This window comes from Anabrus simplex, chromosome 4, assembly GCF_040414725.1.
Source record: "Anabrus simplex isolate iqAnaSimp1 chromosome 4, ASM4041472v1, whole genome shotgun sequence".
NCBI classification, from domain to species: Eukaryota; Metazoa; Arthropoda; class Insecta; order Orthoptera; family Tettigoniidae; genus Anabrus; species Anabrus simplex.
In genome coordinates this window covers 355,507,716-355,651,894 of record NC_090268.1, presented here as the reverse complement: position 1 = coordinate 355,651,894, position 144,179 = coordinate 355,507,716, and the positions used below count along the sequence as shown (strand labels likewise).

General features: G+C 38.3%; 2 protein-coding genes across 2 annotated transcripts; one reads left to right on the top strand and one right to left on the bottom strand.

Moving 5' to 3' along the window:
• Positions 1-32,940: 32,940 nt before the first annotated feature.
• LOC136872728 (probable U3 small nucleolar RNA-associated protein 11) lies at positions 32,941-45,669 on the bottom strand. The gene is made up of 2 exons (XM_067146555.2): positions 45,524-45,669; positions 32,941-33,807 (listed from the first exon to the last, which is right to left on the bottom strand). Exon 2 carries the CDS (start codon positions 33,769-33,771, stop codon positions 33,010-33,012), a length of 762 nt encoding a protein of 253 aa, XP_067002656.1. The 5' UTR covers positions 33,772-33,807; positions 45,524-45,669; the 3' UTR covers positions 32,941-33,009.
• Positions 45,670-45,990: 321 nt separating this feature from the next.
• On the top strand, positions 45,991-138,007 carry Naa35 (N-alpha-acetyltransferase 35). Its single transcript, XM_067145766.2, has 13 exons — positions 45,991-46,098; positions 60,314-60,411; positions 74,384-74,532; positions 74,626-74,849; positions 82,263-82,425; positions 97,133-97,319; positions 99,290-99,471; positions 99,551-99,742; positions 111,949-112,089; positions 123,646-123,824; positions 124,944-125,148; positions 128,158-128,421; positions 137,814-138,007. The coding sequence occupies exons 1-13, from the start codon at positions 46,031-46,033 to the stop codon at positions 137,952-137,954; spliced, it is 2,193 nt and encodes a 730-aa protein (XP_067001867.2). The 5' UTR covers positions 45,991-46,030; the 3' UTR covers positions 137,955-138,007.
• Positions 138,008-144,179: the final 6,172 nt, after the last annotated feature.

Here is a 144,179-nt window from a genome sequence, read left to right as displayed (position 1 = left end):
GGAGATCATAGATCACATGCTGAAAGATGGTATAATTCGACTCTCTAAGTCGGCGTATTCATCGCCAATTTTCCTTGTTCCGAAACCCCAAGGTGGCTTCAGGCCTGTGATTGACTATAGGGCTTTAAATCGGAAGGTGGTGTTACAATCAGTGCCTCTTCCCGACCTTCATTCTTGTTTTTCTTGGTTTCGGAAAGCTAAGTTCTTCACCATCTTAGACCTCAATCAGGCGTATAATCAAATCCCTCTAGCCGAAGAATCCAAACATCTCACAGCTTTTGCCATGGATTGGAACTTGTATGAGTACAACCGAATGCCTTTCAGGCTCCCCACGGGAGCAGCTGTGCTTACCAGACTGCTAGATAGGGTCTTCTCTGACATCAAGTTTGAATACTTATACCATTATCTCGATGATGTCGTCGTATTTTCTGAGGCCTTTGAAGAACACCTTGATCATCTGAAAGAGGTCCTTAATCGCCTTCGTAAGGCAGGGTTAACGGTGAAGTTATCTAAGGTAGCTTTTGCTAAACCTTCCAAACCTTCCATGTCATTCCTAGGGCATATTGTGTCGCCCGACCATGTTTCGATCAATCATTCTAGAACACACGCCATCCGTGATTACAAATCTCCTAAGGACATCATAGGCATGGTGAATTTCTTCAGGAAATTTATTCCTAACTTCACTAACAGAGTGGCGCCCTTGAACTTACTTCGTAGGAAAGGCATCAAATTTGAGTGGGGACCTTCTCAACAAGCCGCTTTCGAAGACCTGAAATTAGCCCTTTGTAATGCCCCTGTTCTTGCTATGCCTGATTTATCGAAGAAATTCATCGTTCAAACCGACGCGGCTTTGGCTGCTGTGCTTCTTCAAGAAACTGAACTCGGAAGGCGACCCATTGCCTATGCTATCGGTTCAAGAAGCCAAGTATTCCATCTATGAAATTGAGGGTTTGGCAGTCTTATTTGCACTAGAGAAGTTCCGCCTCTATCTGAAACATGTCAAGTTCGACTTCGAAACAGATAATCAAGTCTTAAGTTGGGTCTTAGCTAGGCCGCGTCGTACTGGTCGTATAGCCCATTGGGCCATCAGGATTTCGGCCTTCCAATTTGATGTTAGGCATATTAGAGGATCTGAAAATGTTGTTGCGGATTGACTAAGCCGCATGTTTGCTCATGATCTGGAGACCTCCGAATTGGGAGATAGTTCGTCTCTTCCCACGCCCATACCTTCGGGCATTAATGCCATTCTGATGCCCCTATGCTGTTTAGGGATATTGAAAAATATCAACGTGAAGATCCAGTGCTGGCTCCTATTATGGAAACCCTTTCTTCTCGGGAACATGTTGTCCCTTATGTGTTGAGGAATGGGGTTTTATGTTGCCCTTCGAGGCATGATCAAAAGATGAAAGTTGTGGTTCCAGTTGTTCTCGTACCTATGATCTTCAAGTACTACCATGAGACCCAATTAGGGGGGCATTTAGGCATCTTCAAAACTCGAGAAAAGATCCGAGAGATGTTTATCTGGAAAGGTATGGACGGTGAAATTCGAGAATTAGTAAAAGCTTGTAAATCTTGTTGGCTTAGTAAGCCCACCTTATCCACTAAGCTAGGTCTATTGTCTTCTCATCAAGCATCGCGCCCCATGAAACGCCTCTATATCGACTACGTAGGACCCTTCCCCCAATCTAAGGGGAATGCCAACAAATTTATTCTTGTGTGTGTAGATGGTTTCACAAGATTTTCCTGGTTATTTCCCACTAAGATGGCTACCGCTCAGTCCACCATTTCTTGTTTAAATTCCATCTTTTCTTCTTTTGGTCCGTGCCAATATTTAGTTTCTGATAATGCTAAAGCCTTTACCTCCAATCTCTTCCGTAAATTCTGTTTTGATCTGTCCATCTCACATGTAACTACATCAGCGTATTATCCTCAACCATTTAAAGTTAAAAACTTCATTATTGTTCCGTATTGAATAGAGAAATAAGATGTACAATATTATAGGTTAGGATCCACCTTTCAATACTCCGTAATAAGATGGTAAAAAGTAGTTACAACCTGTTTAATGGGACCGGTTTCAACACATTTTAAGTGTCATCATCAGCCAATTTGCGAAGATCTTAAAACAACTAGCACATTGAATACAGGCAAAAAATTAACATTGTATCATAACGTAGCAATTCAGTAAATGTTCAAAACACAATAATCACAGTCAAGAGAGTAAACAGAACATCACTATCTTGCGCCGAAAACAAATATAGCTGAAGTTCATAAGCAGGTCAAATATTCGCTTATGTAAAGTCGTTGCTAGGCAGGTCTTGTAGGCATTTGTTTCTCCGGCCGAAGAGCAAAAGGTGACGTGAATGAAGTCCTAGGAAAACAGTGTAGGATTTAATTTCGTCAAATTTCAAAGTGGATATATAGGTTTTATAAAATAATTTAAAACGTTAAAAAAGAATAAAGCCAAATAAAAAATATATTTAAAAAATAGGAAGAAATAATGAAAGAAATACGAGGTTCAACTCGAAACAACTTGCCGTAGTAATTGATAAAGAAATGATAAATAGAGAAAGGGGGGGACGTTAATTAGAGGGTGGTGATGGTGGTGGTGGTGGTGGTGGTGGTGGTGGTTATTGTTATTAGAGGAAATACAATTGGGCAACAATCCTTAATATAATACTAATTCGAAGAAAAAAGAAAAAGAACCGACACTTCGAAAAATGAAGATATCGGTTAAAGGAAGACAAGGGCCACGAAGGGCGTGAAAATGAAAGACTCCCTAGCCCTCGCAAACCTAATAGCATCGGGGTCTGAAAAGAACAAGAATTGACCAAGGGAGGTCGGACAGGATAGATGAAAGTGAGGAGCCTGGCACAAGTAAGTGGAAGCAATGCCAGGACTCAGCTAAGGGCCCCGTGGTCGCCAACCCACGCTCTGAAGTTCAGAGCCCCTGGGGGATGGAGGATGGGAAGGAAAGAAAAAATGGAAGGGATCCGATACTTCGAAAAATGAAGATATCAGCCAAAGGAAGACAAGGGCCACGAAGGGCGTGAAAATGAATGACTCCCTAGCCCTCGGAAAACTAATAGCGTCGGGGTCGGAAAGGAACAAGAGTTGACCAAGGGAGGTCGGACAGGATAGATGAAAGTGAGGAGCCTGGCACAAGTAAGTGGAAGCAATGCCAGGACTCAGCTAAGGGCCCCCGTGGTCGTCAACCTACGTTCCGAAGTTCAGAGCCCCTGGGGGATGGAGGGTGGGAAGGAAAGAAAAAATGGAAGGGATCCGATACTTCGAAAAATGAAGATATCAGCCAAAAGAAGACAAGGGCCAACGAAGGGCGTGAAAATGAAAGACTCCCTAGCCCTTCGGAAACCTAAAAGCATCGGGGTCGGAAAGGAACAAGAGTTGACCAAGGGAGGTCGAACAGGATAGATGAAAGTGAGGAGCCTGGCACAAGTAAGTGGAAGCAATGCCAGGACTCGGCTAAGGGCCCCGTGGTCGCCAACCCACGCTCCGAAGTTCAGAGCCCCTTGGGTGAGAAGGGGGAGAACTGAGGAGGATCAAGGGGGGTGTTGCGGAAGGGGGAAGTGGCATGAGAGGGTATTGTGTAAATTGTGAAAGATTGATTCCTTATTTGTTGACTTCAGGTTATTTAAAAAGGAGATGAGAAAATCGAAAAGGGGATTGGGTTTCTCAGAAATATCATTCAGATTAAGATTTGGATTGAAAAACTGGTCAAGGTGTATAAAACAGTTTTCGGTGATGTCTAGGAGAGGGCCTTTATTTAGAGTGCTGAGAATTTCAATATCCTGGTTTATTGTAGTGAAAGCATGTTTTGTGTCATGTATGTGTTGTCCCACTGCCGAAAATCTGTTGTGCTTTATTGCATTAACGTGTTCAAAGTACCTAATTTTGAAGTTGCGACCAGTTTGACCTATGTAAGAAGAATTACAGTTGTGGCACTTAAAACGGTATACGCCTGATTTAGAAAAGACACTTGTTCTATTTAAGGAGTGGGAATTATGTAATAATTCAAGGTTTCTATTATTAGTTCGAAAAGAAATCATAGTATTATGTTTTTTGAAGACATTAGCTATACTATAGGTATTTGCATTGAATGTGAATGTGGTGTAAGCAGCTGGTTTGGGAATATCTTTTAAGAGTGTTGTGTTAGGGCGGTGTCTAAATTTGTTAATGATTTGTTCAATAAAATAAGAATTATAACCGTTAAATTTGGCAATAGAGCGGATGATGTTTAGTTCTTTATTTAAGTTATCCTTTGATAGCGGAATTTTGAAGGCGCGGTTAACCATACTGTTGTATGAAGCACGTTTATGTGACTGTGGGTGAAAAGAGTCTTGTTTTATGGTATTAGCTGTATGTGTGGGTTTTCTGTAAATCATATATGATAATGAGGAAGGTAATCTGTTTATTGTTATGTCTAGAAAATTAATAGATTTGTTTGATTCTGTTTCAAGAGTGAATTTAATATGTGGATCAATTTTATTGAGGCTGTTAAGAGTAGAAGCTGCATTGAAAACTCTATCATCCAGTATAACAAATGTGTCATCCACATATCTAGCCCAAAATAATACATGTTTAAAGTCGTCATTGTTATCAATGAAATTGTGTTCTAAAAAGTCTAGGTATATTTCTGCAAGGATCCCCGAGGCTGGAGAGCCCATAGCTAAACCATCTTGTTGATAAATTGTATTGTCGAAGATGAAGAAGTTGTTAGTAACTACTAATTTTAAGAGGGTCATAAAATCATTAATTTCAAGTTTGCTTAAGCAACTATATGTATTTAAGTTATTTTCAATAATAGGAAATAATTTTCTGATATTAATACTGGGATACATATTGACAATATCGAAAGAGTGTAGAGAGTGGTGTGGTTGGATTTTGAAGTTATTTAATTTCTCAACTAGTTCTATGGTGTTTTTTACAGACTTATTCGATAAAAATTTGTAATTATTCTTAAGAAATTTATGAATGAATTGTGCTAATTTGTAAAGTGGGCTGGGTCTGTAATTAATAATTGGTCGAATAGGGACGTCAGTTTTATGAATTTTAGGGAGAGATTTAGCGGTTGGTAGGCCTGGATTCATGCTTAATAATTTTGTTTTTTCATGTTCAGTAAATAAGAAAGAAGAGTTCTTAAGGGTTTGTTTTAGAAGACGTTGAATTTGTTGGGTAGGATCTTTCTTTGTTATAGAAAAGGAATTATTGCTGAAGAAATTTTTGGTTTTCTCGATATAATCAACTTTATCCATTATTAATTAGTAAGTTCCACCCCCCTGTTATAAACTTATCCAAAACAACCCTAGATGATAATGATAACTTAATCCTATCAAAAGGCCCTAAACATAACTGGCCTAACTTAAATAAAAATAACAGTGTTTTTAATACAATCACTGAATCTGAATTGGCTATCAAAAAAATGCCTTTAGAACTACAGGACGAAATTAGACTTGATGTAAAAAGAAAACTTAATAAGATTTACACATCCAATGATAATAGCAACACTGTTCCCTTCGTTGAACGTAAACACATTCTTAACCTCAAAAAGAAAATTAAAGACCAGGACCTCATCATCACAAAAGCTGACAAAGGTAACACTACAGTAATAATGGATAAAGTTGATTATATCGAGAAAACCAAAAATTTCTTCAGCAATAATTCCTTTTCTATAACAAAGAAAGATCCTACCCAACAAATTCAACGTCTTCTAAAACAAACCCTTAAGAACTCTTCTTTCTTATTTACTGAACATGAAAAAACAAAATTATTAAGCATGAATCCAGGCCTACCAACCGCTAAATCTCTCCCTAAAATTCATAAAACTGACGTCCCTATTCGACCAATTATTAATTACAGACCCAGCCCACTTTACAAATTAGCACAATTCATTCATAAATTTCTTAAGAATAATTACAAATTTTTATCGAATAAGTCTGTAAAAAACACCATAGAACTAGTTGAGAAATTAAATAACTTCAAAATCCAACCACACCACTCTCTACACTCTTTCGATATTGTCAATATGTATCCCAGTATTAATATCAGAAAATTATTTCCTATTATTGAAAATAACTTAAATACATATAGTTGCTTAAGCAAACTTGAAATTAATGATTTTATGACCCTCTTAAAATTAGTAGTTACTAACAACTTCTTCATCTTCGACAATACAATTTATCAACAAGATGGTTTAGCTATGGGCTCTCCAGCCTCGGGGATCCTTGCAGAAATATACCTAGACTTTTTAGAACACAATTTCATTGATAACAATGACGACTTTAAACATGTATTATTTTGGGCTAGATATGTGGATGACACATTTGTTATACTGGATGATAGAGTTTTCAATGCAGCTTCTACTCTTAATAGCCTCAATAAAATTGATCCACATATTAAATTCACTCTTGAAACAGAATCAAACAAATCTATTAATTTTCTAGACATAACAATAAACAGATTACCTTCCTCATTATCATATATGATTTACAGAAAACCCACACATACAGCTAATACCATAAAACAAGACTCTTTTCACCCACAGTCACATAAACGTGCTTCATACAACAGTATGGTTAACCGCGCCTTCAAAATTCCGCCATCAAAGGATAACTTAAATAAAGAACTAAACATCATCCGCTCTATTGCCAAATTTAACGGTTATAATTCTTATTTTATTGAACAAATCATTAACAAATTTAGACACCGCCCTAACACAACACTCTTAAAAGATATTCCCAAACCAGCTGCTTACACCACATTCACATTCAATGCAAATACCTATAGTATAGCTAATGTCTTCAAAAAACATAATACTATGATTTCTTTTCGAACTAATAATAGAAACCTTGAATTATTACATAATTCCCACTCCTTAAATAGAACAAGTGTCTTTTCTAAATCAGGCGTATACCGTTTTAAGTGCCACAACTGTAATTCTTCTTACATAGGTCAAACTGGTCGCAACTTCAAAATTAGGTACTTTGAACACGTTAATGCAATAAAGCACAACAGATTTTCGGCAGTGGGACAACACATACATGACACAAAACATGCTTTCACTATAATAAACCAGGATATTGAAATTCTCAGCACTCTAAATAAAGGCCCTCTCCTAGACATCACCGAAAACTGTTTTATACACCTTGACCAAGTTTTTCAATCCAAATCTTAATCTGAATGATATTTCTGAGAAACCCAATCCCCTTTTCGATTTTCTCATCTCCTTTTTAAATAACCTGAAGTCAACAAATAAGGAATCAATCTTTCACAATTTACACAATACCCTCTCATGCCACTTCCCCCTTCCGCAACACCCCCCTTGATCCTCCTCAGTTCTCCCCCTTCTCACCCAAGGGGCTCTGAACTTCGGAGCGTGGGTTGGCGACCACGGGGCCCTTAGCCGAGTCCTGGCATTGCTTCCACTTACTTGTGCCAGGCTCCTCACTTTCATCTATCCTGTTCGACCTCCCTTGGTCAACTCTTGTTCCTTTCCGACCCCGATGCTTTTAGGTTTCCGAAGGGCTAGGGAGTCTTTCATTTTCACGCCCTTCGTTGGCCCTTGTCTTCTTTTGGCTGATATCTTCATTTTTCGAAGTATCGGATCCCTTCCATTTTTTCTTTCCTTCCCACCCTCCATCCCCCAGGGGCTCTGAACTTCGGAACGTAGGTTGACGACCACGGGGGCCCTTAGCTGAGTCCTGGCATTGCTTCCACTTACTTGTGCCAGGCTCCTCACTTTCATCTATCCTGTCCGACCTCCCTTGGTCAACTCTTGTTCCTTTCCGACCCCGACGCTATTAGTTTTCCGAGGGCTAGGGAGTCTTTCATTTTCACGCCCTTCGTGGCCCTTGTCTTCCTTTGGCTGATATCTTCATTTTTCGAAGTATCGGATCCCTTCCATTTTTTCTTTCCTTCCCATCCTCCATCCCCCAGGGGCTCTGAACTTCAGAGCGTGGGTTGGCGACCACGGGGCCCTTAGCTGAGTCCTGGCATTGCTTCCACTTACTTGTGCCAGGCTCCTCACTTTCATCTATCCTGTCCGACCTCCCTTGGTCAATTCTTGTTCTTTTCCGACCCCGATGCTATTAGGTTTGCGAGGGCTAGGGAGTCTTTCATTTTCACGCCCTTCGTGGCCCTTGTCTTCCTTTAACCGATATCTTCATTTTTCGAAGTGTCGGTTCTTTTTCTTTTTTCTTCGAATTAGTATTATATTAAGGATTGTTGCCCAATTGTATTTCCTCTAATAACAATAACCACCACCACCACCACCACCACCATCACCACCCTCTAATTAACGTCCCCCCTTTCTCTATTTATCATTTCTTTATCAATTACTACGGCAAGTTGTTTCGAGTTGAACCTCGTATTTCTTTCATTATTTCTTCCTATTTTTTAAATATATTTTTTATTTGGCTTTATTCTTTTTTAACGTTTTAAATTATTTTATAAAACCTATATATCCACTTTGAAATTTGACGAAATTAAATCCTACACTGTTTTCCTAGGACTTCATTCACGTCACCTTTTGCTCTTCGGCCGGAGAAACAAATGCCTACAAGACCTGCCTAGCAACGACTTTACATAAGCGAATATTTGACCTGCTTATGAACTTCAGCTATATTTGTTTTCGGCGCAAGATAGTGATGTTCTGTTTACTCTCTTGACTGTGATTATTGTGTTTTGAACATTTACTGAATTGCTACGTTATGATACAATGTTAATTTTTTGCCTGTATTCAATGTGCTAGTTGTTTTAAGATCTTCGCAAATTGGCTGATGATGACACTTAAAATGTGTTGAAACCGGTCCCATTAAACAGGTTGTAACTACTTTTTACCATCTTATTACGGAGTATTGAAAGGTGGATCCTAACCTATAATATTGTACATCTTATCCTCAACCATCGCTGGCTGAGCGGGTCAATCGTAATCTGAGATCTGCGCTCATTGCCTATCATCATGAAGATCATTACAGGTGGGATACGTCCCTGCATTGGTTGGTCTTTGCTTTGAATTCCGCAGTTCATGAATCGCATTAAGTTCACTCCTGCTTCTTTGATGTTTAAATTTGTGCCTAACACGCCGTGCTCTATCCTTTGGTCACTTAATGATATTCTACCAGACACAATAGATCCCGATAATATGAGAGAATTATGGAAGAAGACTAAGGCCAATCTTAAAGTTTCTCATGAAAAGGTTAGGGAAAGATATGATCATCGACGGAGGCCCACCAATTTAAAAGTAGGAGATCAAGTTATGGTAAAAAACTTTGCTCCCACGGGCAAGCTTGCCCCCAGATTTCATGGGTGTGCATCATTTTAGATTTCCTGACTCCAGTTACCTTATTAGTAAGCAATCCAGCCACAGAGAGGATATTTAGAGTCCACATCTCGCAAATAAAACCTGTGTAACTTCATTGTTAACTTACCAATCAATTTAGCAGGAGCTTTGAAGGTTATATATTTTTTATTTTATTTTAAGGCCTTCTGCACTGTGGTGTCGTTTCTTTATGTATATGATTTGAATGTACGATCTTTCCTTCTGGTTTTCCTGCTGTCAGTTCCCGAGTGGCCATTACCAAGCCCCTTTCTCTTGCAAATTCACACAAATGGCTAAAAGAATTCCATGCCACTTGCCCCTCAGCATCACCAATAAAGATCGTACCCTCTATTCTCAAGTCCCCAACAACACTTTTCCGCCGCTGAGATCTTACTGTTTCAATGTCCCCGCAGCCGTTCATCGCCGTACCACCACTGAGGTGGGGTACGGGCCCACTCCACTCCCGTGAAGTCTACCTGTGTACGGCGCGCCAGAGTCCATTTCCCGGCAAAGGCTGAAGTGCGGCGCCCCTACCGCCAACTCATCTGGGGACTTAAAATACACTTCTGATCTGCGGCATCCTTCACCACGACTACACCTCTCATACTAGCGGGAGAGGTGTATCTGAGGGTATTTGAGAGGTCCGGGTGACCTCAACTGGATATCGGCAGCAGCGACAGTACTTGCCGTCAAAATTATCAACATGTATTTCAAAGTATACTGCAACAGTCTAAAGCTGAAGTTTAACTAGTTGCTACCTGACAACTTCCAAAAAAACTTAGACATTTTTTTTTCCTTCTAAGTTAAATAATATATATATTTTTTAAATTCTACTGTGTCATCCCTTGGAAGGACATTTGGGGGGGAGGTCTGTACCGGGAGGTACACCTCTATGCCGTACATTTAAATCTTGCGCTAATAGAACTCCTTTACAGGAGAAACACTGAACTTGGAACTAGACCTACTTAAACTTTCCTCAGAAGATGTCACTACCATAATTTTGTTATTGTGAAGTTTCCAGTACTGTGTGAATTTCAACTTGTTTTGTTTTCCATTCATCAAGAAGTTTCGACATTCCCTCTGCTAAAAAACTATGATCATGCACCCTGGTGCGAAGTGAAGGAACTTTTTTGAAGAAATTTTGTATTTATAAGTTTTTCTTTACTAAATTTCGTTCATTCATTTTTGGGTTGGCAATATTGATCTTTTCTTTCTGCCAGTTTTGAATTCAGCCAATCCCTAATTTCTGTAATTAATTTTCAGCTTATCACAGGCTTCTTCTTCGATTTGGTGTGTAACTTAAATTTAACCAATAAAATTCTGTGGGTGTGTCTTGATTATTCATGATAGGTCTCAAACCTTCCCCGAGGGTTTATAAACTGCGGGTTTTCATGGCTCTTGGCCATTTGATCAACATCTAACTTAGTGTGTGTGTCAAGCAGGAGGCGGGAGGTGCCTCTTTCTTCAGGCAGCAGGTCTTCAGCAAGGTAATGGCCAATTAACATCTTTATTTCTTTGCTAGCTCTGCAGTTTAACCTGAGGAAAAGGTCCAAAACTTTTACTATGTAACTAGCTTCTCTAAAATGTAAGTTCTGCCGGCTAATGTAAATTTTCATCAACCTTTAACTGTAAATCGGGGATAGAGAGTGACGTACACTCTCAAGCTCCCCTGCATATTGGTTTGAAGTGACTACGTTTTGTAACTGGATTTCTTCCTTTCCGTAATGCCCTAAAATTATTCTTATACGAGTCACCTCCATAGGTTGGGAATAGCCCCTGTGTCATTGGCCTAGTGCCCCTTAGGTTTTTAGAATTCTGTTCTAGGAGTGCAAGTACTCGCCTCCATTCTGTTTGGTGTTTTGGGCCTTTTACTTAACCATTATTCGTGTTCCATGAAGGCCCAGTAGGTTGGGTACAAGATACCCCTGTTTCATTTTTGTAAGTTGTGCCTTGATGGCAAGTAATTGTAAGGTTTTGATATTGCCTTGGATAGGCTTGAAAAACTGAGAGCGTGTCAGCTCTTTTCAAGTGTTGCAAGGAGGCTTGAGGTTAAAAATTGGGAGCAAGTGCTCCATGTATTGAGGGGTGTTCTGCCCTTGCATAAATGGTGACCTTTGTAATTTTGAGTGTGTAACTCAGGAATTGTGTAGTAAGGGCTTGAAGCCCAAGACCTGTCTATACCACCAATCTTGTCTTTACTAGACCTGTTTATTGCTACTGGTACCTGTTACATTGTTATTTGTTGATTTTGAAATTCTAAAAAAAAAAAAAAAAAAAACACCTTTGTTGAAATTTTAAATTAACTTTGACTTTGTAGTTAGACCCATTCATCCCGGCACCTTCTTTCACCTCTGCTGGTCAACCGGGTAACCCCGTAACAATCCCCAAAAGGAACTTTCACCCCATCAACGCAGTAATTAAAACTGAGAGGACGTTTCCTATTTGTGAAACTCACAACCTGACTTTTAACCCCGTTTATCATCATACCATTGTCCACCGTCCATCTCGCAACACTATTGAGGTCACCCTGCAGCCGCTCACAATCTTGTAACTTATTTATTACTCTGTACAGAATAACATCATCTGCAAACAGCCTTATCTCTGATTCCACTTCTTTACTTCATGGCATCAGTGCTGGACATTTCTGCTGAAGTGTACAAGACACTTGCACTCAGAAACCTGTGGTGGTACTGGCCATTGATGATTTGGCCCTCATGAACAAAATGACACTCAAGTACATCTTGGTTGTCACAGGCCAATATGAGCAGGACTTTAATGGCCAGTGTCATCATGGTGACACTGGATGACAACATTCAACTAAATGATGATTTAGTTCTGGTTCATATACTCATGCCCAGGTTTTGTTAATTACACTAATGAAACTGAGCATGTCATTCTCTTCACATTGAAAGCGCTCCATGTGGATAAGGCAGGTTTCATATCATGTTATCTTCTGGGTCGTTAAGTGATGTAACACCCACTTTGAACATTTCTTACGCACCTGCAAGTCCGGATGTAAAATACGGAACAGTGTCGACCCAGGCATACTTGTATGTGTAGATTATTGCACAGTCCCACATTGGTCTTCTAACGTGCAACAGGTTGTTATGGCAATGCCCTATCACCCACAGCTTCTTGTAGGTCTGCATAACATAGATGGACATTTTTGCCATGGAGGACTGCCGTTTTCATGTAGGATTGCTGTTTCACTTTACTTGCATCCGGCTTGGAGCATGGCCGGACATACACTGACCAAGTTGGGCACTGGTATCTAGCCATTTGTCCCCACAAATACGATATGTTGGTGGCCTTCAGTAGTGTTTGCTCAGGGTTTTCAATATAATGCTGGACTTGCCATGTGCTGCCACATCTAAGACGATATAACATTGTTGTCATGACTTATGAAGCTGCCTACATTTATGTCTTCATGTTTGAATTCACAAAAAGGAATCTAAAATTTTCCAACAATCTAACATAAATCGTTTCTCCTTCTATCGAGGACAATTAGAAAATTGTTTTTAGAAGAAAACCAGGAATAAGTACATAAGCAATTCTTATTCATTCTTTTTATTTTACTTTTTCATACATTAAGCAAATACTATGAATAATTTTTCTGTTTTTAATTTTGAAATTAAGCAGAAATTATTGGGAAGTAGGTTAATGAGGATTCTGTTTTAAATTTAATCTAGATGAGTGCTGAATTCAGGAATACCATACAACTCTACCTAATGGAATACTTGGCTATGTTTTTATATGTTTCTCAGAAATGAAATACAGAATTTTTATAAGAGAAAAAGGTTGCATTAAGTTTTATAGCTAATCTTGGCATTTTTTTTGTATAAAGAGTGATTTTGTAATCGAAGCACGCCACTGAACAATGCTGTATGGCACTTTTATCAAAATGTATATGAACAAAGAAAAATGTTCCCTCATCGCACATATATTCATTTTTAACTTTAAAACAATTAAACATAATTCTTGGTGAACAGCAAATCATGTTCAGATGCCATAATGCCACTCCAATGACAGTGCAACACTGTTTGAAATCTCATTATGTGATGTGAAAATGGGAACTAATATTTACTGGACATAACTGAATTATAACATCAAAGCATCTAAGAGTATTTATTTATTCATCTGTCGTGACGACTTGGGTATCGAGCCATTATCAATATTATCGGCCATTGTTGGAACTGTTACCTAACTGTGGAGGTTACCAGACAAATTTAATTCAAGTTACTTATCCATTATTGTCACGCATTTGACTGGACTATGTGATGCGCTGAATTATCATTTGTGACTTCTGCGCACCTTCGCGGTGCACGCGTTGAATCATGGGACTGGCTACTTTTCCAGATCAGTGTGAGCTCAGTAGTCTGGTCGCCGCTACACTCCAAGATGGCTGTGTTGTGTGAAGCTCCCAAGTGGACGGCTTGGCAAGAAGGGAAAGCGATTACAATGGAGCCTGACTCCGGTGGTTAAATGATGATGTTAGAGCTAGGCCCTGTTATTCTTTTGAAAGTTATCCAGTGTGCTCCAACCTTAATATTTTCTTAATGTAACATGTAAACTTGGTGCTGCGAGTTAACCGTTATCGGTAGGAAAAGTTTTAAGTGTCTTGTAAGTTGGATATCTTAACTCCAAGTAAGTACTGAAAATTATAATTTATTGAAGGGATTCCGTTCGTTCAGACACTAGAGTGAGTAATTTCATCGTGGACATGACCAACATCATAAACGCAACTTTTGGTATAGTGTAACCTTGTAAGCAAAATTTGATATATATTTGAACTGAATCCGTTGGAAAAAGAAAATTAATGTAATGTAGGGAGATCGGGATCGCTAGTTATGCATCTATGAGGTGGTATTTTGTGTAAGTGATTTTATCTTATGGTTTTGTCGGTGTGCATTATTGCCAACTGTTCTTCTTGATGTTCATAAGGATGATGAATATTATTATTATTATTATTATTACTTTTATTCTTTTGTAATTCATTTCGGTGTGTGTTTTCTCCCTTAATTTTTCCCTGGTTGGTGGTATTTGCTGTCTGATTTTTGTCCTATTGCCTTCGTGGCTGATTATTTGTACGTGATTATTATTGCATTGTTACGGGCGTTAATTAATGACACCTCATATTCGCATCGTAGCGCAATCCAGGGCCCCCTCTGTTCTAAAGTATGTAAGCCGCAGGGGAATTGATTAACTAAAGCTAATGTAAACTGGTACTATCACCTCTTGGATAAATAATAATAACAATTATTATTATTTTTAATAACTTAAGATCTTAAAATTGAAATTTGCTGGTCGAAATTAAGTTTAATAATGGGGGTCTTCTTTCGTTGTCTTGTAACATTTCTCCCATTGTTTGTGTTCCTTGCTTTTGTCTTTATTGCGTCATGTCATCCCTTCTTATCTAATCTGATGATACGTTATTTTTTTTTGGGTGGCTTTGATGATTATTATGGGACCTTGGCTTCGCGTCGGTAACTGGTAGCTCTTGTTGTGTGCTTCAGTGTTCTATTATTATTATTATGTGCGCACCGTTAATTGTAAATTTCCTTTAATATACTTCATTTTGTTGGGGTTGCTGTGCGCTATTATTTTATTGTGTTTTCATCTAGCTCGTTTCTTTGGTGTAATGTTAATTCGCGGTTGGAGCCACTATTTTTTTTCCTTTTTTGTGTGTCCTTGTGTGAGTCTTGTAATTTAGCATTTTAGTAGTGTAGCAAATTTCAATTTTAAAGAGATTTTATATCGCGGGCCCGCATATCGGTTGCAACCAAATTTTAAAATAAATTTTAATCTTTCTGTATGTAAGGTAATGGGTTAGTAATGAATTTTCAAACCTTAATTTTGGTGGAAGCCTATGTTAATGTGAGCTTCATTTCATCTTAATTTCAACTTTATTTTAAAATACTGTTTCTCTCATTTAGTTTAATTGCATTTAAATTTTTGGAAAAAGATATATCTATATATATATATATATATATATATATATATATATTTATTGTTCTTATTTGATACCATTTTCAAATTACATTTACTTAGTAAAATTTCTTCATTTTAAATTTATCTTGTGTGTCATTTAGTAGCTAGCAATATTTACCTGGCAACCTGTCAAAGTTATGTAAGACCCTGGCCTTTTTATTCTCGCCTTTGCCCTCCACGCTTCATATTTTATGCTACTGCCCTTCGGTAAGTATTGTGCTTGTTTTCTTCTTTATGTTTGTGCTTTTCATTTGGATGTTTTGTTTACTAATTGGTAAGGTTGTACATTATAGTGGAACAATGGTGTACACGACTGCCCATATAGCATTGCTCCATAGCAAACACATCAACATATCAGAAATAATTTTCTGATTTACTTTATTATGCAGAAAATACATTTATTACATCAACATAATGCACATTACACTACATTTATCAGTTAATATTAAATATATCTGATATAATTATTGACATTACTTTGAAAATATCATCATACTTCGAACAGACAGTCTGACAAAAATGGAAAAATGTAGATGTGGACTATTAAACCATTAAACTTTCATTTAGAAATTGATAAGAAAACCAAATAAAAATAAAAGAATTCAATCATGTCAACGTATACAATACTCCACAAAGTCAAAACTGCACTGCTAGTCTTCAGAGAGCAGATTTTCATAAAAATTCATCTTTCTTGGCTAAAATACACTGACTGACAGAGCAAATGCAACACCAAGAAGGAGTGGTTCGAAAGGGATGAAAGTTGGGGAAAAAACAGAGACGGCACGGACGAATAATTGATGTTTATTTCAAACCGATATGCAGGTTACACAATGCGCACGGCATCGACTCAGTAGGATGTAGGACCACCGCGAGCGGCGATGCACGCAGAAACACGTCGAGGTACAGAGTCAATAAGAGTGCGGGTGGTGTCCTGAGGGATGGTTCTCCATTCTCTGTCAACCATTTGCCACAGTTGGTCGTCCGTACGAGGCTGGGGCAGAGTTTGCAAACGGCGTCCAATGAGATCCCACACGTGTTCGATTGGTGAGAGATCCGGAGAGTACGCTGGCCACGGAAGCATCTGTACACCTCGTAGAACCTGTTGGGAGATGCGAGCAGTGTGTGGGCGGGCATTATCCTGCTGAAACAGAGCATTGGGTAGCCCCTGAAGGTACGGGAGTGCCACCGGCCACAGCACATGCTGCACATAGCGGTGGGCATTTAACGTGCCTTGAATACGCACTAGAGGTGACGTGGAATCATACGCAATAGCGCCCCAAACCATGATGCCGCGTTGTCTAGCGGTAGGGCGCTCCACAGTTACTGCCGGATTTGACCTTTCTCCACGCCGACGCCACACTCGTCTGCGGTGACTATCACTGACAGAACAGAAGCATGACTCATCGGAGAACACGACGTTCCGCCATTCCCTCATCCAAGTCGCTCTAGCCCGGCACCATGACATTAACAAAAAAAAATACATTTACAGTAAATACAGGAGCAGAACAGGAAAGGACAAGAAGGAAAATTAAGTTATATGAGAAATATCTTGACAGAAGGAAGGAAACGTTACGAATATGTCTAGGTTCTTGTTGATAGATAATGTATTAAACATTGCTGGAATACATACAGAAAGGAACCTTTGGGTGAGAGAAAGCCGCGAGTAAGAAATATGGAATAGGGTCATCATTCTGGTACTACGGGATGGGACGTGGAGGGGGAATAAGGAAACTAAATCTGGAGACCTAAATAGACCATTAGCTGCTTTGTATAGCAGCTTTAGATCGGCTACTTTCCTCCGAGTAGAAAGAGTCTTGAGTTTCAGTTTCCCAAGCACAATAGTGCTAAAGTGTCGACATGTAGGGTCCCTGGCTCTGACGATAGAACAGAAAAAAAGATTGTACATGGTCAAGGTGGCTGAGATTTGAAGAAGCAGAAATAGACCAGACTGGAGAGGCGTATTCAACAATAGGTAAGATACAAGAAACGTAGAATGCTCCGAGGGCATTTACATCTGTGATGTCAGAAAACCTGTAGAGTAAACCAAGGAGTGACATAGCACGTGAGGTAACCCTGTTTATGTGTGAGACAAATAACAATTTACTGTCAAAATGCACTCCTAAGTCTTTTTGATTGTCAACAAGTGCAATTAGTTTGTTCAGTAGGTGATATTCTTGTAGAACAGGGGATTTACGAAGTGTGAATGAAATGCTGGAACACTTGGAGGGATGAGGTTTAAGACCTGACAGTGAATCAAGTGCATTTTGCAATTGGATTTTATCTGTGGGAGAATCAATCTGCTTGAAGATTTTACAATCATCTGCAAAGAGAAGGATTTCACATGAATGGTGGGAAACAGTATCAATAAGGTCATCAATAAACAGGGCAAAAAGAAGTGGACCTAGGACACTGCCATGTGGGACACCAGAGGGTGTGGTGGTGGGAGAAGAAGTGCATCCATCAAGGACCACGTGCTGTAGTATTTTGCTCAGAAAGCTATTAATTAGTGTTGGAAGTGATCAAATTTCTTTTCACAAGAAAGGCCTTCCTTGATTGTAGTAGTCTGTATTTAATGTCCTCCTTACTTCTGTCATCATTATATTTTACTACCCGAGTAAAAATATTCATCTACTTCCTTTAAGACTTCATTTCCTAATTAATATTTCCTGCATCACCTGACTTCATTCAACTGCACTCCATTACTTTTCTTTTGGACTTATTTTAATTATGAAAGGAAATCACAGGACAGCTCAGAGCCATGTTAGTGACTCCTTCCCCAACACTCTGTCCATACCATTCAGTAATTTCTCCAGATATTCTGCAGACCCAGATAAAATAACAATATCATTGGTAAACTTAAGGTTTTGATTTCCTCTCCTTGGATTGCGATTCCCTTTTGAAATTCTCTTTGATTTCCTTTATCTGTTCTATATAAACTTTGAAAAGCAGGAGGGACAAACTGCAGCCTTGCCCCACTCCTTTCTGTTTTGTTTCCTTTTCAAAGCCCTCAATTCTTATTAGTGCAGACTGATTTTTGTATAGATTGTAGATAATTTCTCTTTCTCAGTATCTGATACCGTTCACCTTCAGAACCTTAAATAGCTTGGTCCAATGAATATTACCGAATGCCTTTTCTAGATCTACAGATGCCATGAACGTGGGCTTGTCCTTAATTCGGTCTTGTAAACAGACATATAGTTAGGATTGCTTCACTTGTTCTTACATTTCTTCTGAAGCCAAATTTTTAAAATATTGCAGGCGTGCAGTACTGAACTAATGGTGCGGTAGTTTTCACACTTGTCAGCACCTGCTTTCTTGAGAATAGGTATAACAACATTCTGCTTAAAATCAGATGGCACTTCTTCTGTATCATACATCTTAGACACTAAACGGAATAATCTCGCCGTGCTGGTTTCTCCTAAGGCAGTCAGTAATTCTGAGGGTATGTCATCAATTCCAAGTGCCCTGTTCCCATTTAGGTCTCTCAAAGTTCTGTCAAATTTTGACCTCAAAATTGGGTCTCCCATTTCATCAGCATCAATAGCCTCTTGTTCCAGAACCACTTCACCTACTTCTTTACTTTGATATGGGAGCATGGAGAGCAGTGAGACACATTTTTTTCTAAAATAAGAAAAGTACTCTATATGAATTATATTTTCTGAAAAAAATTTCAAACATAATAACAAACTGTTATACTTTATTTAGTGAAATCACCTTCAAAATAAATTTAAAAATTTTTTAATATTATTATTATTACAACTTCCCCCATGCGGAGGCTGCCACAAGGACAAAGCATATCAACTACTCAGTATTTTGTCTTCTAAGTTACTGTTGACTTTGCTAGTGGGCTAGGTAGAAAAATCACCACAAGGCTCAGGAATAAATTTGCAACACGGTTCTTCAGATGTTATATAGTTATGTATGCATAGAAATGTCACAAAGTGCAGCTTGTCTCAGTGTTCTTCATAGGTGGGGCACACTGAGACATGGACTGGGGATCAGTGAGACAAACTAGTATTATTAGGTTTACTGGATATTTATAATTCTGAAATCAATTTCAAATTTGTAATAAGACTGTTGCCTTTTAGTACTACCACAGGGTTGTGGATTTGGTAGGATCATTATAATATCACTGACAGGAACAGAAGAAATATCTCTGGAAGAACAAATTTTTCTTTCACTTTTGAACTCGTTTTTAAAAAACTCACTTCCACATCATCTTCTTCATCTTTCTGCTTTGTGACAATTCTGATAAAGTACAGATTTGTTTTGTTATTTTGGAATTCAGTCAGTATATAATCACCAATAACAGGATCCCTGTCCAGTTCTTCAAAATCTGATGGATCGACCTGTAGATCCAATGAATCATCTGAACTGTCCAACACCATCATCTAATCAGCTAATTCTTTTTCAGAACTGTCGTCATAAACAAAAAGGTTCTTCCTTGCAAAAGCCTTCTTCCTTGTCCTTTTCAGGCATGTCTGTTGAAATCATACTTCTACCCTGTTTCCTTTCTTTTTGTTTCTTCCTTTCATCTGCTTTGGGGTAACCTCTTATGTCCTCAGATGTAACAAATGAACTTGTGGATGGTTGTAGTTCCCTGCATGGAGTAGTCGAATGATGTGAGGACGAACATGAATTTGCAGTAGATGTAGAAGGTACCACAGTTTGCTGGGGCCTGTCAATAACTGTACTTGGAAGGAAGTCTATGTCTGTGAATATATTTCTATCAAATGGGAAAATTCCACATTTCTTGAATGCTGCCATGATGTTTGATGGCGTGAGGGCATTTTGGTGTGTGATACCCACACAAGAAGCTATTTCATGTATTGTCATTAGTTTCCCTGGATGATGCATTAACCAAGCGTCAATGGCAGCATCATATGCAAGATTAAATGGTTTGAAAATGCCAACATCCATTGGCTATAGTTTGTTGGTTGAGTGTGGCAGAACTGTCAGGATTGTGACACCATTATCTTTAGCCAAATTTAGTACACTAATGGCGAGATGACTCTCATGATTGTCAAATATTAAGAGAGAGGGATTTTCCTTCGAGCTACCAGAGTGCTTTATGAAATGTTTCATCACAGCATCAAACAGCTCAGCATTCATCCATCCAGATGGTGATGTTAGGCCTAGACTTCCAGTAGGTGCCCCATTGAGTATGTGCTCTTTAAAATGTATCCTTGGAAAAACTAAAACGGGTGGAAGACTATTCCCTGCAGCACTCACTATGCATCATGTTGTCACCAATACCCCCATTTCAGCACTCATGACTTTAGACACTTGTTTCGTGCCATTTTCAGCAATCATTTTTGCATGTTGCTTCTGTCTGTCTGGTTAGGTTTCATCTAACTTAAAAGATCCGTGTTCCATCAGCAAATTTGGGACATCTGAGAACATCTTCCAGGTTGTCATACAACACTTTCATATTGTGCTGGTTGAATGCTGTTGCCCTTGCTAGACTACAGCCGTCAGGTGTTCTCATTGATAGTGATGGATGCCGTTTAAGAAATCCAGACATCCAATCTATTCCAGCACATTTGTTGAGACTCCATGTCTCTGGCATTCTTTTGTCATTCCTTGAAACTACTTCATATGAAAGTTTCCTACATTTTACTTGAGGCAGGCCATAAAACATTTTGGCACATGTCATTAGGTATGAAACCTGGGTTAAATCCTCTTCATCAGTGAACACCTGACTGACATGATAATTTGGACTCATATGAACTAGTTTCATTAGGTGACACCTTCTGCTTCTTTACATAACACACCAATGTCTGGAATGCCACATTTAATTATTTTGCCACAGATCGAATGTTGCGTCCGCTTATAACCAAAGAAACTGCTTTTCTCATGCATTCATCTGTACATGTTCCTATCTGTGTCTTTCTTTTATGAGTTTGTGGCATGTTCCTGAAACAATAAGTAAACAGAACCAAAATTATTGCTTGTTTTGTTGAGGTATGACATAAGCTTTATATAGTATGTCGTTGGGTAACAGTGAGACACATGCGTCTCACTGTTCCCCATGTGTATTTTTTAAAAATACTGTTGCATTACATCAGTTCACATTTAATAATACAGCTATATTAATATATCACAAGGGGCAAAAGAAACACATGGGTCGACACCACGAACAAATAACATTTAAAAAAAATATATGTCACAATATAGCTTAATATATAGTAAAATAGATGCACTCACTTAAAATTTCTGGAAGTGGATACACAAGATCATGTACGGTCAGTAAGTTCACTGCACAAAATTACTCTTGCCACCAAAACAGAGACCTTCAACTGTAACTCAACTTCAGGTTGTCCAGCTTCAAATCAAAAAATACCGAGTGGTAGGATCTTAGTTCAGCATCACACCACAACAGCGCTAGCATGTCATCTCTATAACAGACAGAGATAATTACAGTGCTCCCCTACAACTCTCGGGTATGTTCCTGCCATCTTTCTGCATTGTCTTCTTTTGCTAGAAGCATTTTTCCATCTATATTCAGTTCTCAGCCCGAAGGCTGGTTGGATCTACAGCTCCACGATTAGCGTGTCATAGATGGCCTAATGAAAAACATCAAGCTGCGTTTTATCTTTAAAGATGAACTTTTTCAAAGCTTGTAAATTCTACTTTTACCAGTATGAATACCCCCATCCTATCAAATGGAGCAGCTCTATAAATAAACCTGTGTTATAGTGTATGTAATTTTCCATTATTCATTATAAAACTCTTCATCATCATCATTTTCCATCTCCAGTTTCCCGGGTGTGGTGTACAAGTGCTCGCCATTTCCTCCTGTCATCTTCTATTCCACATTATCTTCCCATCTGAGGTCTCTCTCCTCTACATCTGATAAGATGGACAGCAGGCAATGGTATGATGATAAACGGGTTTAAGAGCCAGGTTGCGAGTTTCACAAATAGAAAAAGTCCTCAGTTTTAATTAGTGTTGATGGGGTGAAAGTTCCTTATGGGGATCACTGTAAGTACCTAGGTGTTAATATAAGGAAAGATCTTCATGGGGGTAATCACATAATGAGATGTAAATAAATGGTACAGATCTCTGCACATGGTTATGAGGGTGTTTAGTGGTTGCCGTGAGGATGTAAAGGTGAGGGCATACAAGTCTCTGGTAAGACCCCAAATAGAGTATGGTTCCAGTGAATGGGAACCTCACCAGGATTACTTGATTCAAGAACTGGAAAAAATCCAAAGTAAAGCAGCTCAATTTGTTCTGGGTGATTTCCAACAAAAGAGTAGTGTTATAAAAATGGTGCAAAGTTTGGGCAGGGAAGACTTGGCAGAAAGGAGACGGGCTGCTTGACTAAGTGGTATGTTAATAATTCAACAATGATACAAAACTTTATTGAGATCCACCTATTCAAAACACATTGGTTTCTTAAAAATTAAGATTTACATCTTATCATTCTAATTTATTATTATTATTATTATTATTAAATAAAGTGCACAATGTGCAAAAACAGATTTTGTACAGATGGTCAACTATGTTAATGCCATTCTTATTATTGAGGTTGTCCTCATTTTGCAGTTTTGTACATGGTATCTTTCACAATGATCGTTGCACAGGTTACATATAGTCTTTGTTTGGCTGGTGGAAGTTTTTGGTTTGGCAGAATCTGTGGTGAAATCCATGAGTGGCGTAACGTGTAATTACGTGCCGTAGCTCGTAATTTGCTTGCTTCCACTCTTCCGACATTATGGCGTCCGTGGAATAGAAGTCGGACCAAATAGCATTTCTTTCCTAGTTTAAAGTTTGGCGTGCATTCTCGTAGGGCTTGGTGTTTGGTAGACAAAACTGTGTTTTGATATCGTCAGTGAAGTAGTCCTCTTTGGTTAGAACATATGTTAACCTTGAAGGGGCTGACTTCCCAATGCCTAGAATTCTCTTGATATATCGGGCCTTGACTTTTTCTATTGCTGAGTGAGAGTTTTTCCCAGGTGATGCTAATCCCATAGGTTGCTATTGGTGATATGGCTGTCCTGAATAGTAGCATTGCTGTACCCAATGATATTTGTTGAGGTTGTTGAAAGTTGTAGATGGCTTTTATTGCTGCGGCTGCTCTTTCTTTGACGTGGATATTGTAGGATGTTAGAGTAGTTTGGAGGGTGACTCCACGGTACTTGAATTTCGGCACTACTTCTAGAGGTTTATTATACATGGTTATTGTATTTTTAGGTGCATGTTTTCCCCCTTTCCTAAAGGTCATTTGTTTAGTTTTGTTGTGGTTTATTTGCAAACCGTTTCTTTCTGCCCATGATGTGAACCTATTGAGGACCTCTTGGAGCTCTTCTATGTTTTCTGATCCTATTGCCATATCATCTGCGTAAAGTATAAGCAATGCTGAGGTATCTGTGATTATTTCTGTGATGTCTGCTGTCATGATGTTGAATAAAATTGGGCTGATTGGGTCGCCTTGTAGGACTCCGTTTGTTTGGGTTACGTTTTTGGATAGGGTTATGTTGTCTGATATTTGGACATAGTTATATTTGAGGATATTCGAGATTATGATTGCTATCGGTAATTAGGTAATTGAGTTTCCAGATGAGTGTTGCTCTATCAACAAGGTTAAAAGCCTTAAGATAGCCTACGGAGACTACAAAATATTTCTTTCCTGGATGCCTCAATGTATCTTGGACTTGTTCTATTAGGTATTTTACGGCAGGTAGTGTGCTTCTTCTCTTTCAGAAGCCGAATTGATTTTCTTGTATCTGGGAGTCCATTTCTTCTGCAAGCCTGATTGTTAAGATTTTCATGAAGATTTTGAATGATGTATTTTTGAGGGCTATACATCGATATGAATCAGGATTGTCAGTTTCTCCTTTCTTAAACATCATTTTGATTGTTGGGACATGTTTTGTCCATCGTATAGGCATAATCAGCCGTAATCTCATGCCTAAAACATAAAGATCCAGGATCCTGATTACTCTAGTCAAAGTGTTACATAAAGAAATATACGTGTTATAAAAATTAAGAAAACTTTTTATAAGTTCCCAAAATACAAATTTACACAATTAAAACACGTTTAAAAGACATGTATGACAAAAATTAGTAATGTTGGTGCAATCTTACATTGAAATCCTTAAAACATTTTCAAAATAGCCGAACTGAACTTATTTACGTAAACGATAAGAAAGTCTATGGCTAAAATTATGGCCTTGAAATATAAATCAAAATGGAATCTGGTTAAAGGCAACCAAAATTTGAAGTCGTAGAATGGTAACAATGATTCATAAGTGGCTTACATCATTTAAAAAAGACATTAAATATTTTTGTAGAAAATTTATAGTAGGACTACTATCATACAGTATACAGCTGTGTGATTGACGGAGTTGTTATTATTATTGTTATTAGACCTGTATTTGTGAGGTGAGTCCACAGTCACTTTCTTTTTGTGGAAAAACTGTAACGTTCACAGCTGAGTGTTGCCGTGCATGTCTTTACTAGCTGATACGATTGTTTCTTCGTTGTGATAATAGTCAAATGGGAACGCTCATGCTTGATGTTGGCTGTAGCTTGAATGTTGAGAATGACGATTGGTGGATGTGTGGTGAAGAATCTGTAATGAGAGGAGGGTAGAAAGATTTTAAAGTTTAAAGATTTAAAGAAAAGAATGTTATATTTGGTAGGAAACATTGTGTGTACATTTACTTACCCTCTCGATTTTTGTGGTGTGAACTAGTTGCCTTTGCAGCATCAGAACAAGTGACACTTGCATTTCTTGTGTTGTATCTGTGTGGAATTGAGGGAAGAGGGTGTGGTGCGGGAGAGGAGATGGGCGGAGCGTTAAGCTTACGCGCTGTTGGCTGTGGGAGGTTAGTAGGAGCAGACACGGAGGGAGTTATCTTTAATGGAATGGTAGGAGCAGACACGGAGGGAGTTATCTTTAATGGAATGGTGGAAGCTTTTATGGATGTTATTTTAAGATTGTTTAAGAATTTTATTTTATTTAAATTTAGTGATTGTGACAAGTTGGGCAAAATCTTGATTTTTTATTTCAACTAAGTCATTCAAATTAAGGTTTTTGTTATAGTATTGATCTAAATAAATATAAATGCTTTCTAATTCATTCATTAATTTCCCTTTGCCACTATTTTCATAATTGTAAGGTCCTGTTCGATAGTTGTAAAACAATGCCCTGTATCCTTTATGTGAGAACTCACGGCTGAGAACTTGTTGTGTTTATTGGCATTATAGTGCTTTTGATATCTTGTAAAGAAACTCCGACCTGTTTGCCCGATACACGAAACGTTACATTGGGTGCATTTGAGTCTGTATATGCCTGAACTTGAATAGATGCTATTGTTTGAGTTGAGTGTGTTGTGATTGAGAAACAGGTTGAGGTTAGTGTTTGTTGTCCTAAAGGCAATGTTGATATTTTGCTTTTTTAAGGGATTTGTTACCTGGTAAATACCTGGATTATTGTAGGTGAAAGTGGCAAACTTAGATTTTTTGGGTTTATCTGGGATGAGGTTTGTTGCTAATTTAAGTTTAATCTTGTTAATTATTTGGTTAACTATTTCTGTTTTAAAACCGTTAAGTTTTGCCAAATTCTTTATATAATTGATATCTGTTTTTAGGTTCTTAGGTGTTAGAGGGAATTTTAAGGCTCTGTAAATAAACTGTAGATGGCCTGTTTGTGTGAGTTAGGGTGTACTGATGAATTTTGAATTGTTAGTGGGGTATGAGTAGGTTTTCTAAAAATTTGGAAATTGAACTTATTCTTATCGCGTTACTGTGATGTCTAAAAAGTTGATGGATCCATTGACCTCGTCCTCCTTGGTGAACTTTATATTTTGGTTGGGGGTGTTTAAAAAATCTAAAATTACATTACCTTGTTAAGATTATTATCGATTATTGCAAAAGTATCGTCTACGTACCCAAGACAGGCTGAGTCCCTTTATTTTTGAAATTATTTTGTGGTGTTCTAATGAATCCACGTATATGTCGGCCAAGATGCCTGACAATGGATCACCCATTACTAGGCCGTCTTGGTGATAAATTTTGCCGTTGAAAGTGAAATAGTTTTCCTTTAATACAAAGTTCAGAATCTTAATAAACTTATCTATTTCAAGCGTGCTTAGATTACTGTGTTTGGAAAGGTTTTCCTTAATAATGTTTACTGTTTTTTTTTTTTTTTGTTGGCACATTAGAATACATGTTTGTAATATCATAAGAGCACATAATGTGGTTGGGTAGAAAAGTGAATTTCTTTAAAATATCACAATAGTCAACCGACTTCTTTACCTGGGATTTGTTGTTAAATCTATAATATCTTTTGAGAAAATGATGAATGTACTTTGAAGTCTTATAAGTCGGGCTGTTTCTGCAATTGATAATGCCTTAGGACAACAAACACTAACTGCAACCTGTTTCTCAAACACAACACACTCAACTCAAACTGTAGCATCTATTCAAGTTCATTCATATACAGACTCAAATGCACCCAATGCGACGTTTTGTATATCGGCCAAACAGGCCGGAGTTTCTTTACAAGATATCAAGAGCACTATAATGCCAATAAACACAACAAGTTCTCAGCCATGAGTTCTCACATAAAGGATACAGGGCATTGTTTTACAACTATCGAACAGGACCTTACAATTATGAAAATAGTGGGCAAAGGGAAATTAATGAATGAATTAGAAAGCATTTATATTTATTTAGAACAATACTATAACAAAAACCTTAATCTGAATGACTTAGTTGAAATAAAAAATCCCTTATACAAGATTTTGCCCAACTTGTTACAATCACTAAATTTAAATCAAAATAAAATTCTTAAAAATCTTAAAATAACATGCACAAAGCTCCCACCATTCCATTAAAGGTAACTCCCTCTGTGTCCGTCTCTACTAACCTCCCACAGCCAACAGGGTGTAAGCTTAACAGTCCGCCCATCTCCTCTCCCGCACCATATCCCCCTCCCTCAATTCCACACTCGTTCTGATGCTGCAAAGGCAACTAATTCACACCACAAAAATCGAGAGGATAAGTAAATGTACACATATTTCCTGCCAAATATAACAGTCTTTTCTTTAAATCTTTAAACTTAGTCTTTCTATCCTCCTCTCATTACAGATTCTTCACCACACATCCACCAATAGTAGTTCTCAACATTCAAGCTATAGCCAACATCAAGCATGAGCTTTCCCATTTGACTATTATCACAACGAAAAACAATCATATCAGCTAGTAAAGGCACACATAGCAACACTCAGCTGTGAACCTTTTATTATTTCTTCAACAAAAAAGAAGACTGTGGACTCGCCTCACAAATACGGGTCTAATAACAATAATAATAACTCCATCAATCATACAGCTGTATACTCTTATGATAATAGGCCTACTATAAACTTTCTACAAAAATATTTAATGTCTTTTTAAAATGATTAAGCCACTTAAGGATCATTGTTACCGTTCTATGACTTCAAATTTGGGTTGCCTTTAATCAGATTCTATTCGTTTTGATTTTGTACCTCAAGGCCATAATTTTAGCCTTAGACTTTCTTATCGTTTACGTAAATAAGGACAGTTTGGCCATTTTAAAAATGTTTTAAGGATTTTGATGTAAGATCGCACGAACATCACTCATTTTTCTCTACATATTTTTTAAACATGTTTTAATTGTGTACAGTAAATTGTATTTTGGGAACTTATAGCAAGTTTTCCTCAGTTTTATTACACATATATTTCTTTATGTAACCGTTTGACTGGAGTAATCAGGATCCTGATCTTCATGTTTTAGGCATGAGGTTACTGCTGATGATGCCCATACAATGGGCGAAACATGTCCCGTTAAATTAGAGTGACAAGATGTAAATCTTAGTTTTTAAGAACCCAATGTGTATTGAATAGGTGGATCTCAATGAACTTTTGTATTATTGTCTAATTATTGTAGATTTCAATACGGATCAGTCATGAGATTGTAAGATGTAAGTGGTACTGTATGTTCCGAGCTGTCAGTGGAGAGATGGCATGGAATGACATCAGTAGACGAATAAGTTTGAGTGGTGTCTTTAAAATCACAATATGAAGATACAATTGAAATTCAAGAGGACAAATATTTATTTATAGGAAGAGGAGTTATGGATTGGAATAACTTACCAAGGAAGATATTGAAAAAATCTTCAATTTATTTGAAATCATTTAAGAAAAGGCTAGGGAAACAACAGATAAGGAATCTGTCACCTTAGCAACTGCCCTAAATGCAGATCAGTACTGATTGATTGATTTTACTGTCCTTATCCAACATTTCTTTTGCCTTCCCCATGGTCTTTTTCCTTGAACAGTAAGACCCAAGTATTTTTGGGCAGGTCTTTCGTTGTTCATTTACACAATGTGCCCGCATCACTGAAGTCTGTACTTCATTATTACAATGGTGATAGGAACCTCAATGCCTGCTACCTTCCTATTTACTTCAGAACTGATTTTGTCCTTTCTAGTAATTTGATTCATTGTTCTAATGAATCTCATTTCTGTTGCCTGAATTCTGCTGTAGTCATAATTTAGTAGAATACATGCCTCTAAACCACATGTAAGAACTGATACAAGGTAGGTGTGGTACATTATTGTTGCTGTTTTTTTTTTTTTTGTTGTTGTTGAGATTTTGCAGTCATTCCCTGTAATCTATTGTATAGTTATTGGTGTCTCCATCTCCATTTAACAACATGCTGAAGTACCTCTTCACTTCATCTCTGATATCTTCTTCTGTTCTTATCAAGTTACCATTATTTGTTTCCAGTACAACGATATGTCCATATGCGCTTCACGTATTTCTCACTACTTTATACAGTAGCTTCCTACTTCCTCTATCCTGGTAGTAAAGTCATCACAGCACTTTTCCTTTTCTTGAAAATTTTAATGTTTAAAAAAAAAAAATTTTATATGCTACCATATTTCCTCTACCAATGAAAATAATGTTAAGTCCACATTAACAATAAAAGAAACACACCTACCTTTGCTGTAATTACAGCCTCATTCTCTCGGACAAGGTCTCAGTTAGGTTCAGATGGTAGAGAAAACAAAACTAAGTTTTCATTCAGTTATCTTAAAGGGAATATGAAAGGCCTATACCACCACAGTTAAATTTAACAACATTATTTTTTAAATGTTTTGTTTTATACTAATGGTATCAGGAAAAATGAAAAAGAAGCAATAGAACACAGAACAACTAAATTTAAACAAGCACAGAGACTTACCTGGCCAACCTATTAAAAAAATCTCTTTCGATAAACGCTAAGCTGAAACACTATAATTCCATAGTTAAATCAGAGGCAACGTATGCTAGTGAAACTTTATTCAAATTAAATGTAAAATCTACAACAGACAAATTACAGAAAACTGAGAGAAGAACTCTTAGAACAATTATTAATAAAAAACACCAAGTTGAAGGACAGTGGAGATTGTTGCCTAACAACATTGTCTATCACGAATGTGAATCAATATATCTACAATGTGTAAAAGAAGAATTTCCTTTTTCTGTCACATATCAAGATTACCAGACACCAGGATATAGAAACAACTATTCGATTACTTTTTGAAGAATAAAATCAATAATAATTGGTTCAAAGAAGTTCAGGATGATTTGGAAGAATTGGGTATAACTCGGCAACAAATCAAAGACAGAAAAGAGAAGAAGTTTTTGAGGAACAAAAGAATAAGTCTCAAACTAAAAACAGTTGAACGGAAACAATATACTATATCGGACACACAAGGGGCTTCCAGGTCAGAGAGGATGAGAAAGTTCTGGGAGAAAAAGAAGAAATGAACTCAAATGTATTGATTTCAGTGCTCCAATGTGGGCATAAAATATGTAAATAATAAATAATGGTATCAGGAAAATAGATCAATGATCAGTAAGTACACAAAATATTATTCTATGTCCTGTAAACTTTTCCTCACCTTACCAGGAATATTTCCACAGGAAAAGGGATTTTGATTGTTAAATGTAACATTCAATTTTTTTAAATTTTATGGTAATATAATTTGTCCTACCTCTAACACTGTAGATTCACATTACCATAATAATGCTGTGAATAAGCAATAAAAAAGGTTGAAGTTCTGGGTGAAGCAGTTTCTGAAAATATATGAACTTTCACAAGAAAATGTAGGTTTTCAGAAATCACAGTCAAATTACAAGGTTGCTTCAAAAAATAAGGTATCAAGAGCTTGCAAGGAGAAACTTTATTTTGCAGGCACGTGTAAGATACACAGTAGTAGGGCACTGATATGTGTTACTATTCAACAGTGTCACTATTCTTTGTCCACGCTGTTCTCCCAATGGTACCCCATGGCATTGATGCTGGCGTCGAAGAGATCTGCTTCAGTCCCTGAAGTAATCTCACGACGACATGCTGAACGGCTGTATCATTGTTTAATCACTTATCATCCAGGTGCGTTTTCAATGGTCTGAAGAGATGGAAATCACTGGGTGCCAAGTTGGGACTGTAGGGAGTATGGTCCAGTACCTCGCACCGGAAGTCCTGTATCAATTCATGTGTGCTGTTGGCTGAGTGCGGTCTGGCATTGTCATGTAGCAACAGGGCGTTTTCTGTGAATTGCAACACACAAATGCTGCAGTGTGTCACAGTAAATGTCTGTATTCACTAAATCTTGCTCCTCTGGTAAGGAAATCAACCATCTGGGCCATCCTTCCTATACCTTGACCTGACAATCAATCATTCGGCCATTAATGACGTGGTTTCAGAGACTGGACACAATTCTTTCATGCCAGCATCAATCCCTTGGTGTACCGTTAGAACAAGTGCTTGGACAAGAATGGTTACTATGCTGAATAGTAAAGTATATCGGTGCTCTACTACTGTTATTGTGTTTTCATCCCACTAACTATTTTGGACAGCTTTCGGAGATGCTGAGGTGCCAGAATTTTGTCCTGCAGAGTTTTTTTTTACGTGCCAGTAAATCTACCAACATGAAGCTGGTGTAACTGAGCACCTTAAAATACCGCCGGACTGAGCCAGGATCAAATCTGCCAGCTCTACTACTGTGTATCCTTATAACTGCCTGTAAAATAAAGTTAGTCCAGGTGAGTTTTTGTTGCCTTATTTTTTGAAGCACTTTTTCACTGTGCTCTTTACAAAACGTAAGTGCTTTCCATGCACTGTTACCGAGCTCAATACCAAACAGGAAATTATGACATAGTAATCAATGCATCCAACATACGCAATCTTATGTATGTTATCTTTCAAGAAAAACCTAGCCTTCTACAGCAAAGAATTCCTGAGTTAACTGCATTTTAAGTTCTTCAGAATAATTTAAAAAAAGCCTAGCACAGTAACGTATCATATTAAGCGCAGTAACATAATTATCATATTATTAAAACATTTATGGTCAATGAAACATACACCAAATTGTACAGGAAACTGCAGTCATAAAAAACAAAACAAAGAGATACTTTTTTAATAACACCACCTTTCATACTCCCCCTCAACTATTAAGATACTGAAGTTGACGAGAGCTTGAAGAAGTGCTTAGGAGGTGAATTAGTGAGAATTCCAAATTGGATATTGAAATCAGCAGGATATAAGGAGGGAGTATTTTCTAAGCATGTGTATGGAATCTTCTCAAGAGCAAAGATATACCAATGATGGCAGTGAAAATTATTCTTTTAAGGGGAAATACAACTAGGCAACCATCCCTGAAGGCTTAGCATATTATGCACCCATTATAACTATTCAGCTGAACCTGTCCAGCGACAAAGATTTACAAACAGTAAATTAAGGCAGCAGAAATTAAATGCCTGGGAACTACATCACAGGAAACAAAAAAGATGAGAAATGAAGATATTTGGAAATAAATAAATGTGAGAAGGTTGGGTAATAAAATGGAGAAAATTAGATTGTTTGAAATTTTCAAATGGAAAAATGAGAAATTAATGCCTAGACAAACAATGGAATCACAAGAGGAAGGAAAGGCTGAAGAAAAGAGATTACGAAGACTAGAACAGCCAAAGGATCAGGACCTTGACTGGAATGCGGTAATAGCAAGCTTGTAGTTTTACATGTAAATCAATATCATAATAACTATGAGACATCCAGTTTTACTTAGAATCTGAACCAATGGTACCTGACTTTACTTTTTTTTTAAATCCCACGTGCATTAGATTGGACTCTAACCATGATTGCCTTGGTGAGAAGCCAGTGACAATACCATTATACTAACATGCCCCTGATACGGTAACAAATAAGAGATGGTGGTTGAGATATAGGAGTGAAGAGGAACGGAACCATATTAGCACCAAGCCAGGTGTATCAGAATAAGAGGAAATACAGATATGAAATATAAATCCCCATCATCTGTTTTAAACAAAGAAACCTAACGTTGTCACGCAAGACCATAGTTCACTAAGTGTCAGAAAGATGAGTGAAAAATCTAGTTAGTTCAAATAAGGATAAGTGGGGGAAGATAATAATTTAGGAAAGTGCACGCCAATTCTTTCCTTGAGGATAATGTATGACTACAGTATTGGTGCAATGTATGTTTTGTTTCTGATAAAAAGCCCTGATTCTTCAGATATAAAATATATCTTTCTATAAGTAAGTTGCATTGGGAAGGGAAAAGAAATATAACACAAATAAGATTTCCATTCTATTTTAAAAAATACTTCAAATACAAAAAAACGTACAGCTAAGTTACATGATGTATTACCGTTTCCGTTCAAATGGCCATTCATAAATGGGTGGAGCATCTTTAGAACCAGGTTTAACTCTTTTTGGAGGCAAATCTGTTTTATTTTGTAGGTGCCTTTTAATCTCCAACTTTTGCTGAATAATGGACAGTTCTTTTTCTCTTTGTATTCTTTTACTTAACTCCTTATATGCTTGCTTTTTATGTATTTCAGCTTTCTTCAGCAACTGTTCATCTAAAACAGGGAGGGATAGTTTCTTGAGCTTCTCCAACTGAAGTCTATTGGTACGTCTATTCAAAAGAGCAGGATGTGTATTTAAGTGGGTTGCAACATCAAATTTCTTTGCTTCCTTCACATTATCAACGAAGAACGTATGCTTATTTTCTGTATTATTAGCTACATCTATGAGATGAAGTTGGGCCTGCAAACGATTAATTTTATTTGACTCCATTTTTCTTTTTGTAGCAATATATTTTAAGTCTTGTGTCTGCATGAGCTGTATCTGTTCAGGTGTGTGTTCATCTTCCTTGTCTAATTCATGATGTACTCCATCCTTTACTCGTGAATTGATCATATGGAAGTAAAATTCATCAGGATTTCTGTTTAGTGCTCTCTTCTTCAGAAGTTTAAGTGTTGCTTCTTTCTCATGTCTATCTTTTGCTCTTAGTTTATAGTCTTTCTTCTTTTCCAAAAGCCCCAGATGTGCTCTACTGGCAGGTTGATGTCTTTCACGATGGGTCCGCTGGTTAGTTTTTGATGCTTTCTTCCAAGATGACATCTTGATATTTCAACTCTGGCAGGAGCAGAAGTTAACCTGAAATAGAAGTCACACTAATGAGTGTACAAGTCAGGAGAATCAAAACACATACTACAGGATACTACATAACAGGCTAATGTCAGCAGAGGGTACAACAAACAGGAGAAACAAGGGCAAACATGAAAATACCAAAAAAGATAAAAAATAAACTTTCTTCTTTCCCTCCCATTGTTGTCTTGATAGACAGGCTTTCTCCTTGTGAAATCATAATTCTTACCGATCTATTTCTACATACTATCTACAAACCAACATACTCTTTCACAGCTTTATCAGAAGGAAACAGAGCCACATTTGTTGAGAGAAGCTGCTCTTTAAGTTGTAAGTTTAAATAAAAAGTATTATTTTGTTTATGCCTTTCTTTGTAGTTATTTTATATGGATAATTACTTCACATAGGGTATGCAAGTCTACTGTATATTTTCACCAATAACTTTCAAAGATTAAAATTTCTTGTAATTTATGTACTTTGTCCTTGTGGTAGCATCCATATGGGGAAAGTTGTATCAATAATAAAACAACAATGAATTTGCCAGATTTGGTTTTCTGCACTTCACACTTCAGAGACTTCTCTCTCATCCAGAACGGCCCCCCGTAGGTCCTGTAGGGAGTCTGGTTAGTGATAACAGACCAAACCATACAGTAACACTCTCCACTTCATCCAAGAATTGATGCACACATCTTGCAACATTTGAGCAAGCACTGTCCAGCATTAGTGTAAAACCATCAACAATAAATGGAGCAAAAGGCACTACATGCTCCAGAAGGATTTCCACCACATACCAACATGCTGTAAGGCTCCCATGCTTCATGAAGTCCAAAACTGTCCTTGTAGTCATATTGATTCCTACCCACACCATCAGAGAACCTCCCCGAAAAGGCATCCTGAGTGAAAATGTGCAAGGGGAATACCTTTCCTCAGACCTTCTCCAGACACCTTCTCTACCATCAAATGATTGCGGGCCAAACTGTGACTCATCAGTGAACAGCACCTGCTCCCATTTTGTATTGTCCAGTCACAATGTTCCCTCAAGAAACACAGTCAAGTTGCATGATACTGTTTAGTGAGTTCTGGGCCTTTAGCAAGTCTTCTGGACTGAAGACTGGCTTCTTCCAGTCTTCTTCAGAAGTTTCCTCACTAACACTGACCATCGAACTTGGAGTCGATTTCATGCTTCAACGGTGGTGGTGTGATGGTTGCGGAGAACTTGAAGTTGTATGAAGCGATAATCTCTTGCCAATGTTGCTTTTCTTGGGCCTGCTCCTGGTCTACTTTAACAGCTTCCAATTTCCCTGTAACCTCGTACAGTTCTGAAAATCATGAAAAGTGTAGTTCTTTATGTTTCTACAACAAAATGCAATCCTGCGACCATCTTCCAGCAAAACAACAGTTTTTGCAGCATCGTCAGGACTGAAGAGCATGTTTACTTCAGAAAACTGATCATGATAATGACATAAACATCTTATAAATACATGTGATTTAAAGGGGGTACAATACAACACTTACTTGAAGATTGGGAAAACATTACTGCCTCACATCCAGTGGTGCTTTTCAGGCTGTGCAAGAAAAAATTAAGACTAGTGCAACCTCCCCCTGTCTAAATATATAGGTTAAAGTACAGGGTGATTCATATAAAACTCATAATTTTCATTTTATTTTATTTTTTTGACAAGAAGGATACAAGTAACATGCTATTGTGTCTTACATATACAGAATATTTGGGAGATGACTTTTCCATTAAAGATTGTGCTGAAAATGTCCTCCGTCCATCTCTAGGCACATTTGAACACATCTCTCCATCTTTCTGATAGTTTACTGGAATGCTGCATTGTCAATACCGTTCATGTGTAATATTCTCCTTTAGATCGTCCAAAGTCTGAGGGCGTGTAGCGTAGACTCTTCCCTTTAGATAACCTCACAGAAAAAGTCTGGTGACGTCAAGTCCAGTGGTCTCGGCGTCCACAAATTCTTGGAGATTATGTGATTCATCGAAGTAACTTTGTATCAGCACCACAGACTCGTGATGTACGGCAAATAGCAGCATCCTGTTGAAAGTATTCTTGACACAGATCAATCATTGCAAGAAATCAGCTTCATTTTCCATATCAAATTCTATACAAAGACTTATAACAATAAAAATCTTCTACCTTTTTGATATTTATATTTGAATTTTAGCAAATTAATTAATTAATTACACACAGTACATGTTTTGCTCTTTTTTAGAACATCTTCAGCTGTTTATATAGCTTAGGTGATTCACTAAATAATACAAGACGGAAGGCCGCTTCAAACGTAGCTCCTCCAAGGTCACAGTAGGAACGGATTTTGGTAACAGCAAGAATATGGGGAAGCTCCTTTATTATTAGCAAACAGCAATCAGCTTCAAGGTTCCGTAAATAACCCAATTCAAGATATATTATGTAAGCTTAAAAACAAAACAACAACTATTCAAATGATTAGAAATAGTTTTTAAAATAGACTAACTATAAGTATATCCATTCCATCTCATTTTACTAACCCACTTAACAACCACATTGTTTTTAATTCATTTTAATTCAATTCATATTTACGTAGTATTTAAGAAGAACAAGGTACCTGATTATAATGTACTTAATGATAAACACTTAGGGAACTGACGTTGAAGTACTTGTGTCGGGTCTTTCTTGGTCACTAAAAAGGTGTCGTTGTTAAAAAAGATTTTTGTCTTTTGGATGTAATCAGCCCTATGCATAATGACCGTCGCATTACCCTTATCAGCCTTTGTAATAATGAGTTCCTCGTCTTTAACCTTCTTTTTAAGTCCTAGAATATGCTTTCTCTCCGTGAGGAAGTCCTTAGAAATACCGGAGGGCATCGTGCTGTTATTTGTGACAAAAGGTTTTTTAACTGTCTTTTTAGACGTAAATAACTTCATCTTGCACCTCATGTGGCAGTTTACTGATCGCAACTTCCAATTCTATAACAAGTTTTGAAGCCACTTTGGCTAGGTTGAAATTTGGCCAGTAGTGTTTTGGGCCTTTGAGAGAATTAGTTTTTCTTTCTCATTCAAGTTAGTCTTGGAAAGATTGATTACTGGAGAATGAAAATGTCCAATTAAATCATTATTAGGAACCTGACTGATTTCTAGGAGGGGTTTGCTTGATGCTAATTCCTCCTTTAGCACTTCACGTTTTTTTCTCCAATATTGTCTGTTTGATAGAAAGCAAGCTATTTAGTTTATTTTGAACATCAAACAGATATTCCTTCCACAGTGTCTGATCCAGCATCATATCTGATTGGTGATTGGTAAGGACGATAAAACAAGGTGGGTTGCTCACGTAATACATAAAACATGTTGTACAAAAAACTGAACACTGTATACTAAAACCATCTCATTTACCAGGCACTATAAGAGAGGCAAGACATGTCCACTCTTCCTTAGAAGCCTGGCAGCTGTATTTCCCTAACGAGGTACTTGAGGAAATTGTAACATATACCACTTTATGGACTGAAAAAAAAAGAAAGAAAAAAAGCCTAACTATGACTGACCAAGTGCTAACACAAACATCGTAGAAATAAAGACTGTCACTGGTCTTCTGTATTTGGCAGTGTACACAAATAAGGACAACTGAACCTCAGGAACCTGTGGGCTACAGATGGGACTAGTGTTGAAGTTCTTTGCCTTATAATATCCCCAGACTTGATAACAAATGACCAAAGTGATAGGATTAAAGATAAGATAACACACACCAGGAAGATTTTTGAGGACTATGTTCTGGGTGATTTCTGACAAAGGGACAGTGTTACGAAGATGTTGCAAACTTTGGGCTGGATAGACTTGGGAATAAGCAGACAAGCTGCTTGACTATGTGGTATGTTCTGAGCTGTCAATGGAGAGGTGGTGTGGAATGACATTAGTAGACAAATAAGCATGAGCGGAGCTTTTAAAAGTAGGAAAGGTCGTAGTATAGAGATAAAGTTGGAATTCAAGAGGACAAATTGGGGCAAATATTCATTTGTTGGACGAGGAATAAGGGATTAGAATAATTTATCAAGGGAAATGTTTGATGAATATCTAAGTTCTTCAAAAACATTTTAAAAAAAGCTAGGTAAACAACTGATACAGAATCAGCCACCTGGGCAGCAGCCCTAAATACAGATCATTGATGACTGATATTGTATGCAAGCACACAGCTGCATGGCTCGATCTGTGCAGTCAACTTGCTCAGTACCTCTCCCAGGAAGGAACTTCAGTGTAAGAAATTAAATTTAGGTTTAGCAAAAGCTAATGCTGTGAATATGCAGTTGTAGAGAACAATATTTTGTACTGTAACAAGAAAGTGAAATCACTGACTGAACTATTTTTACATAGCTTTCTTTTCAGGCTAAATTTACTGAAAAAAAGAGAGTAAGTTGTTTGAATTCAGGACTTCTTTCCATAAACCAGAGGTAATGGACATGAAAGTAGTGAGATGATTGCTGGTTTGCACAGGTCTGGCAAATTGGAGGAATGTATTTGAAATGGAGAGATAAAGGGTGAGATAAAGAATGCATTAGCTGAAACTGTGTGTATAATTAGCTTCAGTGTGAGGTTCTGAAAGGTGGCTGCAGGAGTGTTCGCTAGCTACAGTATAAATGAACTCAGCGGTGGATGGTAACAGAAGCATAGAGAGAGGGGACTACGAGTTTTATTTCATGGTAAGAGGTACCGGTACTTAAATACTAGCAGCAAATGGAGGAGTTGACACACAGAATTCTATAAGAGATTACTGAAAGGAGTAACATTCTCTAATGATACTAATATTATTTTTTTTGCTAGGGGCTTTACGTCGCACTGACACAGATAGGTCTTATGGCGACGATGGGATAGGAAAGGCCTAGGAGTTGGAAGGAAGCGTCCGTGGCCTTAATTAAGGTACAGCCTCAGCATTTGCCTGGTGTGAAAATGGGAAACCACGGAAAACCATCTTCAGGGCTGCCGATAGTGGGATTCGAACCTATTATCTCCCGGATGCAAGCTCACAGCCGCGCGCCTCTACGCGCACGGCCAACTCGCCCGGTGATACTAATATTAGTATTATTTATAAGACTACTATAAGACTATAGAGTTGTGCAAAACAATGTAGAGAACTCATTCAAACTCATTTATAAGAGAAGGGTCTCGCTCAGGGAAGACTCAGTCAAAGCTTCGAGCACTCTGGTCGACGAGTGTTTGAAATAACCAAGCTTGAAAAGATGATCAACATTACTGAACAAACGAGTCTACCAAACTGTCCATACTGTCTGATCACAATGAGCAGAAATGAGTCTGGGCAGATAGAGCAGCTCAGAAACTTGGAAGTTCAAGTGATTCACTCATTGGTATACTGTTGCCACATCGGCACAACTTTAATGTACAACTTTCTTCTTTGTTCACCACTGCATATACTATTCGTATTACACACATATCAAGCAGAAACAGGGCAATAACTCACAGTCTGATCACCCCACCGAGCGAATGAACAACTGAATATACTGGTGAAAGTAGCGAGATGTGATCGAGTTTAAATTTGAAGTTGATTCACAGAACTTGCTGTCCAAATATCATCCAGTTTGATCGAACAGTGACAAGTCTGGTTCCAGACTGTCCAGACTTGTTTGTTTCTCAGTTTCTCTATGTTCTTTCTGACAGCAAGCTCGTTCACTGATTGAAGAAGTTGAGCAGTAGAAGTGGAGAGGAATGAGTTCAGACTCGCTCATTGCACAGCTCTTATGAGTTTTCTGATCACTTCATATTCTTTATTATTAAATATAATTGCAACCATTGACTGGCATTGTGGCATCATATGTAACCATTAACCTGGCTCAAGGGAGAGAGGGTCACCTTCCCTGTTATCCACTGGCGCATCCACGCTGCGGGGGTGGGCATCCTCCACATCAATAGGCCGGTGTGAGACGATGGCTAAGTTCAGACAGGGACCCAGCACCATGGGGTATAACGTGGAACCCATGCCCAGGGTTCCGGGTGAAGACCTTAACGGCAACTTTGGCAGAGATGGAGACCTTCGGAATGGCAGAGATGGCGGATGAGGCAACCCATCCTCCCTGGGCAAAATTAGAAGAGGACACCACTGCCTTGTGGAGAAAAGGGATCTTCAAAGCTAAGGGAGTAAACTCCGAAAGAAAATCCTCACCTGTGTTAGGCCTAGCAAGTCAACAGTTGAGTATGAATATACTGCTTTCAAACCTAAAACAAGCCTCGGATGGAAGAATAAATTAAATACGGGACATGAGAGTTCTTCTCATACCATCTGAATTTTAACAGTTCTTCTTGTACCGTCTGAATTTATGATGGCCAAAAGCCTGATGCTCATCGGAGATACCAGAAAACACAAAACCCTCCCAGAAAGAGCGACTGAAAATTGGTACACTCAATATCCGTACTCTCACCAACAAATATGAAGAACTTGTGGACATTATGGAGAGGCATAAGCTCAAGGTATTGGGGTTGAGGAGACAAAATGGAAAGGATATGAGAAGAAGCCCTTGAGAAATGGATATGTGCTGTACTGGAGTGGGAACAATGATGAATCCAAAAATGGAGTTGGCTTCCTCCTTCGTAAAGATATAGACAGACACAGACAGATGTCAAATATGTGAGTGATAGGATCATCCAGATGAGACTAAGTGTTGGTAATGCACATCAAACTCTGCTGCAAGTATATGCACCGCAGACAGAACCGAACTTGAGGAACAAATATCAGAGGAGAACACAATCATTACGGGTGATCTGAATGCCCAAGTTGGTAAAGAAAGACTAGACTGTGAAAACTTTGTTGGCCCCCATGGCTATGGTAACAGACACTCCGAAGGAGAGAACCTGATTGATTTCTGTGTGCGAAACAACTTAATCATCCAGAACACATGGTATCAGAAGAGGGACAGCCATAAAATAACGAGATACAGCTGGGATGGAAAGCTCAAGACTATGATCGACTTCATCATCACTGATAGAAAAGCGGGTCAGTATGTTACAGATGTTAAAGTCATGCCCAGCGAGTGCCTAGATAGCAACCATCGGCTATTAATCGTTGACCTAAAAGATGTTCATGTGCCCAAAATTAAACAAAAGAAAATGTCAAAGATTAAGACATGGCTGTTGAAAGACATGGAGAAGAAAGGAAACTATGAAGCAAGGATAACAGCTAAATTACCCAAAACTGAGAAAAGGGGAGTAGAAGAAGAATGGTCCTTATTCAAAGAAACCCTTGTAAAAGAAGCCACGGAAATTTGTGGAAAAACAAGTGCCACACCGAAAGAGAAGGAAACACTTTAGTGGAATGACCGAGTGAAGACAGCAGTAAAAGATAGAAATATACTGAAAAGAAAATTAGACCTCGAAAAACAGAAAACAGATGATAGACTAAATGAATTAGAAATTGAACATCTAGCATAGGAATATCGGAAAAAGAAACTGGCTGTAAAAAGACTGATCCAGGAAGAAAAGGAAAAGTGCTGGGATGACTTTACTACAAGGATAGAGAAAGACTGTCAAGGAAGTAGGAAACTACTATACAAAATAGTAAACAGTAAAAGAAATGAAAATATAAACATCCTTGCACTGGAAACAGATGATGGTAGCTTAATACAAACAGAGGAAGGGATCAGGAATGAAGTGAAGAAGTACTTCAACATGCTGTTAAATGGAGATGGGGGCAACACCACCACCAATGATTGTAGTGTAGATGAAGCCAAAAGCAACAAATACCCATTAACATGGCTTGAGGTAGAAACAGCACTAAAGAGCATGCAAAATGGGAAGTCCCCAGGCTTTCATGATCTCAGCTCAGACATGATAAAGGCAGCTGGAATACCAGGCTTGAATTGGCTATATAGAGTGTTATCAGTGATTTGGGAAAGTAACAAAATTCCAGATTGGAGTAAAGGAGTCATCATACTGCTGTTCAAAAAGGGCAACCAATGGAAATGTGGAAATTACAGAGGCATCACGCTGTTGTCACACTCACTGAAGCTGGTGGAAAAGATCATAGAAACAAGACTTAGGAAGATAGTGGAACCTTTGCTTGAGGAAGAACAACACGGGTTCAGAAAAGATCGAAGTACTGTGGATCTTATCTTATCTTTGCAGTAAAGATGCTGACAGAAAAGTACTGGGAATACAGAAGAAATCTTGTGATTGCATTTGTGGACATTGAAAAAGCATATGATAGTGTTCCTCGAAACAACATATGAGAATGTCTGGAAGACCTAAAGGTGCCAAAGTACTTAATTGACAAAGTTAAGATGCTATACTAGAAGTGCTACAGCTGTGTCCAGATAGGCAACGGACGATCAAAATGGTTTGAAACAAAGAGAGATGTCCAACAAGTAAGTGCTCTGTCACCACTCCTGTTCATTATAGTAATGGACAAGGTCATCAAATTTATCAAGAAAATGGACAGTGAACCAAACGCCCTGGTATTTGCTGATGATGTGCTTTTATGGGTAGAGACAGAAGCTGAAGTTCAGAAGAAACTTAATGAACGGAACAACACATTCAAAAATTTTGGACTGAAGATGAGAAAAACAAAGACAGTGGAAATGACTATCAACAGGGAAGGAACAAGCTCAAATATATTTCTGGAAGGAGCAAAAATCGAATCAGCTTCCCACTTCAAGTACCTCGGAAGCACAATATCGAAAGACAACACTGTTAGGCTGGAAATACTCAGCAGGACACAGAAAGCATCAAACTTTTACAATCAAGTCAAGAATCTCCTCTGGGACTGCAAAATACCACAGAAAGAGAAAGCAATCATGTATCACACTAACTTCATACCAATCCTCACGTACAGTTTAAGGACATGTACCCTACTAAACAAAGACTACAGTAGAATCCAAGCAACTGAAATGAGATTCATTAGAACCATGAACCAAACAACCAGAAAGGACAAGATCACAAATGAAGTGAATAGGAAAGTAGCTGGTATTGAGGTTCCTGTTATCAGTGTCACAAAGAAACGCAGACTTCAGTGGTATGGGCACGTAATGAGAATGAACAGGGAAAGACCTGCCAGAAAATATTTCGACCTTAATCTCGTATGAAGAAGACCACAGTGAAGACCAGGAAAACGTTGGATAGAGACTGTAAGATCAGATGTGGAGGAGAGAGGATACAAATGGGAGGATGTACCGGATCAGAAGATGTATGAAGACAGAAGGAGATGGCGAGCACTTGTACACCATACCCGGGAAACTGGAGTTGGGAAATGATGATGATGATGATTAAAATGAGCTGGACTGGACAGTGAGAAATAGGAAAGGGCAACAGGAAGTTAAATCGTGAAGTTCTCTCTGAATATATTAAAATCAACTTTCTGTCTGTACTTACTTTTTAAATATTAACTTGATACTACGGCCTATGTTCGGTTCAGTTTAATTTTTGTCTGAATTGCAGCATCACCGGAAAAAGACAGGTGTAATTTTATGAAACTTAGTATTTAAGTTGCAGTTAATGACAAGTAGAATTTTAGCTATATGCTATTTACAATATTCAGCATAAGAGGAGCTTCAGAAGGAGCCTAAAACATAAAACCCCTTGTACCTCTCTTATGGTTAGTTAAACAGGAAAATTGCTCATAACAATATTGATTAAAACTTTTTTGTTTAATAACATTTTCTGATACAGTGAAACATAAGCGAAATATTAGTAGCAGTTGTGTAAAAGTTTTGTCTAGGCCCTAAACTCTCAATATGGATATCATCCCAGCAATGTTCTAAAGGCTTTGTACATCTGTCCATACCAGTACTTTTTGGATAACAACCTGATATTTGATTTTTATATAAGAATTTTGCAATCCATGTGAAAAGGAAGGACAGTACAGTGAAAAACCTGAAGACAAAGAGAATCTGATGTGTCAATATCTCCATTTATGATGTCAATATATTCTAAACAGACTTACAGTATTATTAATGCGGTTGGAAACGTTACTTCCCTCAATTACCTCCTAAACATTAATCGTCTTAGAGAAATACTAACAACTAGAAAGGGGATGGAGGAGTAACAGTAGGAAAACACACCTTCCTGTCGACCCAACTGACTCACTCCGAACATGGTGCCCATGTTGTACAGTGGCTCATTCGTTCTATCTTCACTGTTTAACTAAGCAAGCCTGCCAAACATTTAATTATTGAGTTACTGGATTGTGTTTACTCACCTGCTCCTTTCAACTAACATTACTCTTACCACTTTACATTCATACACCCCAGGGAACGGTATGTAACGCGTGAAAAGAAGCTGTGGAATAGAAGACATCTGTAAAGGGACTGAGCAGTGAATTATCATAGCAATAATAAAGTAGGAAGTCAACATAAATGAAGAGATACCGAATCAAACTGGTGAGAGAAGAACAGTTTGCCATATATGACCAGAAAGAGACTTGGGTTCAGTTGTTTTATGAAGGAAATGTAGGTGGTAAGAACAGTAGGGATAGTAGTTATGAAGAAATAAAAAGGTTAGCCAGGATACGGCAGCATGAACCCAGTCTATGGACTGGCGACGACAACATAATATTGTCAAAATGTATTATACAGTTCCGAATCCATATCCTCATTTCGGGAATGGAGGTGGCGATACCCCATCTAACTAATAGAAACAAAACCTCTAACCATAAAGCCATTAAAACAATATCCAAATAATATAAAGTCCCGGTCCTGGTTCTGTGTACAATGTTCAATAAATGGCCAGCAAAAACGTAACTTAATTATGCACACGCTAAGCAATTATCCCGTCAACAAATGGGCGTAAGAGCTCCTTTTTTTTTTTTTTTTTGGCTACTGGCTTTACGTTGCACGGACACAGATAGGTCTTATGGCGACAATGGGATAGGAAAGGCCTAGGAGTGGGAAGGAAGCAGCCCCAGCATTTGCCTGGTGTGAAAATGGGAAACCACAGAAAACCATATTCAGGGCTGCTGACAGTGGTTTTCGAACTCACTATCTCCCGGATGCAAGCTCACAGCTGCACGCCTCTAACTGCACGGCCAACTCACCCAGTAGGCATAACAGCTACTATGATATAAACGATAATGCACAATCCATACCAACTAGATATAAAACATATAGCCAGCTTTTGTCCAATCAAAATTCTTCCCGGAAAATGAAATCAGAAAAATGAAGAGAAATAATGAACGCTTATTATAATTAATTAATAGCCTACTGAGCAAGTGGCCGTGCGGTTAGGGGCGCGCAGCTGTGAGCTTGCGTCCGGGAGATAGTAGGTTCGAACTCCACTGAGGCAGCCCTGATTATTGGTTACCGTGGTTTACCCATTTTCACACCAGGCAATGCTGGGCTGTACCTTAAGGCAACGGCCGCTTCCTTCCCAATCCTAGCCCTTTCCTGTCTCATCGTCGCCATAAGATCCATCTATTTTTGTCAAATCAAATCAAAATCTCTTTATTTGCAAATGAGGCGTCTACCTCGTTGGCAAATCGTACACTGAAATACATTATTATCAAGCACTAAATTTTAAATTAACAAGAGAAGAACATTTTTCTAGTATTCAATAATATACAATTCAATAATATTGTCAGTGCGACGTAAAGCAAATTGTAAAATGGAAATCATAATACTGAGTGGACTAAAGTCCTGCAAAACAAGCTAACCTCAATTCCTGGGATGGATAACCTAAATCTCGGAAGGAAAAATATTTCGTAAACAATAGCAAACAACGTATGTGAATAAAATATGCACTGACCTACTAAATGGAGTTGAAGAGTAACACAAACAGGCAGAATGTAATCACTTTTCATTCAAAACTTCTATGCTACTGTGAATATTAATGCGGAATATTATCTGTTACAGCAAGGTGCACGTTGATATCCGAACGCACAGATATGTCAAACAAACATAATATATTCTTTGGGACGTAACAAATACTACAGCTTCATTTGTTCACCAGCTGATTTTTAAAGTCGTGTCGCCAATAATTCAAATGAAAAGATACGATTTTCGTCAGGACTATTATTTGCTTTCTTCTTGCAAAAGTGTATCAGCATCATTTTGAGCAAGGGATAATTTTATTAGTTGAAATATTTTGATACTTTTGGAAATTTCTATGTCAAATATCTTGATAATGGTGATATAAATTCAATGTAATAAGTTATCACAATGTGTAGCGTTTGGTGACATTGCTTGATATTATGTCTACTATGTCTACTCAAATTTACGACTGTGGAGTATCTTCGTAGATCATCTTTGCTTAATGAAAATGGCAGCAGTAGATTTGGGAGATTCTTTACTGGATATTGCGGAAGATGGAAAGAAAGAAACGTAAGTTGCATTATACATTAATCTGGGACTTTTGGGTATGATTTGCTTATACACGTCTACTAGTCAGATTTATATGCTAATGGCCATAACGTGTCGAGAAATATTATTCGTTTACTTTGACATAACCAAACTTTGTTACAATTGTGTTTAATGACAAATATTATACTTAATACATTATCCTTGAAAGACTAAATTAATATTATCTCACGAGTGTGAAATGTGTGCTACAGTATATAATCCCGTATTAATTGCTACTTATTATTAACAGAAATGTATTTAGGTTGGCTTCAACCCATATTCATTATTTTGATTTAGTATTTTATATGTACTGTAGTAAACTAGCTCATGAAAGTGTATTTGATGGATTTTTGTCACAGTTACAAGATTTTGGATCACATTACACTTTACTTCATGATAGAATTCTTTATTTGTAGGTACAACGTTACGTGGTTAACCACTTTGAGTGGCACAAGTTGCACACACTAGTTTTGTCCGGCCTGTGAAAGTATATCTTTGTACATATCTTGTGATGGTAGCAGTTCACGGCCAGCAATGTTGGTAAATAATACAGTTTTTGGTTGGGACCTGCCCACCTGCATCCATTGAATAAAACTCTGCCCATTTTTCCATTCTGTTATCCCTCTCCTCCTTTGGCTTTCTGCCCTTCTCTGTTGATTGTAGACTGCAGTATTTTTAGGTCATTGATCAGGAGTTTGCCATGCCAGCTCATAGACAAGTTTTGAAGCTGTAAACACTGACAGGCCTCGTTCATCTGTGTGTAGTCTTCTGTTGCTGCTGTGGAATTATCAGTCAAGAACTTCTAGGTCAGAATATCCTGAACTGTCTTTGTGAATGAGTGGTCTTCACCAGCGGTTTGGTCTAGTTTTGACATTAGGTACTTCTTCTGTTGATCATGTTGAATGTTTTAGAAAAACCTATGAATGCACAGTGTAGTTTTCCTCCTGGCTCTCTTGACTTAGCATTTTATGCAAACATTAAATCAAATTAAATAGGAGGAATAAATAGTTCCTGTTTAAGACGTTTAGGTGATTGTCTATGCTTTCTAGTGCCCCTTTAAAAACAGAGTTACTGAGTGAGTTGGCCATGCAGTTAGGGGTGTGCAGCTATGAGCTCACATAAGGGAGATAGTGGGTTCAACCCTCGCCCCTGTCGGCGGTCCTGAAGATGATTTTCTGTGGTTTCCCATTAAATGCTGGTGCTATACCTTAATTAAGGCCATAGTCGCTTCCTTCCCATTCCTATCCCATCATCGCAATATGACCTATCTGTGTTGGTGCAATGTAAAGCTACTTGTAAAAATAAAAAATAAAACATAGTTTAACCATTAATATGGACCTTGAAATATGAATTTCATTTCTTGTAAAATTTACTACATACATACATTTTCATTATAGACTGTTCTGCCTTTCAGTGTACAGTGTGCAAATCTCTGTGAATTTACTTATTGCCATCACAATACTCTATTTGTAACTAGTTCTGTGGCCTCGTTCAGTTCTATATCTCTTACCTTTAAATCATTAGAAACTGAGTCTAACCATCGTCGTCTTGATCTCCTTCTACTCCTCTTATCCTCCATGACAGAGTCCATTATTCTTTTACGTAACCTATCCTCCTCCATTCGTCTCGCACGATCTCACAACTGGAGCTGATTTATGCGTACCGGTACAACTTCATCCATCGAGTTCTTAAAATTCCAATTCATATGTAAATCAGCTGTCACTGCAGTCTTATAATTAGTAATGTAAAAGTCATTTTCTCTAAAAGTTATTGAGATGAAAAATTAGGATATCTATGAGTTGTTCTGAGAATGGGAAAAAAAAATTTCTTTCTTGGATGTTTATTGACAAAACTAAATGAAGCACATCCTTGCAATGGGATTATTATTATTATTATTATTATTATTATTATTATTATTATTATTATTATTATTAACAGATACATCACAATTGGGAAATATCCCAGTGGCAATGATCACTTACAGTAGTAGTATGATAATGAAGTAAACTTTAAACTGGCTTAACATACACAAATTCACACGTATCTTAAGTATTTCTACACTATCACTTTACCTTTGTAAATACATGATGTTCATATACAAATTCACACATACCTTACATAAGGCAGATGCTTAATACCTTAATACTACCATTTACTGTGGCTTGAGTGTTACATTTAAATATGACACCACCATATAGAAGTTTACACACAATTTACAAAATGCTGGAGTGTATTCTTGGAGCATCTTACATTTTGGGGAAACAACTCTAAGACAGCTGCAGTTAATGAAGTCCAATCATCAATTCCCCAATTTACGAACAAATATTTACAATAGTTAATTTTCTGCTATCTACCTTTTACTTTATGCAGATGATCTGTCCTACTTATGTAACAAGGCTTTTCTAGTTGACTGTTCATCTCTCCCCAAGCTGGCTTATTCTTATAGTCATTATATATGGCTCATAACCATGTTCGTTTTCTTCTGGTCCCTAGCGTTTCCCACCCAAGTTTTTCTACTTCTAGGATTGAAACCATTGAGCACGAATCTTGCAGCCTTTCATCACGAAGTGTAAGGACTAGTACGCTTTAGAAATAACACTTCCTATGTGAGTGTCCCATTTTAGAACTCTCTTTACATGGATTCTTAGGTTCTTGCATGAGTCACTCTCTACGAGAGCGTCCGATCCAAGACTGTATTGAGAGTCCCCTTGCCTATGTTTCTTTCCCATTCTTATAAGACTGCATTTTTGAGAATTTATTTTCATTTTGTTATCGAGTGCCCACTTACGGAGTATATGTAGATCGGCTTGTGATGACATATTATCGCCAGCCAGCATTCTGTATTCTTCTCTATATTATACAATCGTCCATGAACAATCTGCATTCACTTCGAATTTCGTTCGGCAGATTGTTGATAAATGCCATAAATAGGAGTGGCCCTATAACACTACTGGCTATATTACTCCCAACATTATAGGAACTTTGTCGGAGTATTTATTTCCCACCTTTACTCTTTGCATGTGGTCTGTCAAAAATTCCTCGATCCACAGAACCTCCCTTTTATCAATGTTTGTTTGTAACAATTTTCGGATATGCCCATACACACCTAAACGAATTCAAACCCCTTATACCTCACTTTGCTCAGCATACAGTAGTGCTCAGAAGTATTGTGTGGGCAACATTTGTTCAATATTCTTTACAAGAAACTATGTAAGTTACAAAACATTAGTTAGCAAATTAAACATATCCATATTAGTGATTAATTTAGTATTAACAACACTCTTATTTAAACATAACTATCTTCCATTAAAAAAAAAAAAACCTACAATTTTGTGGATCAAAAGTATTTTGTAGATAGAACAATACATTGTTGTTGTTTATCCAACCCTTGTCCCGTTTCCCTACGGGGTTGGGTATGAGGTGAGATGAATCTGCCGTGGCGGGTTTTTATGACTGGATGCCCTTCCTGACGTCAGCCTCATCAGAGGAGTTAATGAGATGAAATGAATGACGTGATATATGATAGTAGGGAGAGGGTGAAACCTGGTGCTGGCACATAGCCTACTCCTGTCGAATAGCACCAAAGGGTCTGCTCAAGGCTTAACGTCCCCATCCAACGGATGAATCACCATCAACAGCGCAATACATTAATACATAAAAACATTGTCAGATGCTGGGATACAAATTTAGTGCTTAGTTGCATATCCGTGAGCACAGATAACAGGAGCACATCTTCGTGGCATAGAATCCACAAGATTCTAGCTGAATGTAGTGAGTATTAGGTGGCACAGCATCAACTATTAATCTTCTGTAAAGGTATAGATTAAAGTATGGTCCATTCCCTATGTAAAGAAACAAAGAGTTGATGCTTATTTGAGTAATTCCTGCAATGTACATATTGGTCCAATTTCTCCCAGTGGGGTTCAGGTGTGGGCTTTGGCTTGGCCAATCCAAAACTTCAACTTTCTTCTCTGAAAACAAATTTCTCACATGGCCAGAGGAATGCTTGGGATCATTATCTTGGTATCATCCCTGCTTTTCATATTAGAGGACCAACTTTATATCTAGAAAAATAACCTCATCCCATCATGCCACCATCCTGTTTAATAGTTGGTACTTGTTATCATATATTGTCTCTCTGGTTGTTTGGTCAACAAAAATATCTGATACCGTTAGACGAGACGAGGTTAAACTTCTTCTTCTTCCTTTATTCATGGGGTCTCTTTACAAGTTCCTTTTTAGCTTCGACATCGAAGATCTTTTGCTACCATGTGTTTTCCTTCATTCCCATCTAGTTATCCCTGCTCCCTTCATAAAGTTGCAGGTTCTCCTTATTGGGTCTTCTCAGATATTTCTTCTCTCTTCACCAGGTAATCCCAGTGTGGAGATTCTGATTCTTCCCAGCGCCCCACATTCAAAGAGTATGTGTTCAGTTGATTCTTCTGCGTCATTGCATTTCCTACATACTTTGTCTCTTATTATTCCAATTCTATGTAGGTGCTTTTTAAGATGGCAGTGTCCAGTCAGCAGTCCTACTACCCATCTTATATTTTCTCTGCTGAGTTCTTCCTTAGTATGCTTCTTGTTTGGGTTCTTTATTAGTTCCTTCACAAGCCTGCATCCTGGAGCATTTTTCCAGTTTTCCATTTGTTTCTTTTGTACGCATTTGCCTATGTAAAGTCGTGCTTGTCTATAAGAGATTCCACATACTGGTTCTGGGCCCACAAAAGGTGTTTCAGAACCTTTTCTTGCCAGAGTGCTTTTTCATTACCTTCTATACCTGCATGCCCTGGTACCCATATTATTTTAACAACATTGTGCTCTGAGAGCTTCAGAAGTGTATGACATTTTTATTGTAGACTGTTCTGCCTTTGAGTGTACAGTGTGCAAGCCTCTGTGAATTTACTTATTGCCAAACAATTTTGGATGTAACTCGGACAGCTTCAAGTGCCTTAATGGCAGCTTGGCTGTCTGTAAATATGAAAATGTTCTTATCTCTGTAGTTAATTTTCAGATTTTCCTCAAGGCATGTTGTGATGGCTGTCACTTCAGCTTGGAAAACTGTGATGTGTCTGCCTAGGCTCATTTGGATTGATCTCTCAGGTCTTTCCCCGTTGATCCCTCTTCCTGTTCCTTTCTCAGTCCTTGAGCTATCTGTCCACCACACAACATCTTCCTTACCAGTTTTCCATCTGTTAATGTCCCAGTCTTCCTTTTTTGTTATCTGGGTCTCAAATAGTTTCTCAAATATATACTGTACTTTGGAATCATATGATCAGCTGGCATAGGCTATGTAAAACTTACCCTGTTATTACTCTGTTAATTTTACAGTGTCGAAGATTGAGCCTTTGAGCCTTCCAGCATCCATTTTGCTCCATTCGATATGCACTCATTCTAGCTTGTCCCTCTATAAATTTACTTAATGGAGGAAGATCTAGTAGAGTATTCAAGGCTTCTGTCGGCGTAGTTTTCATAGCCCCAGTTATGGCTATACATGCAATTCTCTCAAGGCTATTTAGTTTGCTACTGACTTTTCCTTGACTTACTTTCATCCGCCAAATGATTGCTGCATAGGTCATCAGTGGTCTAATGATCATTGTGTATATCCAAATCACCATTGCTGGCTTTAGACCCCATGTTGTCCCAACTGCCTTCTTGCGTGCATACAATAGGTTCTTGGGTTGGGATATGTTTCTTTCTATATGTGGATTCCAGGTTAACTTTTTGTCTAAAACTACACCTAAGTGTAACACTTGTTCTTCCATATAGATTACTTGCCTAAAGAGTTTCAGTGTTCTCGTCCCCTCTCTCATTTTCATTCCCAACATTTGATATAGATGTTGATTCCAACAGTTGCAAGTCTTTGAGAAAAAAAGTATATAAAAAATATTTGGCCCATGGTTCAATCCTATCTCTCAAAGCTGGTGGAAAATAACTAATTATGAGATTTACACCCTCTCTCAACAACACACTATAATGGGTGTGATAGAATCCAACAGACTGTGCTGGGCTGCACATGTACTGAGGATGCAGGATAAGAGCACCAGTAGACCTATACAAGGGATCTCTTAATGGGAAAGGACCTTCAGAAAGACCCTGAAGTACCTGGAAGAAGGAGATCAACAAGGTATGTTGGACTCTCAAAATTGATAACTGGGAAGAGCGGGCTCAAGATCGAGGAGAATGGAAGAGGATTGTGAGATCGGCATGGGAACTTCATGTCCCTCAGAGCCTACGCAGTGAGTGAGTGAGTGTTGATTCCCATAAGGAACCTGAAACATTTGTCCCAAATGAGTAAATTTATATCTCTTCTCAGAGTATATCTGGTAAATATTTGTATCTGTTGAATTAATTCTATTTCTTTCTTTACAGTACTCCTACAGTTTTAACACTAATAATTTTATGTCATCCTTACTTGACTTCCTCCTTCTTACACTCTCATCACTGCTCCCTAGTCCACTCAGTTTCTCTGAATGTACCCCCATATAACTCTACTAAAAAACTCCTAACTTATATCTAACATTGCAGTTCAAGTTAAGGCCATTTGAACAGTGATCCCTGTCTCCTGCCTACCCATTAAGGATCTACAAATCTCACTTACAGTTTCTTCTTCTTTTTCTTCCTAGCAGTTTTCGCTGGCACAGGGTCCATTATTTTCAGTTTGGCTCACCATTTCGCACAATGTTGGGCACCATGTGGTCTTAAGTTCAGAATCTTCATATCAGCATTTGCTGTGTTATACCAATGCAGCTTTGGATGTCCACGTTGATGTTGCCCATTCATTTCAAAGGAGTGGGTGAAATTGGCAGCTGTTCCAGGTGCAGCAAATTATCACACTATACCATTATCATCATCACCATATCAATGGAGACATTTTTCCTGTGTCTTCTCAATGATGGGCGCAATGGCCGTTTACTGGCAAATGGTGTCGTTTTGACATAATGCAGGAATGTGATACCCATCGACCAATGGAGCGTATGCATTTCCATGGCGTGTAATTGGCATTCGGTAACCTTGTCAGCTGGTCGAAACTCAACACTGTATAAAGCAACAGGACGTACTATCATGCGTTATATTTTGGACTTCAGATGTAGTGGCATCCTTCTGTATCAATCAATCAATCAGTACTGATCTGCATTTAGGGCAGTCGCCCAGGTGGCAGATTCCCTATTTGTTGTTTTCCTAGCCTTTTCCTAAATGATTTCAAAGAAATTGGAAATTTATTGAACATCCCTCTTGGTAAGTTATTCCAATCCCTAACTCCCCTTCCTATAAATGAATATTTGCCCCAGTTTGTCCTCTTGAATTCCAACTTTATCTTCATATTGTGATCTTTCCTACTTTTATAAACGCCATTCAAACTTATTCGTCTACTAATGTCATTCCACGCCATCTCTCCGCTGACAGCCCGGAACATACCACTTAGTCGAGCAGCTCTTCTTCTTTCTCTCAATTCTTCCCAACCCAAACATTGCAACATTTTTGTAACGCTACTCTTTTGTCGGAAATCGCCCAGAACAAATCGAGCTGCTTTTCTTTGGATTTTTTCCAGTTCTTGAATCAGGTAATCCTGGTGAGGGTCCCATACACTGGAACCATACTCTAGTTGGGGTCTTACCAGAGACTTATATGCCCTCTCCTTTACATCCTTACTACAACCCCTAAACACCCTCATAACCATGTGCAGAGATCTGTACCCTTTATTTACAATCCCATTTATGTGATTACCCCAATGAAGATCTTTCCTTATATTAACACCTAGATACTTACAATGATCCCCAAAAGGAACTTTCACCCCATCAACGCAGTAATTAAAACTGAGAGGACTTTTCCTACTTGTAAAACTCACAACCTGACTTTTAACCCCGTTTATCAACATACCATTGCCTGCTGTCCATCTCACAACATTTTCGAGGTCACGTTGCAGTTGCTCACAATCTTGTAACTTATTTATCACTCTATAGAGAATAACATCATCCGCAAAAAGCCTTACCTCCGATTCCACTCCTTTACTCATATCATTTATATATATAAGAAAACATAAAGGTCCGATAATACTGCCTTGAGGAATTCCCCTCTTAATTATTACAGGGTCAGATAAAGCTTTGCCTACTCTAATTCTCTGAGATCTATTTTCTAGAAATATAGCAACCCATTCAGTCACTCTTTTGTCTAGTCCAATTGCACTCATTTTTGCCAGTAGTCTCCCATGATCCACCCTATCAAATGCTTTAGACAGGTCAATCGCGATACAGTCCATTTGACCTCCTGAATCCAAGATATCTGCTATATCTTGCTGGAATCCTACAAGTTGAGCTTCAGTGGAATAACCTTTCCTAAAACCGAATTGCCTTCTATCGAACCAGTTATTAATTTCACAAACATGTCTAATATAATCAGAAAGAATGCCTTCCCAAAGCTTACATACAATGCATGTCAAACTTACTGGCCTGTAATTTTCAGCTTTATGTCTATCACCCTTTCCTTTATACACAGGGGCAACTATAGCAACTCTCCATTCATCTGGTATAGCTCCTCCGACCAAACAATAATCAAATAAGTACTTCAGATATGGTACTATATCCCAACCCATTGTCTTTAGTATATCCCCAGAAATCTGATCAATTCCAGTCGCTTTTCTAGTTTTTAACTTTTGTATCTTATTGTAAATGTCATTGTTATCATATGTAAATTTTATTTCTTCTTTGGCCTTAGTCTCCTCCTCTATCTCGACATTATCCTTGTAACCAACAATCTTTACATACTGCTGACTGAATACTTCTACCTTTTGAAGATCCTCACATACACACTCCCCTTGTTCATTAATTATTCCTGGAATGTCCTTCTTGGAACCTGTTTCTGCCTTAAAATACCTATACATACCCTTCCATTTTTCACTAAAATTCGTATGACTGCCAATTATGCTTGCCATCATATTATCCTTAGCTGCCTTCTTTGCTTGATTCAATTTTCTAGTAAGTTCCTTCAATTTCTCCTTACTTCCACAGCCATTTCTAACTCTATTTCTTTCCAGTCTGCACCTCCTTCTTAGTCTCTTTACTTCTCTATTATAATAAGGTGGGTCTTTACGATTCCTTACCACCCTTAATGGTACAAACCTGTTTTCGCATTCCTCAACAATTTCTTTAAACCCATCCCAGAGTCTGTTTACATTTATATTTACCGTTTTCCACCGATCATAGCTACTTTTTAGAAACTGCCTCATGCCTGCTTTATCAGCCATGTGGTACTGCCTAACAGTCCTACTTTTAAGACCTTCCTTTCTATCACATTTAACTACCACAAAAACAGCTTCATGATCACTAATACCATCTATTACTTCAGTTTCCCTATAGAGCTCATCTGGTTTTATCAGCACGACATCCAGGATATTTTTCCCTCTGGTTGGTTCCATCACTTTCTGAATCAGCTGTCCTTCCCATATTAACTTATTTGCCATTTGTTGGTCATGCTTTCTGTCGTTCGCATTTCCTTCCCAATTGACATCTGGCAAATTCAGATCTCCCGCTACAATCACATTTCTTTCCATGTCGTTTCCCACATAGTTGACTATCCTATCAAATAATTCTGAATCCGCGTCAGTGCTACCCTTTCCCGATCTGTACACTCCAAATATATCAAGTTGCCTATTATCTTTAGAAATGAGCCTTACACCTAGAATTTCATGTGTCTCATCTTTAACTTTTTCGTAGCTTACAAATTCTTCTTTCACCAGAATGAACACTCCGCCTCCCACCCTTCCTATCCTATCTCTACGATACACACTCCAGTGCCGTGGGAAAATTTCTGCATCCATTATATCATTTCTCAGCCATGATTCAACACCTATTACAATATCTGGTGAATATATATCTATTAAATTACTTAATTCTATTCCTTTCCTTACAATACTTCTACAGTTCAACACTAACAATTTTATGTCATCCCTACTTGATTTCCAGTTTCCTGTTCCCTTATCACCGCTCCCTAGGCCATCCCGTTTCCCTGAATGTACCTCCCTATTACCCTTCCAAACAAATTTCCTAACTTATACGTACCACTGCGGTTTAAATGAAGGCCATCTGAGCGCAGATCCCTATCTCCTACCCACCCATTTGGATCTAGAAATTTCACTCCCAGTTTCCCACATACCCACTCCATAGTCTCATTTAAATCCCCAATCACCCTCCAGTCAGTATCCCTTCTACACAGTATTCCACTAATAACAATCTGTAGCAGAGTATGCCTCTGACTTCCTTCCATCTCATCCATTCTGCCCTTATCCTACTTTGCACTTCATCACCTATCCCACCATCATTCTGTAGGTGAGATCTTAGATATCTGAGGCTTACAGTCTTCGTTAAGGTCTTTGCATCAACTTGGATGGAGCCATTACTTGGGATGGTTGCCAGGTATTCGGTCTTCTTTATGTTCAGTTGAAGACCATATTGTGATAGACGGCTGTTCCAGTCTTCAAATTGACGCTGCAATTCTCTTCTGGTTGAAACAGCTAGTGCGACATCATATGCATATAAGAGTCCAAGGGACACTCCTTTGCAGATCCCATGTGATTGTGTCCATGACGAGAGCAAAGCAATGGGGACAGTACGGAGCCTTGACGTACGATATAGATGTTCATTCCCATAGGGGACATGAAACATTTGTCCCGAATGAGTAAATTTATAATACCAATATAAATGGTCATCTGATGGCCAGGCAGGCATCAATTTTTGGTAATGAGACAAAGTCTCTCATAGTGCATTGGCACTGCCAGTGGCTCCAAGTGGTCTACGTAGTGGCCTCCACGGTATGCACTAGCCATGCATCTTGGTGGGTGTGCTATTTACCAACTGATGAGCCCAACTTAGTACACTGGGGCGAAACGCTGGCAACCAGGAATGAGCCTCGGTGTACACAGACTTTCACAGGTGCCGACAGTGCAACATAGTGACTTGTGGTGTTCTTGTGTAGCATTTTGATCCATTTGATAAGCATTTCTGGTACACCATGGTCACGAAGTGCATACCAGATCACATAATGTGGAACACTGTTGAAAGCCTTTTCAAGATCAAGGAAGGCAATATGCAGTAATGCCATTCCTGTTGGATGTGCCATGGTAGATTAGTTTATAACCTTCTCTATTGTCACGAGATTTCTGGCTTTCTCAATGTGTTTCTTGCACACATGTAATGTCCACTTTCCATTCTTTCAGCATCGCTGGGAGTTTGTGACAGTGTTCAGTAAGGGTCTCAGTGTTGAGCATGGTGATGCATAAATTTTGTCTGTGTTGGGTTAGCTTCTTAAGCTGGTTCTGCCTTTGAACCAGTAACCCTTGTCTGTTTGTTGTGGCGGTCAGGCAAGCCTGACGCGCGTCTCTTCTGGGGGACGCCGTAACATTATTCGAGAAAACTGGCGTAGACACAATCCATGGGTTGTGACAGAGTTACCAACTGGTTTGTTTCCACAGCCTGACGTCGGGCATTTTAAAGCTATGGTTCTGCAGCAGGAATTGAGGCTGCTCCTAACATGGAGAACAGGGGCCCTTCGTAGCCACTCCTAACTTGGGGAACAAATGCTAAATCTGATATGTGCCTGTAGTTACGGACAAGTACCTTTTACTCTTACTAATTCGGAGTACTAGGATACCACTTCTGCCAGCCGCACTGTTCCAAATTCCAGCTTCTCCACTGTTGCTACAGTAGTGGACTTCATCGTAACCCTGACCTGGGACCCTCCATATTTATATCCCAGTATCGTAAAGCCCCCAGGAATTGGGCTACCTGTTGGTATGTAAGTTCATTGTATTTTCACCAGCCCACATTTCTGTGGGCCCTCTATCTGCCACCTGGGGACACACCTTCTAGGGGTTGACAAGCTCCCCAGTTTCCCACATACCCACTCCATATTCTCATTTTACACAGATAGGCGAGTATTTATCGAAAGGGATAAATTTGAAACTGCTTCAGATGAATTGCCAATTTTTCGTCTGATATTTAATAATAATAATAATAATAATAATAATAATAATAATAATAATTGAAAATTTTATTTTGTAAAATGGAGCCTCAGTCACCCTCCAGTCAGTATCTCTCCTACACATTATCCCACTGATAACAATCTCTGCTTCCTTAAACTTCTCTCGTGCTGCCATTACCAGCTCCCACACATCCCCAACTATGTTAGTACCTGTTCCTGCTTCCTTTACATAGTTAGTACCAACATAGAAAATTAATGCCTTTTCCGTACCCTCCTCCTTCCCTTCTGTTTTCCTCAACATCAGCCTTAACCTGATTCCTGGATAATGCTCTACCTCAGTTCCCTTTCCTCCACATACTTTCCCCACATGCCTGACAATTGAGTCACCCATGACCAGAGCCGCAACCCCCCCCCCCACCTCATTAAATCCCCCCTTCCCAGATCGTCCCTGACTTCCCTGACATCTGCAGAACCTACTTCCTCCTCCCTTCTCTCCATCTCACTTTTCTGTTCCCTTCTCTTCCTATCCTCTATTCTAAGTTTCCCTTTCCTACCATTCCCTTGCTTCTTGCCCTGCCCTTCCTCTGTAACATTTCCCTGATCTCCATATTTCTGTGCTGTTCTACCTGGCTGTGAGCTTGCATCCGGGAGATAGTAGGTTCGAATCCCACTATCGGCAGCCCTGAAAATGGTTTTCCGTGGTTTCCCATTTTCACACCAGGCAAATGCTGGGGCTGTACCTTAATTAAGGCCACGGCCGCTTCCTTCCAACTCCTAGGCCTTTCCTATCCCATCGTCGCCATAAGACCTATCTGTGTCGGTGCGACGTAAAGTCCATAGCTGTTCTACCTGTAGTGACTCATACCGATTCCTCATTGATACCTCTCCTGGGCCCACTCACTGAGGAAAACCCTTAGCCCCCATTTTCCTTTAGCTCACCTGTCTTCTACAACTTCTCCCCTTCTTTGCCCTCCCTCTTGCCCACTACCGTATCCTTATGTTTATTGAAAGAGACGTACCTTCATTCCAAGCCTAATTATCTCCCTCAAACTGGTTATCTCGTCCCTTATCTTCCTATAGTACCACTCACACCCAGTCCCTACATCTTCCTCCCTAATAAAGAGATTATAAAGAAAATTAGAGAGGAATGGTTGTGGAAGTAAGGAGAAATTGAAGAAAATTACTAGGAAATTGAATTTAGCAAAAATAGTCAGCAAAGGACAACATGGTGGCAAGCATAATTGGCAGTCGGTCATATGAGCTTTAGTGAAAAATAGAAGGGTATGTATAGGTACGTATAAACAACAAGTTTCAGAAAGGACATTCTGGCAGTCATTCTGGCTTTTATGAAGTAGCATTTTCTGGGCTGTCAGTGGATATATGATGAATGACATTAGTAGATGAATAAGTTTGATTGTAGTTTTTAAAAGTTGGAAAGATCATAATCTGAAGATGAAGTTGGAATTCAAGAGGACAAATTGGGACAAATATTTCTTCATAGGGAGAGGAATTAGGGATTGGAATAATTTACCAAGGAAGATATTCAATACTTTTCTAACTTCTATGAAAACTGTCAAGATAAGACTTGGTAAATTATTGGTAGGGAGCCTACTACCTGGATGGTAGCCCTAAATACAGGTCAGTGGTGGGTGAAGTTTTCTTATCACTTTTACCTTGCTTCACTTAGTATAAATACAAAAGTTAAGCCAGTGGTTATAAATTAACACACAGAGAGAGACGCACCCACCCACCCACCCTCCGACCCCACCCCACCAGTCCCCTAAACGAAGTCTAACCATTTTGGTATAAAGAAGCTGATGGTGAAAAATATTTTCACCTTGCAAGCTGTGAACATATTTCCTCGTAGTAGAAGTTCCTACGAACTAAGTGTGTCCCTAACAAACAAGCATCATACAGCAGAGCATGCAAGCTGTGCTGGCTGATGTATGCTTCGTTAAGTTTTATCTTACTAATGGTCTTTAAACATTTTAAAGAACTTTAAAAAAATCATATGTTAAATAGTGGGTGCAGCTTTTCTGAAAATGGTGTGTGTTTTTTTGTGGGTCTTGGGCCATTTGCCAAAAGTGTGATTTTTTTAAAGCTACTTCTTGAGAATTTTCTTTTTTTTTGTGCTCAAGAGCTTTTTCCCTGTAGCGCAATATTTGTGTGCTGTTTTTAATACTGTGATGAATGAATATTGCTATTGTTGTTTGTTTAACAGGTATGGAGTGGGTGCTGATCCATTGCCTAACCAACCTCTACTTGATATTCATTACAACTGGGTAGATGTCACTAGTGAATTCTTTGAAGCAGTTAAAGGTACTGAGTAGTTTTTATTTTTGATTTAGGTGATGTTTCAATCTTGTTTAAGAAAATAAAATGTCGCTCTTACAAGAACTAGCCTGGCTTTGCGTATTTATGATAATGAAATAATGGTGAGTAAGTTGGATTGTCTTTTTACAGTTCATATGTCAGCAGCACTTCCCTTCCACTGCGGTTTAAACTACCATAAACATTTACTAGGATCTGCTAGAAAGTCAAAGTAATTGCAAGGATACTGGTATATAATTTGAAGGACATATAGGCTAATTTGTTCAAAACAGATGTTATAATGGAGTCAGTTGAGAATCCTATTATCAATCAGTCATCATTGATGCATTTAGGGCTGTTGCCCAGGTGGTACATACCCTATCAGTTGTTAACCTAGTCTTTTTTTAAAATGATTTCAAAGAACTTGGAAATTTATTGAACATTTCCCTTGATAACATATTCCAGTCCTTAATTCCTCTTCCTGTGAAGTAATACTCCTACCTGTAAAAGCTCCACTAAAGCATATTGTCTATGTCATTCCACGCCATCTCTCCACTGACAGCTCGGAACATACCACTTATGATACAAATTCTTACAATTTTGTTAATCACCACCTATTCAATACAAGTAGATCTTCAATATGGACAAGAAATGAAATTTATAACCTGCAACATACCGCTTAGTCGAGCAGCTCATGTCCTTAATCCCAAATCTTCCCAGCAATATATGCAACATTTTCATATCACTACCCTTTTGTCGGGAATTACCCAGTACAAATTGTGCTGTTTTTCTTCGATCTTTTCTAGTTCACGTATCAAGTAATTCTGGTGTTGTGGGTCCCATACACTGGAATTGTACTAGAGAATTACACATCTCTCCTTTACATCCTTACCATGACCTTTAAATACCCTCATAACCATATGAAGAGATATGCAACCTTTATTTACAACCTCATTAATGTGATTACCTCAAAGAAGATTTCTCTTTATATGAACAGTATGAACACCTAAGTACTGTACATATTTATCTGTGTCATTCCACACCATCTCTCCACTGATGGTTTGGAATGTACTGCTTATAATATGGATGTTGATTTCCATAGGGAATCTGAAATATTTGTCCTGAATGTGTACATTTATAATACCAATATAAATGCTCCATTATTGAACATGTTCCGAGGATTGTGTGGAATGCAGAGGTGAAAGAAGGTGCGGCCATGAATGGGTCGATATACAAAAATTGAAAGATTGATTTAAAACTTTAAAATTGGCAGTTTTATTTCTTTCCCCTTTTTTCTTTACTCTTTTCAGATGTTAACTTTTAACAAAACAGTTCGCTAAGCGAATAACAAAATCTCGGGTACAACCATGATCTCGAGGCATAATATTATGAATTCATAGAACAATTGAACAACATTAGTTAACAATGCGAGCTTGAAGCTCCAACCTTGCCAATGTGACAAGAGCAACCACTGCTCCATTCAATAATATTTCTTACAAGAGAACCTTTGCTCCACAAAATTATGTAGAAGACAACTCTCCAAACATAACATTCCAGCTTTTCAAAGGCACCATTCAACCTTTACATTAATAAGAAGAGTGTCTTTGCTCTATTAATTTACACTTAGGAATCTATTTTCGAAAGTTCAAAGACACAACCTACATTTAACAAAATCAAACAGTATTCACTGTCTTAAAAATGCTCAACTGTCTGGTATCTTTGACATGAAAAGGAATGACATTGATTGTAACAGGGGTAGCATGGTAGCATGTACCCATTCCACAAGGCCTTTGGTAAAAACCAAGGTTAACTTACTGGCCCAAAAACCAAAATGGAAAGGTGGCAATCTCTTGCACTCTAGAAATTTACAACTGAATGCATAAAATCCTATTTGGGCTTATGGGCCGATGTTATAGAGGCTAAGCCTATACTACTGAGGTGACTAGGTGGAGAAAAATATTTCAGTTACGGAATTTACAACATAGAAAAGGTTACAAAATCATAGTCACCTCAAAAGCCAGTTGAAAGGGAATTCGAGAGGGTACCTCTCTCTCTATTCCCTGATTTTGGTTAAGTTCTTTCAACTCATTTGCAGTTTGCATATAAGGTTTGAAATTTACACTTGAGAAAAGAAAAGTTACATTATTAAGGCTGGAAACCTTGCCCTTGAGCTTGTTTTCAAAGACTATCACATGGTTATACTGAATCTGCCATTACCTTGAGCTGGTAGACCTCCCGAAGATGGACGAGGCACCTCCGCTTCCTTTATAAACACACTCTAGACTGGAGCAATCACTAAGACAACCTGGTCCGAAAATGTGCAAGCTTTTATAGCCGAGGGGAAGGTTCCAGAAAACTCTGGGCTAAGGCCTGACACACCTCAGTTCTCATTGGATAATCAAATAAATACCAGAAATTTTCTCATTGGTGAATAAATAAATGTACAAAATTTCTCATTGGCCAACATCGTAAGTTCGCGGGAAGAGGTAGAAGTGTTGTAAACTTTAACAAACCAAACAAAAGTATAAACAATTTACTTTAGGAAACCTTAACATACAAAATTATTCTTGAATTTTGATAGTTCATTTTCACCCCAGAGGGCACCACATAAGTTTATAGTAGTGGTATCCGTTGAGAAATGTTCAAACGTCTTGCGCTAGTTGCTGCAAGTTTTATGTTTTAGATGGCATTCTCCAAGGTGCTTCATTTAAATGTACGGTACAGGACATTATAAATTTTCCAGATAACTCATTCCTGGTTGCCAGCATTTTGCTCCAGTGTGCTAAGTTGGGCTCATTGGTTGGTAAATAGCACACCTACCAAGACGCGTGGCTACTGCATACTGTGGAGGCTACTGCCTAGGCTATGTGGAGCCACCGGCAGTGCTAATGCACTAGGAGAGACTGTCTCATTACCAAAAATTGATGCCTGCCTGGCCATCAGATGATATGGATGTTGATTCCCATGGGGAACCTGAAATATTTGTCCCGAAAGAGTAAATTTATCATTTATATTGGTACAAACTGATGAATACCGGGCGAGTTGGCCGTGCAGTTAGGGTCACGGATCTGTGAGCTTGCATCCAGGAGATAGTGGGTTCAAACTCCACTGTCGGCAGCCCTGAAGATGGTTTTCCGTGGTTTCCTATTTTCACACCAGGCAAATGCTGGGGCTCTACCTTAATTTAGGCCTCGGTTGCTTCCTTCCCACTCCTAGGCTTTTCCTATCCCATTGTCGGTGCGACGTAAAGCACGTTGTAAAAAAAAAAAAAGATCTGGCATATTTTAGAATGAATAGTTCAGAAAGGGGAATCTGTGTAGTGGGAGAGAAAAACGCTAAATCGAAACAAGATTTTATTGAAATGAGCTGACTCAACTCTTTTCTGAACTACTGAGCAAAACCAGTTAGAAGCAATGCTAAATTTGTGTACCCCTTGAGATGACCCCACTTACCCCAAGGGAATGCGTACCACACTTTGAATACCACTGATCTAGAGCATAGTTGAGGTAAATACGAGAACTGGAAAATATCCAGAGGAAAGCAGCACAGTTTGTTCTGGGTGATTTCCGACAAAAGAGTAGTGTTACGAAAATGTTGCAAACTTTGCGCTGGGAAGACTTGGGAGAAAGGGATTCTGCTCAAATAAGTGGTATGTTGATATAGATGTTGATTCCCATAGGGAATCTATATCATCTGATGGCCAAGCAAGCATCAATTTTTAATAATGAGACAAAGTCTCTCATAGTGCATTGGCACTGCCAGTGGCTGCAATTAGCCTACGCAGTGGCCTCCACGGTGTGCACTGGCCAGTGTCTTGGTGGGTGTGCTGGGTGCCAACTGATGGGCCCAGCCTGGCACACGGGGGTGAAACGCTGGCAACCAGGAATGAGTTAGCTGGAAAATTTATAATGTCCAATAACGGACCATTTATATTGGTATTAAGTGATATGTTACATGTTAAAAACTTCATCCTTGTTCCTTATTGACTCCGAAATTTAAATTATAATGGTTGAGGAGATCCATCAAATCAATACAGTACAGTCTTACAATCACTCTTAGTGATTTGTAAATATTATTGATCACTAAGAGTGGTTGTAAGACTGTATTGAATTGGTGGATCTCCCCCAACTGTTATAATCTAAATAAGTGGTATATTCTGAGCTGTCAGTGGAGAGATGGCGCGGAATGACATTAGTAGATGAATAAGCTTGGGTGGAGCTTTTAAAGGTAAGAATGATTATAATATGAAGATAAAATTGGAATTCAAGAGGACAAATTGGGACAAATACTTGTTTATAGGAAGAGGGGTTAAGGATCTTAGTAATTCTGTGGTGGGGTGTATAACAGTACAAGTAAAAAAGAGTACAAGTCAACTTGTACTGTTCTGACCATTTGTCATTTGAAAGTTTAAATTTGTACTGCTATGTGCACTATGGAATGCAGTGTGTTACAACAGGCTTTGACTTGTACATATCTATCCACTCATAGATATCAAGCTCACAATGTCAAATATGTACTTATCCTGCTTTTGCCAAAAACTGACTTATACTGTTACTGTATTACAGCCCATCATAGAATTTATCAAGGGAAATGTTCAATACATTTCTAAATTCTTTGGAATTGTTTAAGGAAATACTAGGTAAACAACTGATAGGGAATCTGCCACATATTCAACAGCCCTAAATGTAGATCATTGATGACTAATTGAAGTTATGGTATACAAAAATAGTAAAATTGGTAGAAGGATAGGAACATAAAGAATAATCACAATAATAGGCTAGTGCTGAACAGAGAGGGAAACATAAGATAGAGATTAGGACTAACATGAAATCACAAAAGGACAGAGACTAACTTCACATTTTGTTTTTGTTTGTACATACTTCCATCTTCATAGATGGACTCCATTTTTCTAGATGTATTTATCAGCCCCAACAAACACGTTTCTGCTTCCCAACTTCATCAGAAGACAGTTCTTGAGAAATTCTCTCTCATGAGAAAGTATGATTCATAATGTGTGTTTTCTTGTGCTTTTTTAAATAATTATATTATTGGTTTTATTTCCTGTTAACTGCTGTTAAGGTTTTCATCTGGCTGTTTTTTCTTGCCTTATACTTCCGTTGTCAAGGACTGTCCAACAATCGCATGTCATTCATAAGATGTTAATTCACAAATACAGTTGATTCTAGATAATCCAACATGGTGGTGGGGGGGGGAATGTACGTCGAATTTGCAATAACTCAGGCTACATGGAATGGCACAGGGAAAAACGTGAAACATGAATAAAATAGACAACAGTTGAAGCTGTGGTTCTTCATTGTAATTTCTTACAGTGTTATAGCTTGGATTAAAGTTATTTTTTAATAAGTCCTTAATTGACATTCTCTTTCTGCATGTTGCATCAGTTCTGTGCAGCAGTGTCATTCCATCGCTTGAAAGCAAGGTGGTGGGGGGTGGGAGTTGCCTCTGGTTGTTGTTCTATGTAGGGTAGTGCCGCTTCCAGTGCAGCGAGACCCTCACTATGAGACATCTTTGACACCATCAATTCTTAATCTTCTTCCTCCCTATCTTATGTTGGTTCATTCAACATTTCAATGATTGAAGCGTCTGTAAGTTTGTAGTGTTCATCACTCTTCATCCATTCTGTAACTTCGATTTCATGAGCATCATTACATCCTGGAACTTGTGAGATTATATTTCACAAGTTTGGTATGTCATAGTCATTGTTGTTGTTGGAGTTACCATTGGTAGACACAGCACTTCTAAAAATCTTTTTCCATGATTTCCTGAGTGTCTCTGGCTTCGCTACGTCCCATGATTATTCTAACCAATGCACTACATTCCTCATGGTTATCTGAGGAAGTTCATGCTGTTTTCTTCTCATTCTATTGCTTCCAGGAGTGATTGTAGTAAGCGGTGCCGATACTTATATTCAGACATTCCAAAATGCCCTGATCCGTAGGTTGTTAAAATTGTTACGTTAGGGGGCAAAAATATTGCACTAATTCCATCACAAGTTAAGTTCCTGTTCATCTGGATATGACCCTGCATTGTCCAGCAATAAATCTGCTTTAATAAGAGACTCTTATTTCTCGAAAATGTTTTAGTTTTGGGCACATATTTTTCAAAAAACCACCTCTTAATTATTTCTATCCATCCATGATCTTGTTTGGTTTTTGTAAGAGACAGGCAGTGCTGACAGTGAAATGTCTCTTAGAGTTCTCAGCGTAGCAGACTTTCTTACGATGACAGGCTTTAATTTATGACTACCAGATGCATTTGACGTAGCAAGAACTCTTTCTTTACTTTTTTTGTGCCAGGAGCAGGAGTTTCTTCACGTGAAGCAAGTTTCTTAAAAGTCAACATTTTAAGATTGAGTCCTGTTTTGTCATTATATAATAGATCAGCACTGAGATTTTCACTTGTTACGAGTTGCTCAGGCATTTTACAGAACTTGCTTGCATCTTTGGGATCACTGGAAACCCCCTCCCCCACACACACATTTCAAGTTGCCGATCATCATATCTGTTTTTCCACGTCTATAACCAGTCTACACTCGCACGGAAATCGTCCTCTCTGTCCTTAAACTCATTTCTAAGAAGCAACATTTTTTGCTGTAACATAGGATGTGATATTGGACTTTCCTTCTGCCGCTGTTGACTAATCCACAGAAACAGTGCTTCACTGTTTTGTTTTTCATATTCAGACTTCCTCATGCATTTTTTGTCAGAAGCGTTTTCTGAGCACTTACTAGATGAATACTTTTCTAGGTTATGTCTGTTGCATAGCCATTCACCAACCGTCACTTCTCCAATTCCATATTCAGTAGCTAGGTTTTTATTTGTCTCACCTTTATAGAGTTTTCTTAAAGTTTCTAATTCCACTTTTAACTGCACAAACTTTCTTGTACTTTTAGTGCTCTTAATGGAACAGTGTACAACAGCATCGTTTATAACCACTACGTACTGTACACTGTTCTATGCAGCAAGTTTGACACCCAAGCACTGAGTTGAAGCAGGCACTTTACTGATGGGGAGGGGAAAATGTGACAGCAAGCACGCACGTGATCTCAGTAGAGGAGAAGCACGGTACGATGACATGGCGGGAATACGCAGGGAGTAAATTGCTGTTGAAAACTCATTTTAAATTTGTGAAGAGAAAAATTCGAATGAGGCTCGGATTTAATGGAGACTTGGATTGGCGAGACTCCGCTATGGTCTTATTATTTGCATCAAATTGCAAGTCACTGATGCTAGTTTAGGCAGTCGGATCATTTTGATTTCTTGTTCTGTGTTTTAAATGTACTTAGAGCAACCAAGCACATGGTGCCTTTGAAATTCAGTTGTGTTTTTCTTTTTTGTCAACTTCTGCAATACCTTGGGCTGAATAAAGATTTCATCTATAACATAGCATTACTGCTCTTAAGAAGTCCATCACAAAATTCAAGAACCATGCTTGCAGACCTCTTTTGCCTAGTCTTATCCAACTTCATACTATGTTGTTGTGTGTGCCGGGCTGAGTGGCACAGATATAGGGCATGTACTTATGCATAGTGCCTGAAGACAAATTCTGACTTCAGGAGATTCTCGTAGGAAAGTGACAGAACACAGGCCATTGGTAAACATTGTTTTATTATGGTATTTTAATATACGATCGTTGCTCCTGCTTGTTGACTTCCATTTTGTGACACTCTCACTCACACGCTGAACTTGGGGGCATGCTTAGACCTACACTGTTGTTTACATACACTATCTAGTGGCATCATACGGAAGTACATACTGTATGTTTCCAAAATTTATAGGCTCAGCTCAGTTGATCTTTGAATGGGAAGCAGCATCTTAAAGGAGCCAGCCTGTATTGAAATCCTTGACCAGCAATTTAAGGATCTCTTTCTTAAACAACCTTTTTGATGTTGTACGGCGCACTGGATTTTTTATGAATCTGTATCATAGAGCTATTTTTTAATGTAGTGCAGTGCATCTCTTGAATTCTTATCTTAATTTCTTATATGATATGTACATTTTTAAGACCTTGGTGTGTTTACATTGTTTAATTTCTTCGATACATTTGTGTTTGATTTGCTTTAGTCTGATGATGACCTACTGTTAGGTCGAAACTAGTCCCTGAACGCATACGCAATTTAAAACATTGTACAATTTGTATTGAAAAGGTGGACCTTAATAATATCTTATTTAAATACTAATGTAATCACAGTTTAATACGGACCTATCATAATGAAATTTATTTCTTTTAATTAATATATTCATTATCCATTGTGGGAGATGTGTAGAGAAAATGGTTTGATCAATTCACTTTGCCACCTACAAATGGAAAGAAGGGAATAATGATTTTTTTTTTTTTTTCCCCCTGTAAATCAAATGAGCTCATTGTAGAATCTAGAGAATCATTCAACAGTGTTTCAAACCATACTTTTCAATTTTCTTGTTCAGTGCATCAAGTTGTTCTTGTACTTCTTTGCTGTCTGTTCTGCAGTTCTGTACTATAGGTGTAGAATTTATTAATAGTATAGATAAAGAGGAGATGAAATTAGGCCTGAAATAGATAAGGGATTTGAAGCAGAACTGAGAAAACTTCATAAAGTTATAGGTTTAACTTACAATTTGGTGGTAGCGTACTCCCATATTTGAAAAATACAGCAATCACACTAGTATACAAGCAACAATTCTCAAGTTATCTGTTTGTTTCGTACTAAGTTATCTGTTTGTTTCGTACTTCATAAAAAGTGTTCACTGGCATTATGAAAGAGTTTGATAATTTGTGAAGAATGAAATGATTGAAAACCTTTGCAGTTTTTATATTATGAAGGGATTGTCAGGAACAGTTTGTACAAGGGTCGAGTCATAGGTCATGGCAACTAATTTTTTACTCGCAAACAGGAGAGAACACAGCAAATCCAATATAGGGCATGTACTTATGCATAGTGCCTAAAGTCAAATTCTGACTTCAGGAGATTCTCGTAGGAAAGTGACAGAACACAGGCCATTGGTAAACATTGTTTTATTATGGTATAGACAGCAAATACACAAGACTACGTACAAAGGACAGGTCTCCACTGGTTACAGACCTTCAAAATAATCACCCAAGGTTTCCACTGTACGTTGTCAGCAGTGGGGCAGGTGCTGAATACCATTTGCTGCATGTGTATCGCAAATGTGTGACACCTCTCTCCGAAATACTGTTACGATGTCCTCTTTGTTAGCAAACCATTGTCCATGTAATGGCTTCTTGACATTGGCGTGCATTTCTGCCGCGGAGAACTGCTATTTTAATATACGATCGTTGCTCCTGCTTGTTGACTTCCATTTTGTGACACTCTCACTCACACGCTGAACTTGGGGGCATGCTTAGACCTACACTGTTGTTTACATACACTATCTAGTGGCATCATACTGTACATACTGTACTGTACGTTTCCAAATGCATATCTTGTTTCCTGTTGTCTCCTGTTCGCTAGAAAAAAAATAGTTGCCATGACTTATGACTCGACCTACGTATGTGTCAAGTAATTAAGAAGTCATATGAGAGTACGTGGTGTTACGATTAAGTTACAGGGTCAGACAATGACTGTAAACATTACCCATGGATTTCATTATTTATACATGGTGTATCAGAACTATACCGACAAAAAAAACCCAGGATGCTCTCCGTGTTTTGTTAAGAACGATGGTGCAATCATATTTATGTAGAAAATTTTTCTTTTCGAGAAAATGAGGTTACGTTGTTACTTCTGGGCGTCCAATTCAAATTGACGAGTTTGCCTTATTTGCTACGCCAGAGAGCCAGCCTCGCCTCTTGCTGTGCATCAGAAGAGGGAAGGGAGGGGAAGTGGAAGACAGAGGTAATGCCTGGTATGAATGCGCAAGTTTTTCTTTCGTTTTGCATAGTTGCTTCCCAGCGCCAGTGGGTAGTTTACAGTTTGTTCTGCATAAATTGATTACTATGCGAACCATGTAGAAAAAGAAGATGAGCTTATATCAAGAATACAAGCAGCTTTCCAGGTCATTCGCAACACAGCACACATCCTGAACAGAATCCAAAGGTACACCGTTGTGAACTGTGCATCGAAGTAGGAGGTGGGGCATATTGAACATCTACTGTAATCAACCCTCGGGTGTATTGTTTCCTTCGTTCAGTATTTCATTCCATTTTTAATGCTGTGAGTGAAGGAAAACACAATTGTAGGGCGACTGTGTTGCATCTTCGAGCATGATAATTAATAATGACCAACAGACGAGAGGAGAAATGATCTGATGCATTCCTTTCTGAACAGTGTGTTCTTGTACTGTGCGTGCAGTTATGGCTGTTTAATAAATGAACTGTGAATATTGCCTGTAAAAGACAAGGACAGTCCTCTGCAAGGAAACATGTGCATATCCACAGAGCATTATTTCTGTCTCCATCATACACCCTACTTCTCTTCCTTGAAGCGTGGCAGTGGCTTGCAAATATGGCGAGTTTGTCAGTTTGAATCGCGTGCCCGGAGGAAACAAAGTAACCTAATTTTCTCAGAAAAAAAATTGTCTCCGCCAGTCCGATTGCACCATTGTTCTGGTAACACGAAGAGCATGCCTGATTTTATTTTGTTGGTATAGTTCTGTTACACTGTATAGACAGTTTACTGAAAAACCTACAATGACATATTAGGAATTAGTTCTGTGGAGTCCGACTCGTTGGCTGAACGGTTAGCATACTGGCCTTCGGTTCAGAGGGTCCCGGGTTCGATTCCCGGCCGGGTCAGGGATTTTAACCTTAATTGGTTAATTCCAATAGCACAGGGGGCTGGGTGTATGTGTTGTCTTCATCATCATTTCATCCTCATCACGACGCGCAGGCCGCCTACGGGTGTCAAATAGAAAGACCTGCACCTGGCGAGCTGAACCCATCCTGGGATATCCCGGCACTAAAAGCCATATGACATTTCAGTTCTGTGGAAATCATGAAAACTATTATGTTGAAACTGGAAGATATATGCAGTAAACATGATAGAAAAATCAACATTTTCATGACTAAAGGAAAAATGTAAGAAAGAACTATGAAACACATTGGTGGTATGCACAGCCTATTTCAGGCTTTGCCAAGGCCAGCTGCTGCACAGCCAAATAGCCTACAGATATTAGCGTTCTATGTGCTCAGCATGATGACATCCTCAGCCATATTGCTCAATTTTCATGATTGGGAAGACGTACGGATAGGAAATATTAAGTAAATTGGATTTGCTCAACGAAGTCCTTAAGGTTTGAAAAATAGTGAGGAAAATTGAATCAAGATGCAGTACCGGTATGCTATGAGTTTACTGTTGTGATCAGTGTTGTTTGGAAGAGTGTTCATAGGCCTATCTTATCTTAGGCGTAGTCCGGCTCCATGGCTAAATGGTTAGCGTGCTGGCCTTTGGTCACAAGGGTCCTGGGTTCGATTCCCGACAGGGTCGGGAATTTTAACCATAATTGGTTAATTTCGCTGGCACGGGGTCTCGGTGTGTGTGACGTCTTCATCATCATTTCATCCTCATCACGATGCGCAGGTCACCTATGGGAGGCAAATCAAAAGACCTGCATCTGGTGAGCCGAACTTGTCCTCGGACACTCCCGGCACTAAAAGCCATGAAAATGAAAACCTACAACCTGTTTTCCAGTCATTGACCGGGTCAGGGATGTAATGGATGAGGCAGATATAGGCTATTATTACAATGGGGTCGCCACTCCCAAAGTGATTTATTAATGAATAACAGATGCTATGAAATGAGAATGGAGAGTGTTGCTGGAATGAAAGATGACAGGGAAAACCGGAGTACCCGGAGAAAAACCTGTCCTGCCACCACTTTGTCCAGCACAAATCTCACATGGAGTGACCGGGATTTGAACCACGGTATCCAGCGGTGAGAGGCCGACGCGCTGCCGTCTGAGTCACGGAGGCTCACTAAAAGCCATACGCCAATTAATTTTCATCTTAAGAGTAAACTCTCGGTACTCTTGTGATATCTAGAACTTACTGACATGAACTTAGCAAGTACTGTATAATTGTTAATGTGAACCAGAGGAAACAATAGCAAGGGGGTGTTGATAATGAAGAGATAAAGACATTATAAGAAATGAACTCAAATGAGGCTGTAAATATGAACCAGCATTAGAGATGGGGTTAAATCAGTCATCTCCACTGACACGCCTGATGATGTTTTTACAGAGAGTCCGGCTTTCTGCTCACTTGACAACAGGCAAGGAAAGTGTATTTTGTATATACATGCCATAAACTTGTGTACTTTTACACATAGTTCCTCTGCTGCTAAAATAAAACATTCTTCATCAAACTCACCATCTCTGGAAGGTATACTCTAGCTATGACTAGAGATATATTGTAACTAAGATGGCTGCTGATTCACTAACATTGTGGTCATGAGACTCTAAACACTTCCTTCAGAAAGCATTGTTTCTCAAACTGTGCCATTGATCTTATACTCTCCTTCCCACTGTATTTCCCGTATTCACTAGCATAGGTTGTATGATGCCTTTGCAAGTTGTACTTCATGACACTGTGAAGATATTTCACACAGTATTACACTATTAAACATTTTTCTGTATTGTCTTCTTGATGCACAAATTCTTCCCATAAATAAATTAACATGGAAGGTGATGCTGATCTCTTCTTCACTCAGTACACCATTTTCACTGAATGTTGTAATCAAATGCAGGGTTACTAAATTACAGAAAATTATGCTACAACATTCAAACCTCACAATCTCTTTATCTACAAGTGGATCAGTGCCCCTGCAGTATCTGCTCAAGGAAATAATGTTGCACTCTAATTGGTAACGACTGGGTTTATCTATAGCTATACTGATAAACTTGTGTGTCCGGGTTAAGAGAATCAAAGAGAAATTTGCGGGACCACGAGACAGTGGTTATTTTCTATGTGAAAACCCATGTAGCAATAGCTGTTCATTTAAGGTGCGTCCACACCAAGATGTTTTCGTTAACTTTGTTAATAAACATTGTTAATGAACAATGTTCATGAATATTTCTGTCTGTTAATAAACAAAATAGCGTGTTCATTAACTTTTCGAGCATGTTGATAAACAAAATTTCTTTAACTTTTGTGAATGAAACTTTTAATTAACATTTCGTGTTTTCGTTAACATTTCGGTTCGCACATGCGCAAAGACGCAATTAGAACCCGCAAATTCGTAGCACGGAATACAATACTTTTATTTATTTTTCGAAATCGACTGTCGAATTGCAAGCAACTCATATACACCATACAAATACATAAGTGAAGTGTAGGAGTATTTCTCTTACACTCTTACATGATCATTGGTAGGAGTCACCAGTCGCTAGGAATCTTCGTTATACTTAGTCTAACATTAATGCAGATGACATTCCGATAAATTTGTATCATTTCTTCCAATTTCAGACTAAATTACTGTCAACAAGAACTGAAAGTCTTGTGGGGACATTCTCAGAAAGTTTTGAACGCCTGCTGCATCATGAATTGAAAGTTCTGACATAGGCCTAAGTGTCCTCTCCAAACTTAATTCTAAACGCTTTTCCAATATTTTTCTTTGCCACACTTTGCGTCTGCATTTTTCTCTAATTGCACTCATTAAAATAATGAAAGCTGCAGCTGTATTTTCTTCTTCCTGACCTTATCCATTGTAACCTCACAAACAGATATTTTGGTGTGGACACAATGTTAAAGAAGTTTGTTAACAAAAGTTTATTTGGTGTGGACACAGTGTTAAAGAGGTTTGTTAACAAGAGTTTATTAACATCTTGAGAAATGTTTTCGTTAACATTGTTTATTAACTTTGTTTCGTTAACATTGTTTATTAACTTTGGTGTGGACTAACCATTAGGAGAAAAGAAAAGTTAGTAAACTGCTTGTAATGGTTCCTATTTGTTTTTTTAATTTTCACTTTATTGACATATCTTGTTTGCCCTTATCTTTGTATTTTGCCTTTATTCTTTCCCAGGGTTGGAATTAGGTGAACTCTTGCACGATGAATTGTTTGGCTTATTTGAAGCTATGTCTGCCATTGAAATGATGGATCCTAAAATGGATGCTGGCATGCTGTGTAACAGAGGCAATAAAAGTGCTCTCAGCTTTGATCAAGCTGTGCAGGTACTGTAATACATATATTGTACTCTTGTATATTTTTTCATTCAAGTCTACTTTATGGTATGGCTCCAACCTAATTCTTTGTCATTTTTATAGACAGGTCAGTTGAAACTTCAAGAACTGTGTTTAGCAGAGCAAATTGGAATAATTGATTCTACCCTCTCATGTTTGGTTTCATGGCTGGAAGGACATTCACTTGCTCAGACTGTGTTTACGAATCTCTACTTGCATAAGCCACATCAGATTGAAGACAGAGTCATAAAAGCTTTCAGCATATGCATTTTTAAAATAGTTGATATTATCAAAGAATTTGTCAACAGGTTTGTATGCTAAATTTTTATTTGTCTTTACATTAGTGTAATGTCACATTGATACTGGTAGGTAGGGAATCTGCAACATTCGGGTAGGAATGTAGCAACCATGTCTTTAATTAATCCTTTCACTTCCCAATTTTGTGTATGAAGAAATAAACATACAGCATTAATTATTTGAAGGCACTTTTAATAAGAACAGAGAACTATATTGAAAGTCATGCAGTAACTCTGTTGCATAAACACAAAATCTTAAATGCAGGAAGGTATAGGCATGCAATTAAATAATAATAATAATAATAATAATAATAATAATAATAATAATAATAATAATAATAAAAGTAATGAAACAAAAGGTGGGAAGCAGGTCCAGGGATTATAACTTATTGGAACAATGAGGCATTAGGACATAAAGTCAAGAATAATTTCTAAAAACAATTTATTAATTAAGGGTAAGAAAAGGGAGGATGTACGTAAATATATGAGGATTACTCTCGACGAGAGTGTAATAAATGACATTTAAATGTAGTTAGGCTATTACAATAAAATAAAATTCCAGCAACCAGTAAAACAGGAAACGACAACTCTACAGAAAACATGGTCTTAAATATACTGAGCAAAGACATGAGGTAACTGGGAACGTACCACTTAAAAATCAAAATAATTTAGAACGTAAATGTAGCGTCAATGGCGGTGATAAGGACCCCGTGGGGCGGGGTCCCCATGGCTTGTGAGGGGTCCATGACTGTTTCTTACTTCAGCAGCTGAAGAGCGATTATTGATAAAGCTGCAGCACACAACACAGTATTATTTGTATTACAAAAGGTTATTTCAAACTTAGGCTGTCCTATTGCAGAGCTTCTCTCGTCAATAGGAGTACGGTAGTTATTTCTGAAAGAATGTGGGTTTCCCAGCCTATTCCAATAATAACCATCAATCAACAAGGCTTTTGAAGTAATTAACCAGTTCTGAGAATCCAGTAGTCAGCAGAGATGTGATAACAAAGACATCCTCCTTATCTAAACTCTAAATACTGAAGTTTCGAGCATGTTTATAAATCTCAGCAGTCAGTATAGCTAAGTAGTCCTGCAATGGATGATTGATTTGTAAATTTTTCAATCCTAAGAATGAGATTATTTTTTAATATTGTGACGGTCAGCATCTTTCGTTACTATAATTGGAATATGCATTTATTGCGTGTGTTCGTACCATATAAGTGTATTATTTTTATTGCTTCAGATTTGAAAACTAAATTGTGTAGATTATTATTATTATTATTATTATTATTATTATCGTCGCTGTTCATTGTAATAATATACAGCCTTGTATTACAAAATAAACTGCTACGTTCCTTATCAGGAAACGAGGGGCCCATTTCCAATTGTTGCGAAGCGCCACGTGCTTCTTAGCGCCGCTACTGGGTAGCGTCATGATGTGACCATGATAATTAAATAATTTTTCACAAATTTAAGTTGCGTTAGTATTATATTACATTACAAGGCCTTACATCTAGGTGGAACAGAAGTTTCCTTTTTACAGAGAATAAGCCCATTCTAAAGAAGTGAATGATAAGGAATCAGTTCATTCATAGAGAAAATGGTGAGAAAAACATTCACTTCCATCAAATGAAAAGGCTACCCTTTGTACATATTACAAATAATGGGCATGTAATGTCCCTGATGTGCACATGAAAAGCCTCAATAATTTAAATATAGTAACAGAAGTAATCTGAGAATTCCTAATCAAAAACAGCTGAGAAAGATTAATTAATAATTAATTAATTAAAGAAATGAAAGACAGAAACCAAATAGGAGAAAATATTCTCGTATGTTTCAACTACTTGCCTAGGGGACCCACGACCACTGAGCCCGGCACATCCAGTATCGTTGACAGACACGCAGATAAAGATGCCAAGCCAAGTGAGGCAATGCACAATCTCGTGGCTGCCCCAAGCCAATAATTTAAATGTAAACCAATAAGAATTTGGATTCTTCAGATCATAATTGTTAGCCCAATTTTTATTTAGTTATTTATTTACTCGAGTCAGAAGCATACAATAGAACTTTTTTGATTTGGTTTTTACATTACAATTTAGTATCAATATAACAGAAGGAAGTTTTACATACAAAGCTTGTAGAGAAAGTAAAATTGAAGTTGTTAAATGTTTTACAAAAAAAGAGGAGAGAATTTAGTGGGCCGTTGTAAAGCAGCTCTTACAGCTGAATATCAAGATTCTTCAGCTAGTGAACTACCTGAGTGGTGACATCAATGAAGTATTCTCTTTTGTCTGCACAAGAACTGATAGAACATTAAAATATGATATGGTTGATGGTCTGGTCTTTTCCAGTCACAGGCAGGTCTTGCAAATCATGAATATATTGTACAATGTTAATACAATAATTTTCTACATTCATCATCACATCATCATCATCATCCATTTCCCTCATCCAGCTTTTGCCAGGTTGGGATGTTTATGGCACCTTTTAATCTTCCTCTGTCCAACCACCACTGTTCCTCCTTAACTGTGTTCCGATCCAGGTTTCTTCTAATAATACTATTCTTTATTGTTTTCAACCATCTTGGTCTGGGTATCCATCTGGCCATCCCGCTTTCTATTGACCACTTTGTCATCCTTCACTCTTCCATTCTCTTAACATGTCCGAACCATCTAAGTTTATCCCTCTCCATTCTGTAGAAAGCATTTCCACTCCAATTTTCCTTCCTGACGTCTTTATTTCTTACTCTTGTCTTTTCTTGTCTTTCCTATCATACTTCTTAAAAATTTCATTTGACTGGCCTTATTTTATTCTCATGTCTTTTTGTCAGTGCCCAGCTCTCTGCTTCATATGTTAATATTGGACAGTAGTATATTTTATGCATCACTTCTTTACACTTCATTGGTACATCTTTCCTCCATGCCAATTTTTTTTACACTGTGGTAGAATCCATTTCTCTGTTGAGTCGTTTTAATGATCTCCATGTCCAGCTCTGAATCCTGCATCAGTTTATTTCCCAAATACTTGAAGCTTTCCATAATTTCAAGGTTTTGTCCCTTTATTTTTACAATTTCTTTCTGTTCCTTTTTTCCTCTTGTTAGCACTAATGTCTTACTCTATATCACGCTGATTTTCATTTCATAATTTTCAATCTCACTTAGTATGTCGAATTGCCCTTCTACTTCGTCTGTTTTCCCTACACCATAATAACATTTTCCAACCACAAACTGTGGTGACAGCACACTTCCTTGTAGACCAGTTTCATTCCAAAACCACTCTTTTCTCCCCACATGTAACTGGACACTGCTGCAACAATTTTTGTACATTGCTTGCACTTATTCTATCATTTGTTTCCCAAATCCTTTCCATTGCATTACTTTCCACACCTTTGCTCTGCATACATTATCATAATGTCTTCTGTGAAAATAAAAACCTGCTGCCTGTTTTCCAGTCAGTGACCGGGTCAGGGATGGAATGAATGAAGCCCCATCTTGTGGCGAGGATAGGAGTTGTGCCGGCTGCCGAGGCCTGTTGCACTCCTCTGGGGCAATGATTAATGACTGACAGATGAAATTATAGTGGAGAATGTTGCTGGTATGAAAGATGACTGGGAAAACTGGAGTACCCGGAGAAAAACCTGTCCCGCCTCCGCTTTGTCCAGCACAAATCTCACATGGAGTAACCGGGACTTGAACCACGGAACCCAGCAGTGAGAGGCCGATGCGCTGCTGCCTGAGCCACTGAGGCTCTAATCTCTTCTGTATTCCCAGTTTTTTCCATTAACTGCCTCATACTGAAAATGGGGTCTAGTGTTAATCTTCCATTTTGAAAGCTATATTGCTCATCTTGTGATCATCCTTCCACCTTTATGCTCATTCTCTTTTCTAGTACCCTTTCAAATATTTTTGCTACGTGAGATATGAGCATGATTCTTCGATAATTATCACATATCTTCTTGTCCCCCTTCTTAAATATAGGTTTATTACTCCTTTACTCAAGTCATTTGGTACCGATTTTTTTTTTTTTTTTTTCCCCCAAATACATTTAAATACACTATACAGGCATTGTAGACTAACATTCCTACTCTTTTTATCATTTCCACATAAAATTCATACAGTCTTGCTGTTTTTCCCAGTTTCATTTATTTGACACAGTTTCCACCTCTTCCATTGTATTTCACTCTCAGATTCCATCTCCTCACACTCTTATCTCTGTCATTGCATCTACACCTGTTTCGACATTCAGGAGTTCATCAAAGTAATCCTTCTATCTTTTCCTTATCTCTCCCTCTTTCCATTTCACCTGCTTTGTGTAGACTCTTCCGTTTTACTAGTCCATATAGCATCTCTTTACTGCTATACACATCCTCTTCCAACTCTCGTCCTTCCCAGCTTTTCTTCACGTATTACTTTCTTGTACGTTCTTTTCATTTCCTTCACGCAAGGCAAATGCTGGGGAAGTACATTAATTAAGGTCACGGTCATGTCCTTCTCAATCTGCTGTTTCCTTTCCCATCCTTGCATCGCTGAAAACTTGGTGTGTGCGACATTAAACCACTAGAAAGAGAAATATGTATTTCCTGGTACTCTCTTCCATTCTATCCCTATTCCATAATTGCCATGCTTTCTTAATTTTCACTGCTTCCTTTATCCTCTCATTCCACATCGATTTTCCAATTATCTTTGTGAGAAAATTCCAGTAACTTACTTCTAACCACTCAGAACTAGTCTGGCAAAACAATTCTTTCTTCAACATGAAGAATGTTTATACATGAAACATTATTTATGTTTGGTATCATGTGATCGTGGCCTGAGGTGTATGGTTACAGTAGAAAATGTAGCCTTTGTATCTAAAACATTTTTATTCTGCGAGCTACACTAATGGAGGTATTAAAAAATTTAAATTTTTATTAAAAATCTCCTCAACACGTCACATTTGTTTTCAGGTTCGAAAAACATTATGTATTACAGTTGTTATTTATGAATATTCTGTGGCATAAATCTTGGCCAAGACAAAATGAGCTGAATCCACCATATTTGCTCCAATGATGCAACTTCTACAACAAGCTTTGAACACTCTGGTACTGAGAAATAGCATGCCGAAGCTAGGAAAGTGTGAGGTCGGAGCCTTCCGTTTAAGTTTGTAATCACTTCTGAATGCATAGATGATCAGATCCCTCAAAGAGAGGGGAGGAATTAAGCCAATGCTAGCATTAGCACGGTTAGGAAATAGGAAAATATGGAAAACTTATCATCAAAGTGGCAACAATGGGATTGAAGCCTACCTGATCATGAATTCAAGCTTCAAGCCATATTACCCATATCATGTAGCCATCTTCTGGTTCTATTTCCTCACAGAAGAATGACGACCATCGTGGAATAATTTTTCCTGTTTTATGTTTTCCATATCAGAGTTGCCGTATCATGGTTGTTGAACTAATAATAATAATAATAATAATAATAATAATATTTGCTTTACGTGCCACTAACTACTCGTTTTTTAACAGTTTTTGGAGATGCAAAGGTGCTGGAATTTAGTCCTGCAGGAGTTCTTTTACGTGCCAGTACCTATATCTACTGACATGAGGCTGATATATTTGAGAACCTTCAAATACCACCGGACTGAGCCAGGATTGAACCTGCCAAGTTGAGGTCAGAAGGCCACAGCCTCAACCCTCTTGAGTCACACAGCCCAGCTATTGAACCACTGTCCGGTGTTCCAGGATTATCTTGTCTGCCCATATTCGCGTATCCCTTCTATTATTAGCTGTATCTGGCTGTATTTGTCATTTTGGAAGATGTGATTTAAACAAGCTATTTTTCTGTGTGTGTTAATGAAGTACATATGCAAAATTATCCTAGTCTGGAAAAAAGTCGTGGGCTTCTTGGTCTGCGGTTGTTTTTTTTTTTTTTTTTTTTTTTTTTCTTTCAGTCTGGCCTGGAAATTGTAGAATAATCCTTATTCTTAAATTAATCTCTCTGACTCTGCTTCTTGTTCAATTTTTGGAATTGTGTTATAAACAAACTTTCTTTATAGTGTGTATAGGCAAGCTAGATGAAGTAATAGACTGACTTTGAAAATACTGGTTTACTTGTAGGATAACAGAACAGTTGGGCAAGTTTAATTAACATGTTCACTACTAGCTATTGTATGGTGATTTAAATGCCTAGCCCAACCATTTATGTGCTGAACTGTTTCAAACTCATGCTTTACATCATTGGACATTTTTGATCACTGCTCATAAGATACTAACTTTCAAAATCTGAAATTGGGTACATACAGTACCTTCAGGAAATTCTCTAGGAGTGCTTGTGTCACACTTCTCGAGATGCAGGGGGAAAATGTGCAGACATTTATTTTATAAATTAACTCCCCAGAAGGAAATCTGTACAAAATTGAATCTTGCCATTCAGTCATCTAACTACACTTGTAGCTATATCTTTTTAATCGTGTAGTACTTTTGGAAGCATTTGATCAAATGGAGTCGTGGGTTCCTTGGACAGGTTCTGCATAAAAATATTGTATGCCACCCATCATTTTCCAGTCTAAATATAAAGAAAATTCCTTTGTTTTCTTGTCCTCTCGGATACCAGTGGTGTGTAGTTTCCTATTGAGATGAGAAATCAACATCAGACCAATGTTGGACTGAGTCTGAAAGTGGCCTCCAGAGGGTTAATACAAAGAAATTAGGAAAGGAAAATAGCATCTGAAAAGTTCACTATAGGTCTGTGACAATTACCATACCGCTTGCACAGATTACAAATAAAATAAATACCATATTTACACGAATAATCCCCGCACCCTAACTTTAGGAAGACTGATTTTGAAAAAAAAATGCCAACATTGACTTAAATAAAACCCGCACCCCAATTTCGTTCCTCAATTTAAAAAAAAAATGCAGGTGTTATTCGCGTAAATACATTTAATGCAAGGTAATTATCAATAGAAAACACCTCTCTTTTTTTTACAATTTGCTTTACTTCGCTCCAACACAGAGGTCTTATGGCGTTGATGGTATAGGAGTGGGAAGGAAGTGGCCATGGCCTAAGGAAAAAAAAATAAAAATAAAATAAAACTTGGAAAGTTCACTAGAGGTCACTGACAACTACCACATGCTTGTGCAGAAAATACAAATGAAATCAAAACTGGTAAACTGTTAGGTTGCATCTGCTTTGCATTTGAATAACATTTATGTAAATACTGTCCATGAAAATAAAGGGTCCCTATATATACAAACTAAGGTTTGTAAACTTTTGTTTCATTTATTTATTGATAGGAAACTGGTTAGCAAATCTGAACTGTACCTGACTTCCTTTTAATTTATGTAGGTGTCTATTTTTGTGAAGGAAAATCTTTGTTTTATTAAGGTCTTGTAAGATAGAACAGTTTTGACCTAATCGTCATTTCAATAAAGGTAATCTTACAGAGCTCTGGTATTTGAAGAGGAGGATTTTCAGCCTATGGTATATGGTTATCGTTTGGTGCCCGATGTATCTGAACCTCGGGCTCTTGGAATGTTGAAGGAAGTAGAGGAAGATCTCCATCGACGGACTCGCAACAAACCTCTTGAACCTTGTGCTGTTAATGAGGTTAGTGTGAGATTGATTTGAAGCTACCATACAGTATTTGATTAAAAGTTAAGTGTCCTTTCTAACTGTGAATAGCCATTATCTGAGAAAGAAGGTAAGCATGCACTTGTGTAGAAGATCAGTTAGTATCATTAAAATGAGTCATGGACTTCAGACAAGAGACTTTAAAAATAGCATTGGTAGAAGTTATATTCACATGGAGAAACTAAATACAATGTATACATCAGATTGTATGTACAAAGATAAGAACATGAAAGGGAGCACCTAATAGGATAAGCACTAAGATAGATCAGTGTGGGAAGAGGGGACAAGAAAAGAGGAGACAAGGACAAAAATGAATACACAAGTTTCTTCTCAGTCTCCAACAAACTTTATTTGTTGTCCACCTTCACCAGGAGGACAGGTGTCCATAGATCTTGCTATGGGAAGTGTAGGATAGGAAGAAAGTAAAAAAGTTGGATAAAGACAGGACAATGATAAAAACTAATAACTACAGCTAGTAAAAGATTAGGAACACAAGACAAACACAGGTGAAAAGATGCTTAGTCTCCTCCTTATGTTGCTCTCTTCCCACACTGAGTCTTTGTGTTTATGCTGCTGTGTGTCCCTTTTCATGTTTCTGTTTTTCTGAATATGACTTAAAATGCTGGGGCTGTACCTTAATTAAGGCCACGGCCGCTTCCTTCCACTTCCTAGGCCTTTCCTATCCCATCGTCGCCATAAGACCTATCTGTGTTGGTGCGACGTATAGCAAATAGCAAAAAAACAAAAACAAAAAAAAAACAACAGAATATGACTTGATTTGTTACTCGTTTGTTCCTTTGCATTATTGTGTATCATCATGATTGATTTCCCTTTTCTAGCTCCAGCCAAATCAGGATGTTAATGGCACCTTTCCTATTCCTGTATCCAGCTACCATTGCTGCTCCTCAACTATGTTCTAGTCCAAGTTGCTTCTTATTATGCTGGGCTGATTACCCAGAAGTTAAGCCCCTTTAAACAACAAGCATCATCAGTATCTTATTATGCTGTTCTTAATTGAGTCTAACCTCCTTAGCCTCCATCATCCACTTTGGTATTGTTGCCTCTTCCATCCTTTCAGCATGTCCACACAATCTTAGTTTATTTCTCTTTAATCTCTCTGAAAGCTTTTCTACTTCAGTTTGCTTCCTGACATAATTTCTTACCCTGTGTTTTCTTGTCTTTTATATCATCATCATCATCATCATCATCATTATTTTACAGTTCCAGTTTCCCAAGAACTGTTGGTGAGCCTCTTCTGCTCTGTCTTATTGTCATATCTTCTGCTGTTCATAATGTCCTCTACTGTCCTTTTCCTAACTGCAAGATACATTATTATTATGATCTCCATCCCACCATCTTTTTTCCTCCACATACCTCTCTAGGTTAACATAAGCATTTCTTGCAGTTTCCTTCCTCATCACATACCCAAACCACCCCAATCAAATGTGATATTATTATGATACTCGCCTTACAATTAGGCGTCATTTGTAACTTTACTAATTTTACTTGGCCTTGAACTTGAAATGAATAGATACAATAATTAACCTAAATGCCCATAATTTAGGTGCCATAGTTCACCAAAACAGATCCCTGGAAGCGAAGATAGGGCATGATAATGTTTTCTTGTCTCCCAGGGAATGTACATGAGGCTGTGTACTGGTACATCTGCTACTGGCTTTACCCAAACCACTGAAAATGATTCAGTGGGTGGTAACTGCACCAAGGTTCTTCGGTAACTTCTCCACACCAATTTAAAAATAAACTAATGATATGCAGTTCATATATAGTGCACCCATCACCCTGCCCCTTTAAGTGCTCTGGCATTTGCTCAGGGTCACGTTCAGTCCGTGCTATGGATGGTATTATAAAGTTATGGGCCTATAAGGGCAGAAGGGTAACAGCTAACTACAGTGAATGAGAATCAAATGTATACTTAAATAAAGGTTTTATCATCTCTTGGTGATGATGACAAATGAAACAAAATAGACATCGACCCAAATGAATACATAACACCATCATGCGCGTGCGGGACAAGTTATTTAAATGATTCCCTTTACACTGGAACTTCACCACAAACGCCATGCAGATCTAAGTTGGGCCTATATTAAACATCTATTCCCCTGTAACACATCTGTATTCACAGCTAACTCTTATATAAAATTGATTAAATATTCAAAGTACCCTCTTGTTCAATACAGTATAATAGGATACTTTTAAAATTGGATAAATTATATATAAGATGATGAATGCAGTCGGCCATGATAACCTTCCATTTGGGTGGCTACGCTAAATGTAGCCGCTGGGGTTCGAATAAGCAGTCTCCCCACTCTGAAGATAGTGCTCTGAAAAATCCCTACAAAAATATTTTAATGAATGGCTAGGTAACACCTGATCTAATACCCTACATATGATTCAATCATGAGGAAATAATGTTCAATCGAAATGTCGTTTGTTTAGAAATCCAGTGTCAATGTAAAAAGTAGTTCTCTGCCATGTCTTGCTTTAAACACACACACACACAAAAAAAATCCTTTTCCTCTTCCTGAGGGTCAAAAGAAATGGGCTCAACCTGACCTTGGGCATGTCCTCTCACATAGACAAATCGCACTGCTGCCTCTTTGGAGTTCAGTCATCACAAACGTCTTTACATATGGGCTAATATTTCCATTCCCATTTTACTGCCTTCTTGGCTTTAGTTCTCATCGCACATATGATCATCATACCTGCCAATTATTCCAGTTTTTCCATAAAATATATGGATTTTGAGTGTGTTTTACGGTTGTACAGATGAGCAACGTTATTGTATGGATTTTGAATATCCACGCTTGTTTTTGCTTTCTCGGTCAAATCGGATTTGACTTTTGATAGTAGCTGGTAATACGAGATACAGTGTTTGAAATTCCACCGGTAAATGTATCGATAATCACATTATCGATTATCACTGTGCTTTTGTCACCTGTTCGACCTTAACTGCTACTTCATTCACTGAGATGTTCCGAAACAAGTAGCAGGTGATTTTGAAGATAAGAAATCGGTGAAAAGTAGCAGGCTGTAAATTTATATATAACTTTAGTAACTGCATCATGCTTTGTAGCAGCTGAAAGGCTTTGTTTGTGTGTGGGTGTTAGTAACATATGCGGTAGTTCTGAAACACTTGGTATTGTGTGATGAATTTGTAAGCAATTTAGTATTTTCAGTGATGTTCATGATGAGTTCAACTAAGAAACGATATCAATCTTTTAGGTAGGCATGTTCTGCTGAATTTCTTGTTTTATACGATCATGGAAAGGCGAAACATTCTGTTCCATGTACTCATGTGATATAAACGTTTCTCACACAGGAAGAACAGAAATAATAAATCACATTAAATCAGTTAAACACTTCTCCAATACAAAATTTAAGGATGGCAGTCAGAAAATTAAATAGTTTTTTACCTCTTCTGGAGCCGACCTTGATATGGTAAGAGCGGAATGCTTGTTCACTTCATTTTTAATTGAACATAATATCCCGTTAGCTGCTGCCGATCATGCTGGTGCTCCGTTTAGAAAAATGTTTCCAGATTCAGAAATTGCAGAAAAATATGGCTTTGGTCGTACATAAACCACCTACATTTTCAAAGAAATGCCTACGGATTCAGGAAGTGAACTCTTTGGTTACATGCAACGTGAACCATTTTCTTCAGCTACGGATGAAAGCAACAATAGTAATGCTAAGCTTTACCCTATTGCCGTCACCTGTTTTGTGGCAAAGCAAGAAAAGATGGTTAGCTCAGTGTTGTCTGTCCCAGCCTTGGTGGGTGATTCAACGGGACGTAAGATTAATCATTTGGTAATTTCACAGTTAGAGTGTTACAAAATACCAATTCAGAATTGTGTAGCGTTCTGTTCCGATAATGCTCCAGTCATGATTGGAAAGAAGAATGGAGTTGCCGCTGTTTTAAGGGAAGCACAGTCATCTGTCTTCATACTGGGTTGTTCATGCCATTTGATTAACTTGGTTGCTGAGAAAGGTCAAGCAGTTTGCCTCTTAAAGTTGATGAACTATTTGTTGACATCTTCTGTTATTTAGAAAAGAGCTGTAAGAGGAAGGAATGCCTTAAAAAATTCCAAGAGCTTCGTAACAAGGAAATGAAGAAGATACTGAAACATGTTTTTACAAGATGGCTATCGTTAGGAAGATGTCTGCAGAGGCTGTTAGAGCAATGGGTTCCACTATTTAGTTTCTTTAGAGATGAGGTGCTTGTTAATCCTCAGTGTGCATCAACTATTAACTTAACGTCATTTACGATCCCAAAAGCCGAGCCCAATAGTTGCAAAGACAATGAAAAGAGGAAAGCTAGTGAGTCGTCAGAATTGGTCGCTCCCAAAAGATTTGTATGTGTCTCAAAATCTGACACTCCTATGCTAAAGAATAAGAAATTATTCAAAATCATGAAGAATTTTTTTATGATTCTGTCATCAGGCTTAAATAAGACATACTGTGCCTTCCCATATGTTGTCATTCCTTTATTTGAGAATCTCAATTCTACACTTCAGAGTGCTTCCCCTCACATTCATAAACTACTAGAACTAATGGCCAAGTTGTTAAAGCAGCTGCTTTCCAGATTTGTTAAAAAAGGTTCCCTTTTATTAAAAGTTGCATACCATTTTATAGAAAATCAGAGAGACAGTGATGAGCTAGTCATTGGTGCTGAGACAATTAACTTGGTGAAAAAAATGATAAGAGATAAATCAACATTCTTTTCATCTACCAGGGGTTACTTCTGCACAGCATGTGATTATATTATTAACCCACCGGCTTACCTAACCGTCGAATCGACGGGGTAATGCAGCGTCCTGCTTTATCGAAGGTAAAGGGGAGTTAGTACATTAAAAACTCAACAGATGGCATTGCAATCATTCTTTATATCTGAAGGAAGTCTCTTCAGCTGTATTTGAGTAATGTTTAGAGGATTAACAGCATAGATTGAAGATAAGCATTGAGCTGATGTCACGGGTATTCAGTGAGTAAAGATGAGCATGCGCGAGGCTATTACCGAGCGAGAAGTCGTGGATATTTTACTGAATAGTGATTGACGTCGTGGATATTTTACAGAATAGTGACTATGAAGAAGATTATAATATATCTGAAAGTTCTTCCTTTGAATCTAGTGATGTAGATACATTATCTGTGCTTAGTGAAGTTAGTGATAGTAATACGAGTGAAGAAGCAGATGTAAATATTACAAACATAAATGTTCCGACGCACCATAAGGAAAAACAAAGTTGAAGAGTGGAAACGGGAATCTGCTTGTCCATTTAAAGTATTTAAAGTTAAAAACTTCATCACTGATCCGTATTGAACTAATAATTACAATGCTAAAAAGAGAAAAAGAGAAAGATGTTCCACCTATTCAGTACAATAATATTGTTGCACGAATTAATGTAGCAACGTATTTAATATGTTATGGGACCGGTTTTGACATATGTCCATGTCATCATCAGCCGACACAAAAATATCCAGAAGTCAACAGAATTGCAAGGTATTCCTACCAAAATACCATTCAGTGGAATTCTTGGGGTAAATCCTGTTTTACAAAATATCGAAATTACGCCTAAACATGGGAGTGCGAGGTCTGTGAAGTAGCTCTTCACATGCCTGAATGCTCTAAGATATTCCACACTAACAAGAATTACTAGGTGTAGTGCATAGTTCATATTTTTCACTGCAATGTAGCACATTCCATTGAAATGATTATTTTTGAGTATTTCTATGAATATTTGACAACATTCGAGCCAGTAGTTGCAGCGATGTTATCATATAAGCACAGTCTTGCATGGACCTTATAAACACCAGCATTTAAATGGTAATCTGATGGTCCAGAACTGATGTTTATAAGGTAAGCGGATGAGTAAATAAGCTCCCTCTCAATGATGAAGTACTGATCTTCATAAAAGGAAAGAAGTACTGCAAAGGTACATGCAAAGGTTGCAGATGTTTCAAAAATTGAAGACGCCCAGTTTTCTTCTGTTCTAGAAAGATCTCCATCATTGCTACTGTTAAGAGTGAGAATCTGCAGATGACACCAAATGGGCTCGCTTGATGAACTTTCGTGGAGCTGATGGTGTTCCTAAGTATGATAGGATATCCAGGCTAATGCTTTCTGTTCTGACTCTACCGCATAGCAATGCTGAGTGTGAATGTGTGTTCAGCTTGGTGATAAAGAACCAAAATCAGTTTAGGTCTTCAGTGTCAAATGAAATTCTGGATTCTATTTCTGTTTTGAAAACCAGAAGTACTGGTTCATGTTACTCGAGTAGTTTTCTTCCAGAATTTCTAAAGAAAGCAAAGAAATCTACTCATCTCCATCTGTCCTCTTCAACTGGTGATGGATAATAGCCTGCATACTGTGAACTTGAGAGAATTTTGTAAATAATTGTACAAGTTTAGTTTAATTTTCCAAGGAGTCCCTTGCCTGTCAAATGGGAGTGGGACTCCGTTACTCCCATAGGTCCGAGGCTTGCTTAAAATGTTCTGAGCTCGGTAAATTCATGAAGCAGGATGCTGCCCTACTTGCACATAATCCAAGTGAGGATCTCTCCTCTAACGGGTTGGGGACCACCGGTGGATTGTTTAGTCCTAGCCCTCTGAGCACAAAGAGATGCCCGAGATGCCTACTCCCATTCCATAGCAACTGGTATCCCGACTCTCAGGACCACTTACTAGGCCACTCAGCCATAGCCCCTGGTTCACAAACTAGGACGTGACTACAGTAACCCACACCATGAACCTGAAATGGTGAAGAATAGTGGGAAGGCAGGGGTGAAATGGCTTCATAGAGTAGTAAGATTAGCATGGATTGTTGGTAAGGTACCGTCAGATTGGACAAAAGCAATAATTGCACCTATCTGTAAGCAAGGGAACAGGAAGGATTGTAACAACTATCGAGGTATCTCATTGATTAGTATACCAGGTAAAGTATTCACTGGCATCTTGGAATGGAGGGTGCGATCAGTTGTTGAGAGGAAGTTGGATGAAAACCAGTGTGGTTTCAGACCACAAAGAGGCTGTCAGGATCTCATTTTCAGTATGTGCCAGGTAGTTGTAAAATGCTACGAGAGGAATAGACAGCTGTGTTTATGTTTCGTAGATCTAGAGAAAGCATATGACAAGGTACCGAGGGAAAGGATTTTCACCATACTGGGGGACTATGGTATTAAAGATAGATTGTTAAAATCAGTCAAAGGCATTTATGTTGATGATTGAGCTTCAGTGAGAATTGATGGTAGAATGAGTTTTTGGTTCAGGGTACTTACAGGGGTTAGACAAGGCTGTAATCTTTCGCCATGGTTGTTCGTAGTTTACATGGATCATCTGTTGGAAGATATAAAGTGGCAGGGAGGGATTCAGTTAGGTGGAAATGTTGTAAACAGTCTGGCCTATGCTGACGACTTGGTCTTAATGGCAGATTGTGCTGAAAGCCTGCAGTCTTGGAACTTGAAAATAGGTCAATGAGTATGGTATGAAAATTAGCCTTCCGAAGACTAAATTGATGTCAGTACGTAAGAAATTCAACATAATTGTCAGATTGGTGATACAAAGCTGGAACAGGTAGATAATTAAGTATTTAGGTTGTATGTTCTCCCAGGTTGGTAATATAGTGAGATTGAATCAAGGTGTAATAAATCTTATGCATTGAGCTTGCAGTAGTGGTTTTCAGACCAACTTTGCTTTATGGGGTGAAAGCTGGCTGGACTTAGGATATCTTATTCATACGTTAGAAGTAACAGACATGAAGGTAGCGAGAATGACTGCTGGTACAAACAGGTGGGAACAATGGCAGGAGGGTACTCGGAATGAGGAGATAAAGGCTAAGTTAGGAATGAACTTGATGGATGAAGCTGTATGCATAAACCGGCTTCGTTGGTGGGGTCGTGTGAGGCAAATGGAGGAGGATAGGTTACTAGGAGAATAATGGACTCTGTTGTGGAGGGTAAGAGAAGTAGAGGGAGAACAAGATGATGATGATGATGATGATGGTTAGAGTCAGTTTCTAACGATTTTAAGATAAGAGGTATAGAACTAAATGAGGCCACAGCACTAGTAGCAAGTAGAGGATTGTGGCGATGTTTAGTAAATTCACAAGGGCTTGTAGACTGAACGCCGAAAGGCATAACGGTCTATAATGACAATGTATGTATGTAATTTAATTTTGATGGTTACATTCATATTGTGACGCGCAAGTTTAAGGCGCAGAAAAACACTTTTTATGTACTGTGTGAACTGTTCCCAGTGTTAAGTGAAAACAGATGAGCACTCATCAAGATGTAACTTTGTGCAAGTATTTAATTTCAGGGGTGATCATAACATGTATTTGACTTGTATTAGTATTGTTTGTATTCTTTCCCCTTGCCGTCCTTTTTTACTATGTCTCAAATCTTTGCAACGCATGCGTGTCTTAAAAATTTTCTACTTTCGGATCTTCTGTTATCTCTTTTTGAAAGTTGGCGGGTATAGATCATATTCAACCCATTATTCCACTCAGTTCACTGAGGCATCAAATATAACACATTGCATGGCGTAATCATTGACCGAAATGAATACATAACACCATCTTTTTTTTGCAGGACTTTGTCGCAAGGTATAATCTGAACTGACACTAGGAACACGACGAAGATCCAGTGCGGTGGATTTGGTCAAAACTAGCCAAAAACTGCCAGGAACTGGATCCGGGCCTCTTACAGATAACAAACATACATAAGAGATGCAAAGAAATAAAAATATAACAGTAATAAGGGCAAGAACTTAAATTTATTATGGAGAGAAAATCAAAAAAAAAAGGTGCATAGGTAAAACAAGGGAGCCAAAAATCAAATAGGTAATATTAATAATATGTGGCCCATAATCAAAATACACCAGACTCATAGATTATAGCACCTTCACACACGCTTACTTTCATAAAAGACGTGACGAAAAGTTTGGTATAAGGACTTGACATCTATATTAATTAATTGAAGAATATGAATTCGGGTGGGTACAAAACTTTTCTTTGTAGCACATCGGGTCTAAACAGTCTTAAGTTTAGGGAGTAACAGCACCTAATCATAACATTCTCCCTTTCACTTCCCCAGATAAGACATAAAACTCTCAACAATAAAAAATCACATCCCCCGAGAATACAATATCATTAAGTAAAAGAGCTTAAAACAGGAAAAGAGAGAAGGGTGCACCGAGCTCATAAAAATAAATGCAAAGAGAAAAGGGGAAGTTACCATGGTTTCACGCCAAACAACTAAAAAATATGGGAAGGTACCCGCAAAGAATAAAACATACTAAACTAGAAAATAGGTCAAGAAAGCCAATGACGGCAATGTGAAACGAGCAATAAATAAGTAAATTAGGCACAAAAGGTATCACGAATCAGGCGTCAGAACCACACACGCTCACACAGAGACCAAGGGGTTAGGTCGCCGAAATAAAGGGACGTATAAGAACGTCAATGCACAGCACATAACAAAATAAACAACCGCTCTCGAGCTCAGACAATATGAACCAGAAAGTGGTCCATTTTAAAGAGACGGAGTGTCTCCAACACCAAAACACACAGAAACAGGCCAATCGTGTTGTTAGCTTGTATTCATACCAAGTCTATGAAGTGGACATGAATTATACAGAACACGCGATAAAATAATAAAATATGAGCTCAAGCGGAATGTTAATGAAGCGACATGAGTAAAAGGTCTCGGCCGGCACACAGCAAACAATCTCATACAAACACACATGAATCCGTGTCACCTTCTGTTCTCAAAACAAACATAGTGAATCAGTAAAGGAAAATCAAAGTTAACACACAAATAAATTAGAAACACCCGTAATGAGGGAAGCCTTTCTAACCCAACCATGGTGAGCACAGAACAAAGCAATAATAAAACCAAGAGAAGATTAAAGAAAAATAAATACCTCGATTACATAAGCAATTAACATTCACGAAAGGCCGAGATGTGTACAGACATCTTGAATCTTTTAAAATATCTTTTATATGCCACAAAGGCGACTTGGAAATCCAATCCTTCCATCTTCTCAAGTCAAAACTCCCCACCCTAACAACCAGAAAGAATAACCCAACAAGACGGGGCAGAAAAAAATGCTTTGACCTATGCTAACGTATGAGATGCCATCTACCAGAATAAGGAAAGATACATAGTGGTAACAACACATGATGGGAAAGAGTAACAGTTCATAAATACAAGAGTTCGCTGGGAACGTGAAGACTTAAGAAAAGGCAAACGTACCATAAAATGATATGGTGCAGTTGAAATCCTTGGTCTAAAAATCCCCTCGAGACTTTTTTTGAATTATCATGTTCACACTAGGGGCTTCAAAACTCGTAACATCACTGGATATCATTATTCCTCTGCTCACAGCGACTGAATAATTCTTTCTTTAAAAATGATTTTTCTAGTATAGTTGGGGTAAAATTACTACATTTTTCTACTCGCAGCCCTTATTTCTTTCTTTAAAAATCATTTTTTTAGGGTAGTTGGGGAAAAGGTACTACATTTTACTACTCATAGCCCGTAATTTTTTCTTTAACAATGCTTTTACAGATGATCCTTTTAATGCCAATGGGGTAAGTACAATATTGCTCACCTGCATGGCAAATGCCTAGCTATGTGGGTGGACATACTTAAGTTCAAACATTGGTCTCAGATTTTCTTCACATTATTAGTATTATACTACTTAACAAACGCACATGAACGTTGCATTTAAGATCTCGAATGCCAGACACGCTCTAACATGTCCTTACAAATGACTGCCGGGCTGAGTAGCTCGTACGGTAAGAGCACTGGCCTTCTGACCCCAACTTGGCAAGTTCGATCCTGGCTCAGTCTGGTGATATTTGAAGGTGCTTAAGTACGTCAGCCTCGTGTCTATAGATTTACTGGCATGTAAAAGAACTCCTGCAGGACAAAGTTCCGGCACCTCAGCGTCTCTGAAAACTGTAAAAGTAGTTAGTGTAACATTAAACCAATAACATTATTATTACAGATGACTCTAAATCACTATACGGAGAATATTTTCGTCCATGTGTAAACACTACGATAAATATAATAATACGAACAGCTACGAGGGCGAATCAAAAGGTAAGTTACACTAGCTCACCGGGAGAGTACGCTGTGTGTTGTGACCATGGCCAATATGGAGCAAGCTACAGTAACTGCTCTGGCACGTCTGATAGGTAGGTTGGTGTGGTAGCCCATCGTATTGTGTGCAGAGCGGACTAGGCTCAATGGCACGTCAACTGGATGTTCACTCCAAATTTGAGTTTACAGTCTCTTGGGGACTATGTGGAATGGGCTAAACAGTTCAATTGCACGGACATTCATGGTGAAATCACTGCTATATATGGTGAACGTGCAATCTCTCACCCAGGTATTGTTAAATGATGTAAGCAGTTTGACGCCGGATGCACAGATCTCATGGACGAATATCACAAAGGCAGCCAGCAACGTCCAGTACCATTGCAAATGTTGACCATGTGGATGGGATCGTTGGAGAGAATTGGCGCATAACACTGCAGGAAATTGCCAGCATGCTGAACATTTCATATGGTAGTGTGTTCTCTATTGTTCACCAGCACCTTGGATTTCATAAACTGTGTCAAAGATGGGTCCCACATCTGCTCACCGATGTTCACAAGGGACAATGTTTCCAATCGTCACTGGCGTTTTTGCAATGGTATTCTGTGCAGAGCAACGAGTTTCAGCAGCGAATCATCACAGGCGATGAAACGTGGGTCCACCACTTTGCCCCTGAAACAAAGAGAACATCAGTGGAATGGGTGCACACCACACCACCACCACCACGAAAGAAGGCCAAGGTCCAGCCTTCAGCAAGAAAGGTAATGGTGACGGTGCTCTTTGACAGTGTGGTGTACGTGGAATTAATGCCGAAAGGCACGACAGTCAACTCGGCTTCATATTGTCAAACGTTGAACCAGTTGCATACGGCAATTAAAGAAAAGTGGCAGGAAAAATTGAGCGCCGGTGTGATTTTGTTTCATGATAATGCAACACCTTACATGGCCCGCCAAACGTCCAAACTGCTACAGCGATTCTAGTGGGAGTTATGGCAACATCTTCCATACAGTCCAAACTTGGGGCCATGCGATCATCATGTGTTTGGTAAGCTGAAAAAGGATCTTGGTGGACAATGATTCCGAAACTATGAGGAGGTGAAAGCAGCTATCTCCAGGGGGTTACATAGCGCTGGTGGTGATTTCTTTGCATCCGGAATCAAATAGTTGACCGTTCCGAGAAACGTTTACAGTCTCTTGGAGACTATGTGGAAAAGTGAACTTACATTGTATGTTGTCATAGCCGTGTTGCCTGTGTGTAGGTGGTTTCATAAATGGCCATAACTTGGAAGTGTAACTTACTTTATGATTCAACCTCGTAAATATTCCCTAAAGCCATGGGCTCTCACAACCACAAATTACATAAAATGAATTGAAAATATATTCACTGAAATACTCCAAAGGAAAACAATAAACTCTCATGAAATAAGCATGCATATTTACACAAATGTAAAACAACAACCCAATCAGACTGCTTAACCTACACATTTTAATCTAAACACTATCACCTATTATTACAATTGATTAAAATTTTAACTGGTCACGCGACATGCCCGTGCAATAGAATGTGATTTTGCACTCAGTGTTCCCCTTTTGTAGATCTCCATTCGATCTCCGGGAAGTCCATATTTGTTCTGAGTTAGCCATATCCTCCAAGTTGGTTTCCGTAAAGTTCTGGGTCCAGCTCCCGTTCATATGACAAAAGTTCTTGGTTCCTTCAATATCCACTCCTAATGCTGTGAACAAACACACTCAGTTAGTTATCCGTTACACCTTCTGATACTGGAATTTTTCTCAGCACACTGTTCTAGATTCGGGACTTAAGTACGAGCCTTATGCGTTTTTACACACCTCACTTCACTAAATTATGTGACTTGGTGTTTATATTTATTCATTCTGTATAGCTCATCTTTCATGATTTTGTCTGTCTACTGCCTTTTTCACAGTCGATTAATAATAATCATCATCAAAAGTTTTCAGTCATCCTGAAAAGGTAGTCAAATACCAGTTTCGTCCACTCGGCTTCCTTATTGGGAACTAGTTAATGAATCAATATCATTAAAATTATATTTATTTCTCAAAATGTTCATAAAATAAGTCTCAATGTAAAGCATTTCCAAGGCACCCACATACGTGTGTCACGCACAAGGTAAAATAGTCAAGTGTCTGTGGAAAGGGTGATTAGGTTCTTATATGATATTGGTGGAGAAATGGCATAGTACTGGTCGATTCCCCCACCAAAAAATATGGATAACCCCTATCCACGGGGTGTTACGAATAAAATAATGTGGTGATCAGGTAGCCATATTGTTAGATGCAGATTGAGACTGGTCCATAAAGAATCCGATCATAAATTACCGAATTATGAGCATAGCACTATTTTCTTCTCGAGGGGAAGCCCCTGTCTGAATTCTCTGTTGAACTGTAGCCAGATGGATTGTGGAAATTTGTGTTGTTATGTGAGACACAAATACCTATTCTCATCATTAGTGGTACAACAAAGTAAATGGTTCTTATAAATTCAGATATTAATATTATGACTTTCTGACTTGTGTCCCGCGTTGATATAGTATTGATTCACATAGGGAACTTGAAACATCTGTCCTGAATGAGTAAATTCATAATTCCAGTATAAATGGTCTGTTACTGGAAACAATAAATTTTCCAGCAAACGCATTTTACCGCAGTGTGCTGATTAGGCTTCATCAGTTAGTAATTAGCACACGTACCAAGACGCATGGCTAGTGCATATAGCAGACGCCACTGCATAGACTACTTGGAGCCACAGGCAATATAAATGCACTATGAGAGACTTTGTCACTTTTACAAAAATTGATGCCTGCTAGGCCATCATACATATCAATTCCCATAGGGAACCTGATCTGTCCTGAATGGGTAAACTTATAATTCCAATATAAATGGTCTGTTTATTCCACTCTTTAAAATTTTATTCACATCTGTTAGAAAATCTTTGAGGAATCTTGTTTAGGGGTTAACGTGGAGTGAGTAAATAAGTCAGTCTAGTGTATCTCATGTTTTGAGACTTGAGTTGTACCATCCTTTAAGTAAGAGTCGTTTGACATAGCTTACTTCATTAACCACATTGGCACTGAAGATTTAAGACTGAAAATTTCTCATCAGATTATTACAGTGGTGAGCTCACAAGTGCCTCAGTCTTGTTTCGCATCTTATCAAGTACAACTTGTGGATCATGTTTAAATTTGTTAATGAACTTCGCCCCTAAGTAGCAAATCACACTCCATTTCAGTGTGATTTACTTCCACAGTTTGCCCACTCACCCCTAAGTAGGAAATTACACTCCATTTCACTGTGATTTACTTTCACAGTTTGCCCACTCTACTGTAGTTGTGTTTAGATTTTGGTCATGTTGGTAAATCCAGAAATTTTACAAAAATATATTTTCCCCAACATTTGTAAGAACCTTGAAGTAGTGTATACCAAAATTGACTGTTAAAACAAAACAAACAGAAAAAAACCCTTCTAATTCTGTATCTGTTAATTAAACTCAGTGAATAATAAGTAAGAATCTGTGATATTCTGTTTTAGCATGAAGATGTTCTTGCCTTGTATGCTCGCATCAAATTCATGCGGCTCTTTTACCAAGCTCTGAGTAGTCTTGGACGTAGGGAGCAACCTGGTCTAAATGACTGCCAACGTCTTCTAGCTGGCTGTTCTGAGTTGTTAACAACAATGCAGAAAACAGTGGGTAGAGGTGTGCAACCTGCAATAGAATGTAAGGATTACAGTTTCATTATATCTGAAATGTTTTCAGTACTTCTTTACATACCAGGTGAGTCAGAAATATAGCTACACCTTTAAAGTAAATGTACTGTTCATTAGAGAGGAAACTGATGAATGGTATATCAAACTTGAAACTTAATTTGTTTGTTTGAGGTAAGAGTCATGTGACTTAGCTATGGTACTTCATTAACTGTGCTGGCACTGAATATGTGACAGTAAGTTACAGTTACATACCAGAATGAAAGCAAACCTGCAAGACTGGCAAGATGTGATGGCATCTTAACAATTTTGTTGAGAACTGTGGGAAAGTGGAGGAAGAGACTACTGACAACGGCAAGCATCCAGAAAGGGAAACCTTCAGGAAGGCCTCACAATAGCACCAATGCAGCATCATATGCAAGGATTATGGGTGCATTTACCAATAGCTCACAGTAAAGTGTAATTTAAAATCTTTCCAGTCTGTCGAACACACAAGTTAAATATAAACATTACATCATAATATACTTGTAAAAAAATTTTTTTAACAAGGAATAAAAATACACAAAATTGTTTTTAAGTTACATTTAACTGAGTCGACACTGGAAAGTATGGCTTTCTTCATAATAAAATAGCCCACAGAATTTGTCCTCCCAAGGTGCACATGAGCTTGATATCAATCAGTCCAGTGTATCTCTGTTTTCAGACATGAGTGGTGCCCCTAGCAGTTGGTTGGAACTTTGTGAATTTGTTTTAAGGGAATGTGCAACGGTTAGAACTGAGTGAAATTGACCAATCTTGTTTTCACAAAATGAACTTCTGATGAAGCTCCGTTCCACTCAAACGGAAGTCTTAATTGACACAACTGTCATTGTGTTACAGAGAATCCTTGAGTTGAAAATGAATGAAAACCTACAACCTGTTTTCCAGTCATTGACCGGGTCAGGGATGTAATGAATGAAGCAGATATAGGCTGTTAGTACGATGGGGTCGCCACTCCCAAAGTGATTTATTAATGAATGATAGATGCTATGAAATGAGAATGGAGAGTGTTGCTGGAATGAAAGATGACAGGGAAAACCGGAGTACCCGGAGAAAAACCTATCCCGCCTCCGCTTTGTCCAGCACAAATCTCACATGGAGTGACCAGGATTTGAACCACGGTATCCAGCGGTGAGAGGCCGACGCGCTGCCGTCTGAGCCACAGAGGAATCCTTGAGTTATTGATGTTATATGTTCACAAACACTCAACAGAGGAGGGACAAGTGTGGTTACAGCTATCCTTTAGGATATGAATGAATGGTGTTCAAAATCCAGATCAATCAATGATTTGGTGATAATTGGATGGGAAGCATTGTTAGGAATGAAAATCTTGGAGGGGACCATTAATGCTGATCGATATTGTAAAATCCATCATGAACTTGTGGTGCCATTGATGCAGAGTGATGAATACTAATTTTGCTTATTCCAGCAGGATGGTGGACTCCTTCACTATGACCTTTTTGCAAGGAAAATTTTGAATCGTATTTCCAAACAGGTGGTTGGGAGGGAGAAAACAAGTCAAATGGCCAGCCCACTCCCCTGACTTTACAACCTTTGATTATTGATTGTGCGGTTGTTTGAAAGAGAAGTTTTGCAGTTGGAAACCGCAATGGATAGACGAGCTGAAAACTGCAATGAAGGAAGATCTTTGTACTGTACCTATGGGCATATATCGTAAGTAATGAGTGACTATCTGTGCTTAGATGTGAATGGCTAGCAATTTGAGGCAATTAAATGACACCTATTGACGTTGTGTGTCATCATTTAATTTGAAGAATCGCCTTTTTCCAACGAGAATATTGTATTTCCTGTAGCCATAACCTTATCATCATAGGAAGCAGTTGAACCTGTGGCTGTATTTCTGACTCACCCTGTGTTTTCCTTTGGAATTTTTTCCTTTTTCTATTACCACATTTTCAGACAGTTGTAATGATTGACTTTCAGCTGACCATCCTGCAATTATGGGATTTGATCCACTTGTGAATCAGAGACTTTTACCACCGACTTTTCCTCGTTACACAAAAATCAAATCTCGTGTTGAAGCTTTAGAATATTTTGAGGAATTATTGAACAGATTGAAAGTTGTTTGTAAAATAACAAACTATTCATCATTTCATAATGCATTGGTAAGTATGAAAGTATCATTGATTGTATTATTATGAAGACTACTGAATGGCCTGAGTTATAATTTTTCACTTGTTTAAGGAATTTTTCATTGACTTCAGTCGGCATGGTCCATGCATCCTATCAAGATCTGTACTACAGCTACTGTATTTACCACAGTGTAACAAGGTGTTTGGTACAATCAATTTTGTGGATGTTTTGCGTGATGCTGCTAAAAACTTCATATTTCCACCAGCATTCATGCCAAAATCAACACTGCTGAATAATCCACAGGTAAAGAAGGTTTAATTGCAATCCATGCTTGTTGCTTGATCATAAATGTCTACTGTTATGTAAACGGTTTAATGAGAAAGAATCTATATACGGTAAAGCTATTCCTTCCTATTACAACTGTTCACATCTTCCTGCATTTCATGTCATAATATTGAAGTCTCACTGTTCCTCCTATCCTTGTAAGGCATAGTTTTCGTAGTAATTTGCAATACTGAACCTAGAACTCAAGTTTTCCTACTATTTGCAATACTGAACTCTGGCTGCAATTTGCACTGTTTAAAACCCACAAAGTTAACTTGTTAACCTCTTTTGCTTGCAAATTCATGCCTGTTGAACACCATGGGATATACAGAGTGTAGAAAATGTTTCGTAAATTGAAGGAGTGTTAGAGGGTACTGCTTCTCGGACAGAATGTGTAGCCTCAACAATCCACATAGCTACAGGACACAAGGAAGACAGAAAGGAGGTCAGACAGCACCTTGGAAAAAAAAAGCGTAGCTCATTTATGGTCGAGTGTCTGGGAGGTAGACAGCTATGGATCATGCCCCTAGTAGATATTAAAAACTCTTTCTTCATCTAACAAATTTAAAACAGCCTGTCATAAATTTTTCCAGAGTACAAACAGTTGACTTAAATAATTGTATGAGTGAATTACATGTGAATGAAATATCATTTATTAAGTGTATCTTATGTTATCATATCTACGTTTAAAGAATAAAGACTGCATCGTAATCATATTCATTTTGTTTCTTTATGCCATCTATTCTATAATTAATGAGGTTTACTCTCAGCTATTTAGCAGATACTGTAGTATTAACGTAGATATTCTTCAGTGATTCATTTTGATGGTTCATGGTGTGGGTTACTGCCCGTCCTAGTTTGTGTACCATGGGCAATGGCTGAGTGGCCTAGTAAGTGGTCCTGAGAGTCGGGATACCAGTTGCTATAGAATGGGAGTGGGCATCTTGGACATATTCTGAGTCATGGCCTTCCTTGTGCTCGGGCAGCTAGGGCTATACAATCCACCGGTGGTCCCTAACCCGTTAGAGGAGAGATCCTCACTTGGACTATGTATAAGTAGGGTAGCATCCTGCTTCATGAATTTACTGAGCTCAGAACATTTTAAGCAAGCCTTGGCCCTATGGGAGTAACGGAGTCCCACTCCCATTTGACAGGCGAGGGACTCCTTGGAAACAGCTTGGCGAACGAAATGGAATTCAATGAGGAGCTATCAATATTAACGGGGCTTACGGAAGAAAGAAAGTAGAACTGGCTGAGTCAGCAAAGAGGATGCATCTGGATGTGCAGGGAGTAAATGATATTTGGGTAAGGGAAGATAAAGAGGAAGAACTGGGAGATTATAAAGTGTACTTGATGGGTGCTAAACAGGGAAGGGCAGAGTCTGTTGTGGGGCTGTTCATCAGGAATATTATTGCATGCAACATAGTTTCTTCTGTTAGGCACATAAACGAGTGAATGATGTGGGTAGATTTGGCACTGGGAAGATTAAGACGAGAATTGTCTCAGTGTATTCACCATGTGAGGGTGCATATGAGGATGAAATTGAGAAGTTTTATGAAGCATTGAGTAACATTGTAGTCAGGGTCAACAGCAAGGATAGGATAGTGCTAATGGGCGATTTCAATACAAGAGTTGGAAATAGAACTGAAGGATATGAAAGGGTGATTGGTAAATGTGGGGAAGATATGGAAGCTAATGGGAATGGGAAGCGTTTGCTGGACTTTTGTGCTAGTATGGGTTTTCCAGTTACAAATACATTCTTCAAGCATAAGGCTATTCACCGCTACACATGGGAGGCTGGGGGTACCAGATCCATATTAGACTATATATTAACCTACTTCTAATCCAGGAAATCTGTTAGGAATGTATGTTTTTTTCGGGGATTTTTCGATGAAACAGGCCACTATCTGATCTGTAGTGAACTAAGTATCTCTAGGCCTAAGGTAAAGAAAGTGAAATCTGTCTGTAAACCAATAAGGATAGAAAATCTCCAGGATGAGGAAATTAGGCAGAAGTACATGGATATAACTAGTAGGGAGTCCCGAACACTTGACAGAAAGCAGGTTCAGGATGTAGAAAGAGAATGGGTGGCATACAGGGATGCTGTAGTAGCAACAGCAAGGTAATGCCTAGGAACAACTATGTCTAAAAATGAGAAAAAGCAAACGTCTTGTTGGAATGAAGTGAGAGCAGCTTGTAAACATAAAAAGAAGCCTTATCAGAAATGGCTCCAAGCAAGGGCTGATGCAGACAGGGAATTGTACATAGATGAAAGAAACAGAGGGAAACAAATAGTTGCTGAATCCAAAAAGAAGTCATGGGAAGATTTTGGTAATAACCTGGAAAGGCTAGGTCAAGCAGCAGGGAAATCTTTGACAGAAATAAAGAATCTTAGGAAGGGAGGGAAAAAGGAAATGAACAATGTTTTGGGTCATTCAGGGAATCACTGAACAGGTGGAGAGAATATTTTGAAAATCTTCTCATCGTAAAAGGAAATCTTCATGGTGGTGTCGCGAACAACAGAGCTCATTGGGAGGAGGAAAATGATGTTGGTCAAATTACGCTTGAGGAAGTGGAAATGATGGTAAATAAACTCCATTGTCATACAGCAACAGGAATAGATGAAATTAGACTTGAAATTGTGAAGTACAGTGGGAAGGCAGGGATGAAATGGCTTCATAGAATACACTAATAAGATTAGCATGGAGTGTTGGTAAGGTACCTTTAGATTGGACAAAAGCAGTAATTGCACCTATCTGTAAGCAAGTGAACAGGAAAGATTGCAACAACTATCGAGGTATCTCGATTAGTGTACCAGGCACAGTATTCACTGGCATCTTGGAAGGAGGGTGCGATCAGTTGTTGAGAGGAAGTTGGATGAAAACCGGTGTGGTTTCAGACCACAGAGAGGCTGTCAGGATCAGATTTTCAGTATGTGCCAGGTAATTGAAAAATGCTATGAAAGGAGTAGACAGTTGTGTTTATGTTTCTTAGATCCAGAGAAAGCATATGACTGGGTACCGAGAAAAAAGATGTTCACCATACTGGGGGACTATGGGATTAAGGGTAGATTATTAAAATCAATCAAAGGCATGTATGTTGACAATGAGGCTGCAGTGAGAATTGATGGTAGAATGAGTTCTTGGTTCAGGGTACTTACAGGGGTTAGACAAGCCTGTAATCTTTCACCTTTGTTGTTCATAGTTTACATGGATCATCTGCTGAAAGATATCAAGTGGCAGGGAGGGATTCAGTTAGATGGAAATGTAGTAAGCAGTCTGGCGTATGCTGACGATTTGGTCTTAATGGCAGACTGTGCCAAAAGCCTGCAGTCTAATATCTTGGAACTTGAAAATAGGTGCAATGAGTATGGTATGAAAATTAGCCTTTCGAAGACTAAATTGGTGTCAGTAGGTAAGAAATTCAACAGAACTGAATATCAGATTGGTGATACAAAGCTAGAACAGGTAGATAATTTCAAGTATGTTCTACCAGGATGGTAATAAGTTATAATAAGTGAGATTGAATCAAGGTGCAGTAAAGATAATGGAGTGAGCTCGCACTTGCGATCAACAATGTTCTGTAAGAAGGAATTCAGCTCCCAGACGAAACTACCTTTACATCGGTCTGTTTTCAGACCAACTTTGCTTTACGGGAGCTAAAGCTGGGTGGACTCAGGATATCTTATTCATAAGTTATAAGTAACATACATGAAAGTAGTGAGAAGGATTGCTGGTACAGACAGGTGGGAACAATGGCAGGAGGTTACTCGGAATGAGGAGATAAAGGCTAAGTTAGGAATGAACTTGATGGATGAAGCTGTACGCATAAACCGGCTTTGGTGGTGGGGTCATGTGGAGCGAATGAAGGAGGATAGATTACCTAGGAGAATAATGGACTCGGTTGTGGATGGTAAGAAAAGTAGAGGGAGACCAAGACGATGACAGTTAGAATCATTTCTAACGATTTAAAGATAAGAGGTATAGAACTAAATGAGGCTACAGCACTAGTTGCAAATAGAGGATTGTGTCGACGTTTAGTAAATTCACAGAGGCTTGCAGACTGAATGCTGAAAGGCATAATGGTCTATAATGATGTATGTTAATTTTGATATTTTTCTATTATTGTTTACTCCATATTTTACATATGTTCTTCTTTAATTGTCATTGTAATTATTGTATTATTTCTACTCCTTATTTAACTTATTGTTTTCTTCATTAATTGTAAGTAATTATCATGATGCAGTGGAGCATTGATTATCGGAAAATGTTGAGGACTGGGGGTGTTTGGATAATGATTTTTCGGATAACTAATCATTTACAAAAAATATTATGTTAAACACAAAACTATAAATTCATATCACACGTCTTACAAATCACCTTATATGAAGTAATACATTAAAGTAGGCCTACAGTTTAGGAAAAGAGGTCCAAAATTTTCTTTTGCTTCAGAGCTGAGAATTTTTTTTCCCTGCTAAATCTCTCAAAACGTTTTAAAGACAGCAATTGGAAAGCATCAGACTCTTCTTGTTTTAACCACTTCATAACCACCTTGAAGCTGTGAAAAACTTTCTCACTGGATGGTACTTTTTTCACCATGGTCATCATCACTAAACTCTTCGACATTGCACCTTACATACATTGCGGACGTCACAACTGCAGCACTATCTGTCACGGTCAAAGGTTCACACACCATTGACAAAGCGAGGTTGGTCACGTAGGCCGGTTGGCAGGGAGGAAAAAAGCGATGCACCACTACTGGAACTTGTACATGGAATGCAAATTTGAATTTACTGACTGTAACGCTTTCGGTTAGCCAGTGTTTTAGTTTATCATTATTTGTATAATTAATGCTCTATTGTATTTAAATTTCATGTTTTAAAAATCACAAAATCTCTCACTTTGTGACTTCCCCTTTCGGAGAACAATCATTGAACGAGAAATGCAACCATGCAAGCTAAGGGCGCCAATCTTTAAGTTGATGACTTAAAGATAAAAATTTATAATCAAGCTTGGACGGACTCTTATCACAGGGGTGGGGTGATAGTGCACTAATCATTAAGCAGGAGAATTAGAAATCAAAAGGCTAATTAAGGCAGATTGATTAAAGTGAACTAGAAAAATACTATTTATTATATTGAATATAAATGACGACGGTTTAACGAGAACTGAATTTAAAATAGGAAATGAATTTAACAAAAAGTTGAATGACTCTACTTCGCGAAAACTTGCAATATTTTTAACTCGCTTGCTCACCATGTAGTCTTGTTCTGCTGGTCCTTGGAAAGCTTCCATCCTTGTAGCTGGAACATCACCGGTCGTCTTTGAGATCTCTTCATCTGCAGCTAAGTACCATTCCTGCCTTGCTAAATGCACCGACCACTAATTGGAAGATGGCTTCGACACTAACACTCCCTATTATGCTCTATCCCATATATTGGAGATGAGCCCTAAGTCATAGTTAGAAAAACCTCCTTGGGTTATGTGGAGAGGATACTCAATTAATAATCCTTCCAACTTTACTGAAAATGTGCCCTGAAGTTTCATTTCTATCTTGTTTAATACTACCTATTGTCTTAGACTGGTACAAACCGGTCTAGTAGCCGAGCTGTACGTACTTCCTGATGAGAGTGGCTACACACCCCTCATTCAGAAATTCCTAAGTACCACGTCGTGGTAACGAAGTAATTAATGTAGAAGTGATAAACTATCACACTAGTCCATTATGGTACAACAACCATAAGACAAGTTCTCAGACCTACAGCGAATACAAGATCGAAGAATCAAGAATCCAGAAGAATAATAATAATGAATGCAGAATGAAGCCAAGAGCTCCAACACGCCCTTTTATAACCTTCTCTGGCTCTAATTACAGGTCGCTACACGTGGTCCAATCAGTTGACACGTCTCTCCCCACTCCAGATATTAGAGTAGATGGGTCCCAACCAAGATATCAACTGTTCTTCTATTAGCCCTTTCACTCAGTATCCATGGCAACATGACGCTCCTTTGAAAATATAGGCGGTGATCAGTTTGAATTATTCTGGTCGAAATACGGTAGCTGTCGTTACAACGCTTGAACACGTGCTCGCTTTTCCCAGAATTTGATGTCTAAATTTGTCCTTCCTTCTTCCTCGGTGATGTGGCAAGATAGAGGAAATCTACTGCAAGTTAAATTTAAACGAATGTCGCAAGAATCTAAGTGAATATTAGGATATTCAGCCCTCGTTTACAAGTCGTAGTTACAAAGTAATGAAATGATAGTGAGCAAATGATTAAACATGAATTATAATGAAATTACATACCAAGATAAATATCATGACGTTAAATTCCTGAATTAATTACACATAATAAAATTAACATAATTACACTGTGACGTCTGGAACGTTACATACGCCCCCATGAGTTCTTAACAAATATTACATGAGTTGAGAACTCACACACTTACTCCCACATTGACATGAAATACCTCTATTACCTCCCCATTACGAGTGACATTATTTTCATACAATTAATTATATCTCACTGTCTCCATATCTCTCTTAGACTGCTTACCCTTGCGAATGTCTGTTATTTCAGTTCATCTTGAGGTTTAGATACTAAATTATGCCCAACATGAGCAACTTTCCATTTTTTAAAACAAGATTATCTTTGAGAATATAACATAATATATATACAATTCAGATTACAAACTCTCCCGAGTGTCTATTAGTCCTTTTACTCTCCATCTTTCCGACATTCTTTGCTAGATAGCAGTAACACGTTCTCTTCCAATCTTTTACATTAAAACCATGGAAAACAAATGATAAAAACAATTTACACCTTAATCACTCTCTCGAATGTTTCAACCTTATCTTGAAGCAGGATGCAATACACTTCACACGAATACACACGCGATTTAAGCTCACGGTAAAATTATTGCAAGTTAGAAATGCACATACGGGAAGATTAATTATTTGCCGTCGTCAGCTTTAATTAGCCTTCGGTAACATCTCAGAAAACAGATAAGATATAAAATTTCATGGCCTCACATACAGAAAACAGATGATGTATTGTCAATGAACGAGCGTAAATCTACCGCTACACACAAACACCTCCCTTGTTTACAAACACAACTAGGAAATACCACCACAATTGAGAGGTAAACTCATTCCGCTCGTAGTCTGACATAACAGGTAGCAACTTCCCCGTGTTACTGACCTCTATCTCACAATCCGGTTCAGCCACCTCACACGACAGGTATCTCCGTAAACTACTAATGTTATATGAACCATACACTACGCTCTCGCATTCAATACACAGACGTATTGATCCATCAGACTTAGGCACGACAATTAAGGGATTAACGTATTGACTGTTTGATAATTCAATCACATCGTCTGCTAACATAGCTTGAATTTGATCCTCTATGGCTATGGCATATTTGTGTGGTATCGGATACCGTGGTCCGCTAAATGGACTCTTATCCAGCACAGAAAAAGAATGCTCGTACAGATGGGTAACACCAGGTTTCTCAGAGAAAATCTCCATGTGTTCACATAACACTTCAAATAACTTGTCCTTCTGGACTTCATTTAACTGATTTCTACTTACGGCTTCTTTCAAGCCACATATTTTATCCTCATTAATCCACAACTGGCACAACTTCAGGCCCTCACTAGCCTCTTCATTAACTTTAGAAACCTCTCTCATTCTCCACACTGTACTACCTTCCGTTTTCCTCTGAATTTCCTCCTCAAACTTGACCTTGATATCCTCATTATTCCACCTCAAATTTAGCACTGAATCATTGTAATTTAACTGAGCCAATTTTAACGTTAACCAGTCAGATCCCAAGATAAGATCAAATATCAAATGCGGAATTACCAAACATATCTGAACGCTAATAAAATTATTAATACAGATCGGAACAGCTACTTGTTTACAAATTTGCTTAGACCTCTTTCCAACAGCCGTAATGATGAAAGTAGACTTAACAGGCATTTCCTCCAACTGAATACCCTGTTTCACTAATGACTCATACCACTGAGAACTAATACATGATATTTGGCTACCAGAATCAATCAAAACTTTAACCCACGCCCCCCAAACTTTCAATTTAACAACGGGATTGACTACTTTATTACTTGAATCTCCATTATTCTGCTCGGGTTCATACAACAAATCGTCTCTAACATCTAGGTCATATGGTAACACATTCATGACAAGACACTTCGCTACCTTCGTACTAGGCTGGAATTCTGACCTAATATTACAGCCTCTAGTTAGTTTAAAGGTTCCCTTTGTGTATTGACGTTGGACTCATTAGTACATTGCTCTGGCCCCCGTTGGGAATTTCCTGTCCTACATTCAGGTGCTCCGCTCCTACTGTTATGCTGAGGTCTGAACTGATTGCGAGCTTCGTGATTCTGTGTTCTTCCGTTATGTCTCATTCCGTTGTGATGACTAAAGCTCTGTATATTCTCCGTTCTACTCCTAAGGTTACCTAAAGCATCAAAACTGCCTAGTAGGTTCTCCATCTCCTGAATAGTACCAACTCTTTGCATGCAGGCCGCTTCTCTCACCCTGTCCGGAAAATGTCTCAAAAGTAGTCTTACTACATCAGACCCCTCGGTTATACCATCTAAGTTCTGACAAATCATGACATGGGCCAGGAAGTATTCGGTCATAGTGACTCCCTCATGCTGTTTGTACCTCCCAAATACCACCCTTTCTCTCTCCCGAGCTTGTATCGCTTCATTCCAGAATTTATCTCTAAACTTATTTCTGAATTCTTTCAGGTTCGTCATCGTTTGCCTATATACCATGAACCAAGACCGAGTTTCTCCTACAGAAGCATGGTCAATATTTTCCATAACGTCTTCCCAATCCATAGGCCCTTCCTCTAGACGCTTTTCAAATTGTTTTTCTATCATCTTAAGGAAATCTAGCGGGTTCGTTTGTTTCCCATTAAATTTAGGTAGTTCAATTTCCCTAATGTAGCTATTTCCTAGACATTGCTTTCCCGTGAAAACCTGTTTATCCTTTGCCACCTGTTTTAACTGATTTTCTGCTTTCTCCATCCAGCATTCTACATCTTTGTCTCTCCTATCAATTTCGCTCTCCAAATTAACCTCCTTCTCTTTCAGTGTCCTAATTTCAATCTTATTCTCTTCAGCTATCGCAAACCTTTCTTCACTTGCCCGGGTCTCATCTTCTATTCTAAGCTTTACTGTGTCAATCTCTTGTTGGACGTGTTCTTTGAATACCCGTATTTCCCCTTTTTGAGTCTCAACTCTCTTATCAATACTAGTGACCTGCCTCATTACTTCCTCCCTAGTAGAGTTGTTTTCCTTCCCCATTAACTCCAGGAATTTACTTCTCTGCTCCGCAAACTTTTCTTCTACCTCTTTCCCTTGCCGCTCACATTCACTTTTCTGTTCCACTAATCGCTTATTAAAATGTTCATTTTTTACCACCAGATCGCGTAACTGCCTACTGTGTTCGTCCATTCTCCGATTCGCTTCCTCCTTATTTTCCCTCATCTCCTTGCTTAATTCAGCTTTAGTTCGCTCTAACTGTTCTTTAAGTTCATATTTAATATTCTCAATTTTAGTGTTAGTTTGTTCTAATTCACTTTTAAGCTCAGATTTAGTTTGTTCCAATTCATTTTTTATTTCAGATTTACTGTCCTCTATCTTACTCAACATTAACTGCATCATTCCCATTAACTGATCATTATTATTACTTTCATTGTTAGTGTTTACTTCCGCTTCGCCCCCCATCCTACTATCATCTGACTCCATACTGACTTCTTTCTGCTTGCCTTCACTCTCCATACTACTTACACTTCTATCTTCAATTTCCTCTACTAGACTACACAACTCTTCCTCTGAACTCAATACGTTATTGCCTTTTATCGCTCGTCCACTGCGCAACATCCTCTCCTCTTTCGTCTGATCAGCCATGACCCTCCCCACAATCAAACACTCCTAATGCAACGTGGATATCCAAATTTTGCCCATAATACGAATTCTGATATCGTTACCGTCATTAACTGCTCCGTACTTAATGATTTTCTCGCCCTACGTTGGAGCGGCATTTATGTGACTTCCCCTTTCGGAGAACAATCATTGAACGAGAAATGCAACCATGCAAGCTAAGGGCACCAATCTTTAAGTTGATGACTTAAAGATAAAAATTTATAATCAAGCTTGGACGGACTCTTATCACAGGGGTGGGGTGATAGTGCACTAATCATTAAGCAGGAGAATTAGAAATCAAAAGGCTAATTAAGGCAGATTGATTAAAGTGAACTAGAAAAATACTATTTATTATATTGAATATAAATGACGACGGTTTAACGAGAACTGAATTTAAAATAGGAAATGAATTTAACAAAAAGTTGAATGACTCTACTTCGCGAAAACTTGCAATATTTTTAACTCGCTTGCTCACCATGTAGTCTTGTTCTGCTGGTCCTTGGAAAGCTTCCATCCTTGTAGCTGGAACATCACCGGTCGTCTTTGAGATCTCTTCATCTGCAGCTAAGTACCATTCCTGCCTTGCTAAGTGCACCGACCACTAATTGGAAGATGGCTTCGGCACTAACACTCCCTATTATGCTCTATCCCATATATTGGAGATGAGCCCTAAGTCATAGTTAGAAAAACCTCCTTGGGTTATGTGGAGAGGATACTCAATTAATAATCCTTCCAACTTTACTGAAAATGTGCCCTGAAGTTTCATTTCTATCTTGTTTAATACTACCTATACCGGGCGAGTTGGCCGTGCGCGTAGAGGCGCGCGGCTGTGAGCTTGCATCCGGGAGATAGTAGGTTCAAATCCCACTATCGGCAGCCCTGAAAATGGTTTTCCGTGGTTTCCCATTTTCATACCAGGCAAATGCTGGGGCTGTACCTTAATTAGGGCCACGGCCGCTTCCTTCCAACTCCTAGGACTTTCCTATCCCATCGTCGCCATAAGACCTATCTGTGTCGGTGCGACGTAAAGCCCCTAGGAAAAAAAAAAAATATACTACCTATTGTCTTAGACTGGTACAAACCGGTCTAGTAGCCGAGCTGTACGTACTTCCTGATGAGAGTGGCTATACACCCCTCATTCAGAAATTCCTAAGTACCACGTCGTGGTAACGAAGTAATTAATGTAGAAGTGATAAACAATCACACTAGTCCATTATGGTACAACAACCATAAGACAAGTTCTCAGACCTACAGCGAATACAAGATCGAAGAATCAAGAATCCAGAAGAATAATAATAATGAATGCAGAATGAAGCCAAGAGCTCCAACACGCCCTTTTATAACCTTCTCTGGCTCTAATTACAGGTTGCTACACGTGGTCCAATCAGTTGACACGTGTCTCTCCACTCCAGATATTAGAGTAGATGGGTCCCAACCAAGATATCAACTGTTCTTCTATTAGCCCTTTCACTCAGTATCCATGGCAACATGACGCTCCTTTGAAAATATAGGCGGTGATCAGTTTGAATTATTCTGGTCGAAATACGGTAGCTGTCGTTACAACGCTTGAACACGTGCTCGCTTTTCCCAGAATTTGATGTCTAAATTTGTCCTTCCTTCTTCCTCGGTGATGTGGCAAGATAGAGGAAATCTACTGCAAGTTAAATTTAAACGAATGTCGCAAGAATCTAAGTGAATATTAGGATATTCAGCCCTCGTTTACAAGTCGTAGTTACAAAGTAATGAAATGATAGTGAGCAAATGATTAAACATGAATTATAATAAAATTACATACCAAAATAAATATCATGACGTTAAATTCCTGAATTAATTACACATAATAAAATTAACATAATTACACTGTGACGTCTGGAACGTTACAACTTCACCACTTTATGAAGGCATAAATTAATAAATAAAATAAATCTCAACACTAGTTACAAATTCTTTGTCATCTGGTGAAGTAAAATGGAATGTTGAAATTGACATGCTGGCAGCCTAAATGACATTAAATCAAAATTCTTGCACAGTGCACATTATAGTTGAGATCATAGAATTCTTCTTCTTCCTCGTGATTTTTATTATTATTATTCATGAGATTGAAAGTATAAGCTGCTTCAGGTATTTAAATGATCATTTTCATCAGTGAACAGAGAAAAACAACCTGTGAGACAGTTTTATGTTAGACCTTTGTACTGTTTTTATACTTTTTCTTTCTACACAGGCAAAGGAATATGTTGACACTTTCCTGAGCCATTGTGTTCGACCATTTGGGAACTTAGTGCAGCTGTGTGGTCATAACAGAGCTAGGCAACGGGATAAATTAGCTCATCTTCTAGAGGACTTCGCTACACTACAGGATGAGGTAAGTTTACGGTCATTTAATCTAAGTTGGATAATCATAGTCTTCAATATTTGTGGCCTTTATATAGATCACCAACTGTGTCAAGTCTGTAATTGATGTATGATATTGAAGTAAGTTGGTGTGTAAATTGAGTTGTATTACCGTATTTACGCGAATAATACCCGCACATTTGTTTTTTTTTAAAATTTGGGGCACGAAATTGGGGTGCAGGTTTTATTTGCATCAATGTTGGCATTTTTTTTTTCAAAATCATCCTTCCTAAAGTTAGGATGCGGGATTATTCACGAAAATACGGTATGTTGTATTGAATACAAATTTTCAGTATAGTAAGAAATTAGGCTAGAAAAAAAATTTAATATGTGGATTTCTTTGTTAGGATGTTGAATGTCCTGCACCAGCCCCAGGGACTCTTAACTTGGGGCCATAGGTTGGTGACCACAGGGCCCTTAGCTGAGTCCTGGCATTGCTTCCACTTACTTGTACCAGGTTCCTCACTTTCATCTATCCTATCCGACCTTCGTTGGTCAACTCTTGCTCTTTTCCAACCCTGAAAGTATTAGGTGTCGAGGCCTAGGAAGTCTTAGTTTCATGCCCTACATGGCCCTTGTTGCTCTTTGGCCAATACTTCATTTTTCAAAATGTTGGACCCTTTCCAATTTTCCCTCTGATTAGTGTTAGTAGAAGATGGTTGCTCAGTTATACTTCCTCTTAAAATGCTACCACTATCCTGCATCATGAAGATTCTCTAGCTGAAGGACTTGTTTTGTTAGATTGTTGATGGCTCAGGGTGTAACAAAACACTGTTCATCACTGGGAAGAGACTTAATTATGGTGGTTGTCTAGTGTTTTGGAACCATATTTGGGCCATCACCGACGACGCAATATTACACAAGAAGGCACTTATCAAGGCCTTCACACTTTACAAGTTAGTAAGGGGTTACGATTAGGTATAATTAGGGACCTGAAAAAATCGCATTTGCGATAAATGCGAATTTTTGAATCTTGTACTGAATCCAAGCCTACGGTAATTCTAATGTGGAATAAAATCATTTTTACGCGTAAATAGAAGTGCGACAAAATGCGAATTGTGACCCAAAATGCGTAATTAGTATGAATATGCAATTTTGGTACGAATTCTGCTAAAATGTGCTATTTTACTGGCAAAAACAACATATTTCGGCAAAATCGTCAGAAATACTAAAAATATGATGCATAAATCTTTTGACGTTCCGATCGATGAAGAAAAGTAGCTGATCGATTGCTGCTTGCTGACTTTAATCGATATTTACAATGGGAATAGCAAGGGGAATAAGATCTGTATCGATTATTATCGAAATGTAAATCGAGTGTCACGGAAATAACAAGATAGATGCAGTGTTGTTTTCCTGTTGTTCTCTTTGGTTCAAAACTGAAACTAGTGAAGAGTAGAAAGTCAAGCTATTGTTTAGGTTATGGGGCGCACGGCAAAAACTGCGCACGAAAGGGCTTAGCAATATGCAAAGGATGGTTTATATGCCACAGATTCAACGACAGTGTTTTGCAAGTATTGTAATTGCCGTGTTGGGTGGGAAAAAAAGGATAGCATTGTGAAACATGCTAAATCTGAAAAACACGTGGGTAAGCGACACGATAACGAAAGTTCAATCCCTGCTGCTAGTACGTCTCAAAGAAAGCAATCTTCTGTGCTTACACAGTTAGATAGTTGTAAAAGACGAAAAATTTTCAGAGATAACTTCTCGAAACGCACAGTTGAAGTATTTGCCAAAGCAAATATACCTCTGGAAAAGCTGCAAAACAAAGAGCTAAGAGTCTGGATCACTGAGTTTTCAAATGAAGAGCTGCCACGCGTGAGAACTCTACGTGAAGTATATTTACCAGGTAAATTTCGATTTCATTGATCGAATAAGAAGATGTACAATATTATAGGGAAGGATCCACCTTTCAATACTCCGTTGTAAAAAGTAGTTACAACCTGTTTATTGGGACCGGTTTCAACACATTTCAAATGTCATCATCAGCCAATTAGCGAAGATCTTAAAACAACTAATATATTGAACACAGGCAAAATATATTAGTTGTTTTAAGATCTTTGCTAATTGGCTGATGATGACACTTGAAATGTGTTGAAACCGGTCCCAATAAACAGGTTGTAACTACTTTTTACTACGGAGTATTGAAAGGTGGATCCTTCCCTATAATATTGTACATTTTCTTATTTCTCTATTCAATACGGAACAATCATGAAGTTTTTAACTTTAAATTTTCATTGATCGAGTACGGTTTAGGTATTACGACATTGAAACCACACGCAAAATTGAAGGATACTGAATTTGAGTGCGATTTCCATATCGAACTATCTTACCCGTACCCAATTAAACCAGTAATTTTAAATTATTTTGTTATAATTTGAGGTCTTTCTTCCTTTCTAGAAGTTGCATCTGACCACCAGAAAAGAACAGCAGAGGCTCTAGTGTGGAAGAACATCAACATACTCTGTGATGAAACTACAGATAGAATGGGCCGTTGTGTTTTTATCATATTCCAAGTCCCAGCCGGATCGAAAAGAGAGCTGCACGTTGTTTCTGTGAACTATCTTGATGCAGGAAATGCTACAAACTGCTCTCGTGCTGTTTTAGAAGCTCTGCGCAGTTATAGTGTACCATATGATGCAGTTAAAGTGTTTGTTAGTGACAGTGCCCCGTACATGACCCGGTGTTATGAAACATTAAGTGTGGTCATTGGGGATCATTTAATGCATGTTCAGTGCTGGGCACATAAGATCAGCTTGGTTGGCAATAGTTGGGTCGCAGTGATGACAGATTTAAATCATGTGGTTGCGATGGTAAAGTGTGCATTTTTGAACACAAGAAAGCGAAAATATAATTATTTACAATTCTTAACATCGAAGTATGGTGCTTCAAAGGAAGCAAAGCTTTTTCCTGCACCTGTCATAACCCGATGGAATAGCTGGTTTCAGGCTGTCTTCTATTTGAGAGCTTACTTTACTGATGTTGTTACATTTTTCAAGATGTCTGACATGAAAGACATCAACAACTGGTATTAAGTACCTGACTGATCTAAGTGACCGAGAAGTGAATAGGCTTCACTCCCACATGGTTTTTGTCACAGATCATGCAGCTGGATTGGTTGACTTCCTTACTGAACTTAAAGGGTCTCTGTATCCTACCTCTCATCTCCTTTACCCCAAACTGCAGAACCTTGACGCCAGTTTTACCTTAATTTGTGAGGGTAATTTTTCTGCGGCAACTAATGATGCTTTGATTAAGCTCACTCCTCTACAGCAAGCTGCATGTAGAGACACATTTGTCAAAGCTGCTCATTCTTCACAGTGCAAGCTAGCCACATTGAAAGCTAAAGACCCCAACCATAAGTATTTTGTGTCAATTTCTCAAGCTTTGCATCCAAAAAATATAATTTTGAATAACACTGATAAATTAGATGAGCTTGAGAAATTGTTTGGAGTAACAGATCTCTCACGAAACGATATCTGGTCTGGTTACTGTTCTCTGAAACATGCAATTCAAACCCAGATGAAAGAAAGTTAAAAATGTGATGTCATGCTTGCATTAACTGCAGTTCAGACAGAGTTCAGCATATTTGCTAAATACTGTCTTGAGTTGTTGTGGACCCCAATGAACAATGTAGATAGCGAGCGCGTGTTGTCTCATTACAACACAGTGGTTACAGACAGACGGTGCAATTTGAAAAAAAGCCATGCCGAAGTACTGACAATGCTTTCGTTTGAACAATGAATTTGTATTGTGTGTGAACCAAGGACAATAACTGCACTTCATAAACTTGGAATCGTTAAAATTAATAATACCATGCGATTGTTTTAACTTTGTAAATAGATGCTAATTTTGGAAAAATAGATGCTAATTTTGGAAAAAATAGATGCTAATTTTGAAACAAATAGATGCAAATTTTTCAGGTCCCTAGGTATAATTTATTTATTATCTCTGAAGTGTTCTTCTTCATCTCTTGATATTAGACCTAATTGATGAATGACAAAAATACAAGAATGCAAATAATGAAGAGGGCAGAAAAGAATACAGGCGATGAAAGAATGAAGTGGATATTAAGTGCACGGCAGCTAAGGAAGAATGGCTGAAGGAGAAGTGCAAGGATTGTGAAAGTTGTATGGTCCTAAGAAAGGTAGATGCTGCATACAGGAAAATCAAGGAAACCTTTGGAGGAAGGAAAACTAGGTGCAGAAAGATGGCAGGAACATATCCGACAATTGTATCAAGGTAAGGACATAGATGATAAGGTTCTGGAACAAGAAAAGGCTGTTGATGGTGATGAAATGGGTGACCCAGTTTTGAGGTCAGAATTTGACAGAGCTTTGAGAGACCTAAATGGGAGCAAAGCAGCTGGAATTGATGGCATTCCCTCTGAATTACTGGCTGCTTTAGGAGAAACAAACATGGCGAGGTTATTCCATTTGGTGTGCAAGATGTATGAGACAGGAAAAGTGCCATCCAGTTTTCGGTAGAATGTTGTTATACCTATTCCCAAAAAAGCCGATGTTGACAAGTGTGAAAACTACTGCATCATTAGTTTAGTATCTCATGCCTGCAATATTCTAACACGTATTATTTACAGAAGAATGGAAAGACGAGTTGAAACTGAGTTGGGAGAAGATCAATTAGGCTTCAGAAGAAATGTAGGAACACATGAAGCAATCCTCTTTACGTCTGATCTTTGAGAATTGAACTAAGATAGGCAAGAACTCAAGATCTATTTCAAAAAGCTGCTGAATGGAGATAAAAACATAACAACAGATAGAGGAGAGCCAAGTCGAGGAACCACAACTGAACCACCAATTACATGGCTTGAGGTTGAAAATGCGCTCAAGAGCATGAAGAAAGGAAATGCAGTGGGCATAGATGAACTAAGTGCAGATATGCTGAAAGCAGCAGGAATTCCAGGAATCCAATGGCTCTACAGACTGCTCAACAAGATATGGGAGGAAAATACTATTCCTGAGGACTGGAAGATGGGCATCATTGTACCTCTATTCAAGAAAGGAAGCCGACGAAAATGTACTAATTACCGTGGTATCACACTACTGTCTCATGTCCTGAAAATATTGGGAAAAATAATAGAGACCAGAATCAGAGATATTGTTGAACCAATTTTGGAAGAAGAGCGGTATGGTTTCAGACCAGGAAGGTCAGCTACAGACCTTATATTTGCAATTAGGATGCTAATGGAAAAATACTGGGAGAAGAACAAGCCTTTATTCCTAATATTTTTGGACATTGAGAAAGCATACGACAGTGTACCACCAAGGGAAAGAATTTGGCAATGCATGAAAGAACTTGAAGTGTGAGACAGCCTCATAGACAAAGTGAAAATGTTGTATAGTGGGAACAGAAGCTGTATTCAAGTAGGATGTGGTTTGTCGGACTGATTTGAAACAAAGACAGGAGTGCAGCAGGGCAGCTCATTGTCACCACTTCTATTTATTATTTTAATGGATGTAGTAATGAAATCTGTTAAAAGGAAAGAACATGGAGATATCAAAGCCTTCACATTTGCAGATGATGTTGCGATCTGGAGTGACTCAGAAGAGGAATTGGGAGAGAGAATGCAAAGCTGGAATGAGGAGTTTAAGAAATGTGGTTTAAACATCAGCAAGACCAAGACAGTGGTGATGAAAGTGTATTGGGAAGGAGCAGAACCATTAGTCATGTTAAATGAAGCCAACTGGACAGCGTTCCAGTTTTCAAATACTTGGGTAGCGTTATATCAAATGACAACCTAGCAAAACATGAGGTGAACAATCGAATCAATAAGGCAACACAATTTTACCACCAGGTAAGACACCCGCTGTGGGATGAGCAAATACCTATGAAAACAAAAATGACATTGTACAAGTCCTATTATACACCAATTCTTACATACAGTCTCGAAACCACAACACTGGCTAATAGAGATAATTCCAAACTTCAGGCAGCTGAAATTAAATTCCTATGCACTATGATCCAGAAAACCAGGAAAGACAAGATTAGGAATGAGAAAATTAGAGAAGAAGTAGGAATAGATGATTCTCTCCTCGATAAGATTCAGATATCAAGACTGAAGTGGTTTGGTCACATAAAGAGGATGCCAGTAAACAGAACTGCAAGGAAGGACTGTGACAGAAAAGTAGAAGGAAAACGACCCGTGGGAAGGCCACGAAGGAAATGGATGGATTTAGTTAAGAACGATGTACTGCTGAGAGGTCATGATTGGGACAAGTTGGTGGAGGAAGAACGGTACAAGGACAGGATGAGATGGAGGAGGCTCGTATACCACACCGGGAAACTGGAGATGGTTTAGGATGATGATGATGAAGCCCACATACATGGTGTTCGTAGATCTAGAAAAGGCATTTGATAATGTTGATTGGACCAAGCTATTTGAGAGTCTGAAGGTGATCGGGATCAGGTACCGAGAAAGAATTATTATCTACAATCTATATAAAAATCAGTCTGCAGTGATAAGAATCGAGGGCTATAAAAAAGCAGCAGTAATCCAGAAAGGGGTGAGGCAAGGCTGCAGTTTGTCCCCCCTCCTTTTCAATGTTTATGTAGAACAGGCAGCAAACGAAATAATAGAAGAATTTTGAGAGAATGACAATCCAAGGAGAGGAAATCAAAACAGTGGGATTTGCCGATGATATTGTTATTTTACCTGAGAATGCAGAAGATCTGGAGAAGTTGCTGAGTGGTATGGATGGAGTCTCGGGTGAGGAGTACAAGATGAAAATAAATAAGTCCAAAACAAAAGTAATGGAGTGCAGTCGTATGAAGTCAGGTGATGCAGGAAATATTAGATTGGGAAATGAAGTCTTAAAAGAAGTCATGGGCAGAAAGAAACAGTTTGCAGATAAACCACAACAAAACTAAACAAATGACCTTTAGGAAAGGAGGAAAACATGCACCTGAAAATACAATAACCATGCACAACAAACCTCTAGAAGTAGTGCCAAAATTCAAGTACCTTGGAGTCACCCTCCAAACTACTCTAACATCCTACAATATCCACGTCAGAGAAAGAGCAGCCGCAACAATAAAAGCCATCTACAACATTCAACAACCTCAATAAATATCATTGGGTACAGCAATGCTACTGTTCAGGACAGCCATATCACCAATAGCAACCTATGGGATTAGCATCACCTGGGAAAAACTCACACTCAGCGACCTGATGACAATAGAAAAAGTCAAGGCCCGATATCTCAAGAGAATACTAGGCATTGGGAAGTCAGCCCCTTCAAGGTTAACATATGTTCTAACCAAAGAGGACTACTTCATTGACGATATCAAAACACAGTTTTGTCTACCAAACACCAAGCCCTACGAGAATGCACGCCAAACTTTTAACGAGAAAAGGAATGCTATTTGGTCCGAATTCTATTCCACGGACGCCATAATGACGGAAGAGTGGAAGCAAGCAAATTACGAGCTACGGCACATAATTACACGTTACGCCACTTATGGATTTCACCACAGATTCTGCCAAACCAAAAACTTCCACCAGCCGAATGGACTGTAAAGGTAACCTATGCAACGATCGTTGTGAAAGATACCATGCACAAAACTGCAAAATGAGGTCAACCTCAATAATAAGAATGGCATTAGCATAGTTGACTATCTGTACAAAAACTGTTTTTGCACATTGTGCGCTTTTCATTTAATAATAATAAAAGAAGTCGATGAATATTGTTACTTGGGTAGTAAAATAACGGTGGCAGAAGTAAGAAGGATATACAATGCAGGCTGGCACAGGCAAGGAAGGCCTTTCTTAAGAAAAGAAATTTGTGGACTTCAAATATATATTTATTTATTTATTTATTTATTTATTTATTTATTTATTTATTTATTTATTTATTTATTTATTCATTCATTCATTCATTTATTCATTTATTCATTCATTCATTTATTTATTTATTTATTTATTTATTTATTTATTTATTTATTTATTATTTATTATTTATTTATTTATTTATTTATTTATTTATAAAGGATATGAAAATGTTGGAAAGGTAATTCCGGGCAAAAAGTATTATATCATACCAAATGCAATTACAAGCATGCATGTATTAATCAATATAGATAGTAGCTTAGTAATTCCATTATCATGCTTGATGAACATATACATTATCAGCTTAATAGACATATAATGGAAGCAGTTGAATAGCAATGACTTACCCGGACCTTCCTCTGTCTTCCACTAATGCATATCTGAAAAATTGGGATTTGTTTAACGATGTCTTTCCTGTTAATGTATTCCATCTCTAACAGTTTTTTCAGTTAATTCCCAAATTGAAAGATTGCATAGTCTGTGCTTCTGTACATATGAGTGATGTACAAGACTAAGTTGTCAAGAAAAGTGTAACTCATACATGTCCAACTTTAAACAGGTTGTGATCTACTTTCTGTTCTCAAACCTGGCAGTGATCTACCACATCCCCTGTCATCCTTGCTTTAAAGGAAGAGAGAGCAAATAAGCTATATAAATTATAGCTTTATGACAGAACCTTAAAAAAACAAACAAAAAAACCCACTAAATGTTACAAAATCAGCCTGCACTGACTATGCTGTATTCATATATTGTGCCTTAGTGTGACGTCTGAGTCTGCACAGGTTATTCAGCAGCTATTGGAAGCCATGTTGGTGCTGGTTAAGGGCTAGTTTTAGGAAATCCTGAACATAACCTTCAGCGAGGAACGTTTCTTTACTCTTTGTCATTTTAAGTTACAGAAATGCAGATTCACACATGTGTTGAACAAAACCCAAGTGCAGCATTTTGCTGCATCTTCTCAGGCTGGGAAAAATGTTCTCTTGGCACAAACTTCCAAAACAAATCGTCTTCTGCATGGGCTTTCAGAAAACGTCATTTCTCAACATTAGTACTCAATTTCAAGAAATAACTTGCTCTGAAAATTAAATTCAGGGCACTTCTCAAAATGATTGTGTATGTTATGAAAAATATTATTTTTCAGGTCAGTCATCATTAACTGAAAGTTATTTTTGTAGCATATCACTGTGCCCATCCTTTCAGCAACACATTTTTCCTACCTTGTAGCTGTATGTTCATTAAGTTTGCCATTGAAATCCAATTGAAAATCGTGGTCATACCACAATTTCTCATTATCTAGCTGTTCATACTCATCTTCTCTCTCCTTCAGAAAAGGGACTTATTGCACTTAGCAAGCTTTGAAACTTTTGCAGGTATTTGTACCTGCTGAGCTGCCTAACATCTGTGTGTAAAATGAGATCGGGTGTACCTTTCTCAAGAGTGAGATTGAAAAAACAAAAATTCGTACCAAGTGAGTTAGCCATGTGGTTAGGGTCACATAAGCTTGCATTCAGGAGATAATGGGTTTGAATCCTGCCACTGGCAATTCTGAAGATGGTTTTCTGTGGTTTCCCATGTTCATACCAGGCAAATGTTTGGGCTGTACCTTAATTTATGCCATGGTCACTTCCTTCCCAATCCTTCCATCTCTGAACACCTTTCTTGTATTGGTTGTGTTAGTGTGGTGTTAAACAAATAGCAAAAAAAAAAAAAAAAAGATTGAAGCACCACAAATTAAACATAATTTATTTTTCACCATAACAAAGAAAACCTCAACTTCCCTTTTGACATCTAAATTATAAGATTTGGTTTTCTTTCTTGCACTCATGTTCACTGTATTAAAATGAAAGTATAATTGAATAATTGGCTTAAAAATCATTCACTATAGCTAGAGGCACCTGTTTTTCGCCTGCCAAGCACGAAATTGCAGAATCTTACAAATTTGGCTCCAAACACAAAACTATTTACCTTTAAGCAAAACTGTGAAATAATTGATGAAATTATGTGCAGTCACTCTTTGATCCAAGAAGCATTATGAAAAATGATTTCATAAATGATGAAGTCTCTCATCTCATAAAGCAAGAGGATAGTTTCCTAGTTGTACTTCTGTTTAAAACAATAATCACTACCACCACCAACACCACTCTCATAAAGCAAATTCCCATCCTACGAGGACTTCAACATCAGAATATCTTGAACCGTACACAGTGTTTAGGGATCTAGTTGGTAGTTTATGTAGAGCAAGGAAAGACGTGATAGTAACATCAGAAAATGGGCATTTTGTGGAAGCTACAGTGCAGGCTTTATGGATCCCAGTCAGTAGTGTTGGGAGAGAGAGGTAATTTCCAACGTATTGTAATATAAAGTCTGACAAGAACAGCACTGACTCCCAGTAATATGAAACTCATGTTATCTCTGTCTTTTACAGACTGATGTGCAAATTTTATATGTAGGCTAGGTCCTACTTGTTAAAGTTGCACAGTAAAATTTTTCCAAATATCTATGCTTCGATATATGTACCGGTAATGTGTGTTTTCAGCAAAACCTTAACTATCATATTTCTTGTACACTTGTAAACATAAAATGTGATGTTTTACTGCAAATATGTTATCAACTTTCTTTTGCTTTAGCTCTTATTGCTGAAAAATTCAAGTAAAATTTAACAAAATTATTGACAAAATAAAAAAATATAAGGAATAATATACTGAAATAACTTTGCCTAAATGAGAAAATTAGGCAAAAATGTTCACCTCAAACAGGTGCCTCTATCTATAGCATTCTAAAATCAGAAGTCACAAGTAACTTAAACAGAGCAACGCTGTGGAACTTAGCTTATTGTTTGTGTAATTATACAGAGATCTTCATTCAAACTATTTGTTGCACGAGACAATAAGTACAAGACAGCAAAATATGGCATTCTCTAACTCACATATGGCCACACACCTATTGGTATGCTACCAAAGAAGCTCCAAGGACATGTAGACATATTTCCTCTCGTTTCTAAGACAAAATACACCGTGATCAAAAATTGCACTAAAAATTGTTCTGTAATTGATTAAAATCATGTTTGTTCTGTATTGAAACAAATAAAATAATTATTTTAATATCAATCAGCTAGTTTAAAAGTAAAACATTTCAGAAAAGCTAGTTCTGAATTATATGAGGTTGAAAGTTTACGTATCTCTATAAAATCAGACATTCTTGGTAGCTTCTTATCCTTTTATCTTTCTGAGCCACTGTAGAGAAATGACATGTAAAACGTCGTTCCTGTTCAAAACTATTGTATTTCAAAAAGCACTAAGTATTGAATGGTGGAAATATAAAATATTCCAATGAAAGGAATAATTATTTTACTAAAAATTGTTGTACGATCGACTCGCTGGACATGCCTGGTGTAGCTAATAGTATCTTGTTAAAATTTTATAATTATGTTATTTTTTTTAAATCTGCTTTTGATAATTGCATCATGTAAAGTTTAGTTGCCATGGGAACCATCTTTAGTATCAGAAGAAGACAGAAATATTTGGTGCTTGTCTGACCATATTTCATGTTTTAAGGAGTGTAATATCTTGGTTATCAATTTTGTTTGATGCCTGGGCTTCCGTTATAAAGATGTATTTTAACAGTAAGAAATGTGTGTATCTAGTTCCATTTCAAATCCCTTGTGAAACATTTTGTTTTCAGGCTGAACGTGTTGATGCATATCTACATAACTTATCTCTTAAATCAGACACGCCCCGTCCACATTTAGCTTGCTTTGGAACCTGGATCTTATATCATACATTGAAGATAATGATCATGTATCTCCTGTCGGGATTTGAACTGGAGTTATATAGTACCCATGAGTATCATTATATTTTTTGGTAAGTCTTTACAATAATGCAATTGTTTATAGTTGTATATTTGAGTCAGTACTGAAATGTATTTAATCAAATTTTAGTTTAATAGTGCATTATTTTTAAGGCTAATAACTGTTCTGTCAGTTCTTTTCTATTGCAGTGTGTTATAACTGTAGGTATGGAACAAGGATACCTCAAAATAGTATCTTTCAGTTTCAAAGTAATTAGTCATAATATTTGTTCTGAATGTTATTGAACTCCTTACTTAAAAAGAATTTAACTATCATATTTACTCATTCAATTTTTCTGGTTATCATTTTTTTATTTTTTTGAAGTTGAAAAGATTGGGGGAGGGAAAATGATGCGAATTTAACTTCTAAAATACTGATGGAATTCCACCACTATTTTGGTATGGTGCTTCAGCAATCACTGGTATAGAGATGTCCTCCTTTGTAGAGAAATGTTGTTCCTCTTCTTGAACCTACTCAGCCATCCTCTGCTTGCTTTAAACTACGAGATATCTGTATTGTTTTTTGTTGTGATCTGCAGTTTCTTTAATTTTACCATTTCATGCAGAACTGAACAACCATTGTTTCTTAATCCAGTTACATATTTTAACAGTTCTTTTCCAATTTCAGTTTACTAGCCTGTTTTCCACCCCCAAAGTGGTAAAGCTGTCTTTTTAGCACATTATAACTGTTCTGTTTTTTTTTTTTTCCCCTTATAATTAGCATACATGTGAAGACTGCTCAAAACTCATGTGCTGCAGCAGTTGCCATGTTTTCTGTGAACACGATCGCTGTTCATTTAATAGTGGGTTGTAACTAATTGTGTCCTGGATTGTTTTGCAGCCCTTAAGTTGGTTGTCTTTTCTCTAGGAGTATTTTGTTTTTCATTTTGTTTATTTTTCTAAATCAATAGTAGGCCTGCATGATTTTCAACATAACACTTCATAGGTTTACAGTGACTTGTATAAAGCTTTATAAGTTCTGAAAGTATTAAAAATGTTCTGTTGTAACTTTCCCGTAGCCTCTGATACTCTTGGTTATGACAGAAATGTTTATAATTCCCTCATAATGACCAATCAGAAATAGAAATTGAAAAGATAAAGTTATTCTTGTAATAACTTACTGTATTTTGTAGGTATATGTATGAGTTTCTGTATGGCTGGCTAGTATCTGCATTAACTCGGGCCGACAGTTTCCTTATGGAGCAAGAAGAAATTGTAGTCGGCCACAAAGGTAGAGGGGCCAAAAAAAATAAAGCCAAGAAGAAGAAAGTGAGACCTTATGGTAGAGAGATAACCCTTTATCAGGCTCTACAAAATGTATGTGGTGGCTTTTACAAGGTATGAAATATTTGGTCTTATTTTAGTTATATTAAGAAATTAAATTACCGTTTTTACCCGAATAATGCCCGCACCCTCATTTTAGAAAGGCTCATTTTGAAAAACAATGAAATGAACTATAATTCCTTTCATCGGAAGAGTAACTTAGGCGTAAACAAATATTTTGTATCACTCCGCGAGGTTCACGTGGTCTTTATGCAAATGGCAGTGCTATGAAATATATTTTCCATGAAAATGAGCAAGTAGGTCTACTTACGTGACAGGTATTTCATTGATCTGAACTTGCACTAGGCTCGATTCCCTGTAGAAGGGAAGATTCATTGTCTCTTGCATCACTAGAATCCTCTCCTAAATTACTTACAAGTTCATCACACTCCACATCTAACGCCCGTAGGCAGTTGGAATATCTAATTGAAAGATAAAATCACAGCGACGAGTAATATGATCAAGATTATGCAATTAATAAACGTCCTAGATGGATAAAAGAACGTGCGACATATTTCCAGGACTACGACGACTCTGATTTTCAGGCACATTTTAGGTTATCTAAAGCTTCCGAACATAACCTGGAATTCCCAACACATAAGTAGGCCTAAAATGAATTCTCGATTATAGCTAATATCTTGTACGGTACACGACTGGGTGACTTTTAATGAAGAATGAAGGAATACTGACTTATCTTTTGAGTGACGTACAATGTGTAGGCTATTATTTGGTTTTCCTTATTCCCTTTGTTAATGCTTTCTGCCACCAAGTTCAATAACAATTCACTCTCTTGGAAAGTCATATTAGGCTTCTTTCTCCGTTTCTGCTCAACAGCAGACATAATTGATGCAAATTATTTGCAAACCCCGAATGGAATCAAAAAATTGTTTACAATTCGATAATGGCGGTAGCACGTAGTCATTTGTTTTCTGTACGTCAGTATGAAAAAAATGCAGTTCAAACTGAGATTAAAACGAAAACTTGGTTTTGGTAAACCGAGATAATAAATTCTGTGGTGAATACGGAAGTGAGCGTTATCCGAAATAATGACTTATCCGAGTTTTGAAAATCTAAGGTAACAGCAAAAGTTACCGATGTTGGTGAATACGTGCCTAAAACACTTCTCACACTTGGTCTCTTTTTACTGGACAGTAACATGACCGATGGTGGATAATTCTTTTTGTGCAATGTAAACACTTGAAATACACACACCGGCAAAATCTAATGTTAGTTTTGCGATACAGTAAAACCTCGTTAATTCGAAGTCTTTGTAATACAGAAATCGGACTTCCAATTATATGATTTCGAATTACTAGCCATCTTGTAATTCAGAAATGCCAACCCTCAGTAGTTATTGCGGATTCTGCTTTTCCGCGTACTGCCTACTACGTGATTATGTGGCTTTCCTTAAAATACTGAATACAAAAGAATTACGATTTCACTCTATTTTCAACTGTGAAACACACCGAAGTGAGTGAAAGTGCGGAAAGCTACCCCTGTAAGTTCCGGAAGACACGTCGTGGAGAAATTTTGAATTTAAATTACTCTGTAAAATACGGTACTATTTAAAAAAAATGTAAAGTCAGTTTAGAATTAAAAGTCTGAATTGTTTTCGATTTAAATATGACATATGGGGACAGTTTTCTTCCATTTAAGGTTGCACAAAGCATAACTGTACACTCGGCATCGAAAACTAGGTGAACCAGGAGCGTGTTGGCAACCTTGACGCAAATTAAACCCACACCCCAATTTCGTGCCTCGAATTTAAAAAAAAAAAATTATGTGGGGATTATTCGCGTAAATACGGTAGTTTTTTCATTTACCATCATTAATACTAAATGTATTTGCTCTTGCTGAGTATTTATGGTGGTGATTATCGTGTCATATTTCCCTTTAAAACAAAATCGCTACCACCAAAAGTTATTATTGAACATTTACATTCATTATCTAAGATGATCTAGAAAGTTTATGCAAACTGTTGTTAAAGGCTAAGGCAGAGAGATTGACAGAGCAGTATTATTTCAGAGAAATGCCTCTTTCATAATCAGTTCTTATCCTTGCAAGGATTCTTGCATGTAAATTCTTTTTGTGTAGTCTCTTGGTTAACATATAAGAAGTTTGTAAAATCATACCAGCCTTTAAAATCTTTTCCGTAGCTTTCTTGGTTTGTGCATAAGGAAAAGTTCTGTGGAAATGACATTCCTTTAGTTAGGTTATTTTTCAAGGATCTCTATCTACACTGGTAGAATAAATATAATTATGTGTTGCTTAGGTAATGTTATGAGAAGTCAGTGGTAGTAATTCTCATTAAAAAGTGTTTCTATCCTCTTCACATAGACAGTCAATTTTATTACATGCATTCCTCTGTTATATCTTTGTCAGATTAATATTAATGGCTGTGGTTGGTTTATTTTGATCATTTGTGTCATTTTTGAAGAGGTTCTACAAATGTTCCTTCACACCTGTGAAGAGCAATAGAAGAAGTTCTACAAATGTTCCTATTGGATCAACTTTTGCATCTTATACTAATTGGATTTTTGGTTCGTTCACTTCATTGTATCCACCAGTATCATTTTGCATCATTTGTCTTCCTTGGAGACTTCTCTGTGCATCTTCCTTTTTTCTCAGAATTACTAAAAAGAAATTTTGGTGAGTAGAATTTGAAGAATAGAACACTGTGTAAAATCATCTTGATTGGGTTAGTTATGTCATGGGTGGTATTGATGGACTGTTGTAGGTTTATCTATGCAATTTTAATAGGAATTCATTTTTTTATTGTTCATCTTGTTTCAAATGATCCATTAATAGAAGTTAGTGGAGATTGGCTTGCCAAACAGCGGACCCTGCTCCATTGTGGGACAAATGCTAAGAAGGTGATAATGATGACTTTTTTGTTTTTACTTTGGAAGTAGGCTTTTTTCCTATATTTTTACTTTCATTTATTTTTACTATGAGGAACAGAAAAATCCAGCCTTTAAATTTAAATGGTTATTAAAAATATTTTATTTTTGCTCTTCCTTTCAGGCAATGGTAGGTTTTCGGTTGGATGGAAAGATCAAGTTACCACATCCTGAATTTGATAACGAGCAGGTACGGTACGAGCATCGTTTTGCTCCATTTGCCAGTCTGCTGACTCCTCCTCCCATGCAATATGCAGAGTTTCGAGACATGACTTCTCTCATGCGCTATGACCAACCACCTAACAGTACTAATCTGTACCTGCAAGGCTGCCAGCATTTTCACAAAGCTCGTTCTCTTTTGGAAACTATCAATCCACAAGATCAAGAGGTGAGATAATTATTGTAGTTATTTAGATATTCTGTCATATTTATTGAAGAGGGTCTTTTCTTTAACTGAGCAAATTTCCCTGAAATTTGGCAGTACTTTGTAGAATTTTGATATGTTGAAATTTTAGATGTAGATGCAGGGTGATTTCAAATTCCTATTCCACACTTCTTGGGGTTGCAGAGAAGACCTAGTAGTTGAAGTTTGGAATAGGAACCCATGTTGCCTGCATGTTATAAGGAAAAAAGTTTGAATCAAGTTTTTCAATAATCATATGGCCTAAACTATGTGCAAGCATTTTGATTAGACATCATCTAGGCTGCCTGCATGTTAATGTTGTCATTCCATGTTGCTCTACTAGATGGCAGATATTTTTTTTATTTTTTAAAAATAATTTGCTTTACGTCGCACCAATACAGATAGCTCTTATGTCGATGATGAGATAGGAAAGGGCTAGGGGTGGGAAGGAAACGGTCGTGGCCTTAATTCAGGTACTGGACGCCAGCACTTACAGTGAATGCAAACGATCATCTTTGGTGTAGTTTTCGCGCTATGTGTTCTAGCGAGCTCTCTCGCCGACTTTCACATTCGAAGGGAATGTCAGAGTCGATCAGTGCCTGGTGTGAAAATGGGAAACCACGGAAAACCATCTTCAGGGCTGCCGATAGTGGGGTTCGAACCCACTATCTCCCGAATGCAAGCTCACAGCTGCGCGCCCCTAACTGCACGGCCAACTCGCCTGGTAGATGGCAGGTTAAACTAAATCTCTCTTGGATGATTTGTGGCTGCATTTTAATTAATTTTGGCAGGCAAACACCAATTGTATCACTAGAGATCTTTTACAGGTTGACGTGGTGTGTTAAATGGACTATTTTCCTTCCATAAAAAATCCTACTACATCGGCTGTTTTTGAATTTATGATATTAGGATCTGGAGACCAACTCTCTACCACTCGTCCATAGAGGGAGCTAGTTTGTCAATGAATGTCCCCGTTCACCTCTATGGGAGGCTACCCAGTTGACACGGGCAAAATGCAGATGTCATCTGTCATATGTCTTTTGTTTACCAACTGACTCACTAATTTGAACTTCATCTGCCATCCATTTGCATTTTGGAGTGTGTTCTGCATGTATAGAAACTATAGTAGAAGTCCTCTATAGTGAGTACAGCATATAGCGAGAACTCCGGTGTAATGACAGATTTTTTCTGTCCCTTGAAAATTCCTATATTAAACTGTGCATTGTCCTTTGGTTACAGCAAGAACCCTATCACTGATGCATCCATTTTTACGAGCGATTAAGCGTTATTATTTCCATTATCGATATTTATGGACTCCAGCGCTTACAGTGAATGCGAACGATCATCTTCAGTGTAGTTTTCATGCTATGTGCACTAGCGAGCTTTCTCGCGGGCATTCGAATTTGAAGGGAATGTCAGAGTCGATCAGTAATACTCGTACACTGTTGTTCTGTAAACACAATTTGAAAATGAAAGAGAATGTGTTTCCGTAATAAATTCATAAATAACCTGGCCGGTAGTAATAGTTAACTCATTAGAAATAAAGGCTAAAGTAAACAATCAATTCATTTAAAGTTACGTATTGCATACCTGCCAACCCTTCTGATCTACCCGGAAACTTTCCGTTTTATAACTCATCTTCCGATTTTCTGATTTATTTTTACTTCTTCCTATTTTTTGACCAGTATAACCTTCAGTGCTGGTCCTACGGTGTAGGAGTAGCGTGCCTGTCTCTTACCTGGAGGCCCCGGGTTCGATTCTCGGCCAGGTCAGGGATTTTTACCTGCGACTGAGGGCTGGTTCGAGGTCCACTCAGCCTACATGATTACAATTGAGGAGCTATCTGATGATGAAATGACGGCCGTGGTCTAGAAAGCCAAGAATAACGGCTGAGAGGATCCGTCATGCTGACTACACGACACCTCGTAATCTGCAGACCTTCGGGCTAAGCAGCGGTCGCTTGGTAGGCCACGGCCCTTAGGGGGTTTGCGCCATGGGGTTTGGTTTTATAACCTCCAGTACGGTCAATACTCTTCTCCTAGGATAAAATATAAATTCTTATGTGTTTATGTAAATTATGCAACCTTATTTTCAAGTGTATTTATTTGATGCTTTATTTCGGGAGTGTTTCGTCCATCACCTTTGTGTATCATGTTTCCTGCTCACCACAACAGCATGTGAGCTTTAGACTACAGCTGGGGATTCCGGACGGCAATCGTCCGACAACCGAGAGAGGCTAGCGCGCGCTAGCGACTCAGTTAATCGGGACAAAAGAATGAGTTTGTTATTGCATGGTTCACTTGTTTCTGTGCAAAGTTTTGTTGGTGTTGCAGGCCACGTGTTTTTTCTTGCGTTACTGTGCCCTCCCCCCACTGTCAAAGTCGTATATTAATAATGTATGGGACACACTGAATTGTTTTGTATTTGGCAGTTTCGTGTATTTCAGTGCATAATTTTAATGAGTTGAATGTATTTCAGGGAATTGTGTCAGTGACAGTTTCTGGTATTTTCTCTTCTTGTTATGGCCAAAAGATATAACAAACGTTCTCCAAGTGTTCAGATACACCTATAAATTTCCTTTCATTTTACCATCTAATAAATTAAACTATTATGCATTTTGTTGCATGTGTCAGCGTGACATAAATATTATTATTCCTAAGTGTCATAAATGAGAATGATTAGATACATATTCTTGTAACCATTTTTATGTTTTCATAGTTTAAGATTTTAAATGTAATGGTCAATTCGCATTGTAACTGTAGAAATTTATGCCTTTTATCCTGACCTATTTTCACCTAGACCGTGGTGCAATATATGTGATAAAATCCAAGAATTAAAAATCTTCCTATTTTTTATTTCTAAAAGTTGGCGGGTATGGTAGTGAAATTAATTAACAACGTGATACATCTCAAAATACGGCGCGCTGGGCTGAGTAGCTCAGACAGTTTAGGCGCTGGCCTTCTGACCTCAACTTGGTAGGTTCGATTCTGGCTCAGTCCAGTGGTATTTGAAAGTGCTCAAATACGTAAGCCTCATGTCGGTAGATTTACTGGCATGCATATAAGAATTCCTACGGTAATGAATTCTGGCACATTGGCGTCTCTGAAAATCGCAGATGTAGTTATTGGGACGTAAAGTCAATTTTTTTTAAACCTTACCCCTCGTCTGTTGGGTGAGGCCCGATGTTACGATATTCCCGTTCCGGTCGCATGTTGGGCAATACCCGACATGACATTGTATCACCCACCACTCGTCTGCCTTCTGTTAGCTGACAGAATACACGATGCTATACTGTACTGCCATATTTTGGTTCAGCGTGGAACTTAGTAGAATCCAGATTGTATTTGACAGTCAGTCAAAAAATCTGTTATTTAGATGGCAGTGTAGCCGTCAGCTGTCCACTCATGCACACGAAAGCTCGAGCGATAGTAAACAAACATGGTCGCCATGTGATCTTCTAGTCATATATATTTTACTGTTCAATGTTGTATATATCAGGTAATACACAAAACCAGAGTATTTTTGCACCTCTACTCCTTCCTTGTACCCTAATGAATATATCTACTAGCATTTGACGATGCCTAAAAGTGAACTGGCGATGGTTGGCTTTGTACCGTAACCCAACATGTGCCTGATGCTGATGGCTAGCTCAATTATAAATCAACACATCCCGATTTGAAGAAATCGCCGTTTACAGCAGCCTATAAACTACCGTGAGGTATGAAACCAAAGACTGAATAGAGTTTTTCAGTTGCTTTTTACTGATAATTTATTCTGTGAAATTATTAACGAAACCAATCGGTATGCGATAACGATAGTAATAATAAAAATTTTAAATGCAAAATAACTTGTCTTAACACATTGTTGTCCAGGCGCGCACTACTCCATTCTTTCCGGTGGACCACCATCTGATACACACCTAGCACGAGAAGTAGGATGAAATATAAATACATGTAACTTATAAATGACATGAAATAAATAATTGAAACTTGGTGAGAGCACTTACCAGAGATTCTAGTACCTGCTTTTAGTGTGGTATTGCGTGAAGCAGCTGCCCTTGTGCAAAGGAACTTGACAAGCCGAGCAGATGTACCTTGTTTCCTTGCATTTTTGTGTGCAGCACATGCTCTGCAGGGCTTCTGAGGGTACATTTTCCTTCCATGTCCAACGATTGCTTCAATTTTATGAGTTTTCAGATCTCCAGACATTCTTTGTAAAAGAGATTTGATTGTTCCACAAGAAACTGAAACAAGTCATCGCCTAGGAAACGATCTACTACCTCCGGGATACTCGCAGAATTACTGCCCATAAAAGTGATGCCTGTAAAATCTGTAAATGGTTCTAGGACTGTGTTTTAATCCCTGTTTGTCCATCCATCAACCTCACTGTTACTACTATCACTGGCATCTTCACTCGTATTATTGTCGTCGTCAACAGACTCGTCTGAACTGAATGTTACACTTTCACTTCTGCGCGTATATTTTGATGTTGACGGACACACATCTTTACAATCACTAATACTTACACTTTCGCAATCACTAGGGACATCAGATAAACTATCAGCATGCAATTTTCCAAATATTTCATATAATCGTTCAAGCTGTCTTTGCTACAGCGCACCATGCTGACAGCTGACAATACACTTGGTCACTCGGTACTGAGTGTTATGAAACCACACTTCCTGTGCCGAAAGCATTGTCAAGGAAAGAATATATCTATCTAAATCCCCGATAGACAAAGACTTTAGTTTGTAAACAACGCAAAATATTTCAATTAATAAACGGCGGAGTGGATAAACTCACACGAGAATGAAGCAATGTGAGGAAACTTTAATTTACGTAGCTGGTCGCTCATGCACCAATATGAAACTACGTTAATTAACGTAACCCATCATTAATGTGTTAAATTGCACATATTGCTTTAATTTGCTCCAGTATAGCTTGCTGAAAATGTGTATAGCCTAAACACATCATTCAAAGCAGGCGATATATCCAGAATTGTGAAAGATGAATACAGGTCATATAAGATAAAAATTCACATTTAAAATACGAGTAGTAGGGACAACACAGACAACTTTAATTCGAGGGGTAAGGGTTAATACGGTGTGGAAAGGATGACCGATTTCAGAGGTTAGTTTATTCAGTGAAACCTTGTTCGGACGTTTCTGCAGGGGACAAGGAAAGAGAATGTGTTAAACCAGAAAACATACTATTGAATACATGAATAAGAACTATCCAACAGTGTGAGCAAAGAGTTCCCCAGGTAGAGTGCCTCACAATCTGCGTTCCCCTTCTCCACCAGTATTTGTAACGTTGTCTAAATTAGCATCTGGCCGCATGCATAGAGCATGCAACATGTTCTTCCCATTACACTTGCAATCACCATCGTCTGTGAAATCAAAGGCTTTGTCATCTTCACTGTATTCCATCTTTGCCCGAACATTGGGATTGCCCCCGTATTCAAGCAAAAGTTCACGCATTTCAAGTGTGTCTTGTTTTGAACCATTAGTGCTAGTACATGAAGTGGACTTATGGTTCCAATTTCCTAGATGGATGCCTATCTGCTTAGTTCATATAGGCTATTGTTACGATGGGCTCGCCATACCCAAAGTCATTTTATACCTACTGCCAGGTTCAAAATTAGGCCGCCCCTAACATGGAGACAGACACCTTTCGTAGCCGCCCCTCTGGAGTACAGATGCTATGGGTTTGCCCCTTCCGCCATCTCCACAGTACCGAAGTCCACCTTCTCCGCCGTAGATGCCGTTGAGGTCTTCACTCATAACCCTGAGCTGGGACCCATACCCATACCGGGTCAGTGTGCTCTGGGACTCGCATAGGCAGGGGCGCCACTCCCTGAGTAGGGCTGCCTCTGAAGAGGGTCCCTACCTGCTACCTAGGTTATTCAGCAATATCAGTGAAAATTGTAGAGCAAAACTGAACTTCCCTGAGGCTAATGGCTTCCTTCTCGAAGGTGTAATTTACCCTGTAAAGTTCAGGATTTCAAGGCCATTTCTCGTTTTTGCGCAACTTTCTCAGAGCGGCCTCCTGTGGCGAGTGCTCTAATTTGGAAATCTGTTCCTTTCACAAGCGATGACAAAGAACATTTTCAGGGCTAGGAAAATGTGATCGTTCTACATGATAATAGTGAAAATCTGTAACGCGATAAGTGTAGTATTTTTATATAGATTTAATACGCTGTGAATCGGGACTTCGAATCTATGCCATGCCAAGCAAGAAATCATTTTAATGAGGAAATCCCTAACGAGGTTTCACTGTATTTCACGTCTGATTAAATTTACAGCGAAAAGGAAAGATAAGGAAAGACAGAGTGAGAAATGAAGATGTTTGGAAGGAAGTTGGGATAGGAAAGCTAAATAAGGGAGTTGAAAAGAATAAACTAAGGTGATTTGGACATGTAAAGAGAATGGAGGAGGATAGAATTCCAAGACAGATGCTAGGGGCAAAATGCGAGGGCAAGAGAGCAAGAGGAAGATCTAGAACAAGGTGGATTGAATCAGTGAAGAGTGGCATAAGAGGACGAAACTTAAACTGGTACAAAATCATGGAAGAGGAATGGTGGAAGGAAAGTGAAAGATGGAGAAGTGCCATAAATGCCCCGACCCAGCAGGAGCTGGATAAGGAAAAATGATGATGATGATGATGATGATGATGATGATGACTAATCGAGCTTGATATTTTCACTATTTACCCATGGGTTGAGAGAATTGTTTCCAAGGGTAGGGTTGAATTCTCAGTGAGGGAGGGGACCATCCAGTCAGATCTTCAGTATTGATGTGGGAAGTCTAGGGGTAAACATTTTCATGTGTTTATCCAACTCTCTCTCTTTATACACATTGCTTCAGACCTATTATCATTTCATGTTGAATTTTGGTGCAATTTTCATTGACAACTCTGTGACCTTTGTAGATTCTATAGGAAGAATTAAAAAATTAATAGTAAACGAATCTTTGCAAAAAATGGAAAATTTGTAATCCTTGAAGCTCAGTTTTTTATTTTGTAAACAGTTAAATACCATTATGTAATCACTAAAAGTTGAAATGGTACCTTAAAATGAAGAAGAACAGTAATTATACACTGCCTGACAAAAGAATTGAAGCACCCAGAAGAAATGGTCAGATGTCAATGTAACTTCATACATGTACACACGATCAGCAGGTATGTAAATGGTTAGAGTTGCAATTCTCTGTGACGGGTAGAATGGCCACCAGAGTGCATTGACTGTCGTTTAGTGTTGTTACCAGGCCTAGTAGGATACATAAGGGGTGTGAACAGCATCATATCTTGAGTGATCACTATGAAGGACACAGAGATGTTGTATGTCATGTGAGACTGAGTCATCAGCACCAGACAGAGTTTGAAAGGAGGTCCCCATTTGGCCAGCTGATCGAATTGTGCAATATCCAGATTTGGAGGGCATTCGGTTGACCATGTCTGACCCCTGCAAGGGAGGGTCGCCTTATTGTGCACCAAGCACATTGTAACCCCTTCATATCTGCACTTGCCATCCGAGAACAAGTAATGGTCTCCCTTCAACATTCCGTGTCATCCTGTACTATTGGTTGGAGACTAGCAACAGCCGGACTAGGGAATTACTGTCTCATATGTTAACACCACCAAAAAAATGGCTGCGTTTGGAGTGCTGCTGTGACTGGGAAGCATGGACTGCTGATGAATGGCATCGCATTGTGTTGAGTGATGAATTGTGGTTCTGCACTACCCCAGATGATCGTCTACGAGTATGGTGGTGACCTGGGAAGAGATCCCCTTCTTCCAATGTTTTGGAGAGCCGCAGCTGTGTTACCCTGGTGTCATGGTGTGGGGGCCATCGGGTATGACTTCAGGTCACGGCTGGTAGTGTTTGAGGGAACTCTGATGGCACAACGGTTTGTCACAGACATCCTTCATCCTCATGTGTTAGCTCTCATGCGACAGTATTGTGGTGTCATTTTTCAGCAGGACAGTGTTTGTCCACACATAGCATATGTGTCTATGAACTGTCTGCATAATGTTGAGGTACTCCTGTGGCCAGCAGTATCCCCAGATCTGTCCCCAGTAGAACGTGTGGGACCAGCTCAAACATCAACTCCGTCCCAGTGCCAGTATCCAGGATATCAAGGACCATTTACAGCAGTTGTAGGCCAGCTTGCCTTAGGAGAGGATACAACAGTTTTATGACACCCTTCCCAACGGAATCAGTGCATGCATCCAGGCCAGAGGGGGTGCAGCGTCGTACTGATAAGTGGACTCATACTACCAAGTTCTTTATAATCACTGGAGTAACATCACATACCCTCTCAACATGTTAAGTTTCATTTCGTTTCCTTCCCCCATTCTGGGTGGTTGAATTTTTTCTCTCGGTGTAGTTTAGAGGAAGCTATATAGTGCACAGTCAGCTTTCAGACTGGTGATAGAGAACAAAGAGAACAATTTTTTAAATATATTTATTTATTTTATTTATTTATAGTTTTTAATGCCAGGAGTGTCTGAGGACAAATTCAGCTCACCTGGTGCACATTGTTCTATTTGATGGCCATAGATGACCTGTGGGTAGGGAGAGGCAAATCCTGGTGTTGGCATGTAACCTACTGTCGAATAACACCAAGGAACAAACAAGTGTCGAATCAAGTTACATAAAGAGAGGTAGGAATATGAAAAGGAGCACAATGACAGGTCAATTTGGGACGAGAGAGCAATAGAAAGAGAACACACAAGAACGCAGACAATCTGTACATCTTCATACTGTGCCGTCTTTAAATAGATTGACTATCTTCTCATCAATCACCGTTCTTATGTATCCATTTCTTCTCAGGCCCTGACAAGCTTTGTTTCTGCTTTCCAGCTTTGTCAGGAGGCAGCTTCAACACTCATTTAGGGGCCATCTTGACTTCTTCAACTTTGAAGCAGAAAGTGTAGGATAGGAAGAAAGTCAGATAAACACAGGAAAAGGGGAGAGACATGAGATAAAGATGAATAAAGATGGTAAAAGACTAGGAACATAGGACACACACACACACACACACACACACACACACACACACACAAAACAAGAGGATCTGATCAGGATAATATAAGTATTAGACAGGAACAAACAAATGTCAAATTTAGTATAGAATAAAATGATGATTATTCACTGTTATTTTCTTCCATAGTCTGTTGATGAATATATCTCATTTGCATGTGATAGGTGTTGAATGACTTGATTTGGCACCTGTTTGTTAGTTTTCAATACTTACATGTATTATAATTCATTACCTGTTATTACTTACTATCTCTCTTTGTAAGACATGTTTACTTGTGAGTTTGTTCAGATGAAAGGTGTAGTAATGAATTTTAAAATAGTTCTTTTCTTTTCAGGTAAATGATTTGCTGAAAGTAGCCAAGACCAATTTTGTTGTACTTAAGCTGTTGGCTGGTGGTCATAAAAAAGATTCCAGCATTCCCCCAGACTTTGATTTTTCTGGCCATCACCATTTCCCCATTATTAAATTACTCTAGTCATTTCTTTAAAGTGCTCCACCTACTTGCAGGACTTCATTCATAATCTCATATTTCACCTACTTGCAGGACTTCATTCATAATCTCATATTTCTTAGAGTTGTGACATCCATTTTTGAACTCTCTTTTTTAATTCTCAAAATTCACTATAAACTTTTTCTGTTATCTCACAGTCTGTGTTTAGTTATCTGTGCCCTCATCTGAAGAATGACAGACTGCTGAATTTAGTACAAGATAAAATGATGAATATTTCCATCCATATGTCCATTGATGAATATGTCTCATGTACACACTCTTCCCCCATTTCCTGTGCTTTGCAGAGGATATAATTATGTTGAATGATTGTCATTGCTGAATCTGTCATCCCCAAATGTGTTTATGATATGAAGTAACTCTTACATGTAATTTATTGTGTCAAGATTCTTTTTATTATTTTCCATGTACTGTATATTTGAAATTGTGTATATAGTTCAACCTGTTTGCAGTGTGACAATAGATTTATTGTATTAACTATTTTTAGATCATAAATTTAATAATGCCCATTTATAAAATTTGAGAAATACATATGATTGGTTGTATTTAATTTGTTGAAATAAATGTTATTTATGAAGGAATTATGATTTCTTTCCAACTACCCGTATGTCAGTATGTTATAGACTTTACTGGTTTGCATTTTTTGGTTCGTGAACCAGAAGAGATTCTTGAACTTCCATGTAAACTACAAGAAATGGCACTGCAGGAAGTCAAGTTTTCATATCTTCCCTTTTGTTTCCTCTTCCAAGTAATTATTACAGTCTGTAATTCCAAATTTATCTTCATAATATTATGATGTTTCCTACTTTTAAAAACTCCATTCAGGCTTATTCAGCTAATGTCATTCCATGCCACCTCTAAGCTGACAGCACATATATACTGCTTAGTTGAGCAGCACATCTCCTCACTCCCAAGAATTCCCAGATCATGGTTTGCAACATTTCTGTAACATTATATTAATTGTATTGACAGGTGGACCATGCCTTAGACCAATTTCACAGGTTTTATGAATTTTACTAGTCAATACAGACCTAATAGGAAGCAAATATGTTCAAATTCATTAATACTCCAGTAATCTTGGCGAGGGCCACATACACTGGAACCATACTCTAATTGGGGTCTTATCAGTGACTTATATGCTCTCTCTTTTACATCCTTACTACAACCATTATGTACTCTCATAACAATATGAAAAGGTCTGTAACCTTTATTTACAACTCATATGAGATGATTACCCAATGAAGATCTTTCCTTATATTAACTCCTAGGTACTTACAGGGATCCCCATGAGGTACTTTCACTCCAACTTATTAAAACTCAGAGGCTTGTTCTCATGGGAAAACTTGCAATCTGACTTTTTATTCTGCAGTCCATCTCACAACTTTGTCAAGCTCTTTTTTTCAGTTGCAAACAACCTTCTTCTATTTCCTCTTCTACCTAGTGTTGTCCCGCAAGTGATGGGTACGCTCTTCAAGTCCTTAAACGCCATTTTGCACGGTCGTGGATGTCATTTGGTATCAAACCAACGACCCTCATATCCTCTTGTGCAGCATCTACACAACACTTTTTTGGTCATCAAGGTGTGCAATCACCGTTTATGTCGAAGTGGAAGGCAAGGTAGGCAGCTGTGACAGGTGCTGCACGTAGAACATGGCCATACCATCGGAGGTACCTTTCCTGCATTTTCTCCACAATTGGTGCGGTGCCCATTTCCTGATGTTGTGGATTAAAGATAATGTCCATCGATCAGTGAAGCATTTGCATCTCCATGGCGTGAAATTGGCATTCATTGTTTTTGTTGGGTGGTCAGTATTCACCAGCATATAGCAAAACTGGACGTGCTATGGTTCTGTATATCTTTGACTTTAATTGAAGAGAAATTCTTTAGTCACGAACTACTAACTTATTGCTGTATACCAGTGTTTCTCAATCTATGGTTGGGGCAGGTGGTCCACAGACAGAATTAAAAAGATCATTACAAAACTAATGTATGTAAATAAAATTGTAACAACCAGTGTCTGTACATAGATTATTTATGCTAAGTTTTCTTATAGTTACCCATTTCAGGTATAATAATTGCCATCTACAGCTTTTTTTAGCTTTGGTGTCTTTTTTTTTTTCTCACTAGCTGTAGTGCCCAGCTCTGCTTGGGTACTTTAAATGTTTACTTTTAGGATTTGTATTGCCTGTTTGAAGTGAATTGTTGTAGATTTCTTTATTGTGACATTGAAATGAAATGTCATATAGCTTGTAGTGCCGGGAGTGTCCGAGGACAAGTTTGGCTCGCCGGGTGCAGGTCTTTTTATTTGACTCCCGTAGGCGACTCGCGCATCGTGTTGAGGATGAAATGATAATGGCGACACACCCAGCCCGTTTGTCAGCGAATTAACCAATGATTCTTAATATTCCTGATTCTGCCGGGAGTCGAACCCGGGACCCCTGTGACCAAAGGTTAGCATGCTAACCGTTTAGCCATGAAGCCGGGCTATTGAGACATTGAGTAATAGTGTACGAACTCTTTTGTAGATTTAGGAATATTCGTATTTGTATAATTCTAAGTTATAATTTGAGATTATTTACTTTTGCATTAAACTGTTTTCTTGTGGCATCCCAGATTGTCTGGAAGTAGTTGGTCCTTTTAAACAAATAATAAAAGTAAGTTATAACTGTATGAATTTATATGTCGTGCTATTGATATGATGTACATGATTCCAACTGTCAGTGGGACTGTCACCAGTCAGCCTAGGGACCCCAAAAGTTATGGAATCAACACTCCTCTGTCATTTTGGATATTTTGTTTTTCAGCCCTTCTGAATTTCCTTGCCGAATTTAGATTTAAATGGCATCCAGAATGTCACAGTTCGTCTCAGCGACTCCTTAAACTATGAATTCAACACTTATATCACTCATTTTAGATTATTTTTGCATGCCATTTCCTCCCGTATGAGTGCTTGGGATGTCTTACTCCCACAGTAGTTTTTCCCAGATAGTAAGTCATATGTGTACCAAGTTTGCTTGTGAGCTATGCTGGAACATACACACATACAGTGATCGTTATAATTTCTTGGACACCGAGCTCGATAGTTGCAGTCGCTGAAGTGCGGCCATTATCCAGTAATCGAGAGATAGAGGGTTTGAGCCCCACTGTCGGCAGCCCTGAAGATGGTTTTCCGTGGTTTCCCATTTTCACACCAGGCAAATGCTGGGGCTGTACCTTAATTAAAGCCACAGCCGCTTCCTTCCACTTCCTAGGCTTTTCTATCCCATCGTTGCCATAAGACCTATCTGTGTCGGTGCGACGTAAAACAAATAGCATTTAAAATTATTTTTTTAGACATGAAAAAAAAAAAAAAGAGAGAGATTAATAACAAACATATATAGTTTAATTTTGCTTAGTTCAGAATGAATAGTTACACATACAGATACCAAAAATAAACATGCATTTCATTTCATGAAACACAAAAAACTTGAAACTTATGAATGTAATTACAATAATACAAAATTGCCTGTTCATAAATATTTGAACAAAAATGCGCAAGTACAACAAAAATTTGAAGGATGGAGTCCATGTAGGAATAATAATACTTTGTGATTCTTCCCTTCCTGCGAAGCACTTAAGTCAGGCGTCTCGGCATGCTCTCCACGAGTTTTCATGTGATAGAATGGGACAATTTTTCCCACTCCTTTTGTGGTCTCTTCACATCGGCTTTGGAATTTATGGAATGTTTCCGAATGTTGTTTTCCAGTATATCCCATAAATTCTCTATGGGAGAAATGTCAGGATTTTGTGGGGGAGGATTCACAACTGTAGGGCAGTTGTACAACAACCATAGCCGTACATCATAGGCGGTAATGAATCAAGGCATGGCAGCTGGAATTGACAAGGTCACCATAGAAATGATAATAGGAGCAGGAGTAGTTGGTCTGCATTGGTTGTATAGACTCTTCAGTGTGATATGGAGAGAAAATACTTCCAAAAGAGTGGACAAAAGGGATCATTTTGCCAATTTTCAAGAAAGGAGACAGGAAGCAATGTGAAAATTACAGAGGAGTGACACTGATTCCTCATACAGCTAAGATCCTTGAAAGAATCTTGGATAGATGAATAAGAGACAGAGTAGAGGGAAAATTGGCAGAACACCAATATGGATTCAGAAGAGGCAGGTCCACATTTGACCCATATTTACATTGCATCAAATGATGGAAAGGTATTGGGAATATGGAAAGGACATGGTAGTAACGTTTCTAGATATTGAAAAGGCATATGACTGTGTCCCAAGGAATTTGGTATGGAAAACATTGACAGAGGCACAGATTGGGAATGAAACAATGCAGATGGTAATATCATTGTATCAAAATTGCGAAAGCTGTGTTAGAAGCAAAGTGGGTCAAACTGAATGGTTCAGAGTTGCAGGTCTAAGACAGGGAGTGTATTGTCCCCCTTACTCTTTATTATCATCATGGATAGAATTCTACATAATATCAAGGAGAAGATGACGGGCGAGCAAGGAATGTATATGCTCTTTTCTGATGACGTAGTTTCGGGAGATAATGAAGAGGAAGTACAGACACAAGTTGATTTATGGAATGAGGAGATAAGAAATTTAGGAATGAAGATTAGTACTGTGAAAAGGAAGACTTTGATCATGACAAGAGGTAACAGAAAATCCAGGGGAGTGATAAAAATAGGAAATGAACCTCTTGAAGTAGTGAAAATTTTTAAATATTTGGGCAGCATGATATCACAAGATGGAAATTTGGATGGAGAAATTAATTTAAGAATACAGCAGTCTGCAAGTTTCTACCATTGTGTGAGACACATTGTATGGAACAAAGATGTGCCAATGAAGTGCAAGAAGGTTTTATACTCGTCCTAATATAAACTATACTGACCTGTGCTTCAGCAGCCTGGACGTTAACTAAGCGGAATCAAAGTAAGATACACGCAGCTGAAATGAGGTTCTTGAGGAACATACAGGGAAGGACAAGATGAGATACAATACTAAATGAGGACATAAGGAGAAGCGTGGGAGTGTGTAAACCTCAAGAAGAGATTGATATAGCAAAGCTAAAATGGTTTGGACACATGATGAGAATGCCAGGAGAGAGAATACCAAAGAGAAAATTCATGGATACAGAGATGGGAAAGAGGCCTAGGGGACGTCCTAGAATGAAATGGAGGAGCTCTGTTGTGGACTGTATTGCAAATACAGGAGTCAATAGCAATAAAGTACTAGAAGAGGAATGGTGGAAAGATCGAGTAAGGTGGTGGGTGGGCTTTGGTACATTACCCAACCCAGAGAGAATCTGAAAAAGGGAATGGATGATGATGATGATGATGATGAAGAAGAAGAAGAAGAAGTAGTAGTATCGGGTCGTCCTGATAAAATTTAAAACAGTCCCCAGCTCCCATATTTTCTGCACTTTTCTTCAGGTTGTTTTTTAAAATCTGAAGATACTGGCAGTGGTCCATCTTTCCGTCTATACAAATCAGCTTACCTACTTCTTGAGCTGACATACAGCCCGACACCATAACATGTCCCCCTCCATGTTTTACCGTTGCCTTCATAATTCTTTCTTCAAACTCTTTATTGGGCTGTCTCCAAACTATGATGCGCCCATCTGAACCAGAAATGTTGAATTTCGATTCATCACAGAAAATTATAGTCTTCCACCAGTTCACATCTTTGCTAAGATGCTCCTTAGCAAGTCATCATTATTTGATCCTATTTATTTTGTTGATATAGGGCTTCCTTCTTGTAGTTTGCCCGTGATAATCACCTCTATGTAACACCCTCCAGATTGTACTTGCACTGATCTTCTTTCCAAACTCGTTCTCAGCTGCAGCAACAATAGTGTTTGTAGTAAGATGTGGATTTCTTTTCACTTTCCTCACTACTGCCCTCTCTTCTCTCCTAGTAAGGACCCTTGGGCAACCTGTCTGTGACAAATTTTCGATTCTGCCTTGAAATTTGTATCGGCAGATAATATCGTTAACAGTACTTTTCCAGATGTTCCGCAAATCTGCGATTTGTCAACATGTTTTCCCTTTTTCATGATGGAATATTACTAATTGACTTTGATCAGATGTACTGTTCTTACCTCTGTGTCCAATTTCACTCATGAATCGTTGCGTCTGCTTTGTGCATGAGGATGGCACTGATTGGGACTTGCCTGCACAGCGCATAACAA

What these genes read in the sequence shown, in the direction of transcription:
- LOC136872728 (XM_067146555.2), bottom strand. Translation starts at nt 33,771, where the DNA reads ATGTCATCTTGGAAGAAAGCATCAAAAACTAACCAGCGGACCCATCGT.
- Naa35 (XM_067145766.2), top strand. Translation starts at nt 46,031, where the DNA reads ATGAAAATGGCAGCAGTAGATTTGGGAGATTCTTTACTGGATATTGCG. An exon ending in CATCATTTCATAATGCATTG is followed by an intron (nt 99,472 to 99,550) that starts GTAAGTATGAAA and finishes CACTTGTTTAAG; the next exon opens with GAATTTTTCATTGACTTCAG. An exon ending in CACTGCTGAATAATCCACAG is followed by an intron (nt 99,743 to 111,948) that starts GTAAAGAAGGTT and finishes CTTTCTACACAG; the next exon opens with GCAAAGGAATATGTTGACAC.